Source organism: Balaenoptera ricei, chromosome 19 (genome assembly GCF_028023285.1).
Source record: "Balaenoptera ricei isolate mBalRic1 chromosome 19, mBalRic1.hap2, whole genome shotgun sequence".
Lineage (NCBI taxonomy): Eukaryota > Metazoa > Chordata > Mammalia > Artiodactyla > Balaenopteridae > Balaenoptera > Balaenoptera ricei.
In genome coordinates, this window is record NC_082657.1 from 6,011,636 (window position 1) to 6,145,134 (window position 133,499).

The 133,499-nt window shown below is 48.2% G+C and overlaps 6 protein-coding genes and 2 pseudogenes across 7 annotated transcripts; 4 read left to right on the forward strand and 4 right to left on the reverse strand.

Annotated features, from left to right (window-relative positions):
- Window positions 1-7,228: 7,228 nt before the first annotated feature.
- SIGLECL1 (SIGLEC family like 1) lies at window positions 7,229-10,773 on the reverse strand. Its single transcript, XM_059905439.1, is given in 6 exon segments — window positions 7,229-7,435; window positions 8,493-8,649; window positions 9,795-9,900; window positions 10,017-10,248; window positions 10,250-10,299; window positions 10,752-10,773. Coding segments are annotated over 6 exon segments (774 nt in total).
- Window positions 10,774-36,227: 25,454 nt separating this feature from the next.
- Window positions 36,228-45,434, reverse strand: LOC132354205 (sialic acid-binding Ig-like lectin 5). Its single transcript, XM_059905928.1, is given in 9 exon segments — window positions 36,228-36,410; window positions 40,534-40,615; window positions 40,964-41,060; window positions 41,369-41,653; window positions 41,739-41,996; window positions 44,166-44,213; window positions 44,435-44,743; window positions 44,931-45,360; window positions 45,363-45,434. Coding segments are annotated over 9 exon segments (1,764 nt in total).
- Window positions 45,435-50,143: 4,709 nt separating this feature from the next.
- On the reverse strand, window positions 50,144-57,222 carry LOC132354236 (myeloid cell surface antigen CD33-like). Of its 2 annotated transcripts, XM_059905980.1 has the most exons (7): window positions 57,171-57,222; window positions 56,724-57,104; window positions 56,244-56,522; window positions 55,964-56,011; window positions 54,565-54,661; window positions 53,176-53,257; window positions 50,144-50,651 (listed from the first exon to the last, which is right to left on the reverse strand). In XM_059905980.1, the coding sequence occupies exons 1-7, from the start codon at window positions 57,202-57,204 to the stop codon at window positions 50,481-50,483; spliced, it is 1,092 nt and encodes a 363-aa protein (XP_059761963.1). In that variant the 5' UTR covers window positions 57,205-57,222; the 3' UTR covers window positions 50,144-50,480. The 2 variants fall into 2 exon arrangements, with proteins under 2 accessions (XP_059761963.1, XP_059761962.1); XM_059905979.1 differs by lacking the exon at window positions 56,724-57,104 and having other exon boundaries at window positions 57,171-57,204.
- A 4,397-nt stretch (window positions 57,223-61,619) lies between these two features.
- LOC132353935 (DDB1- and CUL4-associated factor 10-like) lies at window positions 61,620-63,304 on the forward strand (annotated as a pseudogene).
- Window positions 63,305-77,608: 14,304 nt separating this feature from the next.
- LOC132353936 (sialic acid-binding Ig-like lectin 8) lies at window positions 77,609-78,493 on the reverse strand (annotated as a pseudogene).
- A 6,074-nt stretch (window positions 78,494-84,567) lies between these two features.
- Window positions 84,568-92,620, forward strand: LOC132354214 (cytoplasmic tRNA 2-thiolation protein 1-like). The gene is given in 4 exon segments (XM_059905947.1): window positions 84,568-85,478; window positions 88,976-89,520; window positions 91,757-92,250; window positions 92,253-92,620. Coding segments are annotated over 3 exon segments (1,050 nt in total). The 5' UTR covers window positions 84,568-85,478; window positions 88,976-89,012; the 3' UTR covers window positions 92,301-92,620.
- A 12,766-nt stretch (window positions 92,621-105,386) lies between these two features.
- On the forward strand, window positions 105,387-109,720 carry KLK14 (kallikrein related peptidase 14). Its single transcript, XM_059905976.1, has 5 exons — window positions 105,387-105,426; window positions 106,275-106,440; window positions 107,991-108,244; window positions 108,826-108,962; window positions 109,565-109,720. The coding sequence occupies exons 1-5, from the start codon at window positions 105,387-105,389 to the stop codon at window positions 109,718-109,720; spliced, it is 753 nt and encodes a 250-aa protein (XP_059761959.1).
- Window positions 109,721-117,535: 7,815 nt separating this feature from the next.
- KLK13 (kallikrein related peptidase 13) lies at window positions 117,536-126,778 on the forward strand. The gene is given in 8 exon segments (XM_059905440.1): window positions 117,536-117,569; window positions 119,410-119,496; window positions 122,722-122,834; window positions 122,836-122,921; window positions 123,237-123,313; window positions 123,316-123,504; window positions 124,892-125,028; window positions 126,590-126,778. Coding segments are annotated over 8 exon segments (912 nt in total).
- The last annotated feature ends 6,721 nt before the right edge of the window (window positions 126,779-133,499 follow it).

A 133,499-nucleotide genomic window follows, 5' to 3' on the forward strand; every position in this document is an offset into this window, starting at 1 on the left:
TGTCTATTATTAATTTCTGGTTTAATTCCATTGTGCTTAGAGAACATACTTTATATGATTTCAATTCCTTTAAATTTGTTGAGACTTGTATTGGGGCCCAGGTTATGGTCTATTTTGGTAAATGTTCCATGAGCCCTTGAATAGAATGTGTATTCTACTATTGCTGGGTGAATATTTTATAAATATCACTTATGTCAATTTGGTTGATAGTATTCTATATCCATTCTGATTTTTTTGTCTACTTGCTCAGTTACTGAGAGGGGAGAGTTGATGTGTCCAGTTCTCCTTTCAGTCAGAGTATATATTAAAAATTTTTTTTTGAAATAAAAATTTTAGTTAGGAATTTTCAGAATCTAATTGCTTCAGAGAATATAGTGATTTATACACAACCTCAGACTGAAGATTGAGAAGAGCTCTGGGGTGGCTCCAGCCAGGGTTTTACCAGGAAAGCAAAGTACTTTAGGCAAGTATCGTGCCCTCCCTGGATTCCCCTCATTTTCTTCATCTGTAAAATGAGTGGGTTTTATTGCCCAGCATGTAAGGGTCCTTCAGACTTGAAAATTCTGATCTCTTCCAGGTCTCATTCCCTTCCCTGGGCCTTGGCGCTTCCATGGGTTGCCTCCACGGGCAACCTTTCTCCTCCCCCTAAATAATCATTTCTTTTTCCAAATTAACCTCCTTGTCTGGGGTTCAGAGAGTTCCAGCCTAGACCTTCCTTAGCACAACTCCATCTGGCTATTTCCTTGAAAACTGAGTGTCCTCCTTGACTTGTGCTGAGTACATCAAGTGACAGGCTAACTTACTATTATAGAAACAACGGACTGGAGAACTTACTTTCCAGAGGGACGACTTGTTGGATTGATTTAACACCTCACGATGAGCCCCGTAAACTGACACGTGGGATAACCGTGGGCACAACGACTAACTCACCAGGAAGTGACTAAGGTGGAGGAAGGCTAACTCATCAGCTGTCCTATAACCAGCTCATTAGGCGGCCGGGAGTCCCCGAGCCTCTCCAACGCCCCCCACCCCCAGGAGGTCCTCGGGGATTCCCGCCCCACCCCCCTGTCCCCACCAAGCTCCACTCCCCAGGCGCGCCAGTGAGCATGCGCGAGTCCATCCAGAGCCAATTGGGACAGACCTTGCGCCAGGAGTCTCTACTGTCTGTGCCAGCACCGAACAGCCGTCCAACCATCACTACTGGGTGCCCTGGGCTCTAGCGGTCCTGGTGAGAATCGTCTTTCTTGAGCAGGCATTTCTAAACCCCTGCTAGACCTTGAGACTCCAGATCTCATCAGCGTTAATGACACTCCTTTTGCAACCCAGTACTTCTGGGCAAGAAGGTGATGGGTGGATTGGAAGCCATTGATCAAGGAACAAAATGCCAAGTGCGCGACCTTCAGGGCTGATCAGGAGGCACCTTGGTACCCCCTTGTTTCCTGTCCTGTAACCAAGGCCCTTATCACGAACGAAACAAGACCCACCTTTCCATTTTCATGTCCAAACCCATCACTGACCTATTCCTGTAATAGGGGCGTGGCAGGGGCGTGGCTGTCAAGCTAGTGACCGGTAGCGGTCCTGCTCAGCCATTGGCCAGCATTGCAGTGGGCCCCGCCCCCAAGCGAGCAACGGTTAGCAGTCCTGCTCAGCCATTGGTTGGGGTCTCAGTGGGCCCCTCCCCCAAGTGAGCGACAGTTAGCGACGACCGTTAGTCAGCCACCGTTAGGGGTACCGCTCAGTCATTGGTTGGAATCGCAGTGGGCCCCTCCCCCTCCCCCTCCCCCTCTGCCTCCTCTGTATAAAAGGAGCCCAAATTCAGACGGAGGGAAGATGGTTTTTTTGAGGCACTAGTCTACCATCTTCTCCGTCTGCTGGCTTCCAGATTAAAGTCGTTATTCCTTGCCCCAACAACTTGTCTCCTGATTTATTGGCCTGTTATGGGGTAAAGCAGAGTGAGCTTGGGCTCGGTAAAAATTTTGACGAAGTTAGCCAAGAGCCTTGCTGCTTGTGGCCAGTGGGCCCTGCTTGGGGAATTTTCGGGTAAGGCCCTAGCAGCTGACAGGACCACTTGTCTTGAGGATCTTTCCTTCAAAATCCCCTGAAGTGGCACCGGCTGCCCCAGCACTTGGCAGTTGGAGCAAGGAACCGACATTTGGGAGCCGACGGGCTCCATACAGTAGGGTAAGTAACTCTGGTGTGTACAACCGGGAAAATTCTCCCCTCTCAGTTTAGGCTTTTCCTTTAGGGGAAAAGCCAGTTTATTTTGCATGGATTGGAGTGCCCTGTTGAAGAGGGGAATTGTTGTTGGACTCTATACCCGATTTGTGAACTGGTTTGTTTTGCTTTTGTTTTGTATTCATTCGTGATGGAATCTGTGCTTTTGGTATTGGAATTTGCTTGTGCTTTTTGTGTTTTGTTGTTTTTGAACTAACAAATATGGGAAATGCTCCATCGGTCCCTAAGGAAAGCACTTTGGGACGTATCTTAAATAAATGGGCAAAATATAGTTGTGGGTCTGTGACTAAGAAAGAGATGATATTCTATTGTACAGTGTGTGGTCCCAATATACGTTAGGATCAGGAGAGCAATGGCCCTTGAATGGCTCACTTATTATACAATCTTGCAATTACAATTGCTTTGTGAGAGAGCAGGTATAAATGATGAGATTCTATATGTAGAAGAATTTATGCTATTGCATCAGGAGGAAAAGAAGTCAGACAGCTGCCGCCTTATGGTACAGTGGTCTGAAAGGAAAACCAAGGGAAAATCTGTTCTACAAGAGGGAGAGGGAGAAAATGAGACTGAGGACATATTATTTCAAAACTTAACCTCCCCCTCCGGCCAACCTGGCTCCCCCAGTGGCCGAGCAGTCTACACCAGTGGTTGTTCTGACTGCCCCCATGCCACCAACATATTCACTCCTTTCACCACCTCCTGTTTCCCCTACTTATGGGGACCGATTAGAAGTTTCTGTGTTAACCCCTGGGGCACAGGGACCTGGTTTGGTGTCACCATCTAAGATGCGACAGAGCATCCAGTTTGGACTGGGCGCCACTTCTGGAGCAGGCAATTTCCCTTGCACCGATACCCCGTAGGAGGCCTTAATACAGATGGCCAATCAGCTGGGTTTCTATGGATGCACAATCCATTCTCAATTTCAGATTTAATTGGAAAAACCATAACCCTACATACCGAGAGGACACCCTCCACATGACTGAACTTTTCACGTCTATCTTTGTCACTCACTATCCCTCTTGGGGGGACATTCTCACCCTTATGAATATGATGCTTACTGGGGATGAAAGGAGGATGGTCATTGACAAGACTATAGAGGAAGTGCACCAGCGCCATCTAGCGGACCCAGGTGGAACTCCAGAAGCAAATCTGGCAGTTCCTCCTGAGCCTGACTGCGAACCTAATAACGGAGATACGCCGCACGTAGAGCGTTATAGGAAGTGTATCCCAGCGGGTCTTCGAAAGGGAGTAGCTAGGCAAAAGAGCTTAAACAAAATTCAAGAGATACACCAAAAACCCAATGAGGATCCATCAGAGTTTCTAGAAAGAATTTATTAAGCTTATAGGCGCTACACTGATGCAGACCCTGAGGCCCCCCAAAATCGAGAATGGTAAATGTGACCTTCATTGGGCAAAGCGCCCCAGATATAAGAAGAAAATTACAAAGTTAGATGGTGCATTTGGAATGAACCCTTCTCCATTGGTAGATGTTGTTTTTAAAGTGTTCAACAACGGGGAACAACGAAAGGAGCTCTTTGCAAGACTTAACACCACTTATCTGGTGGCAGCACTGGATTCCTGGAAGGTGAGTAACCTGGAGAGAGGTGAGCCCCACTGGGGAGGGAACAATGTGCTTACTGTAAGGAGGAAGGGCATTGGAAAAAAGACGGCGCTCGGCTAAGGAATAAGAAAGAAAACAACAAAAGAAAGACGGGAGCCTCTCCTATGGTAGAGACAGAGCAACGCTCTGAACATGCCCCACAGGAGCCCCGGGTAACTGTGACAGTGGCGGACAAGCTGATTGACTTTCTGATAGATACGGGTGCAACATACTCTGTGGTAAACAGCACAGTGGCGCAGAAAACATCTCAATCCATCCCAGTCACAGGAGTTTCTGGGGAAGGACAAAATTGTTCTTTCATACAACCTCTAGAATGCCAATTAGGGGACCCCACCTTGAAACACAGCTTCTTATATATGCCAGCGTGTCCAATCCCTCTTTTGGGCCGAGATCTCCTTTGTAAATTAAACGCTCAAGTAACTTTTTCACCAGAACAGCCTGACATCAGGGTCCCATCACAGCACACTGTAAGCCTGCAGATGGCACTCATGGACGCCCCAGAAAAGGAGACTGAGCTCTTTATCCCGAGGTCTATGAAAAGGTAAGGCCGGAAGTGTGGCACCCCAGGGAAGGCCAAAATTGCATGGCCAATACAAATCCCATTAAAAAGGGACCCTGGGACACTTAATCTAAAACAATACCCTCGGGCTTCCCTGGTGGCGCAGTGGTTAAGAATCCGCCTGCCAGTGCAGGGGACACGAGTTCGAGCCCTGGTCTGGGAAGATCCACATGCCACAGAGCAACTAAGCCCGTGAGGCACAACTACTGAGCCTGCACCCTAGAGCCCGCGAGCCACAACTACTGAAGCCCACGCACCTAGAGCCCGTGCTCCGCAACAAGAGAAGCCACCGCCATGAGAAGCCTGAGCACCGCAACGGAGAGTAGCCCCCACTTGCCGCAACTAGGGAAAGCCCGTGCGCAGCAACACAGATGCAACTCAGCCAAAAATAAATAAATAAGTAAATTAAAAAAAAAAAACAAACAAAAAACCAATACCTTCTGAGGCAAGAGACCCCAAAAGGGAATTCAGCCAATTCTCGAAAAGTTTTTGAAAACAGGACTGATTAAACCTTGCAGGTCCCCGAATAACACCCCTATCCTCCCGGTCAAAAAGCCAAACTCAACAGAGTATTGCTTTGTCCAAGACTTGAGGGCTATTAATGAAATAGTCCAAGATTTGCACACTGTGGTACCTCATCCATACACTCTGCTTACAACTATTCTGCGAGAACACAGCTGGTTCTGTTTTGGACTTGAAAGATGCTTTTTTCTGCACTCCTACTACAGAAGAATCACAGCAGCTGTTTGTTTCTGAATGGCAGGACCCAGAAACACAGGTAGTAAAAGCTGAGGAATTGAATTATACATTACAAAGGAGCATTGCTAGAATATGACGAGACTAATTTAACGTGGGATGAGGCCTTGCCAGCTGCCCTGCTATGGATGATAGTGGCCCCCAGAAGCAGGCTTAAATTAAGCCCCTTTGAAATATTGTATGGTAGGCGATTCCAGGTGTCTGCCTGGGTGGGAGAATCTATACATGCCCCCAAAAATCTAGCAGTAGCCAACTGTGTTAAAACTCTGGGCACTGGGACTTCCCTGGTGGCGCAGTGGTTAAGAATCCGCCTGCCAATGCAGGGAACAAGGGTTCGAGCCCTGGTCTGGGAAGATCCCATAAGCCGCGGAGCAACTAAGCCCGTGCGCCACAACTATGGAGTGTGCAGTCTAGAGCCTGCGAGGCACAACTACTGAGCCCGTGTGCCACAACTACTGAAGCCCGCGCACCTAGAGCCTGTGCTCCGCAACAAGAGAAGCCACCGCAACGAGAAGCCCGCGCACCGCAGTGAAGAGTAGCCCCCGCTCGCCGCAACTAGAGAAAGCCTGCACGCAGCAACGAAGACCCAACGCAGCCATAAATAAATAAATTAATAAATAAATAAATTTATAAAAAAACAAAAAACAAAAAAACCTCAACTTCTCATCAGAGTCTTGGAGGCCCTGAAAGGTCTGGCCGCTTGGGAGCTCACCCCACAATCTGAGCTCCATCCTCATAGACCCGCTCTGGGCTCCTGACCTCACCAAACCTCTCCCATCTCAGAGCCTAGAATATGCTTTTCCTTCTGACTAGCTCCTCCTACTCCTTCAGGTCTCAGCACAAATGTCACTTTCTCAGAGAGGCCTCCTCCGACCCTCTGTCCAAACTAGGTGCCTCCCCTGGTCCCTTAGACTTTCTCATCGCATTCTTTCCTCTTTTCCTGACACTTATCAACATTTTAGGCTATAATTTTGTGTTTATTTCTTCATTGTCTGTGTACTTGTGCAGACTGTGAGGTCCAGTGTATGGCTTCTTTGCCTCATTGTATGGCGCACGGTGGATGCTGATATTTCTGTGAAATGTGTGAACTGCGTGCATATATGCATGGCTTATATAAACACCTACCCTGAGCACAGGATGACCATCTCACTGGTGATGAAGGGAGAACCCCTGGATTTACTCACAAATAATGTCCCAGCAAAGAGATGACACTTTCCCCAAACTCTGAAAAATTTTCAGCATCTGGCTTCCAAAATGAGGTTGTCATTCAGTCTGAAGGGAGCACACAGCCGTGGTCCGTTCTCATGCCAGAATCCCATTCTCATTCCTTGTATTCCTTTCTGGCCAAGAAATATTGCAATAACCTCCTAACTGGGCACTTTGCCTCCAGTCTTACCTCTTCTAAATACACCTCAATAACTACTCCTAGGGTCATCTTTCACTATATATTTGGTCACTCTACTTTGCTTTGAACCTTCCAACAGCTTAATCATTCAATCATTCGACAAACATTTTTGAAAGCCTATTTTAGGAGCCATTCTGGTGCTGGTGATAAAAGTAGAAAACAAGACAGACAAGATCCCCGCTCTCATGGAACTTACATTCTAAGGGAATCAGGATAAGGCCCTACCAGAAAAGTCCCAATGCCTTATCTTGGCATTCGGGCCGTTTATGTCATTATGTCTTTCCTCCTCTTGTATCTCTGGACACCACTTTTCACTCACTCTCTACCCAGGTACACCTCAAGTGAGGATACTGAAGTTCAAAGTGAAGGGGGGGGGGAGGTGGGCAAAAGATCGTATCCAAAGACATATAACCAGTAAGCATTCAAGGGAGGATTCAATCCATATGTAATGGCTCTTGTATGTTTCATGTATTAGGCACATAGCAGGGGCTCAAAAGCTACTTCTTGGTGGACTTATTTCACAGTCTCACATTTATTTTTCCTTCCTTTGACACCATCCCAGGATGGGGCATATTTCTTCTGGCTAACCCAAATGGCAGATCATAGAGTTTGCTTTCAAGGGTTCAATGACCAGGTCCAAGAGTAACCCTATTCAACAGATAACCAGTGAGAGGGGTAGGTGGGGCTTGAGAGGGCTTTGTGAGCTGAGGAGACTCTGGGCTCCGAGTTTGTCGTAGACTCCAGGGTTCCTGAGGTCTCTAAGGATTCTGTGAACTTTTGTAATTCCAGGGATGATGGGGACTCCAGGTATGAATGTCGTTTTCACAGGCTTTGTCAGCTCCACTTTATCTTCCTTTTCCTGGAAGTTTAGGGCAATGGGTCCTGCAGGGCAGGGCAAAGAAAGAAGGATGTTGGAACCAGTCTAGAGGTGAGGTACCCAAAGCTGAAAAGGACAGAATTCTGTCCCTCCCTTTGAGCACAGAATTAAAGGCAGTGTGGAGCAGTGATTGGCTTCGCCTCTCATCAAAATCCCGTGGTTGGAGCTTGCAACACTGTCTTCTCCTGTTGATCCTTCCTCCCTGTGAATTCCCACCACCAGGAACCACCTGACTGTCCCCCAGACTCCCCTGGGAAGTTCTGCCTGACTTCTCCAGCGAGATTCAGTCCCTCCCTCCTCTGGGCAACCTTAACCCCCAGCTCAGCCCTGTTACTGTGAGGCTGCCTTCCCCACCAGCCTGGTTGCTCTGAGGGCAGGTCCTTTCTGAGATCCCAGCACTGCCCCACGTGGAGAATAGGAGATACTGCAGGAAATATTGGTGGAAATTAACAGATGCATGGTTTATCCACAAAGGGACACCAGCTCCTAGTGCAGGGTGTAAGGAGAGCAGCAGGGCACTTTGGTCCTAGAGAATCATAAAGAGTAAAGAATAGTGAGACCCAGCCACTCAGGTGCTGACCCTTCCAAGCCCTGCGGAGGATATGGGGTGCAGGGTAAATGAAGGAGTAACCTGGGCTTGGCCTGGTCTTCAAGCACTTTGGGCTGACCTGGGCCTCTGGCATCTACACACTGTGCTGACTGCAGCCTGCCAAACAGAGACCAAACCCTTTGATTTCCACTCTGATGCTACAACTGCTGTTAGGGGTTCTCCCAACCCTCTTCTCAGTGGGGACTCAGTCTGTGTGTGTGTGTGTGTGTGTGTGTGTGTGTGTGTGTGTGTGTGTGTGTGTGCTTAATTTTCATCCTTCTTCTCCTCCCCGGGCGCTAGCACCATCATCTATAAGATGATTTGGAAGCACGTCTAGAAGTCCTGTAGGATTGAGGACGGTACTTCCTTTAAACACTGTATGTACCTCTTCTCATGGGTGTTATGCCCATTACTCTGATAGACTGGATTCCAGACACATGGGGTACCCACCAATATCCGGCTCTCAGAAGATGGGGTGACTATGGATTTTTCTCGTCCCTCAGGCCTCAGAGACATCTCGGGTTCTTGGTGTGCTCTGACTTTAGGGTTCTTTTCTGCGTTGATTGTTGCAATTTTCTTTGCCTGCTTCATTCTGATATGCTTTGCTCTAAGGAAATGAACTTCCTGATCAGTTCTGGCTCTCCACCCCACCACATGGGCTCTGGTCTTGATAGGAAGTGCTGGTTTAGAGCCTCAGCACGCTGCCAGCTTGCCGCGTGGTCTGGGGCAAGCCACGCAGCCTCTCTGGGAATTGCTTTCATACTCTGGACAATGGGGACACAATGCTTGGGGGCTCAGATGAGGTCAGCCGTGAAAGGGCTTTGCAAACTGTGAAGGATTCTTGTTGGTCTTTAAGTCCAGCTGACTATACTTTAAACATATCCCCCCACAGACTTCCTTGGTGGTCCAGTGGTTAAGACTCTGCACTTCCATTGCAGGGAGCATGGGTTCAATCCCTGGTCGGGGAACTAAGGTCCCACAGGCTGCGTGGCACGGCCAAAAAAAAAGGAAAAGAAAAAGAAAAACCACATAGCCCCCAGTTTGCCCTGTCACCCTGCTCCTCTTCTTTCTCATCCTGATACACAGTTATTCCCAAGTCCCACCTCTCTGCCCCTCATCACTTGCCAGGCTCAGGCCCGGCTTAGACCGCGGCACCAGCTTCCTGCCTGACCTCAGGCCTCCAGCCTCTCCCTCTTTGGTCTGTGTCCCAACCCAAGTTCACGCCTTCCCTCCCAGCTGACTCTTCCCCCAGCTGAGGATCTGGGAAATCCACCCTTCTCACTCCAGGCTTCTAGCCAACATGTTTAGCCAAGTTCCAAGAGTCTTTACGAACCAACACCTAAAACCTTTTTCAACCTCATTTTTAGCCACTACTTGTCACTTTCAGTGCAACTGAGGTTGCACAAAGACACTGGGAATCCTTCAGACGTGCCCCTGGGGTCTGCATACACTCCTTCCCACTGAATGAGAGAATGCTCAGCGCGGCTGCCACTTCGGACAGAGCCCTGGGGACTCTGCTGGCTTCTCCACTTCTCCTTCGCTTTCTCTCTTAGGAGAGTCTCTGAAAGCCTCTGCCCCTTGGGCCTCTTTCGTGGCTTAGTATAGTCCCCACGGCCCTGGCTCGTGGGGACCGTGTTTGCTGCCAGACCCCGAGCTCCTCGAGGGCGGGGGTCCGTCCAGCCCCACAGCCAGAGTCTGGGGGTGGCAGGCTCCAGGAGAGGCTGACGGGTGAGTGTTAACCCCGGTACTCACGTGAGCGCGAGGAGGCAGAGGAAGAGCAGTGTCATCGCGATGGCTCCGTAGAAAACGCCCTGGATCCGTCCTTTCATGAAAGTCTGGGGAACCAAAGAACTCTTCCCTGGAAGTAGAGCGCGCGTGAGAAGGGCCTGTCCCCTGAGACCTCCCTGCTCCCTCCCCTGGCTCCAGGGCCCACCCTGCTCTTCCCCACCCGTCCCTGGGCCCCTCTACTGTCACCTGACGTCAGCAGGATGCTCAAGGCGTGGGTTCCCTTTTGGTTCCTGCCCTCACAGCGGAGGCTCGTGCCCACTTGGGGCTGCTCCGTCAGGCTGGTGGTGCTGTTGGCCCAGGGGCCCAGCGTGGTGGAAGTCACCTGGAGGCCACCGTCCATGCCGTTCATACCCACGGGAGCGCCTCCCGTCCACCACCGCACGGAGGGCGTGGGGGTCCCATGGAAGGAACAGCTGCACCTGCAGCGTCTTCTTCAAGGAACAAGAGGACTCGAGCAGCCTGGCGGGGGCTTGGGGGGGGAGAGTCAGGAGTCGGCAAGGCAGCCTGATTCCCTCTGCGCTGCCCCCAGGACCCAGCCTTCTCCTTACTCCTGATTCACAGGGAGCTTCGGAAAGACTTTCTGGAAGCCCAGAGGAGTCGGGCCTCACAGACCAGTTGCCCTTCATTCTTTCTCCTCATCTGGCCTGCACCTGAATGCTCAACTTTCCAGACCAATGGCAAGGCAGTCTCCTCAGGATCTGTGACACATTGCCCGCGCTCCCTTATCTGCCCCCCACCCCCAGGCTAGACTTCTCACCCTCAGCTTCTCTCTTCCTCCCATCGCCAACTCTGCCCCTTCCCAGCTCCACCTGTGATCAGATTTTCCCTCCGTCACTGTCTGGATGCCGTTGGCCAGTCACTTCTCCTCTCTGCTCTTTCCTAGTCTGGAAAATAGGGATAGTCACTGAACCCGTATCATACTATCCTTGCTGTAAGGCTGCATGCCCTAAGGTTTGCCGTGTTCCTGGCTCAATGCATGGCCAAGTACTACCCATTCAATAAACAGAACCCCTCTCTAGATTTTCTTCTTCCCAATCCCAGTGGCCGTTGACTGAGCATTCATCTTAAGCAAAGATTGTTATGCCAGTTTCTGAGGAAGAACATGTGAAACTGTCTCGCTCTACATAGACTAGCTAGGACATGCTGCCCATTTGGTGAGATCATGGCTTGGTAAGGGACAGTCACGCTCTTCAAGGTCTCCAGTAATGAGGACTCGGTCCTTAGTGCTTCCACGTGCTTTCTCATTGGAGTTGTTTGAAGTTACTGGAAGAAAGGGGTAATTTCCCCTGAACAGTAGCCCTTGATCTTGGACTTTTTATCTGGGTCACGTGTTGGTGGGGGGGGGATGAGGAATTTGCAGGGAATTGTGATGTAGGGCTTCTCCTCCACTGCTGTCCTCCAGATTATTCATTTTTACCATCTGCGGAAGCACGCCATGGAGAGCGACCAACAGACGCTGAAAAACTGACTAACCTTGGAGCTCCCGGCACGTGCTAGTGATATTCAGACTGCTCCTGTGCTCTCATCTCTTCAAACCCCCCTTACTGAGCTCCTACCCTGGCCCCCAACTCCACTCCCTGGCGCAGACCCCCCCAGCCCTGCCAGAATCTGGCACGCAGGTGTCTAACCCACATCGATTACTTGGTACCCTACACCCTCAAGTCCTCTTTGGTCGCATCACCGCAGCCCAACCCACCCCTGGCTCTGGGGCCTCGGCTTCCTCAGAGCCCTCCTGCACTGCCTCTCATCCCACTCTCCCAGCCGGAGCCGGGCGGCACCATCTGCAGCCGCAATGGTTCTCAGGAACAGGAGAGACCCAGGGCCTTCTGTTCTGGCTCCGAACAGAACCGTCTGGTTCAGAATGGGTGAGATGATGAGTAACTGAAAGAGGCTGTGGGGGCGGGGAGAGCAGAAAGTATTCTTAGCAAAGCCAGGGGCTTCTGCCTCTTTGGTCATCCGGAAGGCCTGTTCCCTCTGAGAAGCAGGAATTCTGTGGGATGTGTTGCTTGAGTGCCTGGGGAGAGGGTGGCACCACCACGATCCTCTGTGAGGCTCTAGTGCTGTGTCTCCTTTCTCCCCTAGTCTGTCACTCCCCACCCCAACTCCCTTAGTAGGGTCTCAAGTACCAGGTCTTCAGGTTTTCTCTCAAAGCTAATGGGGATCCATGGAAGGGCTGGGTACCACAGAGGGACAGGATCAGGTCTGGATGTTTGCAATGTCCCATTGGGACCCGTGTGAGAAATGGCTTGGAGGGGGAGTGACTGCAGGCCAGGTGGCCAGGGGAGAGACTGGTGTGGTGATCGGGGAAGAATGACCCACTTGAGCTGGTCCATGGGCTGTGAATGATGGAGAGGATGGAACCGACTTAACATCTTTTGGGGGAAATAAAAATGGATAGGGGTTCTTACTGCTGATGGGAAAAGTTCCCAGCTTCCTTGCTTTGTAGATGAGGTTCCCCACAACTTTTCCTCCCTCTTGCCTTATGTCCTCCTGTGCCTTTTCCAACATTTGCCAAATGTTCCCCTCTCCAAATTCCACCCTAAACGTATCTCTCTCATCACTCAAGTTTTCCCCCTTTTGCAGCTTTCCCTCTTGCAACTCTCCTCTGTCCACATTCAAATCCTACTTCAACTTCACAGCTGAGTTCAATGCCTCTTCCTCCTCCATGCAACTTTTCCTGATCGTCCTACCCAGTCAGAAGCGGGTAATTTCTCCCCTATCAGAATTATCAAGTGATTTTATCTGTTCTTTTCGGGGGAAGTAATTTTTTCCTCATGAGAGAGTTATTTGTTTTTGTGTATGTGCCAGACAGTAACCTACCCTGCTCTTCATTACTAATAAATTCAACCTGTTTAGGGGTGCCATATTGCAAGCTAAAGCACTAATTTGGCCTCCTTTGCAGTTAAGGGGGTGCCATGTGACATTGTTTTAGTGGAAGTGAGCTGGGGAATCCTGGGAAAGTTTTGGCTTTCCTGATATTGTCCTTTTCTTCTTCCTGTCACTTCCTTCTTCTTCCTCCCTGGACTTTGGATGTGATACTGGAGGTGGAGCAGCCGTTTGGCAACCATGAGGTAACCATGAGGATGAAAGCCACTCATTAAGGGTGTTTTACCAGAATAACTCAAGAAGCTTAGTTCCCTGATGGTCTCGTGGAGCTGCTCTGCCAACACTGCACAGCCCACCTCTGCACATCTGTTTTTTTTTAATTGAAGTATAGTTGATTTAATGTTAATGTCTGCTGTACGGCAAAGTGATTCAGTTGTACATATATATGCATTCTTTTTCATATTCTCTTTCATTATGGTTTATCAAAGGATATTGAATATAGTTCCCTGGGCTATACAGTAGGACCCTGTTGTTTATCTATCCTATATATAATAGTTTGCATCTGCTAATCCCAGACTCCCAGTCCCTCCCTCCCCCACCCCCTCCCTCTTGGCAACCACAAGTCTGTTCTCTATGTCTGTGAGCCTGTTTCTGTTTTGTAGATAGGTTCATTTGCACATCTTCTTATATGAGGAGAATAAACTCTAATTTGGGTAGGTCACTCTAGTTAGGAAACTAATGAAATATCTCACTAGAGAATCTACCTGAGAGTGAGCTCTTTAAAAGAAAGCCCTATATCAAGTAGACCTTTGTGCCCTCTGCAGAGCTTGGAAATGAACTTATTTGATAGTCACTGATAAAATGTTCATGTCAATCTCACCTTTCTTGGGGCGTGCGGTGGTGGTGGGATGAATTGGGAGATTGGGATTGACATATATACACTAATATGTATAAAATAGATAACTAATAAGAACCTGCTGTATAAAAAATAAAAAATTTTAAAAAATCTCACCTTCTTGAAACTATTCCTCCCCCCAGCCCCCCGCTTTTTTTTTTTTTTTTTTTTTTGGAAAGCACTGACTTCAGAGCAGGAATCCTGGGTTTGAGTGCTAATTATGTAAGCCATGACACTGATTCATTGGGGAACCAGAGACAATTCCTTTTCCTCTCTGGGCCATTTCTGCAATAATTCTGCAATAATTCCTGGGAAAGAGGCAGAATGAGAAAATATGTCTGGATGTGGCCTTCCTTATTAGCATTTTTATCAAACATTACCAAAGACATCATGGGTATTTCAGGTTCCAGAATTATTTTATGTCCTCAGACATAGCGGCGGTCTCAATTAAAGCCCAATAGCGGGACTTCCCTGGTGGTGCAGTGGTTAAGAACCCACCTGCCAATGCAGGGGACACGGGTTCGATCCCTGGTCCGGGAAGATCCCACATGCTGCGGAGCAGCTAAGCCCATGCGCCACAACTACTGAGCCCACGTGCCTAGAGCCTGTGCTCTGCAACAAGAGAAGTCACCACAATGAGAAGCCCACGCATCGCAATGAAGAGTAGTCCCCGCTCACCACAACTAGAGAAAGCCCACGCGCAGCAACAAAGACCCAACGCAGCCAAAAAAAAAGCCCAATAGCTGGCTAGTTGTCTCTTAAATGGAAAATTTCCAGTATTTTTATGGGCAGGGGCTAGGAATAATCCCAGATGTAGAATACTGTCCTCTAGAATCCAAATAAGCCAATCAAACACTGGGCTTCTAACATCTTTTTTCAACCAGATATCCTATACTTTTCAAATTAACAAACTGTGTGAGCTTGGGCAGTTTTATTGGTTCCTATTTATCAAGTTCAATCAGTTTTGATTGAAGGGAGGATTTACATGACTCCTGTTTAATAATACTAGGAAGGGGAAATGTTCCCTAGTCCTACATGGTATCTATTTACATTCAGGTAAAAGAGGAGACACAGTGACTTCACATAAAATCTGTTCAAACATTCCAAATTTCATGCAAACTCTCACCTTAATCCCATCAAACCTTGCATTCCCATAGCTTCCCAATCTAACTATAATTCCCATTCGGACTCAACTACAGGTTTTAGAATCACAGTGCATGGGGCTCCCGTGTTAAGGAGTCCCAGAAATATCTCTTCTCCATTTTAACACTAATGTGCATAACATATGGCTTTGAGTCCCCAGCTGGGAGTGGGGTTAAGGAACCCAGGCCCTCTTATCAGTCTTTATCTTGACTAGATTATGGGGCCATCATCTCAGGCGATTTGCAGTCAGATTTCTCATTGTCATTTCTGTCCTGTGGCTTTTTGAATTCCTCCAAGCTAGGGTAAATAGAGCAGACTCGATTGAGGTCCTTCCATGTTGGGGGACCACCCACGGTTCCCACTGGTCCACCCAGTCTCCCAGAATGCTGCACTGAGACTTTTGTTTTGATCCCATCAATGTCCACTTTATTTATCCCACTTCTTAAGCACTGTTTAAAGATTTCCACCCTGACGGGATGAGTTGCTTTAACTTCCCCCTTCATCTTTCTTCATTCTCTTGGGAATCACTTTAATGTTCTCTGCTCTCTGTGGTTTCAACATAACTTTTCCCTTTAGTAGCAGCCCCAAGGCTAACAGCTGTACCTTGGACTGGACAGAACCCAAACTGGGCTCAGTGTCAGGATCTACCCCAGCCCTTTCCTCTCCTTTCATTTTAGCTATTACAGATAAAAATAACCAAGGGATTATATATTTAGCTTGTTATATTGCTTTTCCTTATGCATCCAGTGAGTCAACTCCTTGGGGGTTGGATTCGTAATTTAAAAAAAAAATTAGTGGTGCACTACCCTGTTGGTGCAGTGGTTAAGAATCTGCCTGCCAATGCAGGGGACACGGCTTCGAGCCCTGGTCCGGGAAGATCCCACATGTCCCGGAGCAACTAAGCCCGTGCACCACAACTACTGAGCCTGCACTGTAGAGCCCGTGAGCCACAGCTACTGAGCCTGCATGCCACAACTACAGAAGCCTGCGCACCTAGAGCCCATGCTCTGCAGCTAGAGAAGCCACCACAACGAGAAGCCTGCGCACCACAACGAAGAGTAGCCCCGGCTCGCTACAACTAGAGAAAGCCTGCACGCAGCAACAAAGACCCAATGCAGCCAAAAATAAATTTAAAAAATTTTTTTTAAAAATTGGTAACTTTTAACCTCCTGTAACTAATTATAGAACTGTTGTATTTCCATACCCTTGAGTGACCCTGGGACTACCCAGGAATCAAAGATTCATCACCTGTCCTCACAGCCTTCCTTTTCCCAAATGATACGTTTCAGTGAGTTATCTTTGTTCTAGCAGATTTCATTTCTGATGCCACCAGCAAAGCTAGGAAACAGTCCACAAGATGCCCTCACTCCTGACAGCAACTGCAGATTTCAAGGGTCCCTAAAACCCCCTAATTTCTGATATCTATTGAAAATTTTGATAGATATCAAAAGACTACCCTCAGGCTTGATAATTCACTAGATGTACTCCCAGAATTCACTGAAAGCTGTTATAGTCATGGTTAGCGTTTTTTTTTTGCATCTAAAGGGTACAGATTAGAACCTTGCCAAGGGAAGGAGCCCATAGAGCAGAGTCTGGGCAAGTTCCAACCACAGAACCAGAGAACTTCCTGTTTTCCTCTTCCTGAGGAGTCATAGACAGAGCAAGCTAAATGTTCTGCTATTAATGTGTGACAACAGGCGCAGAAGATTGACAACCAGAAAAGCTCACCCAAACCCTGTGTCCAGAGTTTTTACCGAGCCTTCGTCATGTGCGCATGATTGCCTGCCCCCGTGGCTGATTTCATTCTCCCGCTCCTTCTGAAGGTGAGCTGATACCACAGGATCCAAAGACCCCACTGTAATTCACATTGTTAAACTATCTGGTGTGGCCAGCCCCTGCCCTTAATCACAGTTTAAGACTATTCAGTGTGATGCCAGGTCCCCAGGCAAACAAAGACACTCCTTTCAGGCAGGACTTCTAAGGGTTTAGAGATTATATCTCCTGGAATCCAAGGGCAAAGGCCAGACCTCTCTTCAGGCTCTGTTAAATTCCTTACTCTACAGAATGATGTGTGCCTACTTCCAGGTAGCAGTTATTACTAGGTTTTAGTGGGAGATGTAGTTGGGGAAGGGGTACACAAGGGTTAGTGTTTTAAATTTTAAGCTGGATGACAGGTACGTGCTCTTGTTACACCATTTTTATACATTTCTATATGTCTGAAATATATCGTAATATTTAAATGAAAATTTGATCATTTGTCATTTATGTAAAAGTTTTATATATGTGTATTACATGTAAATATGTATGCTCATATATAATACTTATGTGCTCATATATAACATATTCATAAATGAATAAAACAATGATCTAAAAAGATCCAAAATAAGCTGATGCCAGTACTTACCTGTGGGTAGAGCAGTGGTTAAGGAAAAAGGATTAATGAAAAGGTTAATGAAGAAGGATTTTCAGTTTTTATTACATACATTGTGTGATTGTTTGATATATAAGTTCACATTCATGTATTACACTGGTGAACAAATTCTTTTCATAAAGATGGATTAGTAAGAGAAAAAAAAAAAGAAAAAAGAAAGGATCACCTAATTAGGCCATAACAAGATTTTAAAAATCTTTAACTTAAACCAATATATATTTATTGTTTACTACATGTCTGTCAATTTCGCATACACATCATCTCATTTACACCCCTGCCAAGAACCTGAGAGACAATATACAGAAACAATAGCCAGGCTATATATGACCCTCAAGCCTCAACTACATGGCACGTACAACTCTGATCCCCGATTTCCAGCAACCAGTCCAAGAAGCCAAACCACACCGCTGTGGCAATTAGCCCAGAACAGTCGGAATTTGGTCAGTGAGTATCAGGTTCCTTATTATTTGCCCCTGCTTCCAGCTTAGAACCAACCAAAGGAAGCCAAACATGCTTCCCAATCCAACCACCTAAGGTGCTAACTGCCAGCTTCCCCACGATCACCGTCATCTCTAGACACCTCTGAGACTCCTCCACTTTTTTTCGCTCTAAAGGTCTCCCACGACCCTGCCGGCCTTTGAGTCTGTGCCTAACGCAAAGGGCTGTGCTGGCTCTCTCACTATACCAAGCTCTGAATACATTGCCTGTGTGTTCTCATTTGAGTGGCCTTCGTTTATTTCCACAAACCCTGTGCAGTTAAGTCTTATGATTCCCTCTCCATAGAGGAGGAAACTGCAACTCAGAGAAATATGTGATTTTCTCAGAGTCACTGAGCAAATACGGTTAGAGATGGATTTAAAACTCAGGTTTCTCTTTCCCCACACCAACTATCAAGAGGGTAGAAATTTTATAAGCTCCCCACATTCTCTGGCCAATTGGCACTATGGGAAGGGTAGAAATTAATCTCAGACGTTTAATTTTTATTTATTTATTTACTTATGGCTGTGTTGGGTCTTTGTTTCTGTGCGAGGGCTTTCTCTAGTTGCGGCAAGCGGGGGCCACTCTTCATCGCGGTGCGCGGGCCTCTCACTGTCGCGGCCTCTCTTGTTGCGGAGCACAGGCTCCAGACGCGCAGGTTCAGTAGTTGTGGTTCACGGGCCTAGTTGCTCCGCGGCATGTGGGATCTTCCCAGACCAGGGCTCGAACCCGTGTCCCCTGCATTGGCAGGCAGATTCTCAACCACTGCGCCACCAGGGAAGCCCCTTAAACGTTTAAACAACCTCACCCTCATCTCAGAAAAAGGAAAAAGTCAATCACCTAAAATCTAGGACACATGTCTCAGAGCCCAATAAAATCATGTTCAGGAGGAAATCAAGAATCAAAACCTCGGTGTCCGCTTTGACTACTCTTTTCTCTCACGCCCCACAGCCAATATGTCAGAAAATCCTGTTGGCACTGTTTTCAAAATATATTCCAAGTCTCACCACTTCTAGTCACCTGCACTGTGGCCACCCTGGCGCAAGCCACCATCCTCTCACTCAGATCGCTGCGATCATCTTCTCACTGGCTTGCCTGCTTTACCTGTGTCTCCCTGCATTCTATTCCCCCTCGTGGCAGCCGGAGGGATTCTAGCAACACCTCGGTAAGATCCTGCCCCTTTCTCCGCTCAGAACTCTCCCAACGGCTCTCCTCTCACTCGGAGTAAAAGGCAAAGTTCTGCACGATGTGGCCCTTTCCCTTGCCCTCTCTGATCTCACCTCCTGCCACTCTGCAGAGACTCTACATCAAAGAGCAGTCTGGCCCTCTCCTGAGCCTTTCTGGAGAAGCACATGCCTTTTTTTTTTTTTTTTTAAATAACAGCTTTATTGAGATATAATTCACATGCCATAAAATTCAGCCTTTTAAAGTTTATAATTCAGTGGTTCTTAGTATATTCATAAAATTGTGCAACCACCACCACTTTTGAATTTTAGAGCATTTTCAGCTCTCCCCCCAACCCACCCCCAAGACTCCAGTATTCATTACCAGCCACACCTTATTCTACTTTTTAAAGATTTTTTTTATTTTTAAAGTTTTTTTTTTTTTCTTGCTATTCTGGATGCCTTGAACTTCCATATGAATTTTACCATCAACATGTCAATTTCTTAAAGAAGCAGGTCAGCTGGGATTTTTTTTTTTTTTTAATATTAGCTCAAGGGGGAAATTCCCTGGTGGCACAGTGATTAAGAATCCGCCTGCCAGTGCAGGGGACACGGGTTCGAGCCCTGGTCCGGGAAGATCCCACATGCCGCAGAGCAACTAAGTCCGTGCGCCACAACTACTGAAGCCCGCGCGCCTAGAGCAACAAGAGAAGCCACCGCGATGAGAAGCCTGTGCACTGCAACGAAGAGTAGCCCACACTCGCCACAACTCGAGAAAGCCCGCACACAGCAACGAAGACCCAACGCAGCCGAAAATGAATAAATAAATAAATAAATTTATAATAAATAAATAAATAAATATTAGCTCAAGGCCAATAGGGGGATGGGAAGCTTGGATCTGAATCTAGATAGTTGTCTCCAACCAGCTGGGATTTTGATGGGAATGTGTTGAATCAGCAGGTCAATTTAGGGAGTATTGTCTTTTTTTTAAAATTAATTTTTATTGGAGTATAGTTGCTTTACAATGTTGTGTTAGTTTCTGCTGTACAACAAAGTGAATCAGCTATACGTGTAGATATATCCCCTCTTTTTTGGATTTCCTTCCCATTTAGGTCACCACAAAGCACTGAGTAGAGTTCCCTGGAGAAACACATTGCCTTCGTGATGGCACTCTTTCATTCCTTCCTTCAGTTAACCAACATTTTTGAGCACCTCCTTTATGCCAGGCGCTGTTTTAGGGTTTTGGCAGTAGACAAGCATGACACAATCCCTGTCCTCAATAAACAAGTTGACAGTGAGCATAATTTGATAGCTGTAAGCACGATGAAGAAAAAGAACCCAGGATAATAGGACAGAGAGTTATGGGATGGGGGACGATGGGGAAACAGTTTAGGTCGAGTGGTCAGAGAAGGTTTCTTTGAGGAAGTAACATCTGAGCAGAAACCTAGAGGGAGGAAAGCCATGCCAAGCTGGGGCAAGGAAAGCTGCAGGTCGAGGGAACAGCAACGGCAAGGCTTGAGGAGTTTAGCATGTTTAAGAGAAAAACAATGTTAGCAGCTGGAGGGCAGTGAGAGAGGGGAGATTGGCATGAGACGAAGTCAGATAATGGGTGGAGTCAGCTCCTGTAAGCCATGAGGAGGAGAGTGAATGCAATTCCATTGGAGTATATTAAGAGGCATGACCATGAACTGATTAATTCGGTTTTTAGTTCCCTCTGGCTACCGTGTGAAAAATGGACCACATCGGGGGCAAGAGTGGAAGCACAGAGACCATTGGGAAACTACTTCAGGCTGCCAGAAAAGGTGATGATGGCTTGGCCCACGGTGGTAGCAGTGTAGATCTGGGAGTTATTGTATTGAGGATAGATTCTGGAATTAAAATGAGAAGATGAGTTGGTGAATTAGACACGGAGAGATGAGTGAAAGAAAAGACTCAAAAATGGGACTACCCTGGTGGTGCAGTGGTTTAAGAATCCGCCTGCCAATGCAGGGGACACGGGTTCGAGCCCTGGTCTGGGAAGATCCCACATGCCGTGGAGCAACTAAGCCCATGCGCCACAACCACTGAGCCCGCGTGCTGCAACTACTGAAGCCTGCATGCCTAGAGCCCGTGCTCCACAACAAGAGGAGCCACAGCAATAAGAAGCCGACGTGCTGCAATGAAGAGTAGCCCCTGCTCGCCGCAACTAGAGTAAGCCCGCACGCAGCAACGAAGACCCAACGCAGCCAAAAATCAATCAATCAATAAATTTATTTAAAAAAAAAAAAAGACTCAAAGATGACTCAAGTTTTTCACCCAATCCACTGGGTGGATTTCATCTTATTGTAACTGACAGTTACTACGTCTGTCTCCCCCATCAAACTTTGAGCCCCCTGAGGAAATCACTGGGACTGAGTCACGCTGACTCTCCAGCACCCAGCACAGAGGCTGGAACATAGTAAGTGTCCAATAAATACTGCTGGTGAAAGAACAGTTTTGAATTGGGAGTTGAGTTTTAGTTGTGGTTCTGCCGAGAATTACATTTTTTATAAATAGTTTTAAAAATTGAAATATAATGGACACACCATATAATTACATATAATTATTACCCTTTTAAACTGTGTGATTCAGGAGTTGTCGGTATATTCACAAAAATGTGCAACCATCACCATGATCAAATTCCAGGACATTGTCATCACCCCAAATGAAACGAAAAGAAACACAGTATCCATTAACATGCAGTCCCCATTTCCCCTAAGCCCCACCCCCATCCCCATCCTCCGGTCTTAAGCAACCACTGAGCTACTTTCTGTATCTGTGTGTTTGCCTGTTCTGGACATTTAGCATAAAGGAGATGATGCAATATGTGGTCTTTTGTGTCTGGCTTCTTTCATTAGCATGATGTTTTCAAGGTTCATTCATCTTGAATCAGAACTCCTTTCATTACTGTGGATGAACAGCATTCCGTTGCACGGATAGACCACATTTTGTTTATCCATTCATCAACTGATGGACATTTGGGCTGTTTCTACTCTTTGGCTATTATGAATTAGTTATGAATCACACTGCTGCAACTGGTCACTACTTTTCAGTTCACAGCTAATGAGAAATTATCCTTACCTTTCACAGCTCTAGAGATTTAGAAATTTTATCTTACTGAATCTTCTCAACAACCCTGTGAGAGAGATCTCATTGTCACCACTTCACAGAAGAGAGCAGAGACCCCGAGAAGTACAGTGGTCCCCCCTTTATCTTCAGGGGATACGCTCCAAGACCCCCAATGAATGCCTGTAACTGTATATAGTACTGAACCCTATATATACTATATTTTTTCCTATTCTTACATACCTAAAGTTTAATTTATAAATTGGGCACACTAAGAGATGAACAACAATAACTAATAATAAACAATATAGAACAATTATAATAATATACTGTAGTAAAATGGCTCACAATTTAAAACTTATGAATTGTTTACTTCTGGAATTTCCATTTAATATTTTCAGACCACAGTTGACTGCAGGTCACTGAAACCACAGAAAGTGAAACCGCAGATAAGGGGGGACTACTGTATAGAGACTGACCCAAAGGCTTGCCGCCCTTAGTTTGACAAATTTCAGACTCAATCCTTGACTTCAAAAGCAGTGTACTTTCCATGACATCATTTTCCCTTAAAAACTGCTGTGTAAGCAGGATCAAAGCCATTCTCCTCTCTGAGCCCATTTCCTCATGAATAAAATATGGAAATAAATCAGCTAGCCCTGACCACCTCACAGGGTTGGTAAGATATGCAAAGAAAGAGCTATACACTGTACAGCAATGTGAGTTAAAGGCATCTTCAGCTGTGACCTGATGTGACACACAGTATGCCCACCTTTCGCTCCTTCCCTCCCTCCCCCCTTCCTTTCCTTCCTTCCCTCCTTTCTTTCTTTCAAAAGGGTTCTAGATTCTTCCTGGAAGTAGACCAGGAGTCAGAAAGCCTAATCTTTGTCTCCTGCTTCTGGAAGATTCTGGGTAAGTCACTTCCCTCACTCTTGGTCTGCATCAGAGATTGCAAACTGGTGGTACCCAAGCTGGATTTGACCCATAAATAGGTTTTGTTTGGCCTCCTAAAAGCTTAATTTATTAAATCAACTTTTTTCGTGTGGGGGGGATAACATTTAAAAATCAGGCTATTTCACACAAAAAAGTGGCAGTCCAGTGGTTAGGACTCTGTGCTCTGTCAAGGGCCTGAGTCTCACAGGGTCGTTCTTAGGATTAAACAAATTACTAGAACAGAGCCTTACATAGTATACACTCAATAAATGTTAGTTACTATTTATTAAATTACCTACTTGGCCTCTCTCAGCATTTGAATTGGGACTACTTCTTTCCACCTCTGTTCTTCTGGTTTTAGAGCCAGCTCTCTGCTTTCCTTTTTTTTTCTTTCTCTCTTTTCTTTTTTCCCCCTTTTTTCTTATACTTCAATTTTTTTCTCTCTCTTTTTTTAAATTTTTTTTAAATTTATTTTTTTGGCTGTGTTGGGTCTTTATTGCTGCGTGTGGGCTTTCTCTAGTTGCGGTGAGCGGGGGCTACTCTTTGTTGTAATGTGCGGTCTTCTCATCGTTGGTGGCTTCTCTTGTTGCGGAGCACGGGCTCCAGGCACATGGGCTTCAGCAGTTGTGGCACACGGGCTCAGTAGTTGTGGCTCGCGGGCTCTAGAGCGCAGGCTCAGTAGTGGTGGCACACGGGCTTAGTTGCTCCGTGGCATGTGGGATCTTACCAGACCAGGGATCGAACCCATGTCCCCTGCATTGGCAGGCGGGTTCTTAACCACTGCACCACCAGGGAAGTCCTCTCTCTCTGTTTCCACTGTTTTTCTGGTTTAGAGCCAGATCTCTTCTTTTTTTCTTTTTTTTTCTAATATTTTATTTCCTCTCCCCCCCCCCCCGCCACCCACTTTCCTATTCCATATTTCTACATGCTTTACAGGACCCCTTTGAGTGGACTCTGCACCAACCCTTAATCCCCACATGTCAAAACAGATTTCCTTTCTCCTACTTACACAAATAAGATGCCGTCCAGGCTTCCAGGTAATGAAGTATTTTCTCTTCTTCACACCCCACAACCATTCCCTTTTTGCACTGCCAAATGTTTTTTTTCCTTTTCCCTTCTCTGATTTAAAACTGCATTTGGGTGTTGGAACGAGCCCTGTCTGGGTCCTGGCCCAGGCTTAGCCAGTAAATCACGGAATAACCTTGGTCAACTATTTTCCTCTCTCTGGTTTTTCTTTTATTTCTCCATCTGTAACGTGAGTGGGCTTGATTGTTTGAGATGTGATGATCAGCCTAGCTCTAAAATTCTGATTTCTTCTTGCTCCTCTCTGCCAGCCTTTACAGATACATGGGATGAATCCTCATTACCCTCTTTTTTTTCCTGCCCTTCTATTCCCCTTCATCCATCACTTCTCCTCTCAATTTTACCTTTGTCTCTCATTCCAAGGGTTCCAGGAGACTCTTTATCCTCAGCACACCTCCCTCAGCAGAACGTAAGTAACGCAAAGGGCTTTCCAGACTTCCGAAGGGAGGGACTGAATTTTGGATGACTGACCTACTTAGGTTGCCTGGAAAACGAATTTTCTAGAGAAACCAAGGACTAACAGTGAAACTGATTAGCTGGTTTACACGCGGGATAACTGTGTGACTAATGACTGACTGCCTTTTAGGGGGATTAGCTTGTTAAGAGGCTGATTTACAGGGAGCCTAATTTGACTGATTAACAGGGCAGGCTGTGAAGGGGGTGGATGATCTGATTAACTGATTAAATGACTTACGAGGGGACTAACTGTTGCCTCATCGGGGCACTAGCCTGAGCCTCCATCGACACACCGATTGGTGGTCTTACTGATATTGGTGACCCCCTAGCTCCCCTTCAGGCTGACTGGGTGACCCACTTGGTGGCAGGCTGACAAATACAGAGACAGGCTCCCGGTGAGCTGACTGGCTAGTTGGCGAGCTGGCTCTCGGGGAGCCTCCCAATCTGATCCAGAATTGGCCTTTCTGACTCAGGGGCTCTCGGGGGCCTCTCAGGCCGGACAGCCACCTTGGGAGGCCTCACTGACGTCGTAGCTGCCTAGCTGCCCAAGGTCACGCTGACTCACAGAGATGCCCTACTTTCATGGAAGCCCAGTTTGGACAGTCCCAACGCAGGTCCTGCACTCAATAACTGACGGGAAAGCCAACAGGCCCAGTGCGGCCCCGCGAGGCCCCGCGAGGCCCGATGCAAATGGAAGGCTGCAGCGCAGTCCCACGTGGAAACTGCCCTGATCCAGGCTGTGTGCCTCCTGCGCATGCGCTGTACGCGTCTACCCGGCAGCCAATCAGCTACTGCATGGGCCTGTCTCATAGCCAATCAGCAACTTCATGGATTAGTAGTCCACAGCCAATCAATGAGGCAGACAAAGCTTTGGGAGTTGATGCACAGCTGCAAGAGCCAATCAGGAGCTGAAAGCGCATGTCCCTCACCTCTTTGTGTGTGTGTGTGTGGGGGGGGGGGGCGTGGTGGGAGAAGGGGATCAATCTTCAGGGCTTGAGCCAATCAGTAGTGTGGGTGGTGCTATGGAAATTTAGGAGTCAATTTTCTTCTCGGAGAAGCCTTTTTTGACCACGTTAATGAAAACCATGGCGGGGGGTGGGGGGGGGGGGTGGGGTGGTAAATTAGGAGTTTGGGATGAACAGATACACAGTACTATATATAAAATAGATAAACAACAAGGACCTACTGTATAGCACAGGGAACTATATTGAATATCTTGTAATAACGTATAATGGAAAAAAACCTGAAAAAAAATAGTCACTTTGCTGTACACCTGAAACTAACACAACATTGTAAATCAACTATACTTCAATAAAAAAAATTTCAAAAACAAAAAACACTCTACCCTCACCCTGATGGCTCTCATTCACACACACACACACACACACACCTTCCAGAATTCTGATTGGGATTTCATTGGATTAACAGATGAATTTGGGGACAATTTGACCAGGAACACAGCATAATATTCTTTTTCAAAACTGTGATAGGCCTTTTCTCACCTTCTGAGATGGCCCACACTATGTCTGTGTAGTGTGTTTCTCTCCAAATAAATCCATTTCTTACTTTAAAACAAAAATTGTGATAAAATATACATTACATAAAATTCATCATTTTAATCATTTCCACGTGTATAATTGAGTGTCACTAAGTACATTCACATTGCTGTGCAACCATCACCTCTATCCATCTCCAGAAAACTTTCCATCATCCCAAATTTAAACTCTGTAACCATTAAACAATACCTCCTATTCCTCTCTCCCCTCAACCCCTCGTAATCACCATTCCACTTCCCTTCTCTAAGAATCTGACTAGTCTAAGTACCTCATATAAGTGGGACCACATAATATTTATCCTTTTGTGTTTGGCTTCTTTCACTTAACATAATGTTTTCAAGGTTCATCCATGTTGTAGCATGTAACAAGATTTCTTTCCTTTTTAAGGCTGAATAATATTCTGGTGTGTGTGTGTGTGTGTGTGTGTGTGTGTATATATATATATATGCCACATTTTGTTTATCCATTCATCTGCCAATAGACACTTTGGTTGTTCCACCTTTTGGCTATTGTGGTGCTGCTGCTATGAACATTGGTTTACAAATACCTGTTTGAGTCCTTGCTTTCATTTCTTTGGGGTACATACCCAGAAGTGGAAGTACTGGATCATATGGTCATTCTATGTGTAATTTTTTGAGGATCCTTCAGACTGTTTTCCACAGTGGCTTCAACATTTTACATTCTCACCAGCAATGCACAAGGGTTCCAATTTCTCTGAAACTTCATCAACCTTATTTTTTCTTTCTTTGGTAATAGCCATCCTAATAGGTATGAAGTAATATCTCATTATTACTTTTATATCTTCTTTGGAGAAACGTCTTTTCAAGTCTTTGACATTTTAAAAATTGGATTATTTGTATTTGTTGAGTTGTAGGAGCTCTTTATATCTTGTAGATGTTAACCCTTTTTCAGAGATATGATTTGCAAATATTTTCTCCCATTCTGGGTGTTGCCTTTTCACTATGTTGATAATGTTACTAGATACACAAATGTTTTTAATTTTGGTGAAGTCCAATTTTTTCACTTTTCTTTTGTTGTCTCTGTTTCGCTGTCATATCTAAGGAATATTGGCCTGTGGTTTTATTTTCTTGTAGTCTCTTTGTCTGGCTTTGGTATCAGGGTAGCATTGGCCTCAAAGAATGAGTTAGGAAGTGTTCCCTCCTCTTTGATTTTTTGGAAGAGTTTAATAAAGATTGGTGTTAATTCTTCTTTAAATGTTTAGTAGAATTCATTCATGAAGCCATCTGGTCCTGAGCTTTTCTTTGTTGTGAGGTTTTAAATTACTGGTTCAATCTTATTACTAGTTACAGGTCTATTCAGACTTTCTATTTCTTCATGATTTAGTCTTAGTAGATTGTGTGTTTCTAGGAATTTGTCCATTCATCTGGGTTACCCAATTTGTTGCTATACAATTGTTAATAGTACTCTTATAATCTTTTTTTTTATTTTTGTAGAATCAGTAGTAATATTCTCACTTTCATTTCTGATTTTTGTAATTTGAGTCTTTTCTCTTTCATTCTTAGTTGATCTAGTTAAAAGTTGGTCAGTCTTGTACTTCCCTGGTGGTACAGTGGTTAAGAATCCGGCTGCCAATGCAGGGGACACGGGTTCGAGCCCTGGTCCGGGAAGATCCCACATGCCGCGGAGCAACTAATCCTGTGCGCCACAACTACTGAGCCTGCGCTCTAGAGCCCGCGAGCCACAACTACTGAGCCTGTGAGCCACAACTACTGAAGCCCGCATGCCTAGAACCCATGCTCTGCAGCTAGAGAAGCCACCACAATGAGAAGCCCACGCACTGCGACGAAGAGTAGCCCCCACTCACCGCGACTAGAGAAAGCCCACGCGCAGCAACGAGGACCCAGCACAGCCAAAAATAAAATAAATAAATTTATATTTTAAAAAGTTGGGGCTTCCCTGGTGGCGCAGTGGTTGAGAGTCTGCCTGCCAATGCAAGGCACACGGGTTCGAGCCCTGGTCTGGGAAGATCCCACATGCCGCGGAGCAACTGGGCCCGTGGGCCACAGCCGCTGAACCTGCGCGTCTGGAGCCTGTGCTCCGCAACAAGAGAGGCCGCGACAGTGAGAGGCCCGCGCACCGCGATGAAGAGTGGCCCCTGCTTGCCGCAACTAGAGAAAGCCCTCGCACAGAAACAAAGACCCAACACAGCCATAAATAAATAAGTGAATAATTAAAAAAAAAAAAAAAAAGTTGGTCAGTCTTGTTGATCTTTTCAAAGAATCAACTTTTAGTTTTGTTGATTTCTTCTATTGCTTTTCTATTCATTTATCTCCATTCTAATCTTTATTATTTATTTCCTTCTGCCAGCTTTAGGTTTAGTTTTGTTTTATTTTTCTAGCTTCTTAATCTGTAAAATTATGTGGTTTGTTTGAAACCTTTCTTCTTTTTCAATGTAAGCATCTACAGCTATAAATTTTTCTTTTAGCACTGCTTTGACAGCATCCCATAAATTTTGGTATGTGTTTTGGTTTTCATTTGTCCCAAGGTATTTTCTAATTTCCCCAGTGACTTCTTCTTGGACTCTTGATTGTTGAAGAGCGTGCTGTTTAATTTCCACATATTTGTGAGTTTTCCAGTTTCCTTTCTGTTATCGATTTCTAGTTTTATTCCACTGTGATCGGAAGGGATGCTTTGTCTGATTTCCATATTTTAAACTTTATTAAGACTTGTTTTTTAACAAAGAGAAGTTTCCTTTTCCCTGTTGCAATAATCCCATTCCCCTTATTGCAATAATCCTTTTGAACAAACTCTCTTTTTATCGTAATCCAGATTTGTTTTTTGTGTGACAGACTGAAGGATGAAGTCCAGCCTCCTCAACATGGCCACAAAGTCTTTGGAGAGCAGAGACCAGTCAAAGTTTCTAGGGATGTGACCTCACCTTGTCTCCTTTACCCCAGGTTTCACTACTGCACACTGATCACTCTTGCCCAAACAGCTGCCAGATCCTCTCCCACGTCCTTGTTTTATACCTGATGTTATTACTATCTGGGCTGCTTTTCGTTTTCTCTGCTTGGCCAACTCCTGCTTTTCTCTTAATACCCTATGTCCATCTTGAAAGGAACCTCATCACACTGTGTTTTAATAGGTTACGTATTTTTGTTCCTTTCCCAAACCTTACCCCATGAACTTGAACTCCTCTGAGGCAGAAACTGTATCTTCTTCCTCTTGTTATTCTCAGTGTATGGTAGAATGCAGATTGGGAACAACAACAAAAAGAAGTTTGGGGAACAAAGAAATGAGGAGCAAATGTAGGAATTTCCCAAGCCTCCTCTCATGAATGCGATGCAAAGGAACTGAAATGCACTTAATTGTTTTGAAACTTTTCCAGGAGTGAGGAAATGGTGTTTGTGGTGACTTTGAAAAGAAGAACTGGGGAAAGTTTGTCCTTCCACTGAAGTTTCTGTGTGAGTGCAGAGGAGGGAGGCTCTAACCCAGTTGTGCTGCTGGGGGGTGGGGGACTTTTTGCTCTCCCACGGGCATTTGGTAATGTTTGGAGACATTTTTGGTTGTCAAAACTGGTCAGGGGAAGCTACTGACATCTCATGGATAGAGATCAGAGGTGCTCCTTGACATCCTACAATGCACAAGACACACCCGCACAACAAAGAATCATTCAGCCCCCAAATGCCCAGATATCAATAGTGCTGAGGTTGATAAACCGTGCTCTAATCCACCCACGGGAAAGTGCAGGGGTGGGGGCGGGGTAAAGCAGGGAATGTATTGATAGCTTGTTTGAGGAGGTGATATTTGAGCCAGATCTCAAAGGATAAGCACGTATCGCAAAGATGGAGAAAGGGGACAATATTATAGTGGGATGGGACCATATGAATGAAGGTTGGAGAGACAGGAAGGGGTATGAGATCTTCAGGGATGTGGCTAAGGTGTGTGAAGTGGTGGCTAAAAGGGGGTGTGGTTAGGGTAGATGAGAGCGCCAAATCCTAACCACTAGACCACCGGGGAGCGCCAAGGGTAGATGAAGGTGTGAGTGTGAAAGTTCTTGAATAACTCTCACTGAAGTTGATACTTCCTCTTGAGGGAAAGGGGCAGGCATGGAAGGACATTTAGGAGGGGAGGGACAGAGTTGGAGCTGCGTATTCACTCCCTCTGCTGCTGGTGGTGGTGATGGGCTGGATGGGGTGACACCGGAGCCCAGATTTTTGAGGAGGACGGTGTTTTAACGATCAGGGGAGAGAGGCCAGGCTGGGATAGAGAAGAGGGGACAGATCAGGGAGTTGTTGACTCAGTGGGAACTGGTGAAGAAAGAGGGGGGGAATCGAAACAGAACCCTGACCACGAAGACTTGAAATAAGCCTCATACTTCTGCTTCGCTAACTTGCATGTCAACATCCTTTACCCATGACCACAGAAACACCCACTTGATGCCACACATTTACAGCTTCAAACCTAGCGGCTGTTGAGTAAGTTTAATGATTACCTGGGCAGTGTTCGGCTGGGTGCGCTGTGACCAGCCACCTGCAGGTGACAGTCACTGCGGGCTCACCAAGCGCAGGGCACTGCACCATGCCTGTGGGCATGAATTCACTGAATTCTCAAAACAACAAAATGAGCTAAGGAATGTTGTCATCCCCATTTGACGCGTGAGCAAGTGGCAGTAGCAAGAGGTTAATTGGTGAGGCAGGTGCTTGAATCCTGGTGGAAGGACTTTACATTACTGTTATTAGCATTATCATTATTATTTTAATAAAGGAGAAATTCTCATGACATAAAATTAACCATTTTAAAGTGAACAATTTAGTGGCATTTAGTATATGCACAATGTTTTGTAACCAACACCTCTATCTAGTTCCAAAACATTTCCCATCACCCCAAAAAGAAACTCCGTACCCATTAAACACTTACTCTCCAGTTCCTCCTCCCCAAAGCCCCCGGCAGACCCTAATCTGCTTTCAGTCTCTATGGATTTACCTATTTTGGATGTTTCATAGAAATGGAATTTTACAATATGTGACCATTTGTGTCTTGCATCTTTCATTTAGCATATTTTTGAGGTTCATCCATGTCGTAAAGTGTATCCGTGCTTCTATGGCCGAATGATATGCCATTGTATGGATGGATCACAGTTTGTTTGTTCATTCATCCATTGATAGATATTTGGATTTTTTCCATTTTTTTGGTTATTAGGAAAGGGCTTACAATTTTTTTCTTTTCCATTATGGCTTATTACAAGATATTTAATATAGTTCCCTGTGCTGGACAGTAGGACCTTGTTATTTATCCATTCTGTATATAATAGTTTGCATCTGCTAATCCCAAGCTCCCAGTCCATCCCCTCCCCTCTTCCACCCCCCCCTTCCCAGCAACCACAAGTCTGTTCTCTATAACTGAGTCTGTTTCTGTTTCACAGGTAAGTTCATTTGTGTCATATTTTAGATTCCACATGTAAGTGATATCATATGGTATTTGTCTTTCTCTGTCTGACTTTCTTCACTTAGTATGATAATCTCTCAGTCCATCCATGCTGTTACAAATGGCATTATTTCATTCTTTTTTATGGCCGAGTAATATTCCATTGTATATGAATACCACATCTTCTTGATTCATTCAACTGTCGATGGACATTTAGGTTGTTTCCATGTCTTAGCTACTGTAAATAGTGCTGCTGTGAACATTGGGGTGCATGTATCTTTTTGAATTAGAGTTTTCTTTGGATATATGCCCAGGAGTGGGATTGCAGGATCATATGGTAACTCTATTTTTAGTTTTTTAAGGAACCTACATACTGCTCCCTATAGTGGCTGCACCAATTTACATCCCTACCAACAATGTAGGCGGGTTAGGGGCTTACAATTTTAATAGCTGCCCTCCTCTGCCTTCACTAAGACAGGTTAGACAGCCTCTAGGCCCTGTGATTAAAACTACAGTGGATGGGGCTTCCCTGGTGGCGCAGTGGTTGAGAATCTGCCTGCCAATGCAGGGGACACGGGTTCGAGCCCTGGTCTGGGAAGATCCCACATGCCGCGGAGCAACTGGGCCCGTGAGCCACAACTACTGAGCCTGTGCGTCTGGAGCCTGTGCTCTGCAACAAGAGAGGCCACGATAGTGAGAGGCCCGTGCTCCGCGATGAAGGGTGGCCCCCGCTTGCTGCAACTAGAGAAAGCCCTAGCATAGAAACGAAGACCCAACATAGCAATCAATCAATCAATCAATCAATCAATCTTTAAAAAATAAAAAACTACAGTGGAGAGATGAATGAGGTCTGTGGGGTTCCAGAGGAGGGAGTTCCAGAATCTTCCCCAGGGGACTTCCATGGTGGCACAGTGGTTAAGACTCTGCGGTCCCAGTGCAGGGGGCCCGGGTTTGATCCCTGGTCTGGGAACTAAATCCCACATGCATGCCGCAAGTAAGAGTTCTCATGCCACAACTAAGGAACTGACAAGCTGCTACTAAGGAGCCGGTGAGCCTGCCTGCTGCAACTAAGACCCAATGCAAATAAATAAATAAATATTAAAAAAAAAAAAAAGACTCTTCCCCAGGATGATAGGACAGGGTTGAAGAAGGCTTCGTGCTGAAAGCTGGGCCTTGAATACTACTGGACCTGGTAGCTGGGTCTTGAGGCACTTTATACAGTGGCCAGAGGGAGCTTACAACCCCCGGGGAGAGGAGAAGATGCAGACTCACCAGATTCAGGAAGTGGTTCAGACAGTGGCCTCTTGGAGGAACAGACAGAGAGGAACCTAAATGGAAACCGGAGAGACTGGAGAAGGGGAGGAGGCCTGTTTCACAAGATCCAAGATCCAAGAAGTGCTGGGCCAGAAATTGTGTCCTGGTAGGGAGATGGAGCTAATGTGGGCACAGGGGTGCGATGCTCTCCTTGGTTGATATTGGGAGTCAGACACCGTGCTACTGGATGCACATTCTCGAGTCCCGGACGGAGGACACAGGGGAGAACCAGGCTTGAGGGGTGATGCAGAGTCCGGCTTGGGATACATTGAAAGCAAAGCACCTGTGGTCAATCAGGGAGAGATGTGGAGGAGGACACTGGGATTGAGAACTTAGGAGAGAGGATTGGGCTGGAAACAACATGGGAAGCCTCAGCAGAGCCCGGCTGTGTCTTCCCCTTGCACTTGAGTGCAAATCATTTCAAAGGTTTACTGAGTCCAGTTTATGTGTTGTGTCCAAGGCTAGGCTCTGAAAACACAAGGCTGGACCTAGTACTGTCCCTGTCCTGGGGAAGCTTATAGTTTGGTGGAAATCAGAGTTAGAAACTTACAAGGATCATCTTTTTAAAGCTTAATGGAAATTTTATTCAAGAGTAATATTCATATAGAAAAGAGCACACATCACAATTGTTTGACTCAAAAATGTTTCATAGGGACTTCCCTGGTGGCGCAGTGGTTAAGAATCCACCTGCCAATGCAGGGGACACGGGTTCGAGCCTTGGTTCGGGAAGATCCCACACGCCACAGAGCAACAAATCCCGTGAGCCACAACTCCTGAGCCTGCGTGCTGCAACTACTGAAGCCCTGGTGCCCTAGAGCCCATGCTCTGCAACAAGAGAAGCCACTGCAATGAGAAGCCCATGCACCGCAACAAAGAGTAGCCCCCGCTCGCCGCAACTGGAGAAAGCCCGTGTGCAGCAACAAAGACCCAATGCAGCCAAAAATAAATAAAAAATAAATTTGAAAAAAAAAAAAAAAAGAATAGGAGTAAGACCCAGTATTTAAAAAAAAACAATAACCTTTCAGAGAGTGAATATATCTGAGCAATGAGTGCCCGGATCAAGAAACAGATCCTTACTGGAAACCCCAGGATACCCCTACTGCCCTCCTACAGCCACTACCCGCTGCGGGTTACCAGTATCTGGACTTCTAATACCTAAGATCAGGGTTTGTTTTTTTTTTCAGCTGAGCCACACGGCTTGTGGGATCTTAGTCCCCCAACCAGGGACTGAATCTGGGCCCTCAGCAGTGAAAGCTGCTTTTTAACATTTTTTTCCTTTTTTTTAAGATTAGTTTTGTCTGAACCTCATATCAAGGATATCACATAGTATGTACGCTTTGTGCCTGGGTTCTTTCACTCAACATTGTTTGGAAGATTCATACATGTTGTGTGCAGTTGTTACTTTTTCCATTGCGTGAATAATTTACTATCTATTTACCTGTCTTACTGTTTTGGTTTTTTTTTTTAGACTGAAGTATAGTTGATTTACAGTGTTGTGTTAGTTTCTGGTGTACAGCACAGTGATTCAGCCATGTGTATATATATGTACATATATATGTACTTTTTCATATTCTTTTCCACTATGGCTTATTACAAGATACTGAATATAGTTCCCTGTGCTATACAGTAGGACCTTGTTGTCGCCTGTCTTACTGTTGATGGGAATTTGGGCAGGTTCCTGTTTTCAGCCATTACAACAAGCACTGCTATGAACACTCTTGTATACATTTGGTGAACATGTGTACGTGCTTCTGTTGGGTGCACACCTGGGAGTTGAATGGCTCTCTCGTGTGCTCAGTGTTAGTAGAGAGTGACAAATGCTTTCCCGAGCGGTTGTACCAATTCTCACTCCTACCAGCAGTGTAGGAGAGTTCCAGTTGCGCCACATCTTCACCAACACTTGATGTTCTTTAAGGAAACATTTTTTATTGTGATGAAGTATCCATGACATACTGGTTTAACCATGTTTCAAGTGTACAATTCAATGGCATTAAGCATATTCACATTGTGCAACCATCATCACCATCCATCTCTAGAACTTTTTCATCATCCCAAACTGGAATTCTGTACCCACTAAACATTAACTGTCCACCGACACCCCCAGTCCCCAGCCCCTGGTAACCACTATATAGTACTTTTTTAAAAATCGTGGTTAAAAAAAAAATAACATAAAATTTACCATCTTAACCATTTTTAAGTGTACGGTATAATAGTGTTAATTATATGCACATTGTTGGCCATCAAATCTCTAGAATGTTTTCATCTTCCAAAAATGAAACTCTACACCTATTGAATAGCAACTTCCTAACTCCCCTTCTCTGAGTCTCCCCCAGGGCCCCTCTACCTTCTGTTTCAGAGTTTGATTTCTTTAAATACTTCCTATAGCTGGAATCATGCAGCATTTGTCATTCTGTAACTGGTTTATTTCACTAAGCGTAATATCCTCAACACTTGATTTCCTTGATATTATTTTTACTATCTTAGCCAATGTAACTATGCAGTTGGCACCATTGTGATTTTAATTTTTATTTCCTTGACAGCTACAGAAGTTGAATACTTTTCTGTATGCTTATTGGCCATTTGACTATCTTGTCTTTCTATTTGGTTGTCTGCCTTTTTCTAATTGATTTGTGGGAGCTCTTTACATATCCCTTTAAATTTTTTTTCAAATTTATTTATTTATTTATTTTATAATTTATATATATATATATTTATTATTCTTATTATTTTAATTTATTTATTTTTGGCTGCGTTGGGTCTTTGTTGCTGCATGCGGGCTTTCTCTAGTCAGGGTGAGTGGGGGCTACTCTTTGTTGCGGTGCACGGGCTTCTCATTGTGGTGGCTTCTCTTGTTACGGAGCATGGGCTCTAGGCATGCGGGCTTCAGTAGTTGTGGCTCGCGGGCTCTAGAGCACAGGCTCGAGCCTGTTGTGGCGCATGGGCTTAGTTGCTCTGCGGCATGTGGGATCTTCCCGGACCAGGGCTTGAACCCGTGTCCCCTGCATTGGCAGGCGGATTCTTAACCACTGTGCCACCAGGGAAGCCCTCAAATTTATTTTTAAATTATTTGTTATTTAAAAAAATATATTCATTATATATTCTAGGTGTCCTTTGTTAGATACATGTATTGGGAAATATCTTCTCCATCCAGAGAGGTAAATTTAGGTTTACTTTAAAAAAATAATACATGTTTCATCTCCTCCCTCCCGGAAAAACAAACAAACAAAAAATAATTCATGTTCTTAAAAATAGTCAGGCAAAATAGAAATATGTGGTAGAGCCAAAAGCTGACATCTCCCTCCATCCTGAGGTAAACTTAACACATAACAATGTAGTTAACAACTCCCAAAGTGCATTTTTCCCACTTAACAATATACCTAATGGATATTATCCCCATTTTACAGAGAAGGAAACTGAAGCACAGAGAGGTAAAGTGACTTGCCTGATATAACACCCTTAGGGTTACCAGGGCCTGGATTTGAACCTAGGACTCTCTGTGACCTTTAGCCACTCCAAGGAGCTTCACATTCTCATTTATAAGCTCTGGCTCAGAGGGCAGTCAAGTCTTCAAGAATCGGTGCCTGGCACACATTTTCTTCAGAGATGCATTTTCTGGGCTCCAGCCTGGTTCTGGGGTTGGGGGCGGGGGCATTATTTCTGGATCTTGATCTCTGAGTACTCGGTGGTGTCCTGGTCTTGAAAGTTGTGGGTCCTCAGCCTGCGGAAATTGAGGGTGGCGTAATGGAGCTCCTGCTCCTTCCCTGAGGTGGAGGTGGCCGGAGCTGGGGCCTGGTAGTCTGAGGGGCTGTCTGAACAGGATTCATTGAGGTGACCCTGAGTGGGACGAGAGAAGAGCTTCAGAGCTGGCTGTTGAGGTCTGGAGAAGGGAACCTGGGGCTTGAGGGGGGCAATTATTCCCTTATCCATTTCACACCCATTTCCTGAGGATTCACTCATTCATTCACTCGCTCATTCATTCATTCATTCCTTTAATCATAGTGGTCTGCTCTTCTTGTTACTCACCCCACTGAATCCTTACAACTTCCCTCCATGGATCATATAAATATTACCCTCATTTTACAATTAGGAAAACAGACTGAGTGAGCAAGGTGAAGTGATTCTTCCACAGACAAGATCCCTGACCTTGGACAGTCTATGAGGACAAGGAGACTGTATGAAATTGTTGCAAACTCAAAACCTATCGAATTGCAAAATGTGACTTGATGGACAGAAGCAGGGTGCTGTGGGTGAGAGTCACAGAGGTCTGCAGGAGACCTGCACTACCCTCCAGGGGCTCACAGTGTGGTGGGGACAGGCCTGTGATTATTACAGGGATGCATGATGACAGTCGGTCTGGTATAGGGCAGGGGAATATTTAAATGACATAAACTGGCATGACATAAAAAAAGAATGAAATAAAACAGAAACAGACTCACTGACATAGAGAACAGACTTGTGGTTGCCAAGGAGGGTGGGGTGGGGGAGGGATGGATTGGGAGTTTGGCATTAGCAGATGCAAAGTATTATATATAGAATGGATAAACAACAAGGCCCTACTGTATAGCACAGGGAACTATACTCAGTATCCAGTAATAGGGTTTCCCTGGTGGCACAGTGGTTAAGAATCCGCCTGCCAATGCAGGGGACATGGGTTTGAGCCCTGGTCCGGGAAGATCTCACATGCCGCGGAGCAACTAAGCCCGTGCGCCACAACTACTGAGCCCACGTGTCACAACTACTGAAGCCTGTGCGCCTAGAGCCCATGCTTTGCAACAAGAGAAGCTACTGCAACACGAAGCCCGTGCACCGCAACGAAGAGTAGCCCCCGCTTGCCACAACTAGAGAAAGCCCACATGCAACAACGAAGACCCAACGCAGCCAAAAATAAATAAATAAGTTCATTAATTAAAAAAAAAAATCCAGTGATAAACCATAATGGAAAGGAATATGAAAAAGAATGTGTATATATAGATATATATAAAACTGAATCACTTTGCTGTACAGCAGAAATTAACACAACATTGTAAATCAGCTATACTTCAATAAAATAAATTTTTCAAAAAAGAATGAAATAATGCCATTTTCAGCAACATGGAGGGACCTAGAGATTATCATACTAAGTGAAGTAAGTCAGACAGAGAAAGACAAATATCATATGATATCGTTTATATGTGGAATCTAAAAGAATGATACAAAAGAACTTATTTACAAAACAGAAACAGACTCACAGACAGAAAACAAACTTATGGTTACAGGGGAGGCAAGGAGGGATAAATCAGGAGTTTGGGATTAGCAGATACACACTATTACATATAAAACAGATAAACAACAGGGTCCTACTGTATAGCACTGGGAACTATGTATAATATCTTTTAATAAACTATAATGGAAAATAATCTGAAAAAGAATATACATATAGGAATCACTTTGCTGTATACCAGAAACTAACACAATATTGTAAATCAACTCTAGTTCAATAAAAAAATAATAATAAAAAAATTAATTGGGGCAAGAAAGATGACTGAGGGCTTGACCAGTGCAAATGGGATCAGGACAGAGGAAATCTCGAATGCAAACGCACAAAGTCACAAAGAGCGAGCCCTGCCTGGAGATATAAGGATCCTGGAACCACTTACAATATGGGGCAGGGGCGGGGGGATTTGCACACCAACAAGCATGTCTGTAGCACCAGCTGGGTGTCCTACAATTCAGCGCAATTCTGACACTGTTAAGGGCTCAGTCCCACAAGCCTGCCCCACCCTCAACCTCACATGCCAATCACAAGCCCCAGATTCTCACCTGTGCTTCTGAGCAGACAGCTGTCAATCAGAGATTCCCACAACCCCTCTCCTCAGATTCCATTAATTTGCTAGAGCAGCTCCCAGAACTCAGAGAAATATTTCACTTATTAAATTAGCTGGTTTTTTTTTTAAATTAAAGGATATAACTCAGGAACAGCCAGATGGAAGAGATGTGTAGGGCAAGGTATAGGGAAAGGGTGCAGAGTTTCCATGTCCTCTCCGATTGCTTCATCCTCTTCAAATCTCCACTTGTTCACCAACCTGGAAGCTCTCTGAGCCCCATACTTTGGGGGGTTTTATGGAGGCTTCATTCCATAGCCATGATTGACTGAATCATTGTTCCTTGGGGATTGAACTCATCCTCCAGCCCCTTTCCCATCCCTGGAGGTCAGGGCGTGGGACTGAAAGTTCCAATCCCCCAATTGCATGGTTGGTTCTCCCAGCAACCAGCCCCGATCCTTAGGTGCTTCCCAAAAGTCACCCCATGAATCTAACAAGAGATACCTTTATCACTCCCATCACAGGAAAGTTCAAGGGTTCTAGGAGCTCTGTGCCAGGAATAGGGGATAAAGACCAAATATATATTTCTTATTATAAATCATAATATCATAGAATATAATAAGCTCATTTTGTGGGGAGGGACAGGATGCCGGCTGGAGAACTTGGCAGGGGACAGATCACAGAACACCAGACTGAAGAATTTGGTCTTGATTCCCTAGGCCTGCACTGTCCAGCACAGGAGCCCCCAGCCACACGTGGCTCTTGAGCCTATGAAATGTGGTGAGCCAGAACAAAGATGTGCTGTGAGTACAAAATGCATACTGGAGTTCAAAGTCGAGAAAGAAAGAAAGAAAGAAAGAAAGAAAGAAAGAAAGAAAGAAAGAAAGATAGAGAAAGAAAGAAAGAAAGGAAGGAAGGAAAGAAGGGAGGAAGGGAGGAAGGGAGAAAGAAAGGAGGAAAGAAAGAAAGAAGGAAAGAAAGAGAAAGAAAGAAAGGAAGGGAGGAAGGGAGGAAGGGAGGAAGGGAGAAAGAAAGGAGGAAAGAAGGGAAGAAAGAAGGAAAAAAAGAGGGACTTCCCTGGTGGCGCAATGGTTAAGAATCCGCCTGCCAATGCAGGGGACATGGGATTCGAGCCCTGGTCCCTGGAGGATCCCACATGCCACGGAGCAACTAAGCCCGTGAGCCACAACTACTGAGCCTGCACTCTAGAGCCCAAGAGCCACAACTACTGAGCCTGTGAGCCACAACTACTGAAGCTCTTGCACCTAGAGCCTGTGCTCTGCAACAAAAGTCACCACAATGAGAAGCCCATGCACCACAACGAAGAGTAGCCCCCACTCGCTGCAACTAGAGAAAGCCTGCCTGCAGCAACAAAGACCCACGCAGCCAAAAATAAATAAATTTAAAAAAAGAAAGAAAGAAAGAAAGGGGGAGGGGGAGGGAGGGAGGGAGGAAGGAAGGAAGAAAAAGAAAGAAAGAAAAAAGAGGAAGGAAGGGAGAAAGAGAGAGAGAAAGAAAGAAAGAAAGAAAGAAAAAGAAAGAAAGAAAGAGAGAAAGAAAGAAAGAAAGAAAAAGAAAGAAAGAAAGAAAGAAAGAAATCTCAATAATTTGTATGTTTATATTGACTGTTGATGACATGATGTTTGAAATAATACTTTGGCTACGTTGGGTTAAATAAAATATTATATTAAAATTGATCTCATGTTCCTTTCTACTTTTTTAACGTGGCTAAGTTTTAAGTTATATACATGGCTCGCATCATATTTCTGTTGGATCTAGACAGTGGAGAGCAAGCACAGGGTGACCGAAGGACAGCTGTTATGGGAATTTCTTGCCGAGAGCTTGTTCGGGGAGAGAGATGAAGCCAGTGACCCAGCAGAGAGAATGTGAGGGCTCAGCAGGGAAGGGGCCAAATGGAGATGAGCTTTGCTAAAAGGAAGATGGACAAGACTTGGGCAATTCTTGGCTCTGGGAAGTGATGGAGGGGAAAGAGGAGAGGGTGATTTGAGTGCAACAGGAAATTCAGGAGGAAGAACAAATTTGGAGGTGGGGAGGAGGAACTCATTTTTTGAGGTGCTGAGTAAGCTGCTATGGCCCCTGTTGGGGGAGAGGTGTCCAGTGGAGACACTGGATGGAAAGTTGCCCACATCACTCACCAGAGAGATGGAACTCAACGCTGGACGGACGCCATCTCTGCTTGATGCCTTCTCCGCTGACTTCTTCCTGTAGATCTTCACTCTGAAGAGAGAGACCAGGGCCTTTCAGCTTGGTGGGCTCACTGCATGGAGCTGAGAAGGACTGACTGAGTGCAGGCTGGCGTCCAGCTGCAGAGACCATGACCAGAACACCTGTTCCCTCCTCCAGGATGGCTGGCACCAGAGTCCACACTTGGTCCAGATGTCAGGAGGCTACATTCCTGATGCCGATTCAACTAACTGCCCTCCTTCCTGGCTTCATCACTCTACCAGGGCCCTCAGCTCTGAGCTTTGAGTTCTGAAAAATTCTTTGAGTCTCCCCCTCCTTCGCCCCCTGCCCCCCGTACCACCACCTCGGGAAGTCTTGTCCCAAACTGGGGCCACCACTCACACGAAGAAGATGAGGCAGAGGCAGACAGCTAGCAGGGCTGTGACGCCAGATCCCCCGACGGCCCCCAAAGCCACACCGGTCCTGGGTGCTGGCCTCCCTGCAGATAAGACACTTGGGGTGACCTCCAGTGTCCCTAAGCAGGCACCTAAGTGACCAGCCTTCTCAAATCCATGACCCACGAGTGTGCCCACTTCTATCCAGGACTCTGTCCTTTGTCCCCCATCCTTCTATATGATTGTAGCCTCCTGTGTCCCCAGCCCCCACCCCAGCCAACCGACAGAGGACCCTGAACTCTAGTTCCCCTTTTGCCCTGAATCAGGCTCATTTCTCTCCCTCTCAGTATCTTCTAGCACGCAGACTCGTGTGTCCCCTTTCCCCGGACATGGCCCTTCACAGCTCCCAGACCTGGCAGCAGCAGGACAGTGGCGCTCTGTTTCCCGTGGCCGTTCAGGGCCTCGCAGCTGAGTCTGAGGCCAGAGCTGAGCCCCTCGCTGAGGCTCAGGGAGCTGTTGGCCCAGGGCCCAGCCGAGCTGGAGGTGACCTTGAAGGAGGAGTTGCTGAAATTCCCCTCCAGCAGCCCCTCCCCCAGCCGCCAGCGCAGGGAGGGGACCGGCTGGGCTCGGGAGGAGCAGCTGCAATGCAGACCCTCATCCTCCGGGGAGCAGGAGGGTCCCAGCAGCTGCGGGGGGTCTGTGGGGAGAGATGGGAGGGATCAGAGGAGACTCTCCTCTCCCTAGAACCCAGGCGTCCTTCCCTCAGGTGTGTTCCAACTCACTTTTCACAACGAGGCTCAGAGATGCTTCCTGGGAGGCCAGCGGATGCTGAGCTCGGCAGACATATTTCCCATGGTCCCCCAGTTCCACCCGGGGCAGCTCCAGGACCCCAGGGGTCGAGGAATTTGAGGGGCTCAGGGTCAGGCTCCCCCGGGTCCAGCTCATCGTGGCCGGAGGGTTGCTGTCGGTGACACAGTCCAGGCGTAGGAACTGGCCCTCCTGGACTGGGAGAGATAGGCTTTTGCCCAGAGTTTCAGGTCCTGGCAAGACAGAGAGAAAGCTAGCTTCAGTCTGCCCGTCTGTCTCTCTGTCTCTTCCATTGCCTGATGGCTCATGTCTTCCTGTTTTGTAGCATTTGTCAATTTCCTCTGTGTAAAAACTCCCATCTTGGCCAATTTCAAGCACCTAATTTGAAGCCACTGAACCCAGAAGTGGGAAAAGACGGACACAAGTGCACAACTGGCTCTCGCCAACCAGTCAGAGCTAATCCCAGTACATCATTGAATGCAACTTAAAAAAAAATGGCGGGAGTTCCCTGGTGGTCCAGTGGTTAGGATTCTGTGCTTCCGCTGCAGGGGGCACGGGCTTGATCCCTGGTTGGGGAACTAAGATCCCACAAGCCATGCGGTGCGGCCAAGAAAAAGGGCATGTTTTTGCCTAGCAAAATCACCATACACTAAGTCAAAAGCCCATGATTAGGCTGGAAATAAATCCTTTCAACGAATACGAAGATGATTGCGTTAATATGCAGAGTTTCTTCAAATCATCAAGAAAAAGACCACAAAGAAATACGCATGGTTTTTAAACACAATGAAAGATACTCAACCTATTCACAAAATGATAATGCAAGTTAACATGATAGTGTATTCACTTATGGTATCAGCAAGGATGAAAATGTTTAGCAGGGAAGTAGACACATAGCAGGGGGTAGTGTAAACAGAACAACTTCCATGTAGCTCGATTTGGCAATATCTGTAGAAATTACAAACATACCCTTTGATCCAGGACTTTCTTCTCACTCAAAAGTTATCTTCCAGACCCACACTTTTGTCTTGTCTTTGCAAAGGATTGGAAACACCATAGTTTTCCACTAACAGGAGACCTATTAAGTACTTTATCATATAATATACTTCTAATTGGAAAACCATGGGGTCATCATTAAGAATGAGGAAGGTTTCCTATGTACAGATACAGGAAAATCTCCAAGATATACCAAGTTTGAGAAAAAGGTGAGTTTAGTTTGTAGAAATGTACCAACGTCACTTCCTTAGTTGTGACAAATACGCCATGTTGATGGAGGATATTAATGATGAGGTGAGAGATTTGTGGAAAGTCTCTGTACCATGTGAGTCTAAAATTACTCCACATGAAAAGTTTATTAAAAAATAATAATAGAGATGCAAAGCATGTGGGTAGTATGGTCTGCATATATGTGTGTGTTTTAAAATGTATATGTGTAGGTTATATTCGAAAAGATAACCAAGAGGGGAGATACACAAGTGCCGAATACTGTTTTATTCTTATTAAATTTTGCTAGGGACTGAACTATGTTCCCCTCAAATTCATATGTCAAAGCCCTAACCTCCAGTATGATGGTGTTTGGAGGTATTTGGATGGGTCTTTGAGAAGTTATTAGGGTTATATGAGATCATGAGATTGAGACTTTCACGATGACTTTAGTGGTCTTATAAGAGATACCAGAGAACGTAGACAAAAAGCAGCCATGTACAAGCCAGGAAGCGAGCCTTCACCAGGAACCCAATCAGCCAGCACGTTGACCTTAGACTTCCCAGCCTCCAGAACTGTGAGAAATAAATTCCTATTTTTTAAGCCACCTCGTCTCTGGTATTTTATTATGGCAGCCTGAGCTGACTAACACACATTGTATGCTTATTATTTTATTTTATTTATTTTTTTTAAACTACGTTTTATTTCTTGTTTTATTTATTTATTTTTTTTGGCCGCACCGTGCGGCATGCAGGATCTTAGTTCCCTGACCAGGGATCGAACCTGCGCCCCCTGTTTTGGGAGCGTGGAGTCTTAACCACTGGACCGCCAGGGAAGTCCCGTATGCTTACTATTTTAAACAATAACGTTAAAATGAGGGAAGGAAACTGAAGGAGTAGGTGGGGTCTAGATCCTAAGGAGGACGAGGGCAGGATGTGGGAGAAGGATGTAATCCTGGCAGTGGGGACAGCCACGTCCAACAGACAAGGAAGAGGCCACGCGATACCCCATGAGAGCAGGGTCAGCGAGAGGCGGAGGCCAGTTTGTAAGCGGATGAGCCAGTGGGGGGTTTCCCACCTCTGCTGTCCCCACCCCAGGCCTGAGCCTCTCTGCCATCTGAGTTCTGAAGCCCAGCTCTGCTCCGAAGGGCAGAGACACTTCCACTTCCACCACACCCCTGGAGAAGGGAGGTTTCGACCTACCTGTGCCTTCTTTCCGGAACACTCTGATGGTCGGCTTCTGGGGTGCATCTGGACAGACAGACATAACTGTCCGTTTTTCGGTGGCAGGAAGGTAGGCATTGGCCCTTTTCCCCCAGAAACATTAGAAATAGGAAGAGGGCGGAGTAGTGTCCTCTTTCCTTCCTCCCCAGTTCCAGCTCGCAGGGCTCAGTACCCAGTAGCCCAGGCCCTACCTCCCCGCCCTGACGCCCTCCGCCCTCAGGGACCCGGCGTCCTGGCCCCGCGCTCACAGGACACGTTGAGCCTGACGGTCCTCTCCGTGCTCACACCAGCTCCGGGGAAGGTCACTCGACAGGTGAGGTTGGTGCCATGGTCCTGGGGCCTCAGGGCGAGGGTGAGCACTGAGGAATGGGGACTCTTGGGGTGCAGGGAAGTGAGGGCAGCCCCGATCCAGGAGAAGGTGTGGGGTGTCCCCCTCTCACAGGCCCAGGGCACTGCACAGGTGATGTTCCTGGGGCGGCCGGATTCCAGGGTCCCCTGGACGCGGATGTCGGGTGTCTGTGTCAGAGCTGAAGAGGAGAGAGAAAAGGACCCAGGCCCTGGAGGGGGGACCCCGAGTGTGCCCCTCAGAGCGGTCTCTGCCCCAGGCCAGCCACATCGTCCTGTCCTCCTAGGTCCCCTTGGGTCCCTCCCAGGATGAGAAGACAGGGGGTCCCCTCCCAGCCCTGCCCTGGGGGCCCTCAGGGCCCGTGCGTCTGTGTGTCCTCTCCTTGACACCATCCTCACCTGTTACATTCAGGAAGATCATGTTCTCTTTGTAACTATATCTCACAATAGGCCCTCTCTCCACCCTAAAGAAGTATGTCCCTGTGTCTCCCCTCTGTGCATCTCTGATGTCCAGGGAGCAGTTGTAGGCCCGGGGGTCTCCAAGGAGGTAGAATCGGCCCTGGGTCTCCGTCAGCACCTCACGATCTGGGTTTTTTGTGGCCACTGGAGGATCCTGGTAGATATTGGCCCCTTCCCGGAACCAGTAGCCGTGAGCTGGGACAGAGTCGTCCCAGTAGATCCAGGGATAGTTGAAGGAGCAGGGCACGCGGACACACAGACCCTCCTGCACTGTCACGGACGCCTGCACTTTCAGCCAGTAGTAGCTCAAACCCTGAGCCAGGGACCCTGCGGGGGAACGAGGGTCAGCCGCAGCCCCTGCCCCGCCCAGCCCTCTCTCCCCGCCGCCCACCCACCTGCCCACAGCAGGGACAGCAGCAGCGGCGGTGGTGGTAATAGCAGCATCTTTGGGGGTAAGAGTGATGGGGCCTTTGTGTCACAGGATTGAGAGGAAGCCCCAACAGGAAGTCCAGAGCTGAGGTCGGAAGGTAACCGACCACAAGAGAGGAACTCAGCACCCAAATGCTCCCGGAGCTGCGTGGACCTTGGAGAGTAACCACTTCTACTTTCCATATGAGGCCCCGGTGAGGGTCGCAAGCAGCGAGTACAGCCCAAAGGTGTCTCCCGGGTCCCGGTCCACAGCCTGTCCCTCCCACACCTCTGTCCGCAGGAAATTGGGCGGGTCAGTCCCCGTCGGGTGTGAGATGCAGGAGGGGCAGCCGGCGAAGCTTCATGCATGAGAGGCGGGGACGGGTCCTGCCAGGCTGAAAGACGTGGTGATTAGTTACAGAAATTGTAACAGGGAAGAGCCAAATAGGACTACAAGTTGGATCTATTTCTTTTACTTTAACCTTTGCTTTCCGCTGCTTTTGTTCATTAAAAGGATACTGTCTATACAGAATGGCCTGCCTCGGGGAACCCCGCCCCTGTGCCTGAATGTTAAACCAAAGTGCCTTCGTTCAGGGAAACATCCGGACCCCTTTCCACCTGTGGACGGCTGCAAGAAAGAAGAAATTAACACACCCCCTCCCCGAGGCTGGCCATTCCAGGTGATATTTGCAAACCGTATGGCCTTTTCACTTTACTTCCTCATCTCCTCGCCCTCTCTGTGCTGTAAAAGAAACGGGCATCCAAACCCCAATAAAACGGTTTTTCAGAGACACTAGTCTGCCATCTTCTAGGTCTGCCAGCTTTCCGAATAAAGTTGTTATTCCTTCCCTCCACGCCTCGTCTCCGATTCATTGGCCTGTTGTGAGGAGAGCCGAGCGAGCTCGGACTTGGTGACAAAATGAACGTGACACAGGAGCACCTCTCCTCTCAGGGGAGGGGGGCACAAGGCAAGAAGGCGACAGACTTTGTCTCCATCCTTGAGAACTCCCCCCAAATTCATGTGTGCATGTCCTAACCCCCAGTACCTCTAAATGTGATTGCATTTGGAGACAAGGCCTTTAAAGAGGTAATTAATATAAAATCAGGTCATTGGGGTGGGCCTTAATCTAATAGGACTGGTGTCCTTGTAAGAAAGAGAGATGGGGACACAGACACACACTGAGGGAAGACCACGTGAAGATACAGGGAGAAGTCGGCCATCTACAAGCCAAGGAGAGAGGCCTCAGAAGGATGTATATATATATATGTATAACTGAATCACTTAGCTGTACAGCAGTAATTAACACAACATTGTAAAGCAACTATACTTCAATTAAAAATTTTAAAAATTTACAATAATAACAAGAAGAAGCCAGCCCTGCTGACACTTTGATCTCAGACTTCCAGCCTCCAGATCTGTGAGAAAATGAACTTCTGTTGTTCAAGCCGCCCAGTGGGTGGTACTTCCTTATGGCAGCCCTAGCAAGTGAACCCACGGGGTCACCCCGAAGATTCGATGTGTTCGTACAAGGGGAGTGCTCAGAGCAGCCTAGAGCAGCCCACGATGGACGCGGCCGCACAGCGGCCAGTGGCCAGCCTGCAGGGTGGGGCCGCTCTGAGGGCAGGAGGAGAAAAGGGAACGAAAGAGGTGGTAACCCGAGGACACCTCGGCTTCTCCTCCCGATCTCAGAGTGGCGGCAGTGAGGGGTGGCGTGAAGCGAGATCTTACTTCCCTGCCCGGGAATTGAACCTGGGGAGCCTGGATGAAAACCAGGAATCCCAGCCACCACACCCGCTGGCTGTTGCCCCCAGTGAAAAATGCATTTCTTACAGAGGCAAAACTGTAAAAACAGGTACAAAGTTTATTATTAGAGACACAGCACAACAACAAGTGAGAGAGCACACAGAGAAACAGTTTGTTTAGTTAAGAGAGAAGCAGGGCACAGACGCACACCGGGAGGGAAAGGGTGTGGGCGTCCCCCCTAATGACCAGGAGCCCCATAAAGAAGCGGTTAAGTCATTCATATACGGCAGTTCTTCCGGGTCTTTGTTTACCTTTGGCCAATTATCTGATTTCTTTTTCCACACCTGCCCTGCCCTAGGACCCTCCCCAACTTGCGTGCGCAACTTCTTTCCAAGATGGAGTCCAGCCCAGAGGCCTATGGGACGGACTTAGCATCACATATTACGGGGTGGTGCCCCCTCCCTTTTGACCCCCAAGGAGCCTTTCTGCGCATATGCAATGTTTCCCTTGCCCCAAGGATGGGAAATGTATGACCTCTTGATCTTTTAACAGGGTTTGTCCCACTCTGTCCCTGCCATAAAAATCTCCAATGTCTGGATAGTTACCCTATTTCTGTTGCTGGTTTTTATATTGAGGTGCAGATCTCGAAAGATAGACAGGAGTCCGGTCATAAATACGTAGTCCTGGAGCCTGTTTGTCTCTTGCTTCAGGAAATGTAAACAGGGGGCCGGGAATGAATGTCCAGCCTGGAGCCCATCTTCTTCTCACCCCAGGAAGTGTGAACAGGAGGCCAGTTGTAAATGTCTAGCCTGGAGCCCATCTATCTCCTGCCTCACTCCGGGCACCGGCTCTGACCTCTACTGGCTCTTACTTCACTCTGGCCACACTTTCGCTCCCCTCCTCAGGCCAGGACGTGCTGAGCAGGCCTCTTTGGGGCAGGTCCCTCTACTGGCTGGGCTGGTATAGCTGCTCCTGCGTCCTGGGTGCCTGTCTCCCATCTGTTAAGCAGAGTGTCCTGTGGGGTTGGGCTGAGGCGAGGCCAACACTGGAGGAGAACCAGGCAGGGTCAGGAAGGGGGATCGAGACACGATCACAGTCGGGTGTGGCCTGGGCTGATGCCGCGGGGAGGACGGGGCTGTGGGGGCCCCGAGGAGGGAGAGAGGACATACCTGGATGATGGGACAGGTGAGCTCGTTCGTGACAATATGATGATAGCCCTTGACCGTTTCTCAGTCAGGGTTTGGGGAACGGTGGGTCTGAGTGTCCATCCTCGGTTGGGTGTAGGGATGGGATGGCCTGACTCTGCATTGTTCTTAGGGTCCTGGGGTCCTAAACCAACGTGCCGTCTTCTTCCCACTTTCCAGAATTCTCCTTTGGTTGTCCCTTGCACCATTCGCAGGGTTTAGAGTTGTGAAGAGAGGGAGAAGCAGGGAACGATGGGCCAATGTCATCTTGTCTGGATTGGAAGGCTGACCATCGACCTTTAATGTGTTGGGTCACATTACGCAGGCTGACATTATCATAAACGAAAGTCTGACTTAACTGTTCTTTCTGGGTGTAGGCGCCGGCTTTGGGCGCCGGGTTTGGGTTTTGCCTTTTCTTACACCACACCAGAATCTTTCATCTGTTCAAGCGTCACTTTAGAAACTGGGGCATCATGCATTATCCCTGCCATGGTTTTGGTGCTGCTGGTATATTTGGGGCTGTTTTTTGCTTCAACTGATTTTCAGTAAAATTAGAGTATTAGGCTTTTTAGGAGGAAGTTTACAAGCTCCTGCCTCCCTCTACCTTCTCAACCCAGACTATAATTTTGAACTCACTTTGAAGGATAAGAAGATGTTAGCCACATGACTTCATGGGGCTGGGTCTTCCTGGAAGGAGAGATGCAGGTGCTCCAAGACAGTGAGGGATGCATCAGAATGGGTTCTTAGAGAATGGCTTGAGGGATGGGGTGGTTTGGGATATGGTGATGGAGAAGCAGATTGGGTGAGACTAAGAATAACCTAGAACAGAGGTCAGAAAACTACAACCCCGGGGCTGCCTGTTTTTGTGGATAAAATTTTGTTGGCACACAGCCACATTAATTCATTTGCAAATTGTCTATGGTTGCTTTTGCACTAGAGCTGAATAGTTGCAACAGAGACCATATGGCTTGAAACGCCTAAATAGTTACTATCTGGCCCTTTACCAGAAAGGTCTCCTGACCCCTGACCTAAAATGTCAGGTTGAGAAGCTTGTAAATTATTCTTCTAGGTTGAGGAGAGAGCAGTATTTTGGCTATGGTCAGCTCTAAGGTTTAGGAAATTCTCTAAATGTTATTACTTGATTTTGGCTACAGCAGGGCTAGTAGAAGACAGGGAGGATGGAAAGGGAAGGTTCAGGAATGGAAAGAGATGGTTCTGGAAGCCAAGTCAAGGAAGGGATCCATGGGAGGGTTTTGAGTAAAGAGTGAGACTGACATGTAGCCGATGTGGTGCCCGGGACAGGACATACGCAGCCTCTGGGTGAAATGTGCAAACAACAGAAAAAACTGTTGCCTGCCATTCCAGTAAACAAAGGATGTTGCCCGCCATTAAACCATCAACCACTGCAGTCTCCCCCGAAGGTGTGCCCCGAGGGGAATTCAGGATGGAGAAAAACACGATACTGGCCCTACCTTGTTAAGGCGCATATCTAAGGAATAATTTCCAATAAGCTCAGACTCTTGCATCTTCCCATACATAGAAAAGCTCTAAAAGCTCTAAAGTCATTACCTTGAGATGTCTGATTTTTGTGGTTAGACATCTTCTGATGTTCGACTACATGTTTGTTTGTTTGTTTTCAGCAAAAACACCTTTATATCCTGGCTTCTCCCTGACCTCCTTGGAGCAGTTCCTCAGAGCTATAGGAGAGGCTGTGTCCCAGGCTATAGTCCTCAGTAAGATCCCCAAAGAAAACATAACTTGCAACTTTTAGGTTGTGTGTTTTTTTTCAGTTGACAAAGGTCACAATGTATTAAGACTTGTGTTGCATATTTCATACTTTCGTTTAATCCTCACAACAACGTTGTGATGCTGGTCTTCTCACATCCATTTCACCAAAGCAGAAAACCAAGACATGGAGGGGTAAGGTGTCTCACATGATATCATACTCTTAATAAATGAAAAAGTGTGGATTTGATGCCAGGTCTCTCTGAATGCAAAGCCTAAGATAGTTCCAACATAGCAGGAAACTCACTAACAGTAGTTCGTAAGCCCATCACCTATGGGGAGGTTAAGTCTCTAAGGATTAGCCTGTGGGTCCCCCTTCCTGTAAAGGATATGGACGTTCTGGCTGAGGCTGACGCTACATTCGGTTCCTCACTTGGTCCTGATCTCCGCGTATTCTGAGTGGGTGTTCTCCTGAAGATGCACCCCATGAAAGGTGAGGGAGGCGTAATGCAGCTCCTGCTCCATCCCCAAGGTGGGGGTGGCCCCTGCCGAGCTTGTGGGGTCAGGAGGATCCTCTAACTTGGACTCCTGCTGGTGTTGCTGTATGGAGAGCAAAGAAAGGGGTCAGATCAAGGTAGTTTCGGGGGGAGAAGGGAGAGAGGGTCCAGGAAGTGAATTTGACTCTGGGACAGAGCATTTATTCATTCTTCCATTCCGTTACCAAATGTTTCTTAAGGTTCCATTTATTCAGTCATCCAACAAATATAATGCTATAGATTGTTTTCCAGTTCTACTGAACACTCACACAGACCTATGTAGAAAATATTACTATGTTACAGGGAGAGAAACTAAGTCTCAGAGAGGGTAGGTTCTTCCCAGGGACACACATCTATTGATCACAAACTCAACTCCTGGCCCTCTGAGGTTTCCTGTGTGCCCAACGTTGGATACACAGGAGCGTGTTTATGGAAAAACTCACTTCTCCTGTGTGTCTCTCCTTTACTCTCGCACTATTATCACACTCACAACACTTCTGACACCAGATGTGTGGGTTCTTTTTACCCCCACACCAAGGAATTCTCCCACACCCGCTGGGTGTCCTACAATGTAACTCAATTCTGATCCTATCTGCCTGGAGATAGTGTCAGATCCCACAGGTTAAGGGCTCAGTCCCATGAGACTGCCTCCCCCCCCCACTTCAGATGTCAATCACAAGTCCAGGTTGTCACCTGTGCTTTTGACCAACTGGCTATAAATCAGAGGTTCCTATGACCTCCACCTCAGGTTTGATTAATTTGCTAGAGTGGCTCACAAAACTCAGGAAAACCGTTTACTTACTACATTACTAGTTTTCTATAAAAGGATAGAGCTTAGGAAGGCATGAAAAGTCCGATGAAGAAATACACAGGGCAAGGTATGTGGGAAGGTGTGCAGCGTTTCCATCCCCTCTCAAGACACATCACTCTCCCAGCACCTCCGCTAGTTCACCAGCCAGAAGCTCCCTGTACCCCGTACTACTGGGATTTTTATGGAGGCTTCATCATGATTAAGTGATGCATCTCTCCAATGCATCAGGCTTGTCCCAACCTCTGAGCCCAGCCCTTGTAGCTCCCTCTGTCTAGAGCCTTTCAACGACTCTCTTTCAGGGGCTCACACTGTGTTCCTTCACTTCCTGCAGGTGTTTTCTCAAAGACTCCCACCCCCAGGACTGTCCCTCCCATTCTCCCATTGCATTTCCCTCCATAGCTCTTATTTCCTGTGTATTTTCACTACTTTCCTGTTCATTGCTTTCACCACAACCGCCCCACTCCCCTCTCAATAAATGTAAGTCCTTGACAGCAAGGGACATTTTCCACTTGTAACATATGTCTCTGTAAAAATACAGATATTACCCAAGTGCCCAGAACAATCGACAAGTGGGAGATAGTTGCTGAAGGAATAAGTGAATGCATAGGTGATGGATTTGCTCAAAACCCTCAGTGATGGCCACATTAGTCATAGCTCAAGAAATAAATGAAAGTCAGGGTTCAGAGGATGAGCAGGAGTAGGGCTGGCTGATACGGACACGTGAGGAGAAGGGGACAGATGGGCAATGATTCTGAGATGCAAAAAGCTTACTTTGCTTGAGCAAGCCTGTTTGGAAGAAGTGCAGCATTAAAGCTGACTCTGGCTTTCCTGCCCTAAATGTCAATCAAGTTGTTTGGCAGTGTGGAGAAACAGTGCATTTCAGACTTGGGCAGGATGGGACAACGGTCTTTGATGCAGGTAATGCAGATGTTTGGAGGAAGGTGAGGAGGCTTCAGCAGGATATGAACTAAGTGGGGAGCTCAGCTCAAAGGGAAGGTTTGTATCAAGCTGTATTTAGAGGAAACACAGACATGCTTTGCAGTGTATCAGTGCAGAAAGAGGTGATGGGGGAAAGGGATAGATCTCTGGCTGGGAGTCAGGTACCACCGATGAATTGGAGAACCCAGCAGAGGTATGTTTAGGGATGTATTAACCATGTGTTTCTGATGTTTTGACAACTGGGGCTTCATTAACCCTCGAGGGATTGCCCCTAGCCAGTGCTAGTCAATTTCTAGAGATTCTAAGGGATCTGCCTGCAAGCCTGCCCTTCATATTGCAAATCGATCAGCCCAAACCACTTCCTTTATCAAACTCTTACTCTCTGGACCATTATCCTCCCGCTCTCGTCACCCCGGGGCCAGGTACCAGACAACTAGAGACAGCCCCTGCACCCCAGAGCATTCTGAAATCATTCAAACTAGACAGTCCTCAGTCTGTTTTCCCTGCCTGTTCCTTCCCACATAAACCACAAAAGAATCTCTTGCCCAGGTTTCCTCCTCACTCCCTCTGCCTCTTGACAGACCCTGGTGCTGCCTCTCATGGCCCTGCATGGTGTGGCGTGCCCCCTCCTCTTGGCAACTGTAATACCTGTCTTTTCTGTGGCAATCGTCTCCTGATCTGTTGGCCTCACATACAGGAATAATAATAAATCCTACATTTTCAAAGAAGCAGGAAGGGGAAGAGCTCATTTCTGGACACGCTGAATGGAGCACGGCTGTGGGCCAACCCGGGAGATACGCAGGGCAGGCCGCATTGCCAGGGTGCCCATGTCACTCACCAGGGAAGTTGGCCCTATGGCAGGGTGGACGTCCTCCACACCCACTGCAGTCCTGGCTGCCTTCTTCCTGTAGGTCTTCACTCTGATGGGAGACATCAGGGTCTGTGACACAGGGTATCTCTTTTGAGGCTGGAGTGAGTGACTAAGGCAGGTCAAGAGTAGGGCGAGCCCAATATATCCAGAGAAAACCGTAATTCGAAAAGATACATGCACCCCACCATTCATAGCAGCACATTTAAAATAGCCTGGAGGGCTTCCCTGGTGGCGCAGTGGTTAAGAATCCGCCTGCCAATGCAGGGGACACGGGTTCGAGCCCTGGTCCGGGAAGATCCCACATGCCGCGGAGCAACTAAGCCCGTGCGCCACAGCTACTGAACCTGCGCTCTAGAGCCCGCTAGCCACAACTACTGAGCCCAAGTGCCACAACTACTGAAGCCCATGCGCCTAGAGCCCGTGCTCCGCAACGAGAGGCCACCACAATGAGAAGCCCACGCACTGCAATGAAGAGTAGCCCCTGCTCGCCGCAACTAGAGAAAGCCCGCACACAGCCATGAAGACCCAACAGCCAAAAATAAATAAATAAAATAAATAAATTTATTAAAAAAAAAAATCGCCTGGACATGGAAGCAACCTAAATCCATCAACAGAGGAATGGATAAAGAAGATGTGGCACATATGTACAATAGAATATTACTCGGCCATAAAAAAGAACAAAATAATGCCATGTTCTGTGACATGGATGGACCTAGAGATTATCATACTGAGTGCAGTAAGTCAGACAGAGAAAGACAAATATCATATGATATGGCTTATATGTGGAATCTAAAAAAATGGTACAAATGGATTTATTATACAAAACAGAAATAGACTCACAGACATAGAAAACAAACTTATGGTTACCAAGGGGGAAAAGGGGTGGGATAAACTGGGAGATTGGGATTGACATATGCACACTGCTATATATAAAGCAGATAACTAATAAGGACCTACTGTATAGCACAGGGAACTCTACTCAATACTTTGTAATGACCCATAAGGGAATAGAATCTAAAAAAGAGTGGATATATGTGTATGTATAATTTATTCAATTTGCTGTACACCAGAAACTAACACAACATTGTAAATCAACTATACTCCAATAAAAATTTAAAAAATAAAAATTAAAAGGGTAGAGGGAGGCCAGGAACCTTTATAACAAGACTGTAAGAAGGTCCCTTCTCCCTCCCGGCTTCTGGATCTGGGACCAAGGCTGGGAACATACTCATGCCTGGCTAGGTGTCTACTAGCTGGATCCTCACTACCTCTGCACCCCCCCACCCTTGCCCTGGGTCCTCACAACCCCTCCAGGCCCCTCTTCTCCTCCACTGGCCCACACCCAACCCAGCTCACGTGAAGAAGACGAGGCAGAGGCAGACAACAAGCAACATGGTGACACCAGCTCCCCCAATGGCCCCCTCAATCACTCCTGCCTTGGTCCCCGATTTTCCTGCAGACAAGAGAGACTTGGGGAGAATTCCAATCTCGATAAGCAGGCATAAGTCTCCTCCTGTCCTCAGCAGGTAGAGAGAGGTGCCCCTCCCTTCCCACCGAGGGTGCAGCCCCTAGGTTCCCCCAGCATTTGTAGGACCTCAGCCTTTTCCAGAAGGACACAGTCTGTGCCATACTTCCTCTCCAGCCCACATACTCCCAACAAACTTCAGCTCTTCGTGGAGTCAGCTATTTCTCCATCCAGGGTCTCTCTGCAAAAGACTCCAGACCTGGCCACAGCAGAGCCATGAGGTTCTGTGCCCCGTGGACATGCCAGAGAGACAGACAGACAGAGGGCACTGTGGGATGCTGAAAGGCCTTGTCTCTCCTTCCTTCCAGGGATGGTGTCTAAATCTGCTCTCCTGGCCTCTGTTGGCCCTGTCACTCAGGGTCCACGGTGATCTTTTGTGCCTTCAGAAGGAGGTGGAAGCAGGAAGCTTCTCAGACCTCCAGGTCAGACCCAGACAGCTCTTCTGGCCCTGCCTGGCGGCACCCCAACACCCAGGGCAAGGGATGTGCGGCTGGGCATCACCTGTCAACAGTTTGGTGGGCACTGCTGAGAGAGCCCTAATGGGGCTCACTCTCCAGCTGGAGGACCAGATGTTATGACCAGTGGGAATACAGCAGTGAGGGGAGCTCTGGGCTCCAGAGAGGGGTCAGGGTGAGGGCTGAGGGGCTGACAGTCAAAAAACTGGCCCAAAGAGATGTGGGGACAATGAAACTATTTTGTATGATACTATAATGGCAGATATATGTCATTATTCATTTGTCCGAACCCATGACATGGGTTGAACCCTAATGTCAATTATGGACTTGGGTTGAAAATGATGTGTCAATGGAGATTCATCGATTGTAACAGGTACCCTCTGGTGGGGAATGTTGTTGGGGGGAGGCCGTGCGTGTGTGGGAAAGTGCAGCGGGGACAAGGGAAGTCTCTTTACCTTCTGATGAATTCTGCTACGAACCTAAATCTGTTCCTGAAAATAAAGTCTATTTAAAAAATGCCCCCCCCCCAAGGCCTTCCGAGACTGGAGAAAGATAAAGACCATATTTAGAATGGGCAGAGAGGAAGGTGTGGGTCACTTTGGCAAGACCAGAGTCAGAGGATACTGCAGGAAGAGACCTAATGGGGGCTTCCTGTGTCTAATTGCAGGACCACACCCGACCTGCACCATCTGAGCTCTGAAAGTGCAGCTCTGACCCAACCTGGAAGAGACCCCACTCCAGTCAATGCCGCATGGATGGGGGCGCCCCTTCTTACCTGTGCCATCCCCTAAGCACACACCTCTTGTTGGGTTCTGTGGAGCACCTAGGAGTGGAAGACAGAATTTCCTTCTTCAGTGGGAGGACTGGGCTGAGATAAGGGTAGGCGTCCCCCCCCCCACACATCCAGAAGCCACAGAAATGCAGGCGGGACAGGGCTTCTGTCCTTCTAGGCCTCCTACTCAGCCGGGTCTCCAGGGCAAGAACACCAATCATCCCCGGCCTGGCCCACCTGCCCGCATCCCCTCACGCCCCGGGCATCATGGTGCAGCACTCACATGTGACGTTGAGCTGGATGGTCCTCTCCACGATCACACCACTTGTGGGGAGCTTCACCTGACAGGTGAGGTTGGTGCCGTGGTCCTGGGGCTGTGGGGTGATGGTGAGCACTGAGGAGAGGTGGGTCCTCGGGCCCAGGGAGGTGAGGGCAGCTGACGTCCAGGAGAAGATGGGGGGCGTGCCCTGCTCACAGGCCCAGGGCACAGAGCAGGTCAGGTTCCCGGGGCGGCCAGACTCCAGGGTCCCAGAAATGAGGATGTGGGGTGTGTGGGTCAGGGCTGATGAACAGAGGGGGAGACGGGGTCAGGAGGAGGCTTAGAGGTGCAGCCCTGAGATAAGCTTCAGGCTTTGGTCCAGCTCCTCTTTCTGAGCCCCCGCTTGCTTTACCCCCGACCCCTCCCAGGAGGGGGTCCTATCCGAGTCCTGCCCTGGGGCTCCATGTCCTTCCCCTGAGGCCTCTCCCGGACCCCACTCCTTACCCGTCACATGCAAGGAGAGCTGGTTAGACTTATAACTCCATAGTGTACTTCCTCTTTCCACACGAAAAAAGTATGAACCTTCATCCCTCCTCCTGGTGTCTCTGATGTCCAGGGAGCAGTTGTTGTCTCCACGGTCCCCTAGGAGGTGGAATCGGCCTTGGGTCTCTTCCTGAACTTTACGACCTGGCTTGTTTGTGGCCACTGGGGCATCCAGCTTCTCATTGGCCCCTTCCCGGAACCAGTAGCCGTGAGCTGGGACAGAGTCATCCCAGTAGCTCCAGGGATAGTAGAAGGAGCAGGGCACGCGGACACACAGGCCCTCCTGCACCGTCACGGACTCCCGCACCTCCAGCCGGATTCTCCGATCCTGAGCCAGGGACCCTGCGGGGGAACGAGGGTCAGCTGCAGCCCCTGCCCCACCCAGCCCTCTCCCCGCCGCCCACCCACCTGCCCACAGCAGGGACAGCAGCAGCGGCGGCATCTCTGAGACGGAGGGCTCCTGGGCGTCCTGTGTGTGAAAAGAGAAGCGGGAGGCGAGAGGGAGGCAGGGCTGCGGGGAGACCCACGGGAAGCCGGGGAGGAACACGAGACTCCGCTGTGCACAGAAGAGGAACTGCAGAGCCGCAGCTCGTCCCCCCTCCGCGCAGAGCGGACGGACACCCCGCGGCCCAGAGACCCCGGAGACCTGCCCAGAGAGGAGCAGGCGAGGAGGAGACCCCTGCCCTGCCCCCCATCTCGGGTGGGTCCTTCCCGCCCCAGAGCCTCTGAGGACACGGGGACGTAGGACACGGCGAGCCTCCTAAGGGCCTCCCGTCTGAGCACCGCCGTCCACACCAAGGAGCCGCTCAACCCCCGTCTCGACCTGGAGGCTCACAGCCTCACCTAGACCCTCGGGTGGCCGGTCCTGCAAGACGTAGGGCTCTTTAGGGTCTGTGTGAGCGTCTGGGGCAGAAGACAAGAAGGGGCTCCTGGGTGACGTGAAGGCAGCAGCCAATCAGCCATTCACTCCTTCACCCAACAGTGAGCATGTTGGGCTGGTGACCTGGAGACCAGAAGGGATAGGCTGGCCTGGTCCCTGCCCAGGAGATGCTGCCACCCGGCCCCATGGCTTCCTCCCCAAACAGGCAGCAGTGTCGGGCTTTAGAGCTGCATCCCTGGTGAGATCGCCGAGTGTCCGGCAGCGTACTGGGTATTTTCTAAAAATATGATATGGGATTTTTTTTTTAACTTCTACTATGCTGATTCACAAACTTTCAATGGCATCTTCAGAATAAAAACCATGTAGAGGGCTTCCCTGGTGGTGCAGTGGTTGAGGGTCCGCCTGCCAATGCAGGGGACACGGGTTCGAGCCCTGGTCTGGGAAGATCCCACATGCCGCGGAGCAACTGGGCCCGTGAGCCACAACTACTGAGCCTGCGCGTCTGGAGCCTGTGCTCCGCAACAAGAGAGGCCGCGATAGTGAGAGGCCCGCGCACCTCAATGAAGAGTGGCCCCCGCTTGCCGCAACTGGAGAAAGCCCTCGCACAGAAACGAAGACCCAACACAGCCAAATATAAATAAATAAATAAATTAATTAAAAAAAACAAAAAGCAAGAAAACCATGTAGCATCTTCATGTAAAACAAACGGGCAAGCACATGTTCTATGTCAGTGCAAAGGAAATTTCTTTTTTTTTAACGAGCCTCCAAATTATTTATTTTTCAATTTAATTTAATTTTTATTTTGTATTGGAGTATAGTTGATTTACAATGTTGTGTTAGTTTCAGTTGTACAGCAAGGTGATTCAGTTATACATATACATATATCTATTCTTTTTCAGATTTTTTTCCAGTATAAGCTATTACAGAATATTGTGTAGAGTTCCCTGTGCTATACAGTAGGTCCTTGTTGATTATCGATTTTATATATAGTAGTGTGTATGTGTTAGTCCCAAACTCCTAATTTATCCCTCCCCCATCCCCTTTCCCCTTTGGTCACCATAAGTTTGTTTTCTATGTCTGTGAGTCTGTTTCTGTTTTATAAATAAATTCATTTGTATCATTTTTTAGATTCCACATGTAAGTGATATTATATAATGTTTGTCTCTGTCTGACTTACTTCACTTAGTATGATAATCTCTAGGTCCATCCATGTTGCTGCAAATGGCATTATTTCATTCTTTTTATGGCTAGGTAATATTCCATTATATATATTCATGTATATATATATATATATACATATCTATCTATCTATCTCACATCTTTATCCATTTATCTGTGGATGAACACTTAGGTTGCTTCCATGTCTTGGCTATTGTGAATTGTGCTGCCATGAACATTGGGTTGCATGTATCTTTTTGAATTAGAGGTTTCTTCGGATATATGCCCAGGAGTGTGATTGCTGGATCATATGGTAACTCTATTTTTAGTTTTTTAAGGAACCTCCATACTGTTCTCCATAGTGGCTGCACCAGTTTACATTTCCATCCACAGTGCAGAGGGGTTCCCTTTTCTTCACACCCTCTCCAGCATTTATTATTTGTAGACTTTTTGATGATTGCCATTCTGACTGGTGTAAAGCGATACCTCATTGTAGTTTTGATTTGCATTTCCATGAGGATCCTTTTCAAATGAAAGTTCAATCCTACCTCTGCTCTCCTCAAAGGCTTCCGGATACTTGCATTGGCCTGGAAGCCCTTGGGATAATTGTCTCTTAGGTGAACACAGAACCTGCTTTCTTCCACCTTCAAGTCTTGGCTCAAACATCACCTCGGCACACTCTCAGAAACAGAAAATTGGCCCCCCAAATGTCACTTGTTCTTTTCCTGCCTGATGCTTCTCCAAACACATATTACCATCAAACAGACTCAATATTTTTTCTTATTTTTTTTTAATGTTTCTATCCTTCCTATATCCAGATGGACAGCTTCTTGATGACAGAGATTTAAAAAAAAATTTTTTATTGAAACATAGTTATTTACAATGTTGTGTTTAATGTCTGCTGTCCAGCAAAGTGGCTCAGTTTTTCATATACATATAATACATATTCTTTTTCATATTCTTTTCCATTATGGTGTATCACAGGATATTGACTATAGTTCCCTGTGCTGTACAGTAGGACCTTGTTTATCCATTCTATATATAATAGTTCACATCTGCTAACCCCAAACTCCCAATCCATCCCCCACCCCACCCCAGGTAACCACAAGCTTATTCTCTATGCTTGATGACAGAGATTTTTGACGCTGTGTTCACTGATGCCTCCTGGGAACCTCCAACAAGGTGGCACAGAGTAGATGTTCAATAGTACTTGCTGAATAGTCTATAATTAAGTGTATGTCACTCTTCCACCCAAAACCAGACAATGAAACACACACACACACACACACACACACACACACACACACACACACGGTGACGTTTAAGACAGAGCCTGAGGGTGCTCAGGACTTGGAGAGGCAGGAATGGGGAGGGAAGGATGTCTCAGGGGAAGGGACTGCACATACAAAGTCTCAGAGTCACAGAGGTCCGGCCAGGCTGGGTGTGGAGATGCTGGGAGATGCAGGGAGAGGAGGGATCTGGGTGGAGAGTCCAGCAGGGCAGAGCCCGCCAGGGCTGCAAATCCAGCCAGTGGTGTGTGCACCTTGGTCTCTGGCCGTGGAGAGGAAACACAGCTGTTCCTGCTGTGCAGCAAGTGGGTGGTAACGGTCTCTGCGAACAGTCCGGAGGCCTGTGTTTCCCAGGGAGATGGAGGCAGGAGGCGGGTGGGTTCAGAGACCCAGGGAAGAGACGAGGCTGTTGGAACGACTGGGGTCAGGATGGGGAGGAGACGGGCATCAGGACGAGCTGTGCTTAGGAGGAAGGATGGACAGCACTTAGTGATGATTGGATCCTGGAGAAGAGAAGGGGGGATGAAAGGGGGGAAACCCCGTCCTTCCTTCTGGCCTTAGAGATGGGGGCCACCTTGTCATCAGTGTGGCAGGGAACCCAGCAGAGAAGTGGGTTTGGGGAGAAAGATGGCAGCTCCACTTTGGCTATGCTGAGTGGAGCAATCCTGGGGGCCGTTCTGGGGCAGGTGTGCAGTGGGATGTTGGGTGGTAGGATGCTGACATCACTCACCTGAGGGGTAACCTGGATTGGCGTTTGCATCTGACACGCCCCCTGCCGGCCTGGCTGCCTTCCTCCTGCGGGATGTCACTCTGAGCGAGAGGAGACCAGGCTCTGGTCAGATCGGGTGCCGCGGGCCGCAGACTCACTCACCCTGTTCCTTGTTCAGGGGCGGGGGGGATGACCGAGGTGGGAGAGGGCAGGTCTGGCCCCACAGACCCTCTAGAGCACAGCGTCTACCTTCAACCCTGACACTGGGCGGGGAGGAGCCCCTGCCCCGGTGGAATCCTCACCGCCCCCAAGCCCCACCCCATTCCCCCTCCCGTCCGCCTCCTGCCGGCCCCGCCCCCGCCCCCTGCAGCGCTGCTTCCAGGATGCAGCCACCTGCGCCCTGCCCTCCCCACCCCTCCCCTCCCCCCTCTCCCTGGGGGTGCTCACAGGAGGGCGATGAGGCAGAGGGAGAGGAGCGGGATCTTGACAGCCGCTTCCCAGATGGCCGTCAGAATCACCTCTGCTGCTCCGCGCCCCGACTGCCCTAATTCTCACAACAGCCTTATGGACAGGAGACATTTGATAGCCTCATTTTCCTGGAGGAAACTCTAATTTGAAAAGATACATACACCCCAATGTTCATAGCGGCTCTATTCACAACAGCCAAGACATGGAAGCAGCCTAAATGTCCATCGACAGATGAATGGCTAAAGAAGATGCGGTATATATATATATATATATATATATATATATATATATATATATACAATGGAATACTACTCAGCCATAAAAAAGAATGAAATAATGCCATTTGCAGCAACATGGAGGGACCCAGAGATTGCCATACCGAGCGAAGTAAGTCTGACAGATAAAGAGAAATAACATATGACATCACTTATATGTGGAATGCAAAAAGTGATAAAAATAAATTTATTTACAAACAGAAACAGACTCACAGACATAGAAAACAAACTTATGGTTATCAAAGGGGAAAGGGGAGGGGTAAATTAATAGTGTGGGATTAAAAGATACACACTATTGGGCTGGGGCGGGAGCGCGGAGGTGTCGGCGGGCAGGGCAGCAGCCAGGAGCCGGGGGCTCGGGGCGTTGGTCGTGTTTCCCTTCGGGCCCGGTAGCCGCGGAGGGGACAGGGCGGCCGGAGCCGGGGCTCGGGAGCCGGCACCCCACGCGAGACAGGCGGCAGCTGCCGGGCCGCTCCCTTCTCCGCGCCCCCCGCGCGCCCAGCCGGGGGCTGACGCGGCCCCTCCCCCGTCGCCCTGCGGGGGCCCTCGCCGCCCCTGCGGCCCTTCACAGCCCCCGGCTGGCCGCGCGGGGGAGCTCGGGCCGCCCGGAGCTCTGGAGTCCTCAGCCGCTTCCGCCCGGGGAGAGCAGTCACCGCCCCCCGCGCCGCGCCGGCAACCCGGGCCCGACTGCAGGGCCGGGAGGCGGGGCCGGCCCGGCCTGAGCGCCCGCCTGGGCGGCCCTGGTGCTCGGGTGGCCGAGAGAGCGCAGCCCGGGCCGCGGGCTGTTCGTGGATCCGGCGCGAGGCAATTTCCGCAGCATGACTAACCTCTATGGTTCCGTCCATCCCGCGGACCCGGTGTACCTCAGCACCCGCACCCACGGGGCCGTCTTCAACCTCGAGTACACTCGCCCGACGGGTCAGTGCTGGTGAACAGACGGAAGTTCTGCTTTTTTTTTTTTTTTTAATTTTTATTTATTTATTTATTTATTTATGGCTGTGTTGGGTCTTCGTTTCTGTGCAAGGGCTTTCTCTAGTTGCGGCGAGCGGGGGCCACTCTTCATCGCGGTGCGCGGGCCTCTCACTATCGCGGCCTCTCCTGTTGCGGAGCACAGGCTCCAGACGCACAGGCTCAGTTGTGGCTCACGGGCTCCAGACGCGCAGGCTCAGTAGTTGTGGCTCACGGGCTCCAGACGCGCAGGCTCAGTAGTTGTGGCTCACGGGCTCCAGACGCGCAGGCTCAGTAGTTGTGGCTCACGGGCTCCAGACGCGCAGGCTCAGTAGTTGTGGCTCACGGGCCTAGTTGCTCCGCGGCATGTGGGATCTTCCCAGACCAGGGCTCGAACCCGTGTCCCCTGCATTAGCAGGCAGATTCTAAACCACTGCGCCACCAGGGAAGCCCTGGTGTTCTGCTTTTTGATCCTGTATCTTCAAAGCACGTAAAAACGCTTTCTGAAGCTCACGAAGACTGTGTAAATAATATAAGGTAATACATGCACGTGGTACAAAATTCAAAGGTACAAAAAGGTAAACAGTGAAACATTTCTTGATTATCGGCTGTTTGCTACCTGATCTGATGACATTACAATAGCACTATGGGATCTGAGAAAACTGAACAGCAAAGTATGCACTTTACATGGTTACGCTAGCTGGGTGAAGAACATCGAATATGATACTAATACAAGACTCTTAGTAACGTCAGGATTTGATGGAAATGTCATTATTTGGGACACCAACAGGTTTGTGAATAGGAGATCATGTTAGGATTATGAACAACAAAAAATGTTTTTAAGATGGTAAACAAATTCAGGGTTCTGTCTTAGCTTTCACATCTCTTTAGGAGAAAGAAACTGGCTTTGGGAAAAAACAATCAGAACGTGATTCCATCTTTTGTTCCTTGCACTTAGTCACATATTGTGACTAAAAAACTTGGAGAAAATTATGTGGAAAGGAGACCAAGTAATATAGTTAATGATGAAAACTGGTTTATGAGTTTCCTGAATTTAAGGAATTTAAGGAAAAATATTTTTGTTATTATTTCCTTTGTGGAACTGAAATGTTTTTCACTCTTTGGTCCTTCAATTCTAAATCTATTTTGTAATTTTTGCACTGTGTTTTCATGCATTAAAAGAGTGGTTTCTCAGTTAAAAAAAAAAAGATACAAACTATTATATATAAAGTAGATAAACAACAAGGACCTACTGTATGGCATAGGGAACTGTATTCAATATCTTTTTTAAAATTTTAAAAAATTTATTATTTATTATTTATTTTTTTATTGGAGTACAGTCGCTTTACAATATTGTATTAGTTTATACTGTACGGCAAAGTGAATCAGCTATACATGTACATATATCCCCTCTTTTCTGGATTTCCTTCTCATTTAGGTCACCACAGTGCACTGAGTAGAGTTCCCTGTGCTATACAGTAGGTTCTCATTAGTTATCTATTTTATACATAGTATCAATAGTGTATATATGTCAATCCCCATCTCCCAATCAATATCTTGTAATAACCTATAATGGAAAAAAAAAATAATCCTGCTTTTACAGGTGGAGAAAGTGAGGCTCAGGGGAAGAAGGTAACTTGCCTGAGATAATGTGGCAGATAAGTGGCAGCATTTGGATTGGAACCCGGGCAGTGGGGTTGGCGGGGTGTTCCTCTATAACCACAATCTCTCAAATGCTCTGCACCCACCCAGCGGTCCTGCATAGTTAGGGGGCAGTCCACAAGACTACTTTCATTTCTTTCTTTTTTTTAAAAAAATTTATTTATTTTATTTTTGGCTGTGTTGGGTCTTCATTGCTGTGCACGGGCTTTCTCTAGTTGTGGTGAGCAGGGGTTACTCTTCGTTGTGGTGCATGGTCTTCTCACTGTGGTGGCTTCTCTTGTTGTGGAGCATGGGCTCTAGTTGTGTGTGCTTCAGTAGTTGCGGCACGTGGGCTCGGTAGTTGTGGCGCATGGTCTTAGTTGCTTCGTGGCATGTGAGATCTTCCCGGACCAGGGCTCGAACCCGTGTCCCCTGCACTGGCAGGCAGATTCGTAACCACTGCGCCACCAAGGAAGTCCCAAGACTACCTTCATTTCTAATGCAAGTTGCAAGTTCAGGGGTCCCGAAGACCACCATCGGTTCTGATGATTCACTGGAAGAACTCACAGAACTCACTAAAAGCTATTATCCTCACGGTGACAGTTTATTACAGCATAAAGATACGGATTCACGTCAGTCAAGGGAGGAATGCACGGAGCAGGGTCCAGGGGAATTCCCAGTGTGGACTTTCCAGTTGTCCTCTTCACTGGAGTCACAGACAGGATTGGCTCTTCCCAGCACTGATGTGTGACAATATGCCAGCCAAGAAGCTCACCTGAGCCTTGGTATCTAGGGTTTTTATTGAGGCTCTGTTACATAGATATGGTTGGCTGTCCACATGGCTGACCTCAGATTCCAGACTCTTCAGAAGTAGAGCTGATACCTCGTGACCCAAAGCCTCCATCATAAATCCCTAGACTATCTGGTGTAGCACAAGGCCCCCAGGTAAACAAAGACAGTCTTATCAAGAGGAGATTCTAGGGCTTCCCTGGTGGCGCAGTGGTTAAGAATCCACCCGCCAATGCAGGGGACACGGGTTCGAGCCCTGGTCCGGGAAGATCCCACATGCCGCGGAGCAACTAATCCCGTGCGCCACAACTACTGAGCCTGCGCTCTAGAGCCCACGAGCCACAACTACTGAGCCCGCGCGCTACAACTCCTGAAGCCCATGCGCCTAGAGCCCGTGCACCGTAAGGAAGAGTAGCCCCAGCTCGTCAAAACTAGAGAAAGCCCACATGCACCAATGAAGACCCAACACAGCCAAAAATAAATAAATAAAAAATAAATAAATTTATAAATAGATAATAAATGTAAAAAAAAAAAAAAAAAGAGGAGATTCTAAGGGTTTAGAACCTTCCCAGGAGTTGAGGACAAAGACCAGACCTCTCTTTGGTTAAAAAACCCAAAAGTCAACCGAGTAAATTTGAAGATCTACTTGGCTTTATTTAAGTGATTCATTAGTTGGACAGCGTCCCATTTAGCAAGCAGAAAGGCGCTCAGAAGGGTTGTACAAAATGTAAAGTTTTTATAGGCAGAAGGAGGGTGGGGCAAGTTACTAGCCAAAGAAAAGAAAAAAAGGATTGTTTCAGGCAACCTCACCTTTCTTTGGGGGAAAGGAAAGGCAGGGCTCTTATTATGTAGATCACCTCACTGGTGCCACCCCTGGTGTAAGCAGCTTTTGGCAGGAAGGAGCCCTTCGCAGGAAAGAGCTCCCTGCGGGAGGACCCTCTGTCTTCTCACTAACCTTAAGCGAGGCACCCCCATGCTCTGCTCATCTCTGGCCCTGGCACACCTTTCATATCTTTTGATCACACAATACCTTGCCTAACTTGTTGGTTCTTACATAGATCAAAGAAGCAGAAATGAAGAATAAGTAATTAACAGATGACCACGTCTCCGCCCTAGCTCCCCCTTCAGTAATTTTGTGAACAAACTGTGTGAACAAGACAGCATCTAAACAGAAATCACACGAAGTCCACAAGCCCGCACACAGTGGGGAACGGCGATGACTCTGACGCTCTATCTCAATGATTAGCTGAGATTACTTCCCTTTTTCCTTTTAAAAGCTTTCACGTTGGGCTTCCCTGGTGGCGCCGTGGTTGAGAATCTGCCTGCCAATGCAGGGGACACGGGTTCGAGCCCTGGTCTGGGAAGACCCCACATGCCGCGGAGCGACTAGGCCCGTGAGCCACAACTACTGAGCCTGCGCGTCTGGAGCCTGTGCTCCGCAACAAGAGAGGCGGCGATAGTGAGAGGCCCGCGCACCGCGATGAGGAGTGGTCCCCGCTCGCCGCAGCTGGAGAAAGCCCTCGCACAGAAACGAAGACCCAACACAGCCATAAAAATAAATAAATAAATTAATTAATTAATTAAAAAAAAAAAAGCTTTCACGGCCAAGCAGAAACTTCGGAGATGGTTTCTGGGGACACCGAGTCCACCACCTCCCCAGATTGCCAGCATTCTGATTAAAAGCAACTATCCTTTCTACCGACATTTTTCTTTCTCTCGAGCATTGATTGTTTGCGTTTTGTTTTTGTTTTTTGGCCACGTCACGCAGCATGTGGGATCTTAGTTCGTCCACCAGGGATCGAACCTGAGCCCCCTGCAGTGGAAGCGGAGTCTTAACCACTGGACCGCCAGGGAAGTTCCTCAAGGACTGATTTTTTTGAGTGGTGAGTAGCTGGACATGTGTGTGGTAACACTGGGAGAGGCTGAAACTGCCTCTAAGTTAGTGATTAAGTTTTGGTTTGGTGATGTAGCTCGGCAAGAGTGACCCCATTTTCGGCCCGTTATCTCTCTTTAACAGTGTGATTCCACTTTGGTAAAAATATGGACATGTGCACAAGTGCACATAGCATATCAGAACTGAAAAGATATGTAGGAAAAAGCTGGATATACCTCTGGGTGGTCAAATAACTTCAAGTTATTTTTAACAGTATTAATTAAATTATAATAGATAATTGTGTGTTTATTTATAAAATATATATTTTTATGTATATAGTTATACAAGGGAAATATATACATGTATAAATATATATTTAGGTAAATATGTAAATATCTAATTAAAATTATTTACTAGAAATATTTATGTTTATGAATATATATTTAGAAAACATGCATAACATAATTTTATTTAAAATCCTTATTAAAATAGTATTTGTTCTATTTTTTCGTTGTTAAGAATTTTCCAAATTTTCTTCAGCCACTGCATTCCTTTTTGCAGTTAAGAAAGTAGTATGTGTTATTATGAAAATAAAAGATGAACATATTCCAGGGAATTCCCTGGCGATCCAGTGGTTAGGACTCAGTGCTTTCACTATAAGGGGCCCAGGTTGGGGAACTAAGATCCCACAAGCCGGCATGGCCAAAAAAAAAAAAAAAAAGAAAGAAAGAAAAATATGAACATATTTCCAAGTACAGTTTTGAAACCACAGAATGGTTTTGGGACTTAGTAGAGCATAGGTTCTTCTGTTTCAGTGCAGAAAGAATTCAGCAAGAGGCAGAGTGGCAGGTGAGGAAAGAGTTTATTAGTAAAGAACACTTGTGAGACATACAGCAAGCAGGCAGGGAAGTGCCACCCCCAGAACTTAGTGGGCTACAGTTTTATAATCAAAGGAGGAAAAGACCACCTTCTTCCTTGTTCTTTGAGTCTTCCATCATCAGCTCCTCCTACATGTTGGGCAGGGGAGTTTTGACCCTGTATGGCCCAACCAGGACTGTCAACGGTGCTATGGAAATGAGCATAAGGGCTGTAACATATACTAAAGTATGGTAGATCATCTCAGGTTTCAGTATAATGTCACCTTTCCCTATATTTTTGTTTTTAGTGCACGTAGAGAAGCATGTCGTAGGAATCATTAACTTACTGACCTCACTGGGCAGGATGTGGGTCTCATTCCACCATTGTTTTATTGTTTGGGGGAATGTCTCATGCTTTCCTTGCATGTTTTTTTTTTTTTTTTTTTTTTTTGCCAAGCAAGCCCCCTTGGTTTTGCGGTTAAGCAAGCCTGCTTTCTTGAGTGATCATTAACTTACAGGGGTCTCCCATACTTTTTTCTCTACTTGTAATCCCATAGTGGGATTAATGATTTAATCACCTACTTTGTCCCTTTATCTGTCCCTATCAGTTTGAAAGACCTTGGGGTTTTTTTTTTGCAGATATTTCATTCTTATTTTCTTCTTCTTTTGTACACAAAAGGTAGCAACAGCATATCTATTTTTCACTTTGTTTTTGAAAGACCTTGTTGATCAGACACTTCTGGGATGTGCACTCTCTCCTCCACCTTCTCTGTATCTCACCTCTCTGTGTCTGCGTCTCTCTCTGAATCTGGCCTCAATAAGCACACATCACATTCTGCACAGCTCTATACCCACTGCCCGACTCCCTCTGCATGGAGTACCTTTTGCTCCTCTCCTGCAGCATTACCCCTGATGCTGAATTTTAGGAATAGCCTAAAGGCCCAACATCAAGGGAAATCGTTCTATAAATTCTGGTTCAGGCATATAAGAGCGCACCCTGCAGCCTGTCAAATTGGCCATGTTGAGGAACATTCAATGACAAGGAGAGATACTCATGTGAAATAAAATTCACATTTTATGGTAAGACAAGAAAAATTTAAACGTAAAAAAATTCTTCTCTGCCCTTTGGCCTCCTCTCTCCCCGCACTGTGCATTGTGTATCTGCATTGGGCATCGACTAAACCTCCCCCATCAGCAGAAATACCAGCTCAACCATAAAGAGCGACATTCTCCCAGCATCAACAAGGCAACTCCTTAAAAGACAGCATTCCTTCTTGATCTTGTAAGGGGTCACATGACCTACCATGATGATGACATTTAGATCCAGGTTACGTAAACTGTCAATCATACAACATTTGATGTAAAACCCTCTGTCTCAAAAAACTTATATAACTGTGCCTTGATTTCTTTTTTTTTTTAATTAATTAATTAATTTATTTATGGCTGTGTTGGGTCTTCGTTTCTGTGCAAGGGCTTTCTCTAGTTGTGGCAAGCGGGGGCCACTCTTCATCGCAGTGCGCGGGCCTCTCACTATCGCGGCCTCTCTTGTTGCGGAGCACAGGCTCCAGACGCACAGGCTCAGTAGTTGTGGCTCACGGACCTAGTTGCTCCGCGGCATGTGGGATCTTCCCAGACCAGAGCTCAAACCCGTGTCCCCTGCATTGGCAGGCAGATTCTCAACCACTGCACCACCAGAGAAGCCTGACTGTGCCTTGATTTCTAACTGGCAGAACAGTTCTCAGAAATTTCTGAGATGCTCTTCCCAGGTTACAATCCTCAAATTTGGCTCAAATACAATTTTCCATTTATTTTCTTAGATCGACTGATTAATTTTTTTGTTGACACACGATACTTTGGGGGGGGCGGGGTGGAAGCAACCTCAGGAAGCTGGTCAAATGGGATGAGAAAATTTGAAAACTGGGCACAGCACTGCCCAGTGTTAAAAAAGAAATAACAAGAACAGCAATCAAGCATTTGCTGCCCACTATAGTAAACCAAGAATTAATTGCAGTATCAAACCCTTCCAGAAACGTGAACTTTATTATTATTTTTTTAATTTTTATTTATTTATTTATGGCTGTGTCGGGTCTTCGTTTCCGTGCGAGGGCCCTCTCCAGCTGTGGCAAGTGGGGGCCACCCTTCATCGCGGTGCGCGGGCCTCCCACCATCGCGGCCTCTGGTTGAGGAACATGGGCTCCAGACGCACAGGCTCAGCAATTGTGGCTCACGGGCCGAGTTGCTCCGCGGCATGTGAGATCTTCCCAGACCAGGGCTCGAACCCGTGTTCCCCGCACTGGCAGGCAGACTCTCAACCACTGCACCACCAGGGAAGCCCGAACTTTATTTTTTATCTATTTATATTTTTTGGCTGCACCGTGTGGCATGCAGGATCTTAGTTCCCCGATTAGGGATCGAACCCGTCCTCCCTGCAGTCTTAACCACTGGACCGCCAGGGAAGTCCCTCAGAAATATGAACTTTAAACAGTCAAGCTGAATCTTCCTGATTAACACTAATGAGGTCATCTGCATGATAAAAGTCCCTACCTTTCCCTTTCCTTGAAAGATGGCCTGGCCCCAAATAACCCTATCTTTTCTTTTGTTAATACTTTCTTACCCCACCCTCCTTCCCTATAAAAGCCTTTCGGTTTGTACTGCCCATGCGCAAAGCCCCCTTCTAGTTGCTAGATGGGATGCTGCCTGATTCATGAGTCATTGAATGAAGCCAATTAGTTCTTCAAATTTCCTCAGTAGAATTTTGTTTTTTCTTAAGAGATTGGTGGCAGCGACAGGATCCAAAGGGAACTTGTTCTTTAGTAAAACATACAGAGGTTTGACCATAAGAGAGAAATTTGGAATCCAATTTTAGTAATAACCAGCTAGCCCAAGAAAACTGCAGAGTTGGTACTTAGTTTGGGGTTTGGGGAAACTTAGATTTTCACGAAACCTATCTGGATCTAGGTGTAGCCCTCGTTCTGAGAGCAGATGCCCTAAATGTCAAACCTGGGTTTGTGCAAACTGCAGTTTTTCTTTGGCAACCTTACGTCCCTTTAAGGCTAACAGCTTTAGGAAGTGGATGCTGTCTTCCTGTAAAGAGGCTTCAGGAGAGCAAAGAAGCAAGTCACCCACATATTGCAGCAAAGTAGACCCCTTAGGGAACTTTATATCATCCAGATCAGCCTTCGGGATTTGTGAGAAATAATGACTCTCAGTAAACCCCGGAAGCATTACTGTCCAGGCGAATTTTTTTCTTCCCCAGTGAAGACAAAGAGGTATGCACTAGATTCATCAACTGGAATATACTAAGGATCGCACTTCATAAAACAATTACAGTAAAGAATCTACTTCCAGTGGGAGTGGGTGCCCACAACATATGAGGGTTAGGAATAACAGTGTCAAGGGATAGCAATGTTGTTTATTCCTTGAAGATCCTGGACAAACCTCCATCCTCAGCCCTTAGGTAGTGGCAAAACAGGAGTGTTACAGGGGGCTGGTAAAGGGATAATGAGGCTTTGAGCCTTGTAATCTTCTATTATGGTCTTTAAGCCTTGAAGGGCTTCTTGACTTACAGGATATTGATTAATTCTGCAAATTCTGATTTTCAGGGATCTGTTTGAAGTTTGCTGGGAGATGTGCTGTGACTTTTGCCAATATCAGTTGCAGATTTTGCCCATAAGGAGGGTGGTACCTGATTCAATAGACAAACGATCAGTGTTTCCAGAATCAGCATTAGTACTGCCAGAGATGGAACAAATACAAGATATCAGAGTGTCATTTAATTCACCTGGTTGGCTGCTGTGATGACTACTGTCAAATTCTAGAATTATTTCCCCCTTTTGGGAGAAAGATATTAAAGCATGATACTTTTTCAGGGAGTCTCAGCCTAATAAATGGATAGAGGTGGAAAAGCTAGGGAGAAAAGGGTGAGTATCTTTCTAAAGGCCTAAACAGAAGGGAACAGGTTCAAAGGCAGGAATTTCTGGAGGTTTCTTAGAGATCCCCACTATTTGAATTGTTTTAGTACTCTGAGGCAGGGCTGTTTTTTTTTGTTTGTTTGTTTGTTTCAAACTTTGTTCTCATAGAATTTTTTTTTTTTTTAATATTTGTCTGCATTGGGTGTTCGTTTCTGTGCGAGGGCTTTCTCCAGTTGCGGCGAGCAGGGGCCACTCTTCATCGCGGTGCGCGGGCCTCTCACTGTCGCGGCCTCTCTTGTTGCGGAGCACAGGCTCCAGACGCGCAGGCTCAGTAGTTGTGGCTCACGGGCCCAGTTGCTCCGCGGCATGTGGGATCCTCCCAGACCAGGGCTCGAACCCGTGTCCCCTGCATTGGCAGGCAGACTCTCAACCACTGTGGCACCTGGGAAGCCCCAGGGCTGTTTTATAGTAGTGGGGATGAGCACCTAGAGTGTGTCTCCAGTGTCAGTTTGGACCAGAGAGATTTATTCCCAATCTGGAGAAATGTTTCTCCAAACCAATTAATAGGGAGAATTTGGGAGAGCCCCTGAAGTTCCTCAGAGCCCCTTCATTGAGAACTGGGAGGACAATGGCAAGGCTGATTAGAGGTTAAGCCCTTTAATTTACAACAGTCCTCTCCACTGTCCTGGATCTTTGCAGTAATAGCAGAAACTAGGAGGGTTTTGCTTTCTTTGAGGGGTCTTCAATTGCTGGAGTTGAAGATTAAGTATTCTGGTGGTCTTGGGACTTCCCTGGTGGTGCAGTGGTTAAGAATCCACCTGCCAATGCAGGGGACGTGGGTTCGATCCCTGGTCCGGGAATATCCCACATGCCGGGGAGCAACTAAGCCCGTGCGCCACAACTACTGAGCCTGCGCTCTAGAGCCCCCGAGCCACAACTACTGAGCCCGCGCACCTACAGCCCAGTGCTCCGCAACAAGAGAAGCCACCGCCATGAGAAGTCCACGCACCGCAAGGAAGAGTAGCCCCCGCTCGCCACAACTAGAGAAAGCCCGTGCGGTAACGAAGACCCAACAGAGCCAAAAATTAATTAACTAAAAAAAAAAAGAAAGAAACAAAGAAAGGAAACCTCGCTGGGGAAGGATGCTCACTGATGCAGAAAATGTTCACAACTTGATGCTAAGTTAGAAACGCGTAATGCAAACCTGCATCTGATAGGACCATGCTGTGAAAAGTACAGATTAGTTAATTGATATGGATATAATATTACAGTGTGTATGTATGTGTTTTCCACAGCTTTATGTGTAGACACACACACTATATATATACAGATATATATATACATATATCTGTGCAAAAATTGTAGAAACTCTTAACTATCAACAGTGCTATTTCAATTTCCTTTTTCTCACTTTATGCTCTGAAGTTCTTTTTTCTTCACAAAGCATGTAAATTGTTTTTATACTTAGAATGAGAACCAATAAAATTAAAACAACATAAAGTTTGTTGAGACCCCCATAATGCCATTTCTGCAATTGTTTTCTTGAGCTCTCTTCATGGATGTGTCCAAAACTACCTAATTTGTTCATCCCCAGGGCGGTTAGAATAGAAAGAAGGAAGGAAGGTGGGAGGGAAGAGAGGAAGGAAAAGAAGGACAAGGAAGGAAAGAAGGAGGAAGGGAGGGAGAAGGAAACAGAGAGAGAAAGTGGGACTGTTTCCTGGCCACATCTGGGGAAGTGTGCAGGGCCAGCTTAGTCCCTGTGGTCAAAACTGCTCTTAGGAAGCACTCGATTGTTTGCATGTTCGCGAAGCGGTTAGGACAGTGCCTGGATACAAGGCCGTCCCTGGACCCACTGCTTGAGACCCCTTCTGTCACCGGATCCTCTAGCCTTCATCTCCTCATCTGTATCTCTCTTGTCCCTGAGTCACTGACTCATTTACCCCCTTTTTCCAGTAAAAATCAGAAGTCCTCAAGGGATGTTATTTCCTGCAAACACATGGCCATGGGGTCTGCTGGTTGCTTGACCCCGTGGCCAGTGAGGAAGAGACCCTCAGAATCAGGCAGGGGGTTAAATCCCAGCCCTGCCTTGAGTAGCTGAGTGACCCTGAGGCAGCCGCATAACCTCTGTGAGGCTGTTTCCTCATCTACATAAAGGGGTTACACTCTGCGTTTTACAGGATCCTTCAGGGCACCAGGCACAGAGTCTCACACAGGCCAGGTGCTCGGCAAATAGCCCGGGAAGCCATACGTGCGTCTGATTGTTTTTTAGAAGAAAGCTACTGTCAGACTCCAGCGCCCAGCTGGGACGCAGCAAGGGCACCGGTGGTCTTCCGCACCCTAGTTCATTCCCCTGCCTGATTCAGAAGTGAGAACCGCCTCCTGGAATTTTGAATTAATCCCCCCTCTCAACTGGGGGTGAGGTTGAGGTGGGGGCAGGTGGGGAGGGAGAGTGATGAATTCTACTGTTCAAACCCGGAGGGCCTCCTGGGTGGGGCTGGACAGTGGCCAAGTCACAGCATTTTAATAGGGACCTTCCTCTTGGGGGAGGGCTGAGGTTTTTACCCAGGAAGCGCAGGGAACAGAGAAGGAACAGAGTGGGCGGGGTTTTCAGCCTGTCACTGCCTGGAGCCGCCCACCGAGGAAGGGTCACCCCAGGATCGCAGCTGCTGGTCCCAGGAAAAGTTGGGATGGTTGTATGTACAGTGATTGTGGGAGGAGAAGGGAACAGGGACCAGCAGAGAATCAGGACTGTGAGGTGCCCTGAGAAGTTCTTCCAGATGTAAATTGTCAAGATTTGAGACGGGTACAGGCTGCCCCAGTCACAGGCTCCCAGCTCCCTCGCCTGTGTAGACAGATTGGAAAGAGACGCGTGCTATTGCATCTCAGTGCCATTTCTATATGTTCTGCTCACACATTCCCCCCCCCCTCCTTTTTTTGTGGTCTCTGTGCTCACTTATTTAACCACCATATCTATGCATTAAAATGCATAGATTCACAGATATTTCCAAAATCGCCTCATCTGAATAATAGAAAACTAAATACATCCTGTGTTAACCACTGCATATACCCATTGACAGAGGTGGGCACATGTACTCTTTCTATATCTACACTTGTATCTCCATAAAAATATCAAATCACTCTGTTGCACACCTGAAACTAATATAATATTGTAAGTCAACTATACTTCAATAAAAATAAATAAATTTCTTTTTTTACTGAAGGTAAATTTATATACAGTGAAATGCATAAATCTGACCTGTATAATTCAATGAGTTTTGATAAATACAAACACTCATGTAACTACTGTCCCAATCAAAATATAGAATATTTCTAGCATTCCAGGAAGTTTCCTTGTGTGCCATTTAAGTTAATACCTACCCCCCCCAACAGAGGCAGCTACTGTTGTGAATTATATAGATTCTATATACTGTTACTATAGATTAATTTTGCCTATTCCCGAACTTCATATAAGTAGAATTGTAGAGTATGTGTTCTTTGGCCTCTTTCAGAAACCAGTATGTATTCAAAACTCATTTTGTATTCAACATGTATTAACCATGTATTCAAAATTCATTCATCTTGTTACATGTGTCAATTGTTCTTTTTTTTTTTTTTTTTTTTTAAATGGAGCTACCCTATTATTCCTCAAATAGGAGCAGGCTTTTAAGTATTTGTTTTTATTTATTTATTTATGGCTGTGTTGGGTCTTCGTTTCTGTGCGAGGGCTTTCTCTAGTTGTGGCAAGCGGGGGCCACTCTTCATCGCGGTGCGCGGGCCTCTCATTATCGCGGCCTCTCTTGTTGCGGAGCACAGGCTCCAGACGCGCAGGCTCAGTAATTGTGGCTCACGGGCCCAGCCGCTCCGCGGCATGTGGGATCTTCCCAGACCAGGGCTCGAACCCGTGTCCCCTGCATTGGCAGGCAGATTCTCAACCACTGCGCCACCAGGGAAGCCCCAATTGTTCATTTTTTATTTTGAGTACTAGTTCTCTGTTGTATGGATATACCACACTTTGGTTATCCATTCTCTTTGGGTATTTGGGTTGTTTCCACATTTGGCCATTATGAATAATGCTGCTGTAAGCATTCATATACAAGTGTTTGTGTGGATGTTTGCTTTTATGCTTCTTGAGTAAATCTCTAGGAGTGGAATTGCTAGGTCATGGAGTGGATGTATTATGCTTAACTGTACATGAAACTGCCACAACATTTTCCAGAGCAGTTGTACTATTTACATTCCCCCCGGAAATGTATGAGTTCCAGTTCCTCCACATCCTCTCCAACGTTTGGTGTGCTCAGGTTTTAAAATTTTAGCCACTGTAGCAGATGTGATAGGGCATCTATTGTAATTTTAATTTTCATTTCCCTGGCACCCAATGGTATTTTCCTGTGCTTATTGGCCATTTGGATCTCTTCTCTTACACAATATATGAACGAGTTCTTTTTCCCATTTTAAAAATTCGTTTGTCATCGGTGTAAAAAACAAAATTCAGCGGAGCACATTTATGTATCTAATTGGCTTTATTAGTCAGTGCATGAATCAGACAGCATCCCACTTAGCAAGTAGAAAGATGCTCCAAGGAGCTGTACAAATGGAAGGCTTTTATAGGCAGAAGGGGGCAGGGACAAGGAAAGAACGAATTACCCCATCTTGCTTTGGGAGATAAAGATGAATATGGGATATTATCTCACTAGTGCTGACCAGGAAATTCCAGATTGACTGGTTAAAGGTCACATTCCTGGGAGCTTGAAACTGCAATTAGGTTAGGTATTAAGTATTGTTTGCTGACATGGTGCTTAGCACATATGACTCCATTCGGGGCCTGCTACATCTTTTTTCAAACATTGTTTATTAAACATGGTTTATTAAACATGGTTTATTAACTGGTTTAAACATGGTTTATTAACTGGTAAGAATTCTTTATATATTTAAGTTCAACCTGTCTTTCAGGGATCTATCTATCTATCTGTCTGTATAGACAGATATATAGATTTGATTTTCTCCCAACTTATAGCTTACCTTTTATTTTCTTAATTCTGTCTTTGATGAACAGAAGTGTTTAATGAGGTCTAATTTAAATATATATTTTTTAAGCTTAGTATTTTGGATGTCCTTTAAGAAATCTTTGCATATCCATAGATATTCTTCTAAGTTTCCTTCTAGATCAATGCTGTCCTATAGAAATAGAATGCAAGCCACATACGTAATTTAAAAAGTTTTACTAGCCACCATAAAAAAATAACTTGGTGAAATTACTTTTAATCATATTATATTTAACCCAACATATCTAAAATATTATCATTTAAACATGGACTTGTCAACTGAAAAAAAATGCACAACATGAGAGTTGTGAGTTAAGTTTTATTTTGGGCAAAATGAGGACTGTAGCCTAGGAGAAAGCAGAAAGCTCTGAGAAACTGCTCCAAAGAGGTATGAGGGAAGGTGAGTTTATATGTGATTTTGGTGAAGGGAGAGTACATGCAGTCAAGCACATATTTTTTTGCAGAAGGTTTCTGCTAGTCTCGTGAAGGTTACTCCTAGTCACGAGGAGCGGACGTCACCCTGAAGGATTTTAGTGCTTTTCTAGATACGAGGAGATGCAAGAATTGGGCTCATAAGATTTTCTCCTGAAAATATCTAACTATCTGAAGACCTGTTCTGCCAGTTTTTCCCAGAGCACAGAGTGCCTCATTTCTGCTCTCCACACTGAGCTCCTTTCAGGGGGTGTTGAAGGTCAGCAGCAGCAGTGGCTCATAATTTGACACTTGTAGAGGTAGATGGCAAGGGCCAATTTGTAGGTGACAGAATCAATATTAAAAATTATGAATGAGGTATTTTATCTTCCTTTTTTGCATACTAAGGTTAGCACGTTTCAAGTGCTCAATAGCCATGTGTGGCTTGTGGCCGCCATATTGGACAGCACAGCTGTAGAAGCGTCATAGGTTTCACTCTTACTTTTAGGCTTATGATTCATCTTAGACTAAATTTTTTCTGTGCGATGTGACAAGGGAGTCAGGTTTATTTTTTCCAAACCTTGATCCACTTGTTTTACCACCATGTGGTCACTTCGGCTCCAGGCAAGGTCACCTGACAGGTGAGGTTGGTGCCGTGGTCCTGGGGCTGCAGGGTGAGGGTGAGCATTGAGGAGAGGTGGGTCCTCGGGCCCAGGGAGGTGAGGGCAGCTGGTGTCCAAGACAAGGTTGGGGGCATGTCCCACACATAAGCCCAGGGCACAGAGCAGGTCAGGTTCCCGGGGTGGCCAGACTCCAGGGTCCCAGAAATGAGGATGTCGGGCATGGGGGTCAGGGCTGATCAGGAGAGGGAGAGACAGGGGGATTAGGAAGAAGGTTAGAGGCGCGGCCCTGAGAGAAGCGTCAGGCTTGGGTCCAGCTCCTCCCTCTGAGCCCCGACCTGCTTTACCCCACCCCCCATCTCGGGAGGAGTGTCTCATCGCAGCCCTACCCAGGGACCTCTAAGGCCTTCCCCTGTGACCTCTCCTGGATCCTACTCCTTATCCGTCACATACAAGGAGAACAGGTTAGACATGTAATCCCGTTTCATTCTTCCTCTCTCTATCCTAAAAAAAGTATTTTCCATTGTCCCTCCTCCTGTCATCTCTGATGTCCAGCAGTTGGTCTGGGGGTCCCCAAGGAGGAGGATTCAGCCCTGAGTTTCCTCCTGTAGCTTATGATCTGGATTGTGTGTGGCCACTGGAGCCTCCCAGTCTGTATCTTGGAACCAGTAACCATGAACTGGGGTAGAGTCAGTCTAGCAGCTCCTGGGATAGGAGAAGGAGCAGGGCACATGGACACACAGGCCCTCCTGCACGGTCACCAGCCCCTGCACTTGCAGCATGTAATCCCTCCTGGACTCCCTCTGGCCCTCGGCCCCCTCCCTCTACCACAGCAGGGCCAGCGGCAGCGGCAGAAGCATGTCTGGGGTTGACAGTGCCAGGGACCCCCAGGGAAAGTCTGTTTCTCAGGGTTCGTCTCTCAGGAACCAAACGTTGCAAGATTTAGAGGAGGCCCCAGCAGGAAGATGTGGGTGAGGTCAGAACAGTGAGCCTCTTCAGAGGAGGAACTTCACAGCCAAAGACTGTTGGCACCAGGGGAGCCCTTAGAGATCAACCACCCACCACCCCACGTCCACTCCTGGGGACACTGGACCAGGGAAGGTGAGAGACTTGCCCAAATTCACACCCCATGCTGGGCCTGAGCTCCATTTCCTGCCTCCCTGTCAATGCCCTTCCCCTCAGGGGTCATTTTCTGCAAAGTGAAAGTTGGGCCCTTCTGGCCAGACCCCTTGAGTCGCAGGGTGTAGTTTGTGGAAGTCGGTCCAGCCGGGGTGGGACGTAGGGACATGGGGGGGTGGAGGGTGAGGAGGTTTACTGTCCTCCCTCCCTCAGTGTCCGGGTCATGGGCATCCCCTCCCTGCTCATGAGGCCACACACCGGGCCCAGACGCTGTCCCTTGAGCCACTGTCCCGTGGGGAGACAACAGATGTCCTAGCACCCGGAGCTGTGATGCAGGGATGCACGGGGGGTAGGGTGTCGCCGTCCCCACAGGGTTGGAAGTTGAGTGTCAGGAGGACAGGGTGGAGGGGAATCTCGGGCAGTGGAGGTGAGGATTCTGTGTATTAACACACATGGAGGACTTGGAGGGGAGGTGGGCTTTCAGGATGCCTGGGAAACAGCATGGTTCTCTGTATGGATTTCGAAAAGGATGGGAAACTAACCCATGTGGTGCGCCAGGATTATTTCTTCACTGCTGGTCTGTCTCATGACCACACTTCTCTTTGTTACTCCAGAGTGTGGTGGGGTCTGTCAGCCTCTGGGGGCTTTGCCCACGCAGGTTCTGCCCCCAGAAGTACAGGTGTGCAGGAGACCTGGAGCGAGGAAAACCAGCCTGGCGGTCGCCCACCCTCGGGGATGGTCAGGATTTCATGAGAGAAGAGACATGCACTGAATTGACAGAAGATTATTTTTAACTGTGTGGCTGGGGGCTGGGAGGAAGTGGTGGGAAGGCAGGGCAAGTGGTGACTCCTCAGAGCCATGCTGGGTTTTTTTTGAAATATTATTGGGGAGAGATGTAAGACAACTTAGTGATTCATCACAAAACGAACACCCTCCAAGAAATAGAACGCTGCCAGCCCCCCAGGATCTCCCTCTTGTTTCTCCTCCCCATCCCCACACCCCACTCCTTCAATAAGCCCCTAGCCTCACTTTAATGCTATTTGGTTCCTTGCTTTTCTCTGTAGTTTTAACATCTGAGCATGCTGCCTTTAGTACTATGGCTTTGCACTTGTTTTTCTTTTTTTTTTTTTTTTTTAATTTATTTTATTTATGGCTGTGTTGGGTCTTCGTTTCTGTGCGAGGGCTTTCTCTAATTGCGGCAAGCGGGGGCCACTCTTCATCGCGCTGCGCGGGCCTCTCACTATCGCGGCCTCTCTTTGTTGCAGCGCACAGGCTCCAGACGTGCAGGCTCAGTAATTGTGGCTCACGGGCCTAGTTGCTCCGCGGCATGTGGGATCTTCCCAGACCAGGGCTCGAACCCGTGTCCCCTGCATTGGCAGGCAGATTCTCAACCACTGCGCCACCAGGGAAGCCCGCACTTGTTTTTCTTAAGACTTGGTATAAAGAGAGAAAACTGCCATCTGTTTTCTTCCATTCAGCTTCATGAATCTGCCCGTCCTATATCATCCCCTTCCTGGAACCATTACCCATAACCCGGGGTAGGGTCGGTGCTGGGATAATTGAGAAGGGAAGGTGCAGGGTCTAAGCATACAGGGCACACGCACGCCATCACCAACTCCTGCATTTTCAGCTGGTATCTCATCCTGCAGCCCCATCCCCCTCCTGCCCCCCCCACCCCCCGTCCTGGCCAACTCACTCTCTCCTAGCAGGGGCAGTTACAGCATCTCTGTGCTCAGAGGGGCTGGGCTATGCCCAAACTATTTCCCATGGCCCCCAGTTTGCAAAGAAAAGCAGAATAATTGGAGGAGAGACACAGGGAAGCCACAGAGAATCTAACAGTGTGCGAAAGAGGAACTTATGACCACAGGACATCAGAGCTAGGAGAACTTTTAGCCCCACTTATTCAATTCGCAGAAGAAGACACTGAGGTCCAGAGTGGGCAAGTGGATTGTCCAAATCACACAGGAGCCCTGTCTCATGCACCATTGACTGCACAGGGAGACACTTCATCAATCTTTGCCCAGGGTTCATTGGCTGGGTGATAGGAAGTGTATGTTAATATGAGAAGGAAGAATTGTCAACTCTTACCATGAGGCGAGGGAAGAAATTTCAGGCATTCATCCACCATCCACACTGTGCCTTTCGGTTTCTAGTAAAGATTCAGCTCTTGCTCTGGAGGAAAGCAGCATCTGGTTGGGGGACAGTTTACCTGACAATTTCAGTGCCGTAGGGAAAATGCCTGTGATGGGGGAAACAAGGGCAGGGGATGGGTGGGGCGCTTGTTCTTCTGGGCTAGAAGGTGAGTTCTCAGAGAGGAGTAGGCCAGGTAGACATAGTAGGGACTTCCAGGCACTCACAGGGTATGTGAATTCTGCAGATGGTCGTGGACTCTCAGGTACTATGTTCTCAATCCCACTTACTCTCCCACTGCGCTGGGGATCCTTCACCAGCCACCAAGTTCTGTGCTCTGTTCGTCACCAACCCCACCTCTGCCCCAGCAAGGGGTCGGGCCTCTGCCCAAGACTTGCTCCTCGGGATCCTGGGGATCCCTGGGAAAGGGCGATGCCGCTGTCCGTGGTGCTGACTCTAGATGTCTGCAGCTCTGGGGCAGAGGAGGGGGAGCTGATCACAAAGAACAGGGACCCCAGGTCTGTATTCAGGAGGGTCAATATGCCAGATGTGCTGGAAAGGGCCCAGGTCTACCTGGGAGGAAGCGCTCCGGGGAAAGGAAGACCTCTATTTCTCCTCCTTGACCTTCGGGCAACCCTCAGGAATGTCCTATGGACATTCAACATCATAGGCTGTTGACACCGGTCCAAGCTCAGGGAAGGTGAAAGCTTTGTGCTACCCTTTTACAGATATGGTCCCATTTCATTTTCTGAACACCCCTGACAGAAAGGGGGTAATGCCCCCAACAGATAGAGGGTGCAGCTGACAGACGGATGAGTAGCTGTAGGTACTAGTCCCCAAAGACCACTCCAAACAATCCTACCCCTCCCTTATGCAAACATGGTTATCCTTTTATTACATAATGGGATTTATTATGTCTTCCTCTCGAATCTGGATTGGGCCCATGACTGCTTTTACCGATAAAATGTGGAGGACAAGACGTCCTGAGATTTGTATGGCTCAGATATTAAGAAGGCCTGGCAGCTTCTGTTCCTGCCTCATGGACCCCTGGGTATCTGTGTAAGCAATCCAGGGGACTCTGATGGAAAGAGTTGCTACACAGAGAAACCCTGAGGGGTTAGACCTTCATCCCCAGCCCCAGCAACCGTTTCAGCATGACTTCCTGAAAGAGCCCAAGGCAAAACGAGAAGTGAAACTGCCCACCTGGTCTCTGGCCAATTCATAGCACCGTAAGATAGAATTAAATGATTGTTTGGGCCATTGAGTTTTGGGGTGGTTTGCTGTGCAGCAATACATAACCAAAATAGCAGCCCACACGAATTATAGCTAATAGGGGAAAAGTGAAATTGGAGGCTTACTCACCACCAATTTTCTAACGTACTGTATGTAAGTATGTATGTATGTACGTATGTATTTATTTATTTGCTGCAATGCACGGCTTTTGGAATCTTAGTTCCCTGACCAGGGATGGAACACGGGCCATGGCAGTGAAAGCACCGAGTCCTATCTACTGGACCGCCGGGGAATTCCCCCACATACTGTATTTAAAGGATGACTTTTAAATGGTAACTTGAAGCCTTCAGTGAAGATAACCTGTGGAGGCTTTGTCAGGCTGGTGAGCTCCACGCAACAGGATGGCGCTGCCCGTGGTGCTGAAATAGAGCCAGGTCCTGAGCTCAAAAATCGCCCAGCTCCAGGAGGGGTCTGATCCCTCAAGCACGGGATCCAAGACTCAGGCCAGGAAGGCAGCCATATAACCTGGAGTGGTGAAAAGATAAGGTCTTCTTAACAGAAAAGGATTGGGGGACAAGACCCTCTTCTCAGTGGGCTGGGGTTCTCTTATTTTTCTCTCCGCTTCCTAGTTCATCCTCAGGGATGCTTCTGCATGTCTGCCCGTCCTAATTGCTTAAGGGAATAAAGGACAGTGAGTCTACAGGAAAGACCCTGGGGCCTAAGGTCAAGGACACTAATGGGAACCAGAGAGAGAAGGATTACAGGAGAGTATTGGGCCTTATGTAGAGAGATTGAGAAATGAAATGACAGGAACTCATCAGGGAGGGACCATCAGTTTCAGCAAGTAATTATAATAATAGAAGTATTCATAATCCTAATTAACTATTATATTTCAGGAAAAATGTTAAAATATGTTTTCTCATAAGACCTTACTAGGTATGATTTGTGCTTATTAAATAGAATGTTTAGATCTAGGTTTTGGAGGGACCAGCTGACTTTCCCTCATTCTTGAATGTTGATTGAACACCTACTCTATGCAAAGCACCATCCCACACATGAGGTTACATGGTGTCACGGTATGGTCTATAACATCATCAACACCAGGTCCAGCTTCCCAGAGCCAAAGACACTTGATTACCATCTTGGTAGACTTCCTTCTTTTTTTTCTGTGCATTTGTTTTCTCTATTATATGTCCTATTGGAAGTATGATCTTATGTTGTTCTATTTTATTTTTCTGGGCAATTACCTAGTCTTCTGAATTCAATTCTCACTTTTAAAAAAATTATTTATTTATTTAGTTGCACCAGGTCTTAGATGTGGCAGGCAGGCTCCTTAGTTGTGGCATGCGAACTCTTATTTGAGGCACGCAGGTGGGATCTAGTTCCCTGACCAGGGATCGGACCCCGGCCCCCTGCATTGGGAGCACAAAGTCTTAACCACTGTGCCACCAGGGAAGTCCCCTCACTGTTTTTTTAAAAAAGAGGAAATGTGCTATATTTAATAAATCTTTCAATTGAGGTTGGGCATTTATTTTACTTCCACTTTATCTTGAGTGAAAGTGCTTTTCTTTTCTTTTTCTTTTTGTTTTTCGGCTGTGCCGCGCAGCATGTGGGATCTCAGTTCCCCGACCAGGGATCGAACCTGTGCCTCCTGCAGTGGAAGCGCAGAGTCTTAGCCTCTGGACCTCCAGGGGAAGTGCCCCAAAATGCTTTAAATTCACCACCTCTGGAGATTCATTTTACCAGTTGTTTCTAATTTGGCAACTGGAATAAACTTTCTAGAGCACAAACCACTCTTTGTAGGTGTTGTTAATTCAATTTGACTTCACATAAGCCCTTTAAGGCAGGTATTGCTATTATCATCCCCGTTCTACAGATGAGCAAACTGAGACAGTGCATGTAAAGTGCTAAGCACACTAATGACCTCTGCTTGAATTTTTTTCCCCTGATGCCCTGGCTAGCAGTGATTGAGGCTCAGCTTCCAGAGTCCCTAACACCCACGTCAAGCTTTGTCACCTGTATTAACTATGTCTCTCTCACCCACACCAGGCAGAGGGCTCAGAGGCCTGTGACTTCGCTTGTGTCACCAGAACCTAGCACAGGGCCAGCCTGGCACGAGGAGACCTCAGGAAATGACCATTCAACAAATAAACCAACGAGCCAGTGATGACAAGAACTGGCCCATGATGACCCTTGACGGTGACTTCATGGAGGCCATCTCATCTTAAACTAAGGCATCATGGCTCCCCTGTCATGAGGAAAACATGGCCTCCACAGTGCCTGTCAAGTCATTCGTGACATCACTCACCACAGACCCGCACACCCTGGGGCTGTGCACCTCTGTCTTGGGATCCCTGAGGCTCTGGCCCCTTCATCGTGAGGACCTTTGAGCCCCAGTTTTGGGGGGATCTGGTTTGGGGACCCTGGGTCTCAGTTTCTGAGGCCCAGAATCTCTGGTCTCCTGCGTCTAAGAGATCTGAATCTTTGGTCTTCTTTGGCCCCCAGATTTCAGTTTCCAGGGCCTGGGGGGATGAAGTCTCCAGGTCTCTGGGCTTTGGTTGGGGAGAGTTATCTCTGGAGCCCGGGTTCTCTCGGCTGCTTTAAGTCTCAGGGGTCTGGGTCTCTGGGTCACTGGAACTCCGAGTCTCTATGACACGGGGCCTAGGGACTAGTGAGTTTCAGGGATCTGAGTCTTTGGAACCCTCAGTCTCAAAAGTCGGAGGCTCTAGGGCTGATGCGCAGAGACCTCAGCTTACACACACACTGCTCCCTCTCCCCACCCTACACGTCCACACGCACCATTACCACCCCTGCAGGCCATGCGCAGATCCATTCCGAACCCCCACCCTCAGGCTCTCTGCGCTGCGCATGCGCTGACTCCTTTTACACCCACGACCAAACCCCGCACTCCCACCTTCAATTCCCACCCGCAACCCCACCTCAAAGGGTAAAAATAATATGCTCTATAATCCCTCTAAAAGCCTATAATAATCCCACAAAAGCAGATAACCCGAATACAGCCATTTCGCCTTTTAAGCGTCCTGCACGGCAACAGATTACTAGTACAGCAAACAGTACACGCCCCACGGCCCTTGCCCGTGCGCAGGCGCAGAAGGAAACAAGGCAGTGCATTTTGGGAGTGGTAGGCAGAGTGAAACAAGGGGCCGCAGGGGCTGCTGGGAGTTGAAGGCCGAGGGCCCAGTAACCACAGGTGCTTCGGGTGGAGCTGTTGCATGGGGTTCTGGGAGCCGTAGGCAAGACAGCCCCCAAGGCCTTGTGGTAGTCGTAGTCTCTGGAGCCACTTCCGCGCCGGAGTTCCGCGTGTTCGGCAGTCGGGACCATCCAGCACCGCGTTCTACTCAGGTATTTCCTCACCAGCTGGTCGGCTCGTGAGCGCGCGCTCTTTGTTGCGGTGCCGTGTGAGGGTTGAGGGTTTCTCTGGGGGTGATGACACTCGCCTTTGATTTCCCAACGCTTGTATCCCAGAGGCCTTCTGACCGGGATCCCCACTTTGGGCACTGCGGTCCGGCCTGTCTCTTGCTCGCCCATCCCCTCCCCCAGGTTGGAATTCGACCATTTCCCTGCCCCCGCCTCCGACTGGGTACGTCCGGGAGGTCCCTACTCTGTCCTGGAACCTCTGTACACACTATCCGTCCTTCCGACAAGGCTGCGATTCGGAGGCATCCCTGGGGTCTGGGTCTCGTCTTCCGGGCGCATTTATTATTCCCTCAGCCTACAGATCTTTCCTGAGCACCGACCCTGTCCCAAATCCCGTGCGAGGCAGGGGAAGTCAGTGGTGGCCGAAGCAGACCCTGTCCCTGCCCTTAGTGAGCTCACAGTACAACGGGGGAGACAGGCCTGTCACATGAAGGATACCGTCATGATCCGGTTGGGATGGGGGCATACATGGGGCTCTGCGAGCCCAGAGGAGGCGCCTGACCCAGCCTGGGGTCTATAAAGTCTTCGAGGGGAAGATGCTTAACAGACACTTCAAATCTGACATGTCCAAATGGAATTCTGGTCAGTGTCCCCGCTGACTAAATGGTCCCATCATCCTCCCAGGTGCTCAGGCCCAAACCTCCAAGTCATCCTTCTTTCCTCTTTCCTCATGACCGCACCCTCCACCCCAATCCAAGTCCTGTGCAAGTCCCGTGGACCCTACCTTCAAAATAGATACAAAATCCCACCTTTTCTTGTCATCTCCACTGCCAGCACCCCGGTCCAGGCCACCATCATCTCACTGACTATTGCCAATAGCCTCTTCCCTGGCCTCGCTGCCTCTGATCCTGCCTGCCACAGCCTGTTCCCCACACGGCAGCCAAAGGGAAACTTTTAAAACCTAAGTCAGATCGTATCCCTTCTTCACGCAAAACCCTCCCATGGCTCCCATCTCTCTCTGAATAAAAACTGTATCATGACTTACGAGCCTCTGACAATCTGCACACACTCACCGCCTGCCAGGGTCTTCCTCACTCAGGAGGTAGACCCCTAGGACCGAGTGACCATAGATTTAGGGGGAGAAGAGAGATGAGTCCAGGGTGACTTTATGTCTTGTCCTGGGGAGGAGCTGGGAGGAAGTGGCAGTCCTCTCAGGAGACAGGGGATAGCTGGGCAAGAACAGGTGTCTCCCTGTGGGGAGCAGGGTGATTGGTCAGTTTGGGCGCCTAGGATCGCAGAGGACCAACGGGGATCCTCAGTGGGGCATTTGGAGGACCAGCCCGATGGACGTCATTATTCAGAGTCACCCACGAGGAAAATGAGCTGGGCAGGACCTGAGAACCATAAAGAGGGCTCTCCAAAAGAGACTGGAGGCTGGGCAGGAAGCAAACCAGGAGAGCGAGGGAGAATCAAGTCAAAGCCAGGGGTGGGATGGGGTGGGGGGTAGAGATTTCAAGGGGGCGTTGCTCAGCTGTGACGGATGTGCCGAATGGTCATGGCCAATGGGGTCCTGAGGGCTGTTTACTGGGCCCAGTGACAAGGAAGAGTACTCTGGGCAGAGGGAAGGGCAGTGCTAACACTTTCCTGGGTAGGTGTTTCCTGCGGTGTTGGAGAGTAGAGGCCAGAGTGGCTGAAGGAGAGTGGAATGTGAGGTCAGAGAAAAAGGGAGCCTCATCAGCCATAAGCTTTTACGAAAGTGAGATGAGATGCATGGGAGGATGTAGAGAAGATACTGGGCAGGATCCCACTGGCTGTTTTGTGGAGAATTGTGTGTGTAGAGGAGGGGAGGGTGGGGCAGGGAGACCGAGGAGGAGCCTCCTGCAGTAAGAGACATGGCTCAGCTCAGGCTAGGGTCGCAGTTGTGGACATGCTAAGGAGTGTTGGGCTTCTGGATCTGTTTTGAAGCTACGAACAGGATTCGCTCCATTCTGGTTGGGCATATGGGGTTCGAGGTCTGAGGAGGATGCCCCAGGTGCATCTTCAGTGGCGCGTTTGGAGGAAAGGCTGGGACTTGACACTGCAGTTGGGAGTCACCCACAGGGAGAGTGGGAAGAAAGGTGAAGAAAGAGCAGTCATGGGTCCTGGACCACAAGGCTCCTGCCCTGAGTAGCTGGAGGGATGGAGCTGCCCTTTACCGCAAGAGAAGCAGGTTTGGGAAGGGGAATCAGGAATCTAGGCTTTGAGATGCCTGTCAGACGTGAGTTGCACTGGTCCTTAACTGGTGTTACCGGCAGTAAGCATACAAGTCACATAAAATGATTCCACACATTGTGGTAAATCCTGGAAACAGGGTGACTACTGCACTCCTTCAGCCTGGAGATGATGGTGGCTTGGGGAGGAGGGACTCAGTCGGGTGGGTTTTTATGGGTTCCCCCAAGCAGGTGGGTCCAAGGAGAGAGGGTTGGAATTTTTTGGCTGGGTGGGGAGGGATGAGGTGGGGGGAACAGAAATGAGTCAAAACTGGGCTGATCCAGGTCTTGATAAGGCCACAGAAGCTTTCGGGGGATTCTGAGACCACAGCAATCCTGGAGGCCCACACCACGCCCCCTCCCGCCCCCAAAACAGAAGAAGCCCCAGTTGATCTCCTTGGAGGTACGACCCATGCTGCCTGTGTGTCTCCCTGGAGGAGACGACTGCCCTGCCTTTCAGAGGATACAATCGGGACCAATTCCTAGAGACAGTATCCCACCCCCACCAAGGTGAAATCCAGTTGGTCTTTTCTGTTCTTCCCCCTTCCCCTAACAGAGCTGCAGTTCCCTTGCCTCTCTCTGTTCTTAGATCACTGACCCCTCCCAAGCTCTCTGACCAGCCCTGGAAGCCCAGGTCAGTGATTACCACCCTGTCTTTCTGATCAGGGTTGTAAAAGGGCTGGCCTCCCTGGAGACTGTGAAACTGGTCCTTAAGAGGCACCTCCATCCCTCCAAACAGAATCCGACCTAATTCTGGGTGTAACTTGCCTGTCTCTCCCTCTCCCCTCCACCTCTCCCAACCAGCTCCTTCTCTTCTTGGTGTGTAATGGGTGTAATCCAAGAAGCCTTCCTGGAGGCACTAGCTTCCTTAAACTAGAATACAGTTGACCCTTGAACAACATGAGTTTGAACTGCGCTGGTCCCCTAATACTCTGATTTTTTTTTTTTTTTTCAATAAATACATACAGTACTACACCCTCCGCGGTTTGGTTGAATCCGCGGATGCGGAACCAGGAGGGCCGACTGTAAAGTTATGCGGGTTTCGGCTGCGTCCCTGGCCCCCGTGTTGTTCAAGGGTCAAGTGTATACGTGTAACCCTCCCTTACTCTGGAAAAGGCCTACTCGGCCTGCACTATTCCTGGCAGAGACACTACGCAAGCAGCCTCTCTGCAGGCAAGGACTCCCGCAATCCGGAATCCACGTGTAACCCGCCTCCCCTCTCCACCCATCCAGGAGAAGCCGACCCCTCCCGCCTCGCCAGGAGCCCGCGATGCCCGCCCCGCAGTGCGCCTCCTGCCGCAAGGCGCGAGCCGCCCTCCGCCGGCCGCGCTCGGGCCAGGCGCTGTGCGGCACCTGCTTCTGCGCCGCCTTCGAGGCCGAGGTGCTGCACACGGTGGTGGCGGGCCGCCTGCTGCCGCCCGGCGCCGTGGTGGCCGTGGGCGCCTCGGGCGGCAAGGACTCCACTGTGCTGGCGCACGTGCTGCGCGAGCTGGCCCCGCGCCTCGCCATCTCGCTGCACCTCGTGGCCGTGGACGAGGGCATCGGCGGCTACCGGGACGCGGCGCTGGCGGCCGTGCGGCGGCAGGCAGCGCGCTGGGAGCTCCCGCTCACCGTCGTGGCCTACGCAGAGCTCTTCGGGGGCTGGACGATGGACGCCGTGGCCCGCAGCACGGCCGGCTCCGGCCGCAGCCGCTCCTGTTGCACCTTCTGCGGGGTGCTGCGCCGCCGGGCGCTAGAGGAAGGGGCGCGCCGCGTGGGAGCCACGCACGTCGTGACGGGTGAGCGCAGGCGCGGCACAGAGGGGCGCGGTGGGAGGAACGGGCGCATGCGCGGGCGAGGGGCGGCCACTGCGAGGGGACTGAGGCGCGTGACCCAGAGGTGGTAATGGAGACTGTATATCCTAGGGGTCAGAACCCAACAAGGAAAAGGGGATGTGCGCATGCTCCAGCATGGGGCTGGAGCCCACAGAAGGTTCATGCTGGGGTAGGGGGGCGGCAGGAGACAGGATGGGCTATGTCAGGGTTGGGGCTAGGCAGGGCATCACAAAGACTTTGGTGTCTTTGCCACCATCTGGGTCTACACAGATTGGCAAGAAGGGTGGGAGATGGGAGAAGTGAGTGAGTAGGAGTTAGTCTCTGGGAATTAGGTCTTTGATTCTTAATTTATTTTTAATTGTCTAACACTCTTGGTCTCATGGCCCCCATCTGTCTTTCTTCAGAATACTTCTCTATCTCTGCAAAGCATCTCTCTGCCTCCTAACGCCTTTTTCTTGTTGGAATCTCTTCGATAACTCTCTTTTATTCTCTCACTTTCATCCATTCCTTCAACAAACTACCGGGTTTCTACTAAATGCCAGATCCAAGCTGTTATTAATATATATAATATGTGTTACACATATATATTATATATGCTATTATCATCATCATCGGACTAGGGCCGAGAATACAACTATGCACAAGACAGACGTTAAGTCCGAACCTTTGAACAACACAAATATAGAATGATAAACGATCATAAATGTTACTGAAAAAAATTACACGGACTATGTGAGCAAAAAGAGGACCTTATGATGTGGAGAGACGGGATCAGGGAGGTGTTTTGAGATCCGAGGGCTCAGGGTGAGGAGGTGAAGAGGAGTGAGGGTTGGGGGGTAGGTTGTTCCAAGCAGAGGGAACCATCTGAGCAGAGGCCCGTTTGAGATGCCCCAGGAAGACCAGAGAGCCTGGGAGGTGAGGCCCAGCAGTGGGCGGAGCTTGGCTCTACAGGCCCTTGTGGCGGTGAGGCATTAACACCTGCTCCTTGCAGCAATGGGGAAACCAGTGGTCCTGATATGAAGACTGTTTGACTTTGAAAAGTTCACTGTGGCAGGGGTGAGGAGCCTGGGTTGGAGGGGCAAGGCGGAGCAAAGGAGATGACCTCGGAGGGAGGCAGCTGGGGTGGTCCAGGTGAGAAAAGATGGTTGTGAGAATCAATGCATTTTTTATGGTGTGTAAATATTCCCTTACCTTCTCCCTGGTCTCTCTAAACAAAGATAACACAAAAACATTGCAGTCTGTGTTGTCAAAGGCACTTGTGTCAACAACTATGAGTTTTCTACGGCTGCTATAACAAATTACCACAAATTGAGTGGCTTAAAAACAACACAAATTTATTAGCTTGCAGTTCTGGAGGTCAGAAGTTGAGCAAGGGTCTCACTGGGCTGAGACCAGTGAAGAAAGGTTGGCATTCCTTCTGAAGAGTCTATGGGAGAGTCCATTTCCTTGCCTCTTCTGGTTTTTAGAGCCCACCTTCATCCCTCGACTTCTTCCTCCAGCTTCAAAGCCAGCAGCAGCGGGCTGAGTACTTCTCACCTTGCGTCATCTGACCTTGCTTCTGTCCCCACACCTCCCATCCTGACTCTTTCACTTTAAGGACCCCTGTCATTACCCTGGGGCCCACCTGGATAATCCAGACTGCTCTCCCTATCTTAAGGTCAGCTGATTAGCAACCTGCATTCTGTCAGTAATCTTCATCTCTTTTGCCATGTGACCCAACATATTTTCAGGTTGGGGGGTGGGGGAGAATTCTACTTACCACAACGATCCTCTTTCCAATCTCCATTAAATGCCTTTTTTTTTTTTTTTTTTTTTTTTTGCTGTGTGGCTTGTGGGATCTTAGTTCCCCAACCAGGGATTGAACCCCAGCCCTCCACATCAAGCGCTGAGTCCTAACCACTGGACCGTCAGGGAATTCCCTGAAGTACACTTTCAACTGAGACTGAAATGATAGTTGTAGCATAAAGCACTTTTACTCACTACATGAAAGGGCACCTAGCAAGGGGCCTGGTTTGCAATACGAGGGGGGCAAATGAGGGCACCCCAAGTTGCTCCACGGGAGCCTGGTGTGTTCCCCTCTCCTTTCTCGCGGGGTCCACCCACAGCCTCCCCCCGGCCGCTCCGCGGTACCGCGGCGTCTCCTCCCGCGGACCCGCCGGCCCCCGCGCCCCCTCCTCACCGGCTCGCGTCTCTCCCCCAGGACACAACGCCGACGACATGGCGGAGACGGTGCTCATGAACTTCCTGCGGGGCGACGCGGGCCGGCTGGCGCGGGGCGGGGGCCTGGGCTCTCCGGGCGAGGGGGGCGCCCTGCCGCGCTGCCGCCCGCTGCAGCTGGCCTCGCAGAAGGAGGTGGTGCTGTACGCGCACTTCCGCCGCCTGGACTACTTCTCCGAGGAGTGCGTGTACGCGCCCGAGGCCTTCCGCGGCCACGCGCGCGAGCTGCTCAAGCTGCTGGAGGCGGCGCGGCCGTCGGCGGTGCTGGACCTCGTGCACTCGGCCGAGCGCCTGGCGCTGGCCCCGGCCGCGCGGCCCCCGCCGCCCGGCGCCTGCTCCCGCTGCGGGGCGCTGGCCAGCCGCGCGCTCTGCCAGGCCTGCGCCCTCCTGGACGGCCTGAACCGCGGCCGGCCCCGCCTGGCCATCGGCAAGGGCCGCCGGGGGCTGGACGAGGAGGGGCCGCCGGGTCGCCGCGGGAGCCGCAGCCGTCCGGACCCCCGGCTTCGGAGCCCATCCCCGGCTTCTAGAGACTCCGGTTCTCCGCTGGGATCCGACGACGTGGGAGTGCGGGGCCGCCTGTAAATGACACTGTGAAGGAACCCGAGTTACCTTAGGCCGGGCTTCCGTGTGAGGTTGGGAAGGGGTCGGAACCCCTTACCTGTGATCCTGCAGAAGCTGGGGCTCTGGGCTCCTGGGGCTGCGGAGGTCTCCTGGGTGTCTGGGGGACTCCTGGGCCCCAGAGAGGAGAGAACTAAACAACTTTCCATTCCTGAGCGAGTGGGAATTAGGGGGCTCCTTGCCTGTACCTCTGTGGGGTTCTGGGTGTACTCAGATAGTCCTAACCCTTCTTGAGCGCCTACTGTGTGCCTGATGTTTCATGTTTGCCTGCAGTGGGATAAGCAAAACCATGTAACTTGATGGGCACGTCAGTTACAGCAATCGTGATGCTTCTGTGTGAGCGCTGTACACAGGGCGGGCGCTGGGTCGTCTCATTTCATCCGCACCACAATCTCATTGGCTATAGCCTGGGCCCCATAACTGGCCTGAGGTCACCTCGCTGGAGCCCCAACTGGGGGCTCACACCCAGGTCTGCCTGGGGCTCCTCAAGACGGTGTATTTAGTCCTTACCCCCCCTCTCCCTGCCCACCACCACCCGAATCTCTGTGTGATGGGTGGGGAGCCACTGGGTCAGCTCCCCAGAGCTCAGATTTCTGGAGGCAGAGCTGGGTGAACCTGGGTCAGTGACTTAACCTCTCTGGTCTTCCATTTCCTCCTCTGAGAATGGAATCAAAGCCTCCCACCGAAGCACTGTTGTGAATATTTGATAAAGCACTCAATAAATGGTGTCCAACTTCGTTGTTCACATTAAAGTTTGGCCCCCTGGGAGGCTCTGGGTTGCAGGGTTGCCTCCCTGCCGGTCCAGACAGGTGTGAGGCTCAGAAACTTCCTGCCTGACCCCTGGGGAGACTTGGTGTCCTCAGTCCCACCTTCAAGCTGTGCTGGGCTGGTTCCTTGTCAGGAGTGCCTTCCTTTCCCATCTTCCGGCTCACATCCTCCAGGGGCCTCCTGGAAGCATCCCTGATTCTCTCCTCCCACCCTGCCCAGCCCAGGACATTAGGACTCTCCCAAACCTCAGCCCCTGGGTCCTGTCCTCCAGCCATGCACACTCTTTGGGGCTCGCTTTTCCTAATTAGATTGGACTGGAGGGCAGGGATCAGAGGCCCCGCCTCTTCCGTGAGTTAATTGAGCATTAGGATAATTATTCATTCGACAAACGTTTATTGAGCACCTCATCTGTGGCCCATGTGCCAAGTGCTAGGAATACTGCAGTGAGCAAAAGACAAAAGCCCCTGCCCCCATGAAGTTCACAATCTGGGAGAAACAGACAATAAGTCAATAAAAATATAATGTCAGGTAGTGATTAATGCAACAAATAAAAATAAAGCAGGATAAAGAGAGAGGGAGATAGCAAGAACCAGTGTCCATAGGGGTCAGGGCAAGGCCTCTTTGAGGAGGTGGCATTTGAGCCGAGACCTGAATAAAGCAAAGGAGTGAATCATAAAGCCATCTCGGGAGAGAGCTTTCCAGGCAGAGGGAACTGCCGATGCAAAAGCCCAGAGGTGGGAATAAAGTTGGTAAGTCCAGGGAACAGCAAGGAAGTGTGGTCAGGGCTGAGTGGGCAGGGAGAAGAAGAGCAAGAGTTGAGATCAGGTGGTAGCCAGGGCTGGTCCTGCAGCATCTCGCAGAGGCAGGAGCCCATCTCCGTTTTCTAAAAATCCCTGCAGCTGCGGTGGAGAGAACGGGCTCTAGGGGGCGCAAGATGATCACGGTCAATTGGAATGATTCTAGCGCACCAGGCACTGCGGAACACTCCTTCCTTGCGTTTTGATCCCCAATTTTACAAAGGGTAAATTTTTGACTCAGAGGGGTGAAGTGACTTGCCCAAGGTCACACAGCAGCAAATCAGTGAAGGAGCTAGGGCTCTTGAACCTTTTTGCTATGCCGCCTGCTGGAAGCAAGAGGACCTGGGCCCTTGTTGCAGGTCGGCCACGGATTCACCCTGTGGTTTTGGGCAAGGGACTTTTCTGTAACCGAGTTTCTCCCGTCACACCTTCACACCTTCACACCAGGAGGTGGGTGGTTGGTTAGATTTCTGTTGTGGTTTAGAGTAGCACTATCCAATAGGAATATAATGCGAGCCATATGTGTAATTTCAAAATTACAAGTAGCCATATTTTTTAAGGAGGGGGAGGGGAAAATTTAATAATGTATTTTATTTGACCCACTATATCCAAAATATTACTATTTTAACATGTAATCAATATTTTAAAACCTTGGGGATGGGACTTCCTGGTGGCTCAGTGGTTAAGAATCCGCCTGCCAATGCAGGGGACACGATTTTATCCCTGGTCTGGGAAGATCCCACATGCCGCGGAGCAACTAAGTCTGTGTGCCACAACTACTGAAGCCCACGCGCCTAGAACCGGTGCTCCGCAACAAAAGAAGCCACAGCAATGAGAAGCCCGCGCACCACAAGGAAGAGTAGACCAGAGAAAGGCCGCGCCCAGCAACGAAGACCCAACACAGCCAAAAATAAATAAATTAAAACCTTGAGGATATTTTACCTTTTTTTGGTACTAAGTTTTCAAAATCCGGTATGTATGTTACACTTACAACCCGTCTCTATTCAGATTCAACCACAGTTCTGTGGCAAATGTGACAAGAGGGCCTCAAGCGGGAGCTGGGGAAAATGCTGTTCTCAGCTCCTACCACAAGGGGGTCACTGTGACCACACCTTGCATCGGATGGCCATTGACCGAAGAGCAAAGTCTTTCCGCTGCCTGGTTGGGGAGCTTTGCTCTCTCCTCCCACCTCCCCACCGGTCCCCCTGGCCTGAGCCAGCCTCCAAGGGCGAGAGACACAGTCTGGCAGAAACCTGAAGGTCCCCTATGAACGCTGGAAACCTTCCATGACCTCAAGATCCATGTGTTCATTCATTCATTCATTCTGCAAATATTTATTGAGCACTCAATTTGTGACAACAATGAACAAAACAAAAACCTGCCCTCATGGGAGAGGCCAAGAAAGGAGGAAAATAAGTAGACTATGTAATGTGTCAGATGGTGATAAATTGATTAATCGGAGGATGGGAAGCATGCCACACATTTAAGTAGGGTGGATAGGGCAGACCTCGAGGAGAAGATGACATTTGAGCAGAGACCCACACAAGGTGAGGCAGTGGGCTCTGCAGATCTGTGGGAACAGCGTGGGCAAAGGCCAAGGGAGGCAGGGGAGTGGTGGAGCGGGTAGGTGGAGGAGAGAGGTAAGAGGGGCCCGATTGCATGGGCACAGCTGTGATTTTGAGGCCGAAGCCACGGAGATTTTGGAGCCGAGGGGTGAAAAGGATCATCTCTTTATTCAGGAAGCCAACATTTGCTGGCACCTCCCAGGAGCCAGGCCCTGCACGGGGCACCGGGGAAACAGAGCTGGGTCAGCCCCAGTCTCTGCCCTCAATGGGCTCTCTGTCTGATGGGGGAGGCGGCACGGACCGACACTGGCAAATCAAGACCCAAAGGGATACGTGTCACGGCGGGGGTTCGTAAGGGCACAGGGGAGACCAGAGGTGGGGCGGTTAACTTGGCGTGGGGCGTCATAGAACGCTTTCTGAAGGAGGTAGTGTTTAAACCAGGCCCCAGAAGATGAGTAAGAATGAGCACGGGGAAAAGGGTGGAGGAGGACGGGTGCACCTGCGGCCCAGAGAACAGCAGGTGGAAAGGCCTGCAGGAAAGGACACACCGTGAACCGGGCGGAATGGTTGCCTCTGGTGTAGGACGCCCGGGCAGGAGCTGGTGAGGGCGGCCAGCGTCTCCCCACCCCACCCCCAAGAGGGTCAGGATGCCATTGCACAAGGCAGATTTCCCGCTGGGGTGATGGGGCACCAGGAAGGGTTTAGAGCAGACAGGCCTCGCCCCGGGTGTCAGAAAGAGCCTTCTGGATCTGTGTCTAGGAGGACTGTGGGGTGGGGATGGGGGAGGGGGACTTCAAGGCCAGGAGGCCAGGGAGAAGCCAAAACCATAAGCGGGTGGGAATGGTGGGAACAGAGATGAGGGCTATTTAAGAAGTCTGGAAATCCTACTAAACTCTAGGGTGTGCCTTGAAAGTATTAAGAGCTCCTGCCTAAACCCCCCAAACTGTAAATACAAGAGAAACCTCTCCTAAACAGGCTGAACAAAAATAAAGATGTTTGCCACTTAGGCAGGCCGTGGTGAACACGGGAGAGTCTTTCTGAGGGAGAAAGTCGTGGTAAACAAGGAGGGTGGGGCACAGGTGTTGCCCAGGCAAGAAGTCTAGTCATGATGGAGCAGGGCTTTGGCTGAGGCGGAGGTCAGGAGATTTTTGAGCACAGCAGCGATAAGGATCATCTCTTTATTCAGGAAGCCAACATTTGCTGGCACCTCCCAGGAGCCAGGCCCTGCACGGGGCACCGGGGAAACAGAGCTGGGTCAGCCCCAGTCCCTGCCCTCAATGGGCTCTCTGTCTGGGAGCCCATGGGCCTTGGTGAATGCAGCCCTTACCTAAACACAAGGGGTCCTTTATACTTATCGAATGTCTGTGAAAGGACCAGGACTGATGAGGCAGGAATCCCCCACGCCTTAAGGTACCATCCCCTGGAGTCAGAAGCATTCTTTCCTGCAAGGATTTGGAACCCGATCTCAGAAAGATGGGCTTCCCCATCTTCCCCCTGTGTGTGCTCTCCCAGGGCTGGATAATTAGAGATTCCTGTCAGGTCTGAAGATGTAGAGGCATTGGGTGCAGAGATTCTGGGGAGAGGAAGGCTCTCAGTAATCTCACTCTCATTCAGCCTGTTTTCGTAGAGGCCCTGCACATGCCAGCTACCAGAGTGGGCTCCAGGGATTCAGCAGTGAGCACTTTAGACAAGGTCCCTGCCCTCATGAAGCCTCAGTCTGAGTGAGAGAAATGTTTCTTCATTCCATAAATGTTTACTGAGCACCTACTATGTGCCAGGGAACAGAAGCCAAGAAAGCAGGCAAAACCCCCTGCCCTATCAGAGTTGGCACTCAAATTGTGGGAGATAGACTACACAGAAAAGGAGATAAATAAAACACGAGGGACATCCGATGGTGATAAATACCATAGAGAAAAAACAACAACAACAATAAAAAAGGAAGCAAACACATAAAGCAATTATAGATTGAAATGAGGCACAGAAAGGAAACCAACAAGGGGCTGAGATAGAAACTAGAAGGGAATGTCTACTCTAGAGAAGGTGATCACGGGCAGAGTGATGGGATGCGTGTCCCAGGCAGAGGGAACAGCAAAGACAGGCCCTGAGGTGGGAAGGCACCTACCATGTCAAGAAAGTCAAGGAAGTCCAGGGGGTCTGAGGCACAGTGCATGACGGAATGGTGAGGCTGGAGAGGCGGACATAAAGCCAGACACAGAGTGCCTTGGAGGTGTTTAGGTTTTATTACAATTGCAGTGGGAAATCATAGATGGGCTTTAAGCAGGGTTTAACATGATACTCTTTTATATTTTAAGACCATATTGGCTGCCAAGTGGAGAATGAACTTAGTGTGGGGTAGGAGTGGGGGGAGGTGGGAATGGGGTTGAATGTGGAAGCAGGGAGACTAGCTTGGATGCTCTTGCACCTGTCCAGGTGAGACGTAAGGGTAGCTTGGACAAGGGTGAGTGAGAGGAAGTAAGTGGGTGGATTCAGTGTCTATTTTGGCACTAAGGTGACAGGAAGTGCCAAAGTAGGAAGTGGGAGTGAGGGAGGGGATCAAGGACCACTCCCAGCTTTTGACGAAAGCAACTGGGGAGAGGATGGTGTCACCACCAACAAAGGGAAATAAGTGATTGATGATGGAGATGGAGGGAGGTGGGGCAGAGATGTTCGTTGGCTGTTGACGGGGCACCAGGGGCACCCAGGTGTGTACGCAGAAGCTGCCTGGCATGTAGCAGATTCAGGTGCTGACTCAGAGCCATCTAAGAGATTACCCAGAGAGAGTCTGGGTAATCAAAGAGACACGTGAAATCAGCAGCAGAGGAGCATGGAGTCAGATGGGCTGGGGTTCCAATCCAAGCTCCACCACTTGCTTGTTGGGCAACTGACCTCATTTCTCTCAGTTTCCGCATCTGTAGAATGGGTGTGATTGTGTGTACCACACAGGGCCAATGGGGGAATTAAGCAAGACGTGACATTTAGGAGGTACTAGAGAAATTGCCAACCAAGAGCTGATGGGAGACAGAAGACAAAGGTGAGGGTCCGTTTGTGTTTTGTTTGTTTTGGTTTGGTTTTTTTGTTTTGTTTTGCTTTTTGTTTTAGCAGCCTGCGGGATCTTAGTTCCCTGACCAGGGATCGAACCCATGCCCCCTGCAGTGGAAGGGTGGAGTCCTAACCACTGGACCACCAGGAAATTCCCAAGGTGAGGGTCCACTTGCACATACCAGAAACATTCTTTGCAGGAACTCTCAGCCGCTGGGGCTGTTCCAGGAGAAGAGGATCCAGCGGAGAACTCCCCACCCTCGATGGCATGGAGACAGATTTGGAGACAGAATGGCATGGCATTTAACAGCCAGATGACCCAGGTTCCAATCCTGGCTAATGCCATTTGCACAAGTGACTTCTGCCTGAGACCTGGTTTCGTTATCTCTAACACGGTACTAACCCTAACCTTAACCTCATAAAGCTCTTGTGAGGATTACATGTGATAATGTATGGAAAGTCCTTGACAACCTGCCAGATTTGTATTATAAATGGAGATAGAGACAGGCATTTGCTGACAGGGAGTCAGGAGCCCCCAGGAGCCCCCAGGAGAGAGGACCCCCTGGCTTCACAGTCTCTCAGCCTCCAGGTGGCCAGAGACCACCTCCCCCATCACCCAGTCCCACAGGTACACCCTGACCCCTACCTCCATCAGAAGAGCTCCACCTCTAAAACCACAAAATCCCACATCCCACTCCCAGACTACAGCCTCCCATGCTTCCAGAGCTCTGCCATACCTGTTCTTCCACCTCAAAGACACCCTGACCCTCTTTGTGCAGCCCTCCCTCCACCAAGGCCCTTATTTCTGCACCTCCTTTACCCCTACCTTCCGCCCCTTTACCACACCCCCTCCCGCTGTCCTTTGCGGGAGGAAACAAAGCAAAATCATCTGGCTGCTCAGAGGACGCCTCTTTAAATTCCTGGTCACCAGCCTCACCTGGGAACCTGCTCGCCATCCTCACCTCCCCAACCAGGTGCCCGTTGAGATGAGTTGGCCTGGGCCTCCTAGTCTCCCTGGCCCAGCCCTCCCTCCGCTTCTGGCCACCCGACCCACACCCCACCTGCAAACTCCCCCACCCTTTCCTTCTTCCCTTCTGAACAAGGGAAGAGGTGTCTTTCCTTTTGTCTGGGGCTAATCCCACCACTCGGCTGGGCAGATGCACCACCCACGCCTTTGTTTTCGGGCATCCCTGAGGTTGTTAAGAGCTCTCCGCCTGGGTTTGCTTCACGGTGCCACCACGCAGCTTTGTGTAACCTTGCATGGGCGTCTCCACTTCTCCTTCTGCACATGGAGAATAATAAGTGTACCTTTCTCAGCAGACCGTGGGAAGGGTTCGGTAAGTTAACTTACGAAAAATGCGTTAAAACAGTGTTGGACACACAAATCAGTGCTCCGATGGAACTGAGGCTCAGATCACCTCGGGAGACCATAGAGAGGATTCAGAGAGTCCAGGAGTTTGTACGCTTCCTCCTGGGCTTACCAGCTGGATGACCTTGGACAAGCCACTTCCCCCTTCCCCCAGCCTCCGTTTCTCAGACTGTAAAATGGGCCCAAGATAGTCCCTAGCCCATGGAGTCTGGACTTTCCATGACCTCACCACCCTCATTTCCTTCTATTTTCTTCCCTGGCTCATGCTGCACCAGCCACACTGGCCTCCTCACTGGTCCCCAGACACATCAGACCTCCTTCCACCTCAGGGCCTTTGCACGTGCTGCTCTCTCTGTCTGGAACAGTCTTCCCCCGGTATCCCTGACAATCTGCAGGTCTTTGCTCAAAAATCCCCTCAGTCAGGCCTTCCCTGGACACTGACCTCTTCCCTGCTTTCTTATTCTTCTTAGCACTCGTAACTTGCAATAGTATACATTGTATTTATTTAACTTTCTTTTGCTTGGTTGCCTTTCCTTCCACAATGGAAGCATCAGGAGGGTACGGATCTCCGTCTATTTTGTTTATTGCCGTATCCTCAGCACTTAGAACCGTGCCTGATACCTAGTAGGTGCTCAAGAAATATTTGTTGAATGGAAGGAGGGATAGGGAGAAAGGGAGAGGGGAAGGGAGGGAGGGAAGGAGGAATGAAAGAAGCTAACCCACATAAAGAAGTTACCTGGATACACAAATTGTGGCCTGTCCATACGGTGGTGTATGATCCAGCCTTAAAAAGGAAGGAAATTCTTGGGACTTCCCTGGTGGTCCAGTGGTTAAGAATCTGCGCTTCCACTGTAGGGGGTGCAGGTTCGATCCCTGGTCCAGAAAATAAGATTCTGCATGCCGCATGACGCAGCAAAACAAAGTATAAGAAAAAGGAAGGAAATTCTGACATGAACCTTGAGGATATTATGCTCAGGGAAATAAGCCAGACACACAAAAAATAATCACACAATTACTACATGATGGCACTTATATGAAATACCTAGAGCAGTCAGATTCATAGAGACAGAAAGTAGGATGAAGGTTACCAGGGCCTGGGGGAGGGAGGATGGGGAGCCCGTGTTTCACGGGGACAGAGTTGCAGTTGGGGAAGATGAAAAGGTTTTGGAGACAGATGATGGTGATGGTTGCACAACCAAGTGAATGTACTTCATGCCATTTAAAAATGTTTTAAGGGGCTTCCCTGGTGGCACAGTGATTAAGAATCCGCCTGCCAATGCAGGGGACACGGGTTCGAGCCCTGGTCTGGGAAGATCCCACATGCCGCGGAGCAACTAAGCCCGTGCACCACAACTACTGAGCCTGCGCTCTAGAGCCCATGAGCCACAACTATTGAGCCCGCAAGCCACAACTACTGAAGCCCGCGCACCTAGAGCCTGTGCTCCGCAACAAGAGAAGCCACCGCAATGAGAAGCCCGCGCACTGCAACAAAGAGTAGCCCCCCGCTCGCCACAACTGGAGAAAAGCCCGCGCACAGCAACGAAGACCCAACGCAGCCAAAAATAAATAAATAAATAAAATTTATTTTAAAAAATGTTTTCAATGGTAAGTTTTATGTTATGTATTTATTATATTTATGTATTTATTATGTTATGTATGTATTATACTTCACCACAATAAAAAATTTTATTTTTAAAAAAGTTTTGAACATTAAAAAAAAAGCAGGAAGAAGAACATAACACAGCACCTGGCTGAACCAAGACCTCAGTAGACGTGTGGGTTTTGTTTTTGTTTTTGTTTTTGTTTTTTGACAATTTAAAGCTGGAAATTCATTTTTTTTAACTTTTAATTTTGTATTGGAGTATAGTTGATTAACAATGTTGTGTTACAATGTTCATTGCAGCTCTATTTACAGTAGCCAGGACATGGAAGCAACCTAAGTGTCCATCGACAGATGAATGGATAAAGAAGATGTGGCACATATATACAATGGAACATTCTTCAGCCATAAAAAGAAACGAAATTGAGTTATTTGTAGTGAGGTGGATGGACCTAGAGTCTGTCATACAGAGTGAAGTAAGTCAGAAAGAGAAAAACAAACACCGTATGCTAACACATACATATGGAATCTAAAAAAAAAAAAAAAAGGTCATGAAGAACCTAGGGGCAGGACGGGAATAAAGACACAGACATAGAGAATGGACTTGAGGACACGGGGAGGGGGAAGGGTAAGCTGGGATGAAGTGAGAGAGTGGCATGGACATATATACACTACCAAGTGTAAAATAGATAGCTAGTGGGAAGCAGCCGCATAGCACAGGGAGATCAGCTCGGTGCTTTGTGACCACCTAGAGGGGTGGGATAGGGAGGGCGGGAGGGAGGGAGACACAAGAGGGAAGAGATATGGGGATATATGTATATGTATAGCTGATTCACTTTGTTATAAAGCAGAAACTAACACACCATTGTAAAGCAATTATACTCCAATAAAAATGTTTAAAACAAACAAACAGCAACAAAAAAATGTTGTGTTAGTTTAAGGTGTACAGCAAAGTGACCCAGTTATACATACACATGTATTTTCAAATTCTTTTCCCATTTAGGTTGTTTTATAATATTGAGCCGCGGTACCCAGCTTAGACAGCCCGCCCTCCGGAAACACTTTCCCCGCCCCTGGGGCTTCATCAGGCCCTTCAACACTGCCACTCACTCCCCTACCACCCCCATTAGAGCACACATCACACCAGACGGAGTTTCCTGTTGCCTCTTGGGCCTTTCCTGCCAGACCGTGAGTTTCTTGAAGGCGAGGACTGTGGCCATATGTTCATTCATTCATTCATCATCAAATATTTTTTGAGGACCCCTGTCATGGCAAACAATACTGTGGCAGGCGGAGTAGGGAGCAAGACAGCCCAGAGTGGAGTCTGACGGGAGGGGAATGAGTAACCTGGCAGTGACCCTGAGGGAACTAGGGGCTGGGATGGGGGGGATACGGCAGTTAACTGAGCCCTATTCGCGGTTGCATCCCCAGCACTTTTTTCTTGCGCTCCCTGGGGTTTGCCAAGGCCTTCTGCTTAAGCCGAGTGTTCTTTCTAGGAAGAGGGAGATCTCAGGTTTACCTAGGCCTTCTAGCTCAGCAGAGGGTCCCCGTGAGTCCCCCAGATCACAGACTTCTGCTCAAATGGAGGGGGGCAGGGCTTGCGCTTACCAGGAATTTGTTTTGTTGTTAATTCTTTAGTTTGAAATAATGACAGACTCACAGGAAGTTGCGCAGAGAGTACAGAGTCCCAATACCCTTCCCCCAGCTTCCCCCAGTCGTGACAGCTCAGATAACTGCAGTCCAAAATCAGAGCCGGGAAATCGACGAGGGTACCATGCTATTGACCAGACTACAGGTCTCATTCGGTGTTCGTTGTTTACGTGCATCTTTTTGCCTGTGCACGTATGTGCACGTGTGTTTCTGTGTAATTTTATCCCAAGTGTAGATCCGTGTAACCACAATGGCATCAAGATGCAGAACTGAGCGCTCACAGAGTAGCCGCCTGTGCCGCCCTGCGCCGTCAGAGGGGTTTCTGTTTGCGCATCTCGCCCTTCTGGTTTCCCAGGGCCTGAGCCAAGACCTTCAGTTCAAAGCAGCGAGGTCCCTCAGCAGAGCCAGTTCACGGGAAACAGACACGCACAGGGGGCTAGGTGGGCATAGGCACAGAGGGACTCCCTAGGGGCGGAGACCAGCCCAGGGGGAGAGCGGAGGAAAGCGGTTTGGGAGCAAGCCCCGGGGTTGGTGAGGGAGGGAGAGTGCACAGATGTGGCCTCCTGAGTCGCTGTGTGGTGGTCCAGATGGGCTGCCCAAGCCCAGAGACAGATGCAGTCATTAGGGAGTTTAAGAGGCTGGGGGAGGGGCTGAGGCCAGCGAGCCCTGCCCAAAGATAGGATGAGTCCCCCAAACCCAGGCCCTCCTCCGTCTGCCTGGAACCAATCCCCACCTCATCACTCTGTCTCTCCTGCTCTCTCCGGGTCCCTCTCCCCCTCTCTCTGGGTCCCTGTATCCCACTCTCCCCTGACCTCTCTGCAGAGCCTGAGCTGGGGGACACAAGTCCTGCCCTGACCTCCCCCACCCACCCCCCGCTCGCTCCCTGCCGGGGCCCTTGCTCCCGGACCACAAAGTGAGAAAGCCTAGGAGACAGGACCACCCAGCACCAGGTGCCCCAGCACCTCCAGTCTCCTGCCGGCTCCTCACCCGCACCCCTTTCTCTCTCTTCCTCTGCGGCTGTGTCTCCTCTTTCTCAGTCTCCTCTGCGTCCCCCTCTCCCTCCATCTCCCCATTGTCCTCTGCCAGGTCCTGCATCTCCTCCTCACTGTTCCCTGTATCACCACGTCCTCATTTGTCATCTCTTGGCCTCCTTTCATCATCACTGTTATTATTCTGTGTGGGTGTGTTTGGAGTTGGGGTACCTCCGCCTCCTTTCTCTCTCTTCACTTTTTTTCTCTTTCTCTGTGCCTGTTTCTATTCTGCCTTCCCCCTTCTCCCCTCTGTTTTTCTGTGTTTCTGTCTCTCACGTTGCCACACTCACCTCTCCATGAATGTCTGTCCCTGTGCCCTGCCCCCATCTGTTCTGTCTTTTGCTGTCTGCCTCCCTTCCCCATCTATATTCCTCTCCCTCGTTCTCCATCTCCCTGAATTCTCTCTACCTCTGACTCTTCTCTCTCTGGCCTGTATTTCTCTTACTCTTTCTCTGCCTCTCCACCTTCATATGCTACTTCTCTCACATTTCCTAGACTCTCTCTCCTCCTATGGCAGCCCCTCTCTCGGCCTCTGTCCCTCCCTCTCTCTGCCCCTCTCCCACCCCTACCCTGTCCACCCTGCCCTGGGGTCCCCCTCCCTGGATTCCTTCCAGATTACAACACCTTCCCTCACCAGGCAGGCGGGTTCTCATTAACTATTGTGACTACTTCTCTGGTGAGAGGGGAGAGGGAAGAGATGGAACAGGGATCCTGGAATGGGAAGTAGGCAATAAAAAAAAAAAAAAAAGTCAGAAGGGTGGAGGAGAAGCACCAGCTACTCAGGCCAGAGATAAAAGGCCTCCATGAGTGACAAGGAAGCAAGACATCTTCCCCGCTCCTCCAGACAGGAGACATCCAGGCAGGACCTGAACCCTTCTCAGCATCCTCTCTCCAGCCACCAAGGAGCCCCCAGACCCTGCCCTCCTGGTCTCTGTTCTCTATTCTGTCCCTCATCCATGTCTCTATGGGTCTTAGTCTCTGTCTAAGACGCTCTCTCTGTCTCTGACCTACCTGGTCTCTGTTCTCTATTCTGTCCCTCATCCATGTCTCTATGGGTCTTAGTCTCTGTCTAAGACGCTCTCTCTGTCTCTGAACTATACCTTCTGCGTCTCTCACAGCCTCCTTAACCCTCACTTTCTCTCTGCATTTGCCAGAATCCAGCCCCCAGCCCTCAGAATGTTCCTCCTGCTGACAGCGCTTCAGATCTTGGCTGTAGGTAAGACAACAGTGGGACCTGGACCCTGAGAAGAGGTGGGGAAGGGTCCTGGGGACCCGACGTGCTCACAGGTGACCTGGTGAGAAGGGGCAGGGAGTAGTTTGGGGATGATGGCTGAGGTGCATGCTGGAGAGGGGGGCCTGAGTTCTAAGTTGTGGAGGTATTAGGAGATCACAGGGTCCGGGGAGTTGTAGGAGATGGGGAGAAATAAGAGAGGAATTGAGTAGAACTATGGGGTCCTGACTGGGTCTTCCTAGAAAGGACAGCAAGACACTTCTTGATTGCGTTAGGGAAGAACTAATACGGGAAAGACAGCGTGTTGCCAGAAATGATGGTGGGAATGATGATGGGGTGGTGAGCTCCTGGCAGGGAGAGTGGTGTGGCACGCAGAGTGGGTGTGGGGAGAGATAGTGGATCCTGGGGCGTCACATGGAGTGAGAAGTTCGGGGAAGGAACAGGCAGCTCCCTGAAGGTGTTGGAAGATTACTGGGTGGCATTGTGTTGTATTGTGAAAAGTGATGACAGAAAGTATTCGTGGAGAAGCAGAGTCAAGCATAGTAGCTGTATCAGGACCCTGGATGAGGTGGCCCTGGGATCCAATAATAGATACTATGGAGGTGCCTGGGGGTGAGGGGGTGTCAGAGAACTCCCTGGTTATGTTGGGACAATAATGGGGGGCAGTGTTGGGCATATCTCATATAGGGTGGGGTAGATAAAGGTGGGTGGTTTAAGGATTAGGCAAAAAAGGGGGGATTTGTGGATTCCGGATGTCCTAGAGAGTTGGAGGTAGATGGAGAGCATTTGTTCATCTACTTTCCCCACTCCACCTCACGCTTGCCTTCTCCTAGCCATGGCACAGAACCAAAGTAACAAGATAATTGGTGGCTACAGATGCGCCCGGCACTCCCAACCATGGCAGGCAGCCCTACTGACAGGTCCCTGCCGTAGTTTTCTCTGTGGAGGGTCCCTGCTGTCCGAGCGATGGGTGATCACCGCCGCTCACTGCGCCCGTCCGTGAGTGACCCTCTCCTTTTTCTTCTGCCAAGTGAGTTCCAGAGTCTAGCCCTGTGTAGAACCCAGTGTAGTAGCTGGACCCTGGTTTGGGGTCTAGACAAGAGCTTAGAACAACAGACCCAGCTCAGAACATGGAATCCAGCCATAAATCTTGAACTCGGTTTAGATTCTAAAAGCAGATCAACCATTTAGAACCCATACACAAGCTTAGAGTCCCACACAGAATCTAGACTCTAACACATAACCTGAGATCCATCCAGAGGCCAAGCTCTACCTAGAGACGAAGATGAGGAGCCTGTGCCAGAGTGGTGGTTGAATTCTGGACACAGTCTACCTTCAGAAGCTCAGGACCCCTCTCAGAACACTTCCTGGAGTCCAGAGTCAGGCTCAGAGCCCACAGTCCAGACGTAAATCCAGAAACCCGCTTACAGCTCAGAGCGCAAGATAAAGACAGAACCTGAAGCTTGTTCTAGATCCAACGTTTAACCCAGAGTCTAGTCTACAGCTCCTCTCTGAGCAGCCTAGAACCCAGACCTCAACCCGCCATCTACATCCCAGAATGAAGACCATAATCTAAAGCTTCATATCGAACCCAGAGCCCTTCTCGGATTCTAGACTGAAACCTGGACCTCAGACCCCAGACTAGAAGTCAAAGTCCAGATAAAAGCTCACCCAGTGCCCATAAACCAGATCTAATGCCGTAAACCAAAGTTCAGTGTAGAACCTAGGGCCCAGAGTCTAGAATGGAAACCAACATCTAGAACCTGGGATAACCTGACCATAACCTGGAGCTCCATCTAGAACCCAGAGCCTGACCTGAGGTCAAGGGCTCAGACCAGAGTCTAGAACCAAGAGCCCAGACTATCACCTGTAATTTGATCTAAAACAGAACCCAACCTAGAGTCAAGAATGCAGACCGGTGTTTAGAGCCCTGAGCCCAACTGGAGCACAGAGCTCAAACCATTGTCTACAACCCAGGTCATAAACCAGAGTTTAATCAAGAACCCAGAACTCAACCTAGAAACCGGAGCTCACACCAGTATCTAAAAAGTATGCTATCATCCAGATTCAATCTAGAACCCAGCTCCTAGCTTAGACTCAAAAGTTCAGGATGTTTAGAGTCCAAAGGCCAGGCTAGAACTGGAATGGGGCCTCCCTGAAGCAATGGAGTAACTGGAAAGGATACTCCAGAATACCAATTCTGGTTTAGAGCCTAGAGCCACAGCCCAGAGTCTCACTTAGAATTCAGAGTATTGATCCAGGTTCAGACCCTAGGACAGAGCCAAGAACGCTCAATCATCACCTTATACCCAAGTCAGAAGGCAAAGCGCAGCCCACAAGGGGAAGGGGAGAATGGTAAGACTGGGTCCAGAGAGAAAGCCCAGGCTGGGGGAAAGGGTGCAGGGTGCCGGGAAACACTCAGCCTGCAGTCAGAGGGAGGGTTAGGCTTGAGGAAAACTCATCACCAGGGAAGGGAGCGCCGCTGGAGGGTGGGGACAGTTCTCCAGGTCAGACCCTGAGCGGCGCTACTCTTGGGGGTCATGGGCCAGGATCCTTCGAGTGGCCCTGGGCAAGCACAACATGAGGATTTTGGAGGTCACACAGCAGGTGCTGCGTGTGATCCGCCAGGTGCCACACCCCCAGTACAACTCCCGGACCATCGACAACGACCTGATGCTGCTGGAGCTGGAGCGGCCTGCTCGGCTGGGGAGGGCAGTGAAGCCCATCGCCATGGCCAGCTCCTGTGCCAGCACAGGGACGTCCTGCCGTGTGTCGGGCTGGGGCACGATATCCAGTCCCGTCGGTGAGAGTCCTGCGTCAGGAAAGAGAGGCTGGAAGTCTGAGTCCTGGGTCTGAGGGAGGAGGGGCTGGGGGCCTGGACCCCTGGGTCTGAGGGAGGAGGGGCTGGGGGCCTGGACCCCTGGGTCTGAGGGAGGAGGGGCTGGGGGCCGGGACCCCTGGGTCTGAGGGAGGAGGGGCTGGGGGTCTGGACTCCTGGGTCTGAGGGGGGAGGGGCCTGGGGGTCTGGATCCTGGGTCTGAGGGAGGAGGGGCCGGGGGCCTGGATCCTGGGTCTGAGGGAGGAGGGGCTGGGGGCCCTGACCCCTGGGTCTGAGGGGGGAGGGGCCGGGGGCCTGGATCCTGGGTCTGAGGGGGGAGGGGCTGGAGGTCTGGATCCTGGGTCTGAGGGAGGAGGGGCTGAGGGCCTGGACTCCTGGGTCTGAGGGGGGAGGGACTGGGGGCCCTGAGCCCGGGGTCTTGTTGAGGGGGGAGGGGCTGGGGGCCGTGACCCCGGGGTCTTGCTGAGGGGGGCGGGGCTGGGGGCCGTGACCCCCGGGTCTTGCTGACGGGTTGACCCCATCGTAACCCCTCGGTGCCCCTGCAGCCAGGTTCCCCAACTTTCTGCAATGCGTGAACATCAACATCTTCTCGAATGAGGAGTGTCAGCGGGCCTATTCTGGAGCCATCACCCCTGGCATGGTCTGCGCAGGGGTCCCCCAAGGCGGGAAGGACTCTTGTCAGGTGAGGCCCAGGGAGAGAGCACGGGCAGGGGGATTGTTTGGAGCAGGGACTTAGGTACAAAAGGACCGCAGGAACATGAAGATCAGGGGAGCCCCCCCCCCCCCCACACACACAGAGAACGAGAGAGGTTGTAATAGCCAGGCTGCCTCCACGCTGTTCGCCCTTGGGTATTGGACCTCAGTTTCCTCATCTGTCCCCTGGGGGTAGCAGGTCTTAGTCGGTGGAATGAGATGAGCTAGTCCATGGAAAGAGCACAGAGCTCTGGTCACCCCTGTCATTGCCATCATCACATACGGGCACCTGGAAAGCCGGGCTCAGGTCCTCTAGAGATCGTAATCCATCCCTGAGCGATGGCTCCAGAGACAGGGGATGTGGAAACACACACATAGTTTTCTAGAGACAGAGCTAAGATGAAGAGGGGCCCAAGGGACAGAGACATAGAGTGGGAACCAGTGACCCCAACGCCCAGGGGCTGAGATCTCCAGAGCCCCTGCCCAGGGCTCTCAGCCCACCCCTGTCCCATCTTTGCCTCTCGGGTTCTCCATGCCCACGGCTCTGGTCATCTGTCTGTGGATGTCTCCATCTCTGTCTCTCCCCCTCAGGGTGACTCCGGGGGACCCCTGGTGTGCGATGGAAAGCTCCAGGGCCTCGTGTCCTGGGGGATGGAGAACTGTGCCCAGCCTGGTTACCCCGGCGTCTATACAAACCTGTGCAAGTACCAAAACTGGATCCAGGAAACCATGCAGGGCAGATCGTAGCCGGTGTTACAGGACAGCGCCTGCCCTCATGCTCCCCAAGACCCTGCTCTTCCCACTCCAGACCCAGGGATCCCGGCCCCCGGCGCCCCCTCCCTCAGACCCACAAGCCCAGGCCTCCAGCATGCTGCTCCTGACCCCAGGCTCAGCACTCCCCTTTCCCAGAGCAGTTCCTTCAGGGGTTCTCTCTGCACCCCACAACATCCCCGTCATTATTCAAGGCGCCCCTAAGACACACAGAGTAGGAGCGTGAAGGCAAAGGCGCTGCACTGGCACCATATTCCGAAGAAGCCAATGTTCAAAACTCTTAGTGTCTGTAAAGACCAGGTAAATACTACTAATAAAACTTTAACAATCCTAAATTCCGTTCTCCATTCATTTAATTCATCCAACAGATATGCACACAGGGGTCCAATCATGCCCAGCCAGGAGGCATGTTCCAAAGTGCATGGTGTCCCCTGGGGGTCTGCCCCCTCACCATCCACTGTACTTGGTGTGGTAGAAAGAAACGCCCCAGCCTTGCACGGTGACCCTGAGCAGGACTGCCCTTCCCCCAGCCTCCTCTCAGAGTCCTGTGAGCAGGGACTGCTGAGGTCCCAGACAGGGAGGGCAAAGACCTGCCTTGTTTCCTGGAAAACGCTACGCAAGTGAAGAGATCCTCTTTTTCCTAGTCAGATCTCAGGTGAGGAGAGTTGAGTTAATCACACTCAGGTCCTGACAGAGCTCTGCTCTCGTTTTATTTATTTCCATTTGTCATCCCTGGCTCTGGTTCCCCTCCCTCCCCAAAGGCATCAACACAGATGGCTTTGAATACTCTGCATCCTTGGAACACATGCACCGTCGCATTGTGTTGCTTCTAATTTACACAAAATCATTGTGTTATGAATCTCATTCTCTTTCTTACTTTCATTCAAGAACGATTATTTATCGGGCACCTACTGTGTACAAGGCATTGGTCTACTTATTGGGCACCTACTATGCACCAGGCCTTGGTCTATTTACTGGGTACCTACTCTGCGCCAGGCATGGTTCTAGGTACTGGAAGTAGGGCTGCGAACGAGCCAGACAAATCTAAATGCTTCTCGTCACAGAGCTTGCGTTCTAGCAGGAGGTCACAGACAAGAAACAGTAAACATAATTTAAAAGCAAAGTCGAGAGTCCCTATGAATAAAAAAATCATTAAACTTGGGCTGGGTGGCAGCTCTTTTGCGTGTGCCAGGACCAGCTCATCCCAGCCCATAAGAGCCTCTTGGCAAATTTTCAGGAATTTTGAGAGCCGGTTGCTAAACACAGCCATTATTAAAAATTAAATTACATAAACTTACAATTAAGTAATGTATACTTTTTAAAAGTCAATACTCAAAACTCATCAATTCCTAATTATTTTTCCTGCTATCTATGCTTGGAGGCTATTTATGTCTGTCACGTTCCATCTGTAATGGTGAGCATCTGGGAATCCCTTCCCGAACGCATGTCCATCCTCTCGTGGTTCTGTGCTTGGGTACCGCAGAACTCAGATACGGTTCACCTGCCACATGTGTTCACCTGCTCTGTGGGGGAAAGCCCAGGATCAGAGAGTTCTGAGGTGGCAGGTCTGGAACCTGTCTTACTACAATAGCTCAAAAGCTTGCTGGGGTGAATATAGCCAATATTTTATAAAACTATAAACGGAGCATAACCTTTAAAAATTGTGAATCACTATATCGTATACCTGGAAATTATATAATATTTTACATCAACTATACTTCAATTAAGAAAAAGAAAAAAGAGAGGAAAACAAGATTGCTGGGGGGACTTCCCTGGTAGCACAGGGGTTAAAAATCTTCCTGCCAATGCAGGGGACACGGGTTCGATCCCTGATCCGGGAAGATCCTACATGCCGCAGAGCAACGAAGCCCCAGGGCCACAACTACTGAGCCTGCGCTCTAGAGCCACAAGCTACAACTGTTGAACCCCACATGCCTAGAGCCCGTGTTCCGCAACAAGAGAAGCCACCGCAATGAGAAGCCCCTGCACCGCAACAAGAGTAGCCCCTGCTCGCCACAACTAGAGAAAGCCCGGGCGCAGCAACAAAGACCCAATGCAGCATTAAAAAAAAAAAGAAGAAGATTGCTGGGAAGTGGGTACTGCAACTTTCGTCATGGTGATACAGACACACCTGGGCTCTCATGTGTGGCAACCACACAAGCTCTGCGGAGGAAAGGAGTTGAAAGCAGCTGTGTACTTGAGTAGCTCTGAGCCCCCAGAGAGATGAAGACACGGACCGTGCTGTAATTCTTGGCCTGCATCCTACTATAAAGCTAAGTAAAAATAGTTTAGATGAAAGTAATCTTTAATCTGATTTCCAACTCATATTCCCAGCTGCAATGGTTACGTACCCTATTTTTTTTTGCTTCTTAGATGCATATCCCTCTCCCATTTTTACAACCTCCGTAAGCGAGAGGCTCCGTTTATAATTAGCTGATAGTGTTATGTCTTAGCATTACGCCCTAATTTCATCGATGGCTCCTTTTTCTTTCTCAGTGGTATACAAAATAATAGTGCCAATACAACTGAGGCATTTTAGATTGATGGAATAGGGTATGAAGGCAGGTGCGTGTGGGTGAGGAGTCAGGTTTCAGCATTAAATAGGCGATCTTATTCCACCAAAGATGGTGTGACGTTATTTCACACCAAAATACTGTGTTAACAGCCTATCCATGTTGCTGTCTGCCCACCTGGTTCATTACTGCTCACTGCCACGGTGCTGGTGTTTTCTCAAGCTGTGTTGTCCGAGATGGTAGCCACTAGCCACATGTGGTCATTTAATTTTTAAACTAAAATTATCTAGATTGAATATGCATTACAATTCCGTTCCTCGGTCGCACTCGCCACATTTCTGCTGCTCTATAACCGTATGTGGCTGATGGCTGCCATATTGGACAGCACAGATAAATAGATTTCCATCATTGCAGAAAGTTCTACTGGACAGGACTGCTTGAGTCTATACCCTTGCTCCTAGTGTGGTCCAGGGGACAGCAGTATCAGAATTATCTGGGGCTTATTAGAAGTCAGAGTCTTGGACCCCACCCCAGACCAACTGAACCGGAATCTGCATTTTAACAAGACCCCCAGGGGACTCCATGCTTATTAGAGTTTGAGAAGCACCTCCCCATGGTATACATCCACCATGTTTAATGACCCAGTCCCCCAGTGATGGACACCTAGTTTCCTTCTACTACCCAAGCACTACTGCAATGACCATTTGGGGGCAGGCCCCTTCTAGAACTATAGAAGACTTCTTTGGAATATCGCAGGAGTAGGACCACTGGACCAAAAGTCTTACTTTTAATCAATTTCACCAAGTACTGGCAAGTTTTTGCCCAGATAAGAAGGATTCATATCTCTCCACACCCTCAAAAATGCCTGTAGTTCATTCATTCATTCAGCAAATATTTACTGAATCCTATTATGTGCCAGTTACTGCTCTAGGAACAAAGCAGATAACATTGTTGCCCTCGGGGAACTCACTTCTGGAGGTGAGGCAAACAAGGGGCAAATAAATGAGTAAAACATGAAATATTGGGAATTCCCTGGCAGTCCAGTTGTTAGGACCCAGCACTTTCACTGCCGTGGCCCAGGTTCGATCCCTGGTCGGGGAACTAAGATCCTGCAAGCCTCATGGCGTGGCCAAAAAAAAAAAAAAAAAATTAAATATTACAGATGGGAGTAAGCGCTTTGGAGAAAAATAAAGCAGAGTAAGGGGATAGAGAACGTCAGAGGAAGGTTATAGTTTTAAGAGGGTTATGCAGTGGGTGGTTAACTCAGCAGGGCTATGTTGTCCAAACCCTGCACATTACAAAAAAAAGTTAGGCCCTTGCCTAGCATCTGGGAGATAACCTCTAAGCCTTTGTAATATTCTGCCTAATAACAGTGTCTTTCTTTACCTGGGGGCCTTGGGCCATGCCAGATAGTCTATCCTAATAGGATGATTTGTGATGGAGGTCTTGGGGCATGTTTGACCTGAGGAGGAGCTGGAGACTAAGGCCAGCCATGCAGGCAGACAGCCATGTGCCTATGTGACTGACCCCCAGTAAAAAACATAGACACCAAGGCTCAGGTGGACTTTCCTGGTGGGCAATCCTCTGTACGTGTTGTCACACATTGTTGCTGGGCAAAGTAAGTGCTGTCTGTACGACTCCTCTGGGAGAAGACAACTGAAAGCTCGGGCCTGGTCTCTCCTGGACTTGGCCCCATGTGTCTTTTTACTTTGCTGTAAGAAACCAAAATCATGAGTGCAGGAGCTTTTCCGAGTTCTGTGGGTCCTTCTGGTGGTTCCCTGAACCCATCTCAGGGATCTCCAACTACAATGGTCAAGGAAGTCTTCATGGAGAGGATGACAAGAATGGAAGAAACCGGGTAGACACCTGGTTTGGAAGAGGGCTCCAGGAGTGGGCTTTAAAGTACTAAAGTTCTGAGATGGGATTGTGCCTGGCATGAGAGGGGCAGGAGAAGAGGAAGCGGTAGGTGACATCAGAGGACTACTGGGGCCAGGTGGTCTAGAGCCTTGTTGGCCACCGTAAGGACACCTGACTTTCACTCTGAGTGAGGTGGGAGGCACTGCGGGCTTTCCAGAAGAGGCGTGGCCTGCCCTGACTTACATTTTATAATAAAAGGTCACTCTGGCTGCCGTGTGTAAACGGTGTAGGCCGACAAGGACAAAAACAGGGAGACCAGATAAGAAACTCGCGATAATCCAGATGAAAGATGATGGTGGCTGGGAGGGACCAGGGTGGCAAGGATGGAAGATGTTGAGAAATGGTCCGATTCTGGATCTATTTTGAAGGTAGCGCTGGCAGGGTTTGGTAACAAAATGGACGTGTGATGTGTGAGAAAAGGAATTCAAGGGCGAGACTGAGGTTTTGGCTGAGGAATGAAAGGACGAAGAAACGATTTACTGAGAAGATCAAGACTGTAGGAGGAGCCCATTTGGGACGTGAGAGGGGTGAAGGACAAGAGTTGGGTTTCGAACATGAATCTATTGAGTAGGCAGTTGGGTGTCAAGTTGAGAGTTTAAGAGCAAGGTCTAAGATGAAAAAAAAAAAAATTAATTACATGGGACTGAGTGAACTGATGAGGATGAGTATAATTTGTGTGACTTTCTGTCTGAATTTAAAAAAAAAAAAAATCCCACAAGGACTCAGAGGCAAAGAATATACAAATCAATTTTCACTGCAAAGTAAAGGAGCTGTTACAGTGGAGGATTACTGGACTGAATGTCAATATTATGACATAGTATGAGTGTGTTTCATGTTTGGTAATTGCAATCATTGTTGCTTTTGTTGTGGTCATCCATGTACAATGCTTGGTGTCAGTCTATTTATCTCTTGTAAAAATAAAATACAGTGTGTGTGTGTGAAAAAAAAAAAAAAAAAAAAAAAAGAGCAAGGTCTGGCTGGAGACATAAAATTTGGGAGTCATCAGCATGTAGATGGTATTTAAAGCCACAGGAGCAGATGAGATCACCAAGGGAGTGAGCACATAGACAGAGAAAAGAAGAGGGCCAAATGCTCCAGCATGTAGAGACTGGGGACGTGAGTAGAAAACAACATCAGTCACGAACGAGAAGCAGTCAGTGAGTAATGAGGAAGACCAGGAGGAAGGTAGTGTCTCAGAAGCCGAGGAAAGACTTTGAAAGACCAGGGAGTGAATCGCTTGTTAAATGCTGCTCATAACTCAAGTTAGATGAACCCCAGAGAGCTAGCCACTGGGTTCAGCAACATGGACCTTATTGGTGCCCTTAAAAGAGGCACAGTTGGTGGAGAAGTGGGGGTGGAAGCCTGCATGGAGTGGGCCCGAGAAAACAGGAGGAGAGGAATGCCACACAGGACGTGTAGCCAACGTTTTGGAGTATTGCAGTCAAAGGGAGCAAAAAACTGGGTCAGGGGCTGAAGGAGAGCACAAGGGTTGAGAGAAGGTTTTTAAAAAATTATTTTCATGGAACATGGGAGAAATTGTAGCATGTTTGTATGTTAATGGAGAAGAAAAAAATGGATGATGCAGGCAAGGGAGCAGAGGACTGCTGGCTGGAACAGTGTCCTTGAGGAGGTGAGAGGGGTTGGGGTACCTGACACAAGTGCAGGTGTCTTTCTTAGATGGAGGTGAAGCTTGTTCATCTGTAGAAATGGGAGAGGAGGCGGAGCATGTGGGCACAGATGCAGGGAGGTGGCAAGACTGACCTTTCTAGTGTTTGCTATTCTGATGGGTGAAAAGTGGTATTTCGTTGATGTGTGAGATGACTGGGACCAACATCCTTAATAACATGGATCCAGCTCTAAAGAAGAAGTCACGTGTCTCAATTTCTTGTGCATCTTTCTCTCCAAAAGCCCAAGTCTGATTTCTCCCCAGGCGTCTCTCTTTCTACCTCTTACATCATCTTGCCTTTGTCTCTCCTTGCATTTCCTCTGCTCTCTCCCATCCACCTTGTTTATCTGTCTCTGTGTATTTATCCCTTTGGGTCTTTCTCAGTCTCCCCATCCCTTCACATTTGCATCGGGGCCTCTGCTCTGGGCATGGGTGTAGGGCCAACTTCCTCATCCCAGCCAGCACTTCCAACCAGAACTTCCAGTTCCTGCTTGACAAAGAACCTCATTTTGAAGCCAAGCTATAGGGTGGGGCCCCCGGGAACCTCAGGCTGCCTCCATCTCCAGCTTTACTTATTTAACAAGCATGTTTGTGGCCTTTGGTTAGTGTCAAACTCTCCTCTAAGCATCTTCAAATATTAACTCATTTAACCCTGCTCTATGAGGCAGGTGCTATTGATAGCACCATTTTACGGAGGCACAGAGTGGCCATGTCACTTGAACTCAGCTCTGAAACACTAGGAACACTGTCTCTTTTTCTAGTCCTTTTTCTTTCTTGCTCTAGCCCTTCTCTCTGAGGGGGACAGACCCTGATCTATGAGACAGTACCCCTGGATTTGGTCTAATTGACATGTGACTTTCAGTTGCTCACTGAACTCCATGGGCTCCAGTTGCCTTACTGATCAAGTGAGGGGGTAGAATACCCCCAATTCTCGGTGGGTCCATGACCTCACTTCAACAATGTCAGCCAATCATAAGCCCTAATATCAGTGTTGACCTGGTACCCACCCCTCAGCAAATACCAAAGCCAGCCACCCCACTCCAAGTTCCAGCCTTTCCCAAGGGAGAAAGGCTTTTTCTGGAAGTGTGGACCTAGGTCACAAGAGAGCACAGGTACCCCGACTTCCCACACAAACCTGTCACCTCACTTAACCAGCATCCTCCCTCCTGCCACTCAGCCTGAACCCAACTCAACTCAAAAAGAGTGAACTCGGTCCCTACTCTGGGTCCAGTCTTGGGAAGTGGGGTAATTCCAAGGTGGGGAAGGACAGTAGCCTTTCTGTCACCTTGAGAGGCACTCAGAGCTATGACCCAGCCCACTCCTACCAAAACCCTACCCTGACACAGATACTCGACCTCACACCGAGTGCTCATTATCAATGTCAACGCACAACACCAACTCAACTGTATTTCAACACCTCCCCATCCAAACACTCAGTCTTGGCCTCATCTCCAGCCCCAACCCAGCTGGGACTCTGTCAACAACATTATCCCCAGATCCCTCCCATCTACAACTTAATTCTATCCCCAAAACCAACTCCAACCCCATCCTCACCCCAGGTCCATTCTCTTCCCCAAACTCACCTGCATTCCCAACACAGTCATCAGAGCCCCTCCCCCCGCCACCAACCACCATCCTAAACCCGACCACAAACTTTTCTTCCTAGTGTAGGGAAAAACTGTGAAAGACTTTAAGATGGACCCAACAGATGTCATCAATGGAAAACTAGGTGGGTTATCTGATTCTATGGGGTCTCAGCTTCTTTTACTGTCTTTGAGCTACTTTACAACTCTGTAAATGATAAATAGTCGATAGCAGTGCAAATAATTCTTGTCCATAACCGTGCAAATGACGTTTGTCAGGTGGAAGTACAATTCTCTCCCCTCCATATAGAATAAGCCAGTTTTGCATCTATTTGTTCATTCATTTTAGCACTTCTTATTGCCTATACATGTGTGGTTCTTTGTAACATCTTGCTAGCTCCATCGCTTATTAACAAATCCAAATAACATCTTTGACATATGTTCATTTTATAGATGCAGGAGAGTCACGGTTAGATACTTTAAAAAAAATTATCTTTTAACACTAGATTTGACCCTTATGTCCAAACTTTAACTCCCCCAATATGGACCACACCAGTTTTGAGATGAATACTCACTCCATCCATCTCAACCCCTTATCCTTATCATGACACCACTGCTGTCTCTCTTTCCAAATATCATCTGGTCCCCGTCTCTGGCTTTCTTTCAAATTCTGACTCCACCTCTGTCCTCTTTAATCCCTAATCCTACCCCCTCCACCCCCTAGGATTAGCTCATGTCCCCACCCACAGTTCCAGGAGACGCCTACTCACTCCTAAAACACCCTTCCTCCTTCTTTTTCCCCATCATCCCGTCCCCAGAGCTTCCTGATTCCTGCCTCTCCCTCCCCACCTAGGTCCCCATGGACTGCCTCACCCATCTGACCCTGCTCTTAAAAGGCCATTTATCCAAAATATTGCTTTCCCAGGCCCAACCCCTGCCCACATCCAAGTCTAAGTTGACTTTCTATCCACCTATCTGAAGATTCCTTTCTTGTGTCTGATTGGGGGAGGAGGGAAGGGTAGAATAAATTTGGGCATTCCTGTGTTTTCCAGAAGAAATAGGGCTGGAGATGAGGCTGAGATGTGTTGAGTTTGATGTAGAGAGATAAACTTGAGATAAGGCTGTTGATGGGAATGGGTCTGAGGGATAGACTGACGGTAAGGGGAATCGTTAAAATTAGTTGGGAGGTGGGAATAGAGTAGAAAATGGCCAACCAGGAGCTGACATATATTAAGAATATGTATAGGGTTGGAGGGGGGATGAGAAAGTGGCATAAAAAATGGGTTGATGTTAGGGAGGGCCTTAGGGATTTTGGGTGGGCCTGGAGAAGGAATTGAGCTTTTCCCTTCCCTCCACGTGGGTCTTGCTGCCTGAAAGTTCACAGTGGGTTCAACTTGGGCTTGGGTGGAACCAGATCTGGGTCCTAGCTTGTCCTGGTAGCTCCGCCCCACACGAAGGGCCAAGCCCAGGCGCGGGGTTGGGGGGGTGGTGCATGGCGACAGCCAGCTGAGCCATTGGGGGTGGAGAGGGGACGGCCAGCAACAGGGAAATGCTGAAGGCGCTGGGGGCAGGGAGTTCAGTGGTTAAAAGTCACGGGTCGAGGCTGAAGTTTGAGGCAGCTGGCAGTGGAAGCTCTCCCTGAGAGGGGAGAAAGGACACGGAGAGGGTAGAGAGGGGCGGGAGCGTTCACCAAGGACCCAGCTCGCTGGAGGGCAGGGGTGGAGGGACTGGCCACCTAGTGTGAAGGGCTGCAAGCCAGAGCCCCAGGTGAGGGAGGTGTGCAAGCTGCCGCTCCCACCACGTTCCTGGGACTCTCCCCCCACCAACCAAGAATGGCACTTGGGGAGGGGCTTGCAGATTCCAGGGTCAACGTTTTCAGAGTAAAGGAGAGGACGTTCAAGATTGGGAAACGCAGAGCAGGGTGGGTAGGGAGTGTCCAGAGATGGGGGTTCTGGCCAGTGCTTAGCACCCTCTTCAACTTCTCAGGCTCCGCCCGCCCTGACCCCCACCCCAAAGTCACCACGTGGCCCCTGGCCGCCGCAATCGCTTTCCTGACGGTGGCCTTGTCAGAAGGTAAGAATGCGCGGGGGTGGAGGCCGGGTGGCCACTCCAGACCATGGTAGGAGGGGGGGAGGGGGGACGGGGGAGGGGTGGGAGGGGGAGGGGGAAGGGGGAGGGGAGGGGCGTGGGAACCGCTAGCTCCGCCCCCCGCCCGCTCGGGGCCGGGTCCCACCGGGACACAGGAGAGCTTCCTGCTTGTCCCTGCGTGATCTGGTGTCCCAGTTGGGGTCAGTCCACTCTCCCCACCGACCGCAGACCCTCTCCCAGCTCAGATGGGCTCGCCCTAGTTTTAAGTCTTCTTCGGGATCTTCCGAACCAGCCTGTTTGCTGATTGTCCTACTCTGCATTGGAAAGCCCACCCCCAAGACCCTCCCACGTTCAAGGCCTCCCCAGAGTTACAAGAGACAGACATGGGTTCAAATCCTGACGGCTGCCACGTTGAGCAAGTAACTTAGCTTCTTTCTTTCATCTGTAAAAATGGGAACATTAAGTCCTGACCACAAAGGGTGGTTGTGAATATTGAAATGTAATGCATGTAAGGTGCTCACCGCCTGGCAGACAGAAGGGACTGGAAAGTTAGTTGTTATTACTACTTTATTGGTAGTATTCTGTCTCCGTTCTCAGGCCCTTCCAGAACCTTCTAGATTGTTCTTTAATCCTTGAGGAGACCCCAAACCTATCTGATTCCACCCAGAGTTGGTCCGCAGAGATTCCTCTCCTCACATTTAAGCCCCCTTTCCCTGCCTTTGCAGGCAAGTTCTCTGGAAACCCCATTCATGCATCACTCATTCATTCATTCATTCATTCATTCAACAAACAGCTGAGCACCAGGCAGAGTGCCGCGTGCTGTAAAAGCAGAGACAGAGTTCCTGCTCTCAGCACCCAGAGCCTAGAGGAGATGGATGCAGACATTATTCAAACAATTACCCAAATAATTAGATAATAATTAGTTAGAACTGTGACACGAGGTGATGGCTTCAAGGAGCCAAGCCAGAAGCCCAGAGATATCATGGCAGCTCCTGGCCTGGAAAGGCCCCCAAAAGGCTTCACCCTTGAGCTGAGACCTGAAGGAGGGAGGGGTCCTCAGGCACCCATCACCACCCTTGGCCTGAAGGTGGGGTAGCTTCTCTCCTTTGGTGACACACCTAGGACTCCCATGTCCCCTTCTAGGTGCCATGCCCCGGGGCTAAGAGCTCCACATGCATCGTCTTGTGGAATCCTTAACAGCCTTATGAGGTAGGTGCACTATAATTACTCCAGTTTCACAGCTGAAAAACCCACGACTCTGAGAAAGCAAAGTCCCCAGCAGTGCCTGAGTCAGGATCCTAATCCATGTTGCCTGTGCTGTCTTCCACACCCTGGACTTTATGGTCTGGCAAACCATCTTTATTAATTTCAACCGAATGGTCTTCTTAGAGGCAACTTTTTTTTTTTTACTTAAAACATATTTGAAGTTTATATCACTGTTCTAAATGGAAAACAGCATCCTTTGCTATAAATAAAAGGTAAGAGAGAAAAATCAATTCCACACAATGAACAAAAACAATGTTTATTGTATTGGACCACCTGAAAGTGCCTATAGTTGACCCTTTTTGACCTCCCCTAAAATAGCAATTGCAGATAGTTCAACTTAATTTTGGGGTTGCCAGCTGAAGGTAACCTTCTGCTTCCTCCTGGTTTTGAAAGGTGAGCTCAGCAAGACAAGAGAGGTGTTGAAAGGATATTAGCACCATCGTGAAACTTTCTCCTGACAAAATCAGGTTTGAAAGAGAAAGGAATGATGACTCAGTTTCTGAGGGTGCAATTAATAGCAGTCCCCACTTACTGAGTGCTTGCTCTGTGCCAGGTCCTGTGTGTGTCTTGGATGTAGGATCTTACTGAACCTACAACTACCCGAAGAGAGACAAACGATTACTTTTCCTTCTTTACAGCTGAGAAAACTGAGGCTGGAGACTTGTACCCAGCCAGAAAGTGGCACATTCAGGATTAGACTTTCTCTGTCCCTGTGTTGCCTGCTGCACCTCTAATGCCAGGCACAGTGCCTCGTACACACAACATTCATTGCTTGAGTAGCTGCTGTGTGCCAGACATCGCTAGGTCCTGGGAATGCAGCACTGAATAAAGCAGTTCAGGTGTCTGTGGTCAGTGCAGCTTACAGTCAAGAAGAGGAGCTTAATTGTAAACAAAATATAAAGAGAAAGGAATAGTGATTGTAGCTATGATGAAACTCAACTCGGGAGATGTCATAGGGAATGACAGGGGGCGGGGAGTTCAGGAGGGCCAATATTAGACCAGGTGACCAGGAATCTGGGAAGGCCTTTCTGAAGAGGTGACATTTGAGCTCAGCTCTCAGAGTCAAGAGGGACCCAGATACGCAGTCTTTAGATTCTGAGTGCCATCCAGTAGACTATTTCACGTATATAATGTCTTATATCTGTGCTGTTCAATGTGGTAGCTACTGGCCATGTGGGGCCTTGAACAGTTCAAGTGTGACTGGTGTGACTGAAGAACTGACTTTTAAATTTCATTTTAATTAATTTAAATTTAGATAGCCCTATGTGGCTAGTGGCTACCATACTGAACAGGGCAGGTCTAGAGAAAGAACTGTCCAGAAAGAGGAAGCAGCAAGCACAAGGGATCTGGTGTGTTTGAAGGACAGGTCCATGGGTCTGGAACAGAGTGAGTGAAGAGGAGAAGTGGGAGATGGGGTTGAAGAGACTAGCAAGGGTCAGATGATGCAGAGTGCTGCAAACTTTGTATCTGGGGGTGGTTAGCCTATGAATGGTACGTAAAGTCATGAAGGCACTCAGTAAATGTGTGTTGAAAGGATGGAGGGATGGATGGATGGAGGGATGGAAGGATACTGCCTGTGTAGATGGGTAGGTTAGGCTCACTTCTACATCCAGAAATCAACCCCTGTAGTGGGCCAGGAGAGAAAATTCAGGTAGGAAGAAAGTCAGGCTTCTGCTTACCCATCAGAAGCACCCTCATTCCATGAACTCTTCTTTTAACCTCCAGTGGAGTGTTTGTCACTTCTACAGAAAAGGACATCACCACTTTGCCCTGACTCATCTCTACTACATAGAAAATGGCAACTCCCAGAGGCCAACCAATGAATCATCAGTTCTTGGTCACCCGGAGCAAAATTCTGAGTCTCTCCCCAAGACCATGAACCACAACACCAGGCCTCCTTCCCCCGTGAACCCCAATTCTCTAACATTTTCTCTCTTTTACCAGGCATCTCTCAGCAGTACCCCAAGATTCTTAATGGCACCAGTGGGACCAATGGGTTCCTCCCTGGTGGCTACACCTGCCCCCCCCCCCACTTTCAGCCTGGAAGGTAGCCCTTAACTAGTGCAAGGGCGGCTGCTCTGTGGAGGGGGGGGGGTCCTGATCCACCCAAGATGGGTCCTCACTGCAGCACATTGTCTAAAGGAGTATGTGGGGGCCAGGGGAGCATGGGGTAGGGATGAGACTGAGACTGGGGTGGTGGGTGGGTGGAGCTGAGTTTGAGGATGAGGTTGGAACTGGGTTGGGATGGGCATGGGGGAGAGAATGAGATTTGGAGTGGAGATGGGGAGGTGGGTATGGGAATGGAGTCAAAGTAGAGGGTTTGGATGGAAGTGGAGTTGAGGATGTGGAAGGAGACATGTTTGGAGATGAGGAAGGAGGGATGGGGGAGGGTTAGGTTGGGGATGGAAACGGAGATGGGCTCCTGGGCTCCTCTAACCACCCTCTTCGTGCACCCACAGCGGATACAGAGTATACCTGGGCAAGGAAGCCCTGGGGCATGTGGAAGATGGAGAGCAGGTGAGGGAGGTAGTTCGATCTATCCCCACCCTCTATACCGGATCAGCCCCACCCACCTGAACCATGACCGAGACATCCTGCTTCTGGAACTGCAGTCCTCGGTCCAGCTCACGAGCCACATCCAAATCCCACCCTTCTCCCACCACGACTGCCTCCCCGCTGGCACCTGCTGTCCGGTGTCTGGTTGGGGCACCACCACCAGTCCCCAGGGTTTGTGCCCACACAGGTGGCCTGAGGTCTCACAGAGTGGCCAGGGAAGCTGGGGCAGAGAGGGGAGGGTAGGTTGGAAGAGGAGTTTTTATAAATAAAAATAGATTTAGTTATATATGTGATAAGTCAGATATCACAGATATAATATATAAAGTTATATATATATCCTTTATGTAAATATAAAATATAAATATGTAAAAATAAGGTTATATAATGTTACATATAATAGATAATGTATCATTTTATATATCCTTTATAGCATATATAAGTATAAATATAAAGTTATATATGTTATATATCATATATGATATAGTTATATATCCTTTATATAAATATACATAAATTTATGAATATAAAGTTATAATCACATATAATATGTTATAGATATAAAATTGTTTCCTTTTTATAAATATATATAAATTTATAAATATATAAAAATATATACTATATAGTATATGTTCATGTTATATGGACGTGCCTAATAATACATCTGTATATAAATACGTAAATGATAGAAATTAGATTTATTTCCTAAGCTATAAACGATATATTTATGTAGTTATTTAAATAGATTTGTGGGATTTCCCTGGCGGTCCAGTGGTTAAGACTCCACGCTTCCACTGCGGGGCTCAACTCCTGGTCGGGGAACTAAGAACGCATGCTGTGTGGCACAGACTATATATATATATATATATATATATATATATATATATATAATATTTAAATATATAAATATTATCATTTATGATTCAGAAAATAAATTTACTATATCAATTATATTTATTAAATATAATAAAGTATAAATAAATATATCTTTTGGATATAAATTATATATATATATGAATATAAAGTTGAACCCTATAGCAACAAGAGCCCTTTGCATCTCCGGAGCAGTCCTTAGTTCTCCCCTAGTCTCATTACCATATCTTTCTTCCCAACATGTCCCATTCCTCTTCCTACCACTCCTTCCTACTCTCCCACATCTCTTTTCATCTCTTCTCCTCCTGGTGTTTTCCTCATCTCCAATTCTCTCTCACCCCTTTGCCTTCCTATCTCTTCCCAACACCTTCTCTCTGTCTTTCCCCATCACTTGCTTCACCTCTCTCCTCATCTACCTCCCCTTTTATATCTCATAGTGAGATATATTTATTTATCCCTGTCCCATTCCTCTCCATCTTTCTCTCCACTTTTCATCTTTTCTTCCACCTCTCCCCCCATTTCTCTCCACATTTCTGTCTTCCATCCCTTTACCCAGATACATATCCAATCTCTTCTCCCATCTTTCTCTTCCCATCTTTATTTTCTACCAACTCTCTGCCCACCCAGCTTCCACCCCATAGCCTGTCCAGAACAGACATCCTTAGATCTTCCTCTCTCTCCTTTTCAGTGAGTTACCCCCAAACCCTCCAATGTGCCAACATCAAACTATGCTCAGGTGAGGAATGTCATCAAGTCTACCCGGGGAAGATCACACCCAACATGCTTTGTGCCGGCACAAAAGAGTGTGGCAATGACTCCTGTGAGGTGAGGCCAAGGGGTGGTGGGTTGCCACAGGCCACGTGGTGGGGACAGATGCTTGGGCAGAAGGATTTGCTTCCAGCCTTGGGCAAACCAGTCTTTGCAAGGTGAGATACCTCCTAGCATAGAGGGTCAAGACAAAAAGGGGATACCCATGGCTGGCAAACAGAATTCATCTTAAGCCTGGGCTTTTACTGACAGTGGCTGCCCAGATCCTTGTGTTGAGATGTATAAGCGTTGGGATTCCTTTGGTTGCAAGTGACAGAAACCCAACACAAACCAGCTTAAACAAAACCCTGGCATTTGTAACTGAAAAGTCCAGGGTGTCTTGTTTCAGGCACGGGTGGATCGAGGTGCACAGATAATGTTTAAGAGTCTGTCTCTCTCTAACTCTCAGCTCTTCTCTCTTCAGTTTTGGCTTCATTCTCAATTAAACTTTTCCCATGCCATAGCAAGATGGCCCCAGCAGCTTTGGGCTTACATCCCACCCTCTAAGGAACCATATTTGAAAGAGAGAACATCTCTTTTCCAACTGTGTACATAAACACTTTGAGCATGATTCTCACTAGGCTGACTTAAGTACAGCTGACCCTTGAACAACACAGGTTGGAACTGCATGGGTCCACTTATAACACAGAGTTTTTTTCAGTAGTAAATACTACAGTAAATACACAATTCAAGACTGATTGAATCTGCGGACGCAGAACCTCAGATACTGAGGAACAGCGTATATAGAGGGCCAATTATAAGTTATAGGGGGAGTTTCACTGTGCAGAGGGTCAGTGCCCCTAACCTTTGTGCCATTCAAGGGTCAACCGTATTGTGTCCTGAACCACCACTCTGGCCAGAGCTGTGGGATTCCCTGATGGACCAAGTCTGAGTCACATGACTAGCCGTGGGGGCGGGTAGGGGCAGGGACAAGTTGCATGGATTGAGGGTGGTTGAGAGGGTGTTCCCCAAATGAAAAAAATCAAGAGGCTGTCATCAAAATAAGGGGAAATGGATACTACACGGGCAAAAATAACCCAATGTATGTCCAATTGAGGGGGCTTCTTAGATTGAGTTTTGGTTTCGTGGGAAAGGGTATGATAATGAACTAATGATATGAGTAATTAGTAATTTCTGCCCTGGGCCCAGAGGGAGAAGTGGCAGTGCAGATATGTTGCCTACCCTACCAGGAATGTGGCTGGATTAACCCAATAGTAAGACGACACCAAGGAACCATAAAGCTGAGGCAGGGTTGGGAGGTAGGGAGGGGTACAAGGTGGGATTTGGGGCCAGAGAACCAAGAACAGGTTTATGAGGTAAGCCACCACCAATTCAATGAGACTGAGGAACGGAAAAACAGGGAGAGACACAGAAGTGTCTGTCTGTCTCTCTCTATCTGTCTCAGCTTCTATCTCTGTCAATTTCTCTCTTTTCCTGTCTCTCTGTGTTTGTCTCCTTATCTCTGTTTCTGTTGCTCTGTCTCACCCTTTCTCCATATTCCTATCTCTCTTTACCTCTGCCTCCGTGTGTGTCTCTCCTTTTGTTTAGGACCCCCTCCCTCTCTCTTTCTCCCACTCAGGGCGACTCCAGGGGTCCCGTGATCTGTAATGGAACACTCTATGGCATCATCTCCTGGGGAGACTTCCCATGTGGGCAGCCCAACCGGCCTGGTGTCTACACCCGAGTCTCTCAGTGTGTTACATGGATCCAAGAAACAATCCGAAAACGGACAACTCGGGAGTAGAAATGGACGAAGGGCCCACAGTAAAAGGCGGGTTGGCTTCCCTGCCTCCTTACTCGGTTTGCCTAGCCCTTCTCTGTCCCTCCCAAAGTGTTCCGCTTGAACCAGTGACCCATGTTTTCAAAATACCCAATCCCAGCGGACATCACATGTTTCAAAAGCATTCAGTTACTTTCAGCATCATGGTCTCCCAGACGTTGCATCCCTGAAACATCCCAGCCCCCTGAACGTCCCAACCCAGACAACGTCCCAGATCTCTCAACTGTTTAACGTCTAGATCACCATCTGAATTTTCTATCTGTGGAACACTTAAATACCTCCATCAACCCATCTCAACAATATTCTATGTCCCATGAACAAAACTTCCTTGACAACATCTTATACCCCAATTTGCTGCCTATATTCTAGATCCTTCTATGTTTTGTGCTCAAGAGGGTTCTAGACTCCCAAGACATTTCTTCCTGAAAATAGTCTCTTGTGTGCAGGATCTTCTGCTCTGACAATATTATATATGCACCTCTGATTCGTCACAGCTAACAATGGAACCTCACAATGGTTCATTCTTTCAAATGAACCTGAGGAAATTCCTGGAGACATTTCTGGGTCTCCCAAATTGTCCCATTCCTACCTACCTTCTACATTCTGCCAATAGTCCCTATGTCTGAATCCCCATGCCCACTAAACATCAACAGCACTCTAAATTCTAGGGTGCTGGGGTCGAGTAACCCAAGGGGCCTCCATGCCATATTGTTCACCAAATATTCTGTTCTTTTATCTTATCCACAATCCTCGTCCTGTACCCTGTGCTGCTACATCTTTGTCTATGACTCCCAGATGCAGTGGTTAAATGCCCAGCCATGGGAATCCCTGCTTTGAATAAGTCATAAAACACAACCTCTGTTTTCTCATCTGTAAAATGGGGCTCATAATTTTCCTCATAGCACGGTTATGAGTATAAATGTTGAGCACTTACCACTATTAATATTTGCATGGTTCCCTATATAATATTTCCTTAGGCTATTAATAACAACCTCTCAAATTCATAGTGCCTAAAATGTTTTTCTCAGCAGACATTTATTCAGTGCTGATCATGTGCAAATACTCTCCTGAGTATTGGTAAATACCATTTTGTTTATTTATTCAGTCAACATTGGTTCCTATCATAAGCCAAGCACTGTTGCAGATGCAGGTAATAGACAGTGAATTAAACAGACAAAAACTTCTGCCTTTGTAGAGCATACAGTCTTTGCGGAAGCACACATTTAAAAAGGATGAATAAAGAAAAGGACTGTCAGGTGATGATATGAGTCATGGCAAAAAAACTAAGCAGAGATGAAGGGTATTGGGTTTGGGAAGTGGATGGAATTGCTATTTTTTTAAAATTATTTTATTTTTTATTTATGGCTGTGTTGGGTCTTCGTCTCTGTGCGAGGGCCCTCTCTAGCTGTGGCAAGTGGGGGCCACTCCTCATCGCGGTGCTCACTATCGCGGCCTCTCCTGTTGCGGACCACAGGCTCCAGACGCGCAGGCTCAGTAATTGTGGCTCACGGGCCCAGTTGCTCCGCGGCACGTGGGATCCTCCCAGACCAGGGCTCGAACCCGTGTGCCCCGCATTGGCAGGCAGATTCTCAACCACTGCGCCACCAGGGAAGCCCAAGATGGCATTGCTATTTTAAATAGGATGATTCAGGGACTTCCCTGGCGGTCCAGTTGTTAGGACTCCACGCTTCCACTGCAAGGGACACGGGTTTGATCCCTGGTCGGGGAACTTGGATCCCGCATGCCGCACGGTGCGGACAAATAAATAAATAAATAAATAGGATGGTCTGGGAAGAAGACCTAATTGAGATGGTAAAGTTTAAAGAAAGACTGAAAGGATGGAGACAGGAAGCCTCGTGCATATCTGGCTGGGGAGCAGTACCATAAGTGGAAAGTACAGACAGTGCAAAGGCCCTGAGGCAGGAGCCTGCCTAATGTATCAGATTAATGAAGAGGGTGCAAAGGTTGGTGTGGAGTGACTGCAATAGCCCAGTGGGAGGTGACGGTGCTTGGATCAGGGTGACATCCTCGGAGGAGTTAAGAGGTCAGATTCTGGATCTGTTTGAAGGGATTGTTACAGTGTCTGCTGATATCAGTTGGAGAGTGTGAGAAAAAGGAGGGTCAAGGATGACTCCAAGGCTTTGGCCTGAACAACGAGAAGGATGGAGCTGCCATTGACTAAAATGGGGCGGGGGGAACCTGAGGGAACAGTTTTGCAGGGAAAGGTAAGGAGTTTTAGTTTCGAACTGTTTATTAGACAGCCAAGCAGCAATAAACTTGGCCCTCAGTGGATTCACAGAAAATAAACAAATACACAAACTAAATAACTGCAAATTGTGATGATTTATGTAATAAATGTGATCCATGAAGGATATAAACAGGGCTTTGTGTTAAAGAATTAGGGGGGATGGCTATTTTGAGTACGGTGGTCAGAGAGGGCTTCTTGAAGGAGGTGGCGTTTTGGCTGAAGATCCTAAAAGGTGAGAAAGAGCCATTTTTGCAAAGAATGGGGTGGGGTGGGGGGTTATCCCTGAAAGAGGGAGCCACCAGGGCAAAGTCCCTGAGTTTAGCCTATTCCAGGATCTGCAAGGAGGCCAGTGTGATCTTAGAGTAATGGCCTCAGTAGGGAAGGAGTTTGGAGGATTCAGCAGAGTCAAATACATATGCAGGATCTTCTTAGGCTGTGGTACAGAGTTTGGTCTTTCTTCCAGGGTGACGGTGAGCCTCTGAGAGTGGTGAACGTGGGAAAGATCATATCTGAGATCATACCAATGTCGACAAAAAATTAATCAGTTGATCTAAGAAAGAAATGGAAAATTTTATTCGAGCCAAATTGAGGATTATAACTCTGGAATAGCCTCTCAGAAAACTCCACCCATTGGAGGTCAAAGCACATTTATATAAGTTTTTGAGACAGAGGGCTGTACATTAAATGATGTATTATTGACAGTTCACACAGTCCAGATCTACTGTACAGAGCAGTGGGTCATGGGTCATCCTGCCTCTTAGAAGATTAAGAAGGAAGGTTATCTCCTAAGGAGGCTTGGTTAATGCAGATGCACAACACTCACTAAAGGGGAGGGAGGAGGCCCAAGTGGGCAGAGACAAATTTTATGTTTAAATTTCTCTCATCTTTCCATAAAATGTGAACGTTATTTCATCATCATCATTCTGGCTTTGGGGTGGGTGGTGAAGACAAGGGGGTTGAGGGTGTGGAAGCAGGAAGATGAATCCAGGGCAGACTGAAGTGATCGGGTGGGCAAGGGCCAGGCGATGGCTTGGGTCGGGAGAGATGAAAGGATGTGGAGGGATTGGAAAGAGAGTTTGCAGGAACATCAAAGCAGCCTAGTGGATACAGCTGGTACTCATTCATAATAGTTATGTTTCATAAAGTCACCATGAGCACTGAATTAGGGCTATTGAAACAGTGCTCCCAGGGGCATACAGGGCTGGTTTCCCATGAGCCTCTGGTCAAAATGTTTTCGTCAACCAATCAATACGTCAACTGGCTTTATGTGTGTTTCTGTTTAGAGACACTTTATTTAATATATGCATTGTTGATTCATTCATATTAAACTCACAGCCAACAGCACCATAACTCGTGCCTGAAGGAAGCTCACGTAACACACGTGTATTTTCTCTGCAAGGCATGTCACAGCATTCTTGCACTCAGGAACACCAGCCGGCCCTTCAGTGCTATGCTGGGGGGCCATTTTAAACAGCCAAATCACCAGGAAAAAGCAGAAAAATGCAAAAATGTGGCGCTACGTAGACAGTGAAAAGGACACTTGTTTATCGTGTGAGAGCTGAACCGAGAAGGCAGAGTGTTACTTTGTTCAGCCCCAGCTGGGAACGTGCACTTGGGCGACTCAAACTTTCACCACTCTGGGAGCGTCTGCAAATGACCACAAAAGCCCCTCAAGTACTGGTTTTGGGGTTACCGATAGATTTTAGAGAGTAGGCAAGTTTGCAAATACGGAATCCGTGAATCCGAGAATCGACTGTATACGTGGGGGTGAAGGTGAGGGACATATCAAGGGTGACTCTTCCATCATCCCTGGCTCCTTCAGGGGGAGACTGTATGTTCATGTTTTAAAGCAAAAGAGGGTGGAGTCCAAAGGATCTGGTTTTGGATGGAAGGATCTTTATCTTTTAGGAGCCTCAGTTTCCTCATCTGACACTAGTAGGACCTACTGTGCAGAGCTGTTGGGTCAACTGAGTGAAAGACTGACATTTAAAGGCTCTGCACCCAGCAACTTCTGAATTAAGGAGCCTCATTGATGGAGAAGCAGCACAGTGTAGTGAAGAATATTGTTTCTGGGGACAGACTGCCTGGGTTTGAAGGCCAGCTTTGCCACTTATTTAACTGTGTATATTGCCTTCTCCACGCCTCAGTCTTCCTATCACTCAAAGGGGTATAACAATGGTACTGAGCACCAAATGGCTTAAAGACCAAAAAGCTAAAGGTCAAACTATAAAGTTAATAGAAGATAATGGCAGCAAAAAAATTTTTATGACTTAGGGATGAGGGAGGACTTTTTAAAACTTCAGAAGGTCTAATCACAAGCAAAACTTGTTTACTTCGGTTATATCAAAGTTAAGGATTTCTGTTCAACAGAAGACAATACGGACAAAATAAATAAGTGGGTGACAACCTGGGAGGAGAGATTTGCAATCTGCAATATTGATCTGGGATTGCTATCTCAAATGTGCAAAGAAATCCCACACATAATTAAGAAAAATGTTGGAGGATATGAATAAGAGATTTGTAGAGGAGGAACCCCCCCCCCAAATCATATGAAAAGATGATCATACTCATGAGTTATGAAGAAATGCAAAGACAAATAACATATCACTTTATATTTATTAGATGGATTAAAAATCTTTAAATAACCCCAAACATTGGCAGGGATTTGGAGACACAGGAACCCTGGTGCACAACTGGTGTGAATGTAAATTGGTGCAGTTATTTTGGAAAGTAATTTGACACACCTTGGTCAAATTAAATATATGCACACCCTAGGACCCTGGATGTCTGTCCTAGGGCAATGATCATCATAAAGGGGCAAATACAAGTTGTCCATCACTGATCTGTTTGCTATGTTGGGAATTAGAGGAAAGCTGGGTACCCACTAATGGGGTTGTGGATGGTAGGATGTGGTAGAGACAAAGATGGAGGACTACACAGCAGTTAAAAGCAACAGATTAGATGTGCCCAAAACAACACGAACAGAATCTTAAAGGTATAGTGCTACCAACTACAATGGTGAAAGTTAAAAAGAATGACAAGACTAAGTGCTGGTGAAGATGTGGGGCAACTAAAACACTAACACATTCCTGGTGACAATGCAAAAGGGTACAACTAACTTAAAAATTTTGGGGTAATTTCTTATAAAGTTAAGCAGACACCTAATATGCCATCCGGCAATTCCACTTCTAGGTGTGTGCACAAGAAAAATTAAAAACATATGTCCACACAATGATTTTTATATGAATGTTCACAGAGGCATGATTTGTAATAGTCAGAAACTGGAAGCAATCCAGATATCCCACAATTGGTGAATGGATAAACAAATTGTGATATTTCCAGGCTGTGGAATACTGCTCAGTAATAAAAAAAGAATGAACTATTCATAGATAAATGCAAAAACATGGATGAATCTGAAATGCATTATGCTAGTGAGGGAAGCCAAATATTTATATGATGTCCTAAAAAAGGCAAAGCTATAGTGGCACAAAGTAGATCAGTGATTGCCTGAGGCTGGGGTGGGGAGGGGAGTTTTTGCAAAAGAAACACAAGGCGGCTTAAAGATTGAGGGAGTGGGGTACTTCCCTGGAGATCCAGTGGTTACGACTCTGAGCTTCCACTGCAGGGGGCACGGGTTTCCTGGTCGGGGAACTAAGATCCCACATGCTGCACAGCACGGCCAAAAAAAAAAAAAAAAAAAAAAAATAGGATAGGGGGAAGGTGAGTGAGTGGGACTGTTCTATATTTTGGTTATGGTGGTGGTTACATGATTGCATCCAATTTCCAAAATTCACCAAACTGAATACTTAAAATGAATGGATTTTATTTTATTTAAAAATGACAAAAAGCACAGTTCTGAGCTAAAAAATTAAATAAAAGAATAAGCTATGTACCACAACACCATTGACATAAACCCAAAGTACATAAAACAATTACAATTTGTTTTGTACACAAAACTATACACAAGTTGTAGGAACATACAGTAATTAAAAAAATATATACAACATTATGTATGTACTAAATGTCACTGAACCATACACTTTAAATGGTTAAGTGTACAGCATGTAAATTTCAACTTAATTTTCTGAAAAAGCTATATGATAATAAATACAGTAGCAAAAGATCCACGATATTAAAGATAATAAAAGGATACACAATAACAAAGATAATAGCAAAGGATACACAATAATAAAAGCAACGGCAAAAGATACATAGTAACAGAAATAATAGCAAAAGATATACAGTAATAAAGACAACAGCAGAAGGAAATGAGGGTAAAAGGAAATAAAATAAAGAAGGAAAACAAAAGAAGGGCCTTGGGCTTCCCTGGTGGCGCAGTGGTTGAGAATCTGCATGCCAGTGCAGGGGACACAACTTTGATCCCTGGTCCGGGAAGATCCCACATGCCGCGGAGCAACTAGGCCTGTGCGCCACAACTACTGAGCCCGCGTGCCACAACTA

Coding starts and splice junctions, on each gene's coding strand:
- LOC132354236 (XM_059905980.1), bottom strand. CDS start 57,204: ATGCCGCCGCTGCTGCTGTCCCTGCTGTGGGCAG. Junction 54,662..55,963: donor GTGCTTAGGGGATGGCACAG/GTAAGAAGGGGC, acceptor TCTTGTCTGCAG/GAAAATCGGGGACCAAGGCA. Junction 50,652..53,175: donor CCATAGGGCCAACTTCCCTG/GTGAGTGACATG, acceptor CTCTCCATACAG/CAACACCAGCAGGAGTCCAA.
- KLK14 (XM_059905976.1), top strand. CDS start 105,387: ATGTTCCTCCTGCTGACAGCGCTTCAGATCTTGGCTGTAG. Junction 105,427..106,274: donor GCTTCAGATCTTGGCTGTAG/GTAAGACAACAG, acceptor GCCTTCTCCTAG/CCATGGCACAGAACCAAAGT. Junction 106,441..107,990: donor GCCGCTCACTGCGCCCGTCC/GTGAGTGACCCT, acceptor GTCATGGGCCAG/GATCCTTCGAGTGGCCCTGG.